The sequence below is a fragment of the Bombina bombina genome, chromosome 6 (assembly GCF_027579735.1).
Source record: "Bombina bombina isolate aBomBom1 chromosome 6, aBomBom1.pri, whole genome shotgun sequence".
Lineage (NCBI taxonomy): Eukaryota > Metazoa > Chordata > Amphibia > Anura > Bombinatoridae > Bombina > Bombina bombina.
Window position 1 is genome coordinate 873,407,637 of NC_069504.1, and position 144,179 is coordinate 873,551,815.

The window sequence follows — 144,179 nt, forward strand, 5'->3', positions numbered from 1 at the left end:
TTCTGACTTACTGTGCATGACTTGGGACATTCTAACACGGCAGTATTATGGAGAGTGATGAAGTGTCATATGTATTGACTGACTTTGGGGATGAGACCACTGAAGTGGATACGGAGGAAGACATTGTTTATACTATAGACAATTTGTTTTTAGATATTGATGAATTAAGAAAAAAGGTTATTAAACTGGATCTAGACATAAGGGCTTTTCTCTTGTATAAGCACAACAAACGTATACCAAGGGGTTTGAGAATCAGTAAATTCCCCTCATTTAGAGTAACAGATGGTGACTTTATTTCTAAGTGGAATGAGATTTTGGATACATGTTCATTTGCCCTGATAGAACTGCTTATTTAGTATAAACAAAAACAAAGAAATGAGTTGCTAGAAGAAATGAAAAATATACAGGAGCATCTAAAATCTTTCCAGAAAGATGTGGAATTCAAAAATTATGATAAACAGTTTGAGAAAAATATGTTAACTTTCAGAAGAGAATTATGGGAGTTTAAATCATCAAAATGATGAGGGATAAATATGATTATGACCATCACACAGTTTATAGATGGGATAATGGAGACAACTATAGGAAGGATCAGAGGAGGGGAAATAGATGGTTCAAAAACCGCACAAAGAAGTCTAAGCATGTGACATTCTCAGACACTGAATATGAGGTTGAGTCCTCAGAAGGAGAATGCAATAGTGAGGAAAATGAATCAATTGTGTTAAAATCATCCCTAGAGGGGTCCACAACTGCGGTCTCAAAAAACGCCAAGCTAGAGACTTTACCCACAGGAAGAAAAAAACGCATAGAGGGAAAAGGGGAAAGAGAGTTAGGAACTACAAGCAAGGAAGAACAACAGAACACACAGAGACACAAGAACACACAACAGAGAATATATACCACCAGATCAGTGAATCAACAGAGAAAGAAATATGCATGAAAGAAAATAATGTGATAAATTTATCTGATGTGAAACTAACTAATGCAGAGATTAATGTTCTGTCTAAGGGTTTGAATTTTGTTCCCTCTCAGCACTTTAATTTGTTTAATACAGTTTTAGATGTCAACAGATTTGTAAGAAAGCTGGTGTTGCGTAAGCATTTTGCTGGTGCTGAGAGGGAACAAGATAATATACATCAAGCCCTTGGTGAGAATAGGGAAGAAAGGGAGGTTTATTTAACTTTCTCAGAACAATGCACTATAACTGATATGGAAGGTTTACTAAATGAAAATACTGAAGGAAGAGATAATCTCATAACAGAGAAAGATATTGATTTGAGTGGGTTTAAAAAGAAGAGTAATTTTTACCCAGTACACAGTGGAACACAATCAGTTGAAACCTTCCAAAAAGTTATAGAGGAGAAACTTAGGGAATTGGACCAGAAAGGCAGGAAACATAAAAACAATCTGTCCCTTAAAGAAAAGGAAGCCCTAAGCAAAATATCAAATAACTATGGAATTATAGTGAGAGCTTCGGATAAGGGGGGGAATGTAGTGGTCCTTAATAGGGAATTTTACACTACTGAAGCCCTAAGACAATTAGGGGACAGGGAGGTATACATGAAGTTGAAGGAAAACCCTACCACAGATTACAAAATGATTCTAACAGATATTGTGGCATCTGCTAGATATAATAATGTGATCAATCAGTCAGTACAATAAATGTTAGTTCCTGAACAACCTGTTACACCAGTGTTCCATTACCTCCCTAATATTAATAAGGATATAAATAACCCCCCGGGACGCCCTATTATAGCAGGTATCAATTCCTTAAATGAACCACTCTCAGATTTGATTGACAGTTTTTTGCAACCTCTAGTTAAAGCACTCCCTAGTTTTATTCAAGATACCACATCACTTTTATTGAAATTAAATCAAATTGAATGGAAATCATCATATCGATTTCTAGTAGTTGATGTGGCATCACTTTATACTTCTATCTCACATGTGAAAGGATTACAGGCTATAGAGTACTTTTTTGAAAATCATAGAAATTATGACAATTCAACTAAATACTTTCTACTCACATCCATTGAATACCTTCTGACACACAATTTCTTCATGTTCGAGGGGAGTTTCTATCTCCAAAGACGTGGAACTGCTATGGGGGCAAAATTTACCCCCAGTTACGCCATTCTCTTTATGGGATGGTGGGAGCGGTTCCACGTCTTTGGAGATGGCAACCCCCTACGTAACAATATCATCTTTTACTCTAGATTTATAGATGATCTTATTTTTATAATTGACAGTGAAGAATCTACAATAAATACATTCATTGATTATCTAAACAACAACAGTGGGATAACATTGGTGGGAGAGCAAAATAAGGATACCATTTGCTTTCTAGATATTAAGATTACTGGTAAAAGTAATGGAATTCTAGAGACTGATTTACACAGAAAACCTACCTCAGGGAATACAATTCTAGAATATAAATCTTGTCATCCAAGACATACCTTACAAGGCATACCCAAAGGCCAATTCATAAGAGCTAAACGTAACTGCACTATGGAAGAGCGCTACAAAGTACAGGCCGATAGTCTTACTACCAGACCAGGTACTAGAGCGAGCACGAAAAGAGGTAGATAGCCTACCTAGGGAAGACTTATTGAAGTACCGAGATAAACAGAAAAGTATTGGAAAAAATACACAACAGAAACCAAAATTTATAACATATAGCTTAGAATTTGGAGAAATATGTTGAATTATAAAAGAATGTCTACCAATACTATACACAGATCCAGGTCTAAAACAGGTCATAAAAGATGGATGTGATTTTATTTCTAAGAAAGGGAAATCAATAGGCAATGTCGTGTCCCCCTCAGATTGTTCTATTAGACCTAATAATTGTTGGCTTAAAAAGAGAAAAGGTTTTTTCAAATGTAGGAGAAATATATGTAAAACCTGTAACTACCTCACAGAGGCCTAGATTTGGAGTTTGGCGGTAGATGGGCTGTTAACGCTACGCAGGCTTTTTTCTGGCCGCACCATAAAATTAACTCTGGTATCGAGAGTTCAAAAAAATGCTGCGTTAGGCTCCAAAAAAGGAGCGTAGAGCATTTTTACCGCAAATGCAACTCTCGATACCAGAGTTGCTTATGGACGCGGCCAGCCTCAAAAACGTGCTCGTGCACGATTCTCCCATAGGAAACAATGGGGCTGTTTGAGCTGAAAAAAAACCTAACACCTGCAAAAAAGCAGCGTTCAGCTCCTAACGCAGCCCCATTGTTTCCTATGGGGAAACACTTCCTACGTCTGCACCTAACACTCTAACATGTACCCCGAGTCTAAACACCCCTACCCTTACACTTATTAACCCCTAATCTGCCGCCCCCGCTATCGCTGACCCCTGCATTATATTATTAACCCCTAATCTGCCACTCCGTAAACCGCCGCTACCTACATTATACCTATGTACCCCTAATCTGCTGACCCCTATATTATATATATTAACCCCTAACCTGCCCCCCACAATGTCGCCGCCAGCTACTTACAATAATTAACCCCTAATCTGCCGACTGCAAAGCGCCGCCACCTACGTTATCTTTATGTACCCCTAATCTGCTGCCCCTAACACCACCGACCCCTATATTATATTTATTAACCCCTAATCTGCCCCCCTCAACGTCGCAGACACCTGCCTACATTTATTAACCCCTAATCTGCCGAGCGGACCTGAGCGCTACTATAATAAAGTTATTAACCCCTAATCCGCCTCACTAACCCTATCATAAATAGTATTAACCCCTAATCTGCCCTCCCTAACATCGCCGACACCTAACTTCAATTATTAACCCCTAATCTGACGACCGGAGCTCACCGCTACTATAATAAATGGATTAACCCCTAAAGCTAAATCTAACCCTAACACTAACACCCCCCTAACTTAAATATAATTTACATCTAACGAAATTAATTAACTCTTATTAAATAAATTATTCCTATTTAAAGCTAAATACTTACCTGTAAAAAAAAATCCTAATATAGCTACAATATAAATTATAATTACATTGTAGCTATTTTAGGATTAATATTTATTTTACAGGCAGCTTGGTAATTATTTTAACTAGGTGCAATAGCTATTAAATAGTTAAGAACTATTGGGTTGGATGAAGATATCGGAGCCAGGACCGATCGGTGATACCCGGTGAGGTGAAGACAAGGTAGGAAGATCTTCAGGGGCTTAGTGTTAGGTTTATTTAAGGGGGGTTTGGGTTAGATTAGGGGTATGTGGGTGGTGGGTTGTAATGTTGGGGGGGGTATTGAATGTTTTTTTTTACAGGCAAAAGAGCTGATTTTCTTGGGGCATGCCCCGCAAAGGGCCCTGTTCAGGGCTGGTAAGGTAAAAGAGCTTTTAAATTTATTAATTTAGAATAGGGTAGGGCATTTTTTTATTTTGGGGGTCTTTGTTATTTTATTAGGGGGCTTAGAGTAGGTGTAATTAGTTTAAAATTGTTGTAATATTTTTCTTATGTTTGTAAATATTTTTTTATTTTTTGTAACTTAGTTCTTTTTTATTTTTTGTACTTTAGTTAGTTTATGTAATTGTAGTTATTTGTAGATATTGTATTTAATTTATTTATTGATAGTGTAGTGTTAGGTTTTATTGTAGGTAATTGTAGGTATTTTATTTATTTAATTTATTGATAGGGTAGTGTTAGGTTTAATTATAACTTAGGTTAGGACTTATTTTACAGGTAATTTTGTTATTATTTTAACTAGGTAACTATTAAATAGTTCTTAACTATTTAATAGCTATTGTACCTGGTTAAAATAATTACCAAGTTGCCTGTAAAATAAATATTAATTCTAAAATAGCTACAATGTAATTATAATTTATATTGTAGCTATATTAGGATTTTTTTTTACAGGTAAGTATTTAGCTTTAAATAGGAATAATTTATTTAATAAGAGTTAATTAATTTCGTTAGATTAAAATTATATTTAACTTAGGGGGTGTTAGTGTTAGGGTTAGACTTAGCTTTAGGGGTTAATACATTTATTAGAATAGCGGTGAGCTCCGGTCGTCAGATTAGGGGTTAATAATTGAAGTTAGGTGTCGGCGATGTTAGGGAGGGCAGATTAGGGGTTAAAACTATTTATGATAGGGTTAGTGAGGCGGATTAGGGGTTAATAACTTTATTATAGTAGCGCTCAGGTCCGCTCGGCAGATTAGGGGTTAATAAGTGTAGGCAGGTGTCGGCGACGTTGTGGGGGGCAGGTTAGGGGTTAATAAATATAATATAGGGGTCGGCGGTGTTAGGGGCAGCAGATTAGGGGTACATAAGGATAACGTAGGTGGCGGCGCTTTGCGGTCGGCAGATTAGGGGTTAATTATTGTAGGTAGCTGGCGGCGACGTTGTGGGGGGCAGGTTAGGGGTTAATAAATGTAATACAGGGGTCGGCGGTGTTAGGGGCAGCAGATTAGGGGTACATAAGTATAACGTAGGTGGCGGTCGGCAGATTAGGGGTTAAAAAAATTTAATCGAGTGGCGGCGATGTGGGGGGACCTCAGTTTAGGGGTACATAGGTAGTTTATGGGTGTTAGTGTACTTTAGGGTACAGTAGTTAAGAGCTTTATGAACCGGCGTTAGCCCAGAAAGCTCTTAACTCCTGCTTTTTTTCGGCGGCTGGAGTTTTGTCGTTAGAGCTCTAACGCTCACTTCAGAAACGACTCTAAATACCGGCGTTAGGAAGATCCCATTGAAAAGATAGGATACGCAATTGACGTAAGGGGATCTGCGGTATGGAAAAGTCGCGGCTGAAAAGTGAGCGTTAGACCCTTTAATCACTGACTCCAAATACCGGCGGTAGCCTAAAACCAGCGTTAGGAGCCTCTAACGCTGGTTTTCACGGCTAACGCCAAACTCCAAATCTAGGCCAGAGGGAGACAATTGCATATCTACATATACACAAAAAACCTCTAAAATAAATTTTTGCATGAATTGCAATACAACACATGTCATATACTTGTTGACCTGTAGGGGGTGCTATAAGCAATAATTGGGGAGAACAAAGAGAACCCTAAAAGAAAGGTTTTTGGCCCATATTAGATCCATTGAGGATCCAGAATCCGACACCCCCATTGCTAGACACTTCAGGGAATTCCATAATGCAGACCCTAATCTATTAAATGTACAGGCCATTGACCATGTGCCACTATGGAAAAGAGGAGGCGATAGAGAGGCCTTAATTTCAGAAGGGACATAGATTTATGTGTTTAATGACCCTTTAACAACTACTTGTATACATGTACCTTTTATTATTATTATTGTTATATATACTATTATGAGGTATGATAGGTATAATTAATTATATTAGTAGTGTTAAATATGATTGACAGAAAGCAAGATATTTTTTGTATTGGCTTATATGGAGATTGTAATTACAAGTGTATACACCTTTAATTGAAATGCCTATTTAAGGTGAGATGTCTGGGTCACCTGTGAGCAGTGAACAAGTGCCGCACGGCACAAAACATGTCTGCTGCAAGCTGACCCAGATAACTCCATTGCCTGTCTGCTACAGGAGCTGCTATTGATGTACTGACAAGTGCATATCTGTTCTTATTGTGGATTGCTTCAATAAAGTTTCGTTTTATGGATACACTGGAGCCACGACATTCCTTCTTTTTATCTGCATGCATTTACAGCGTTTAGGACGATAATGCTGAGTTGAGGCTAGTGTTACCATAACAACCGACGTGTGACGTCATCCCACGCTCCATAGTGCCGCGAAAACCGGAAGTGGGTAAGGCAGGGTGCTACGCTCAAATCTGTGTACTTATATATATATATTTATGCAATATTTTCTTCCCAGAGTGACAATATAGCATACGTCCATAAAATATATCTGTTTATTTACACAGCTTTGTATGGCTCATTGAGGAATTAACAATTAAATTCTAACTAATCCAGATATATATATATTTTATGTTTTCTTGACCATGCAAGGCATAAACTATATGAAATCTGGCTTATTATTTAGCTAAAAAGGGGTTTACAATGTACAAATTGTAACTATGGGATTAAATATTTCTATATTATATTAATAGGCAGAATTGACTAGGTTCTAGTTTAAAATATTGCATAAATACACATATAGATGAGAAAATGATAAATAACCCAATGTAATAAGACTCTTAAAATTACTGTTGGTTTCAAAATACACAATTATTTATTATATCAGCTATAAAACATAAAATGGCACAATATTCAATGCGTAGGCCTAAAGACAATAACAATTAACATTTACTTATCAGACAAATATACATTTTACACAAACATACATGACATAGGTACCTTGGTATTATCTTGTGGACAGTCTGTCAATAATTCTGTTTCAGCTTGCTCTCTCTCTCTTCTGCCTCCATTCTCCTTGACTCCTGACTCTTGACTAACCCTACTGACTAAATCTTGTTCTATATATTAAAATCATCCCCATCTGCTAGTATTACTTCTGATTTTAATTGGCTCAATTTTTCCCGCTTCTTACCATATTTGGAAAACTGAACACCATTGGTCCTAGCTGTTTACATGTAAATAGGGGCTATTGTAGGGGGTGGATAGCTATAAATCATGATAACCTGTTATCTACCACATCCACGCCCCAACAGCCAAAGACTCCTATTTACATGTAAACATTTGGTGACTCCATTGAATGGGAGGGAGCCTGGGGAAATAACTCCCTTAAACTCCCATAAAATGCTTTATGGTTTTGTAACTGAAACAGGGCATTAAATATACAGCTTATATATTTCTCATGGCTAGTTAATATGACATAAATATGCTCATGCATACATACAATATATACATAGAAATGGAACTATAACATAAGCAATTTCCCAAACTGTAACAGTCCCCCGCTTTGTGGCCTTGAAAGCTTTAGCCTATGGCCGCACATTATGTATCTTGCTTATGTATTTCTCCCATGATCAGACCCTTACTAGACAACCTAGCATTACTACAAAGTATTATATACAGTATCATGCTATATAACCCATGGTAATGTGTTCCGTGAGATGAAGTTTAATTTAGCAAAGATTAACACGACTAGCCAATAGCATTAATTATGCTATTTGACACTGGTGCTGGCATCTGGAAGCTTGGTATCCTTATGTAAGACAAGATCTGTACATACATCAGTCCATTTTGTACATCTTGATACTGAAGTGACACCTTCTTGTACAAACGTTTGTTATGAGGGCAAAGGCACGTATACACTTTTGTATACGTAAAGTGTTATCACTTTGCAGCGCCACAAGTCCATTTTCTTAGTATATGCACATGCAAGTAAATGGTTTTGAATTCAGTGGAAATGTTGTGAACACAGGAACCTGTGGTGGCCTCTTCTCATGCTGTAGTCACCGTTAAATGATGTGGGTCCCTGGCTCTGTAACATGAATGTACCCCTTTTGATGATCCACTTGCATAACTGCACTATCCTTCCTTCAGGGATGTTGGTAGTGTCTTTGTGATAGGTTGTGACAGGATCTTGAATCTTCCATCTTCCTTCTTTCTCTGGGATGTTATTTTCTATCTTGAAGTAATATCATCAGCAGAGAAGTCCCAGATCTACACAGCACATCTTCAGTAGTTAAAAAAAAAACTTACTTGGCATAATCAAAGCTATTGACAGTGGTGTTGGTATCCCAAATCTTGGAGAGGCAAATACTGCCATTATTCTCCTGAGAATTATATTCTCTTTTGACATTCATCTCACACCTGATAGGTTTGAACACAAAACCATATAGGTTATAACTGAAAAATCAACATATTTATGTTACTCCGATTAAAATATTAACCAACATATAAAAAAAAAACCCAGAAGTATTCCCTACACCTTCTACACTAAGTATTAAAACAAAAGCGTTACTCATTCTATGTCAGTATGTCTATAATACACTTTAAACCAGGGGCGCGATCCGATATAGATCGCAGTTTGCGGCGCAAGCGAGGGAACCGGCGTCGCCCGCAGTTTCAGCTCGCAACTCGAGCTATCCCATATAGGTCACCGTCAGATGCTAACGTGCCGTAAGTCGGATAAACCAGCGATGTCCAGAAATCTGCGTAAGTACAAATTTCTGGCGTCGCCAGTGACTTGCGGCACGTTAGAAACTGCCGGCGCCTATAAAACCTGACTAAAGTCTAAAACACCCGCACTGTCTAACACGCCTCCATAACATAGCCCGCACTGTCTAACACGCCTCCCTAACATAGCCCGCACTGTCTAACCCTCTATCCGCTATCCCCCCTCACTATCCTAACAATAAAAAAGCTATTAACCCCTAAACCGCCGCTCCCGTACCCCGCCGCAACCTAATAAAGCTATTAACCCCTAAACCGCCGCTCCCGTACCCCGCCGCCAGCTATATTATATCTATAACCCCCTAAAGTGAGCCCCTAACACCGCCGCCATCTATATTAAAATTATTAACCCCTAATGTAAGCCCCTTACACCGCCGCCATCTCTATTAAAATGATTAACCCCTAATTTAATCCACCTACCCCGCCGCCAGCTATATTATCTATATTAACCCTAAGTATATTATAGTTAATATAGGTATTACATTATATATATTAACTATATTAACCCTAATTATATTAGGGTTAATATAGTTAATATAGTTACTATAGTATTTATATTAACTATATTAACTCTATCTAACCCTAACTAAATTTATATTAAATTAATCTAATTCATTTATAAACTAAAATATTCCTATTTAAATCTAAATACTTACCTATAAAATAAACCCTAAGATAGCTACAATATAATTAATAATTACATTTTAGCTATGTTAGGGTTAATATTTATTTTACAGGTAAATTGTTAATTATTTTAACTAGGTATAATAGATATTAAATAGTTATTAACTATTTAATATCTACCTAGTTAAAATAATTACCCAATTACCTGTAAAATAAATCCTAACCTAAGTTACAAATACACCTACACTATCAATAAATTTAATAAACTACAAACATCTATCTAAAAATACAATTAAATTAACTAAACTAAATTACAAAAAAAAACAAACACTAAATTACAAAAAATAAAAAAAAAGATTACAAGATTTTTAAGCTAATTACACCTATTCTAAGCCCCCTAATAAAATAATAAACCCCCAAAATAAAAAAAATTCCCTGCCCTATTCTAAATTAAACAAATTTCAAAGCTCTTTACCTTACCAGCCCTTAAAAGGGCCTTTTGTGGGGCATGCCCCAAAGAATTCAGCTCTTTTGCATACAACAAATACAATCCCTCCCCCCATTACAACCCACCACCCACATACCCCTATTCTAAAACCACCCAAACCCCCCTTAAAAAAGCCTAACACTACCCCCCTGAAGATCTCCCTACCTTGTCTTCACCACACCGGGCCGAACTCCTGATCCGATCCGGGCGATGTCTTCCTCCAAGCGGCAAAGAAGAATTCTTCCTCCGGCGACGTCTTCCTCCAAGCAGCAGCAAAGTCTTCATTCTTCCGGCGGCATCTTCAATCTTCTTTCTTCGCTCCGCCGCCGCGGAGCATCCATCCCGGCCGACTGCTGTACTACGAATGAGGTACCTTTAAATGACATCATCCAAGATGGCGTCCGCCGAATTCCGATTGGCTGATAGGATTCTATCAGCCAATCGGAATTAAGTTAGAAAAATCTGATTGGCTGATTGAATCAGCCAATCAGATTCAAGTTCAATCCGATTGGCTGATCCGAACAGCCAATCAGATTGAGCTCGCATTCTATTGGCTGATCGGAACAGCCAATAGAATGCGAGCTCAATCTGATTGGCTGATTGGATCAGCCAATCGGATTGAACTTGAATCTGATTGGCTGATTCAATCAGCCAATCAGATTTTTCTAACTTAATTCCGATTGGCTGATAGAATCCTATCAGCCAATCGGAATTCGGCGGACGCCATCTTGGATGACGTCATTTAAAGGTACCTCATTCGTAGTACAGCAGTCGGCCGGGATGGATGCTCCGCGGCGGTGGAGCGAAGAAAGAAGATTGAAGATGCCGCCGGAAGAATGAAGACTTTGCTGCCGCTTGGAGGAAGACGTCGCCGGAGGAAGAATTCTTCTTTGCCGCTTGGAGGAAGACATCGCCGGAGGAAGAATTCTTCTTTGCCGCTTGGAGGAAGACATCACCCGGATCGGATCAGGAGTTCGGCCCGGTGTGGTGAAGACAAGGTAGGGAGATCTTCAGGGGGGTAGTGTTAGGCTTTTTAAGGGGGGTTTGGGTGGTTTTAGAATAGGGGTATGTGGGTGGTGGGTTGTAATGGGGGGGGGATTGTATTTGTTGTATGCAAAAGAGCTGAATTCTTTGGGGCATGCCCCACAAAAGGCCCTTTTAAGGGCTGGTAAGGTAAAGAGCTTTTAAATTTGTTTAATTTAGAATAGGGCAGGGAATTTTTTTTATTTTGGGAGTTTATTATTTTATTAGGGGGCTTAGAATAGGTGTAATTAGCTTAAAAATCTTGTAATCTTTTTTTTATTTTTTGTAATTTAGTGTTTGTTTTTTTTTGTAATTTAGTTTAGTTAATTTAATTGTATTTTTAGATAGATGTTTGTAGTTTATTAAATTTATTGATAGTGTAGGTGTATTTATAACTTAGGTTAGGATTTATTTTACAGGTAATTGGGTAATTATTTTAACTAGGTAGATATTAAATAGTTAATAACTATTTAATATCTATTATACCTAGTTAAAATAATTAACAATTTACCTGTAAAATAAATATTAACCCTAACATAGCTACAATGTAATTATTAATTATATTGTAGCTATCTTAGGGTTTATTTTATAGGTAAGTATTTAGATTTAAATAGGAATATTTTAGTTTATAAATGAATTAGATTAATTTAATATAAATTTAGTTAGGGTTAGATAGAGTTAATATAGTTAATATAAATACTATAGTAACTATATTAACTATATTAACCCTAATATAATTAGGGTTAATATAGTTAATATATATAATGTAATACCTATATTAACTATAATATACTTAGGGTTAATATAGATAATATAGCTGGCGGCGGGGTAGGTAGATTAAATTAGGGGTTAATCATTTTAATAGAGATGGCGGCGGTGTAAGGGGCTTACATTAGGGGTTAATAATATTAATATAGCTGGCGGCGGTATAGGGGGATTAGATTAGGGGTTAATAATTTTTATATAGGTGGCGGCGGTGTAAGGGGTCAGATTAGGGGATAGATAAGGTAGATGGCGGCGGTTTTAGGGGCTCACAGTAGGGGGTTAGTTTATGTAGATGGCGGCGGGGTCCGGGAGCGGCGGTTTAGGGGTTAATAACTTTATTAGGGATTTCGGGGGGGGGGATCGCGGTTGACAGGTAGATAGACATTGCGCATGCGTTAGGTGTTAGGTTTATTTTAGAAGATCGCGGTTGACAGGTAGATAGACATTGCGCATGCGTTAGGTGTTAGGTTTATTTTAGAAGATCGCGGTTGACAGGGAGATAGACATTGCGCATGCGTTAGGTGTTAGGTTTATTTTCTAGTTAGTTTAGGGAGTTACGGGGCTCCAATAGTCAGCGTAAGGCTTCTTACGGCTGCTTTTTGTGGCGAGGTGAAAATGGAGTAAGTTTTCTCCATTTTCGCCACGTAAGTCCTTACGCTGCATATTGGATACCAAACTGCGCTGGTTTGGTATACCTGCCTATGGCCCAAAAAACTACGGGCGACGGCAGAAATATACGCGCGTAACTTCTAGGTTACGCCGTATATAGGATACCAAATCAGCGTAAATATTGGTGTCGCCGGCTTTTGCGGGCGACGCTTTATATCGGATCGACCCCCAGATGTCTACCTGACTTCCCTAAAATGGTCTAACACCTATTATGTATATTATGTATATTATGTATATTATTTTATATCATAGTATTCATGATGTTTTTAAGGTCATAAATGTACTGGGTAAGACACATTTCTATCAGAACCTCAATACCTTATAGAGATGGTATTAAAACTGGAATCCCACTTTGTTTTAATAAATACATATAATTAATCATTAGGATTTATGGATAAATACTAATTTATAATTAATCTTTTCCTCAGGCTTTAATAATAAAGAGAAAAATAAATTTAGTTAATGTTTGGATTTTAATGAGAAAGGGATACCATCCTATATGGAGGTATTGAGCTTCTGTTAATTATTTAGATTGAATGGAAGTTCTGCATGATAAAGTAGGTCTCTGAATTAAAATTTATCATAACATATTTAAAAACCTAAATTAAGATACACATATATACAACTTTCAGTGATAACATGCTGCAATGCTGCTTTTTCTTTGGTTACTAAATCTATCCAAAGAATGACCATTAATTGTGATACAAATTATTATTAACAGGCATAGAATATAAGTACAATAACTATATGAAAGCTCTTGTTATGAAAAACTTGATGGTTATTTAAATTATCTTGTATTAATAAATATTAATAGTGGTATGGATTGCATTATTTGTAATAATAATAACAATCATAGTTAAACACTAATAATTGTATTCTTTGTTGGAGCCTTCTGTTGTTTCTGGATTTCTGCTCAGCTGTTGGGATTCTTATGAAGCATTTACACATGTCCATCACTGGTTGTCTAGGAAAAATAAACAAAACAAATGTAATTACTTTTCTAATTGAACAACTATTATTTACATTTTGGAATACAATATTTACATCTATCTATCTTTCTGTCTATCTGTTTTCTTACATGCAACCTATTCTGTGCTGCCTTCTCCCTTATATGTTTTCAATTGATTGGCGTACACCCATTTATCCTCTGACCTTTTTTCCTTTATCCTGATTTTATAGACTGATGGGCTAAGTTTGTCTATGATGGTAAAGGGACCTCTCCATTTTTTTGAAAGGTTGCTTTCTGTTGGGCGTAGCTCCAGTAGCATTACTTTATCCCCTATGTCCCAACAGTTTTCTCTCACTCCCTTGTAAAACTGGATTTTGGCCCTCTTTTGGGCTTTCCCCAGGTGTTGTGCTGCAAATGTGTGTATTTCTCTGAGGACCTTCTCTAATTTGATTAGGTATTGGTCCATTGATAGTCTGTCAATAGTTGGGGTATGTATTTCTACCCATAGGTGTTCGGGTAGCCTAATTTTTCTACCTGTCATAACCTCAAAAGGTGTTATTTGCGTTGTGGAGGGGGGGTAGCTCTAATTGCCATTGTCAGGAGGGGCAGTAGGTTATCCCAATTTTTTGCATTTATATTTACAAAAATTTTTTAACATTGTTTTAATTTGTCTGTTGGCCCTCTCAACTTGCCCAGAAGATTCAGGGTGATAAGGTATGTGAAAGTTATGCTTGACTCCCAGCATTTGCATGCATGTTTGCATCAATTTTCCTGTGAAATGTGTGCCTTGATCAGACTCTATAGATGCTGGCAGACCCCATCTAGTTAATACTTGTTCTACTAGTATTTTTGCTGCATTCTGTGCAGTGTTACTTTTAGTGGGAAAATGTTCTACCCATTTTGAAAAGAGATCAGTTATTACCAGGACATATTTGTTATTTTTAGCTTTTGTAGGAAGAGGGCCCATATAATCAATCTGTAGGGAGTTCCAATGGCCTTCTTTTAACCTTATTCTGAGAGGAGCTTTTATCTTTCTTGGGGCAGGGTTAACTTGAGCACACACAATGCAATTGTCACAATACTGCTGTATATCTGTGTTCATGTTAGGCCACCATCCTACTTCTTTTAGCCTTTGATGTGTTTTTTTCTGTCCCCTGGTGCCCTCCTGTTGGAAGGTCATGAACTAAATAAATCATTTCTTTCCTGTATTCTCTAGGCACTACCCATGTTATTTCTCCCCCAATATGGAGAAAATGTTTGTCTTCAGATAATTTTAGGGATTTAATGTACTTGTTAAGTGGATTACCCTCTGTGAGGTTTAACTGTTCCTGTTTTATGTGTTTTATGATTTCCTTGATCTCTTGGTCTTATTTCTGTATTTCAGCAATGTCTGGTATATTAATAGGCAAGTTATTTGTTATGGCACAAACAGTGGGACACAAGTCTGAGTCATTTATCATTTGTGTGATATTCCAAATCTCCCCCCTTTGTGCTCCCTGTTTGGCCAGTGTATCTGCTACATTATTTTGATCAAAGTGAGGGGATTTGACTGAGTGGCCTTTTACTTTGCATACACTTGGTTTGTGTGTCAATTTTTTTTTGTTAGGGATACTATATACTGTATCAAAGATTTGTGTTTTAATGGTGTCCCGTCAGAGGATGTGTATTGATGTGTGTGCCAAAAGGGAAGGAATTCTGTGAGGGCATTACATACCCATGCTGAATCTGAGTACAGGATCACTTCTCTGTCTCCCTCTATGATTTCAAGGGCATGTGCAATTGCTGCCATTTCTGCATATTGGGCAGATTTGATTGTGCATGACCTTGAAATCAATGTGGGGGTTGTTTGTTTGGGATCAATTATGTACAACCCAAATCCAGCATGGGGTGAGCCTTCAATATAGAAACAGGAACCATCTGTAAAAATCTGTATCGCTTGGTCAGGAGCAATAGTTTCTTGGGGCAGAGCTTTAAAAAATTGTGTTATATTTTGTTTGAGCTTGATATTACATTTGTGTGCTACTCCATTATACAAAAGGCCATGTGCTGGGGCTGAGGGATTCATGCTGGATTTTATAGTAATATCTCTGTCTTGTAATAGTAGAGCCCTGTGTGCTAGTCTAGCATTGGAAACATTACCATCTTTTATTCTGTCAGTGAGAAGGAATTTTGTAGGTGTGTGTGTTGGATTGAGACCTATAATATATGTAAAGTGTTTCACAGCCCAGAATATTGCTAGGAGGTGTCTTTTACATGAAGAGTATTTCATTTCTACAGGGCTTAGAATTTTTTAGGCATATGATATTGGTCTTTGTTGGCCATGTATTTCTTGGGAAAGAACGGCTGCCATGACTGTGTCAGTAGATGCTGTCTCTATGTGAAATAATAAGTGATGGTCAGGATTGGCTAGTGCAGGCGCTTGAATTAGGAATTGTTTCAATGTTTCTACTGCCATAGTATGTTCGTCTGTCCATTCCCATTGAGTATCCTTTTTTAAAAGGTCATACAAAGGTGCAGCTTTTTGTGCAAATTCTGGTATGAATGACCTAAAGTAATTTACCAACCCTAGAAAAGACCGTAATGTAGGTATGCTTACTGGTAAGGGTAAATTAAGGATTGTTTTTACCTTATCCGTTGCTATTTCACGGCCTCCTGCTGTGACTGTGATCCCCAGAAAAGATACAGACCCACTTAATAGTTGTGCTTTTGTTGGATTGCACTTTAATCCTGCTTCCTTAAGTATCGTTAACAGCTCATCCAGTAGTTCCAAGTGATGTTGTTTGTCCTCGGTTGCTAATGGGAGATCATCCACATACTGTAAAAGATTCTTAGGGGAAGAGAATTTTGTTAGTATTTCTCTCATTTTAGAATGAAAGAGGGAGGGTGAATTATGATAGCCCTGTGGGAGAGAATTGAATGTATATTGATTGCCTAAAAAAATAAAAGCAAATTTGTATTGGCATTGGGGGGAAAGTGGGAGAGACCAAAAACCGTTCGAAATATCTAGAGCTGTGAAGTATTTATGTGTGGGAGTTAGCATGCTCAAAACATCTGGGACTGATGCTACTGTTGGTGCACAGTTGTTTGAAACACTGTTTAGTTTCCTGTAATCTATTGTCAGTCTCCATGAGTTATCAGGTTTCTTAACTGGCCAGATTGGGGCATTGTTTGTGGAAACACATGGTCTAATGACACCTTGCTCTAATAGCGACTGTATAGTTTCTTGTATGTAACAGACAGATTCCTTTGGGAAATTGTACTGTTTTTGTGGAGGTGGGTCAGTGCCTGTGATGTTTATGAATGTATTAACTTTTCCACAATCATGTTTATGTTTTGCAAACACATCTTAATGCTTTTCCAGCAGTGGTTTAAGCACATCTCTCTCTGGGTGGTCAGCAATTACCTGGAATAAATCATACTTAGAGTCATTAAGTTTTATGGCTGCAATTGAATGAGAATCAGGGATAATCACAGTGTCAGAACTTGTGTGTTCATCATTCTGTAAAAGAAAAAAAAATTTGTTAGATCTATCATACATCCATTTGGGACTAAGAAATCAGACCCCAGTAAGCTAGTTTCATTTAGGAGTGGCATTAGTGCTAAGGGCTGTGTTACTGTCAATTCTCCTATTGTAATTTTAAGTGGCTTTGATAGTGCAGAATTTACATTGTGTCCTGAAAAGCTTTGAAGGTGTAATGGTTTTCCTGATGATAAGAGGGACTGTTTGGGGTTTTCTGTATGAAGGATGGATATAGCTGCCCCTGTGTCTAGTATCATATTGCATTGGTGGCCCCCTACAAATGCTGCAACTTGAGGCCACCCACACCTGTCTAGTGTAATAGGTGATACTATTTGGGGGGCCTGTGACAGTCATAGTGCTGTGTTTTGTAACTGTTGTGTTGAATTATCCTCTATCTTCTTTTGTGAGTTATTTTGAATCTCATGTAGTTGTTGTCTTAATTCTGCATAATTTGGGGTGTATTGTGTCCCATATTTTTGCTGCTGGTGGTTTATGTTTGTATATGTCTGACCCCTTCTCCTGTTTTTATATTGAGATCTTCCCCTGTTTGTACCCCTTCTAAGGTGTGTATTAGCATTCCAGTTGGGGTTATATGGTGTGGTTTTTTTCTGCAGGGATTTGTGGACCTTCTATTGTGATGGGGTTTGTTTGAAAGGCTGCTATTCGTTTAGGGGCATGCCTTTCTTCTTTCTCTTTTAATCTATTTTTATATGTTAGTATTGACTGAAATAATCTTTGCATGATTCCAATTATTTCATCATAATCATGTTTTCTAGGGTCAATGATATGTTCACATTTCATTTTTATGCTAGGATGAGCATTTAAGATTAACAGATTTTTATATTCATGATCCTCTTTTGTACCATGTTTTCCATAACCAGAGCGATATGATGCCCATAATCTGTTAGCATAGACTAAAGGATTTTCCTCATTATTCTGTTTAATTTGGTATGCTGCCATTAAACCTATTGCTGAGGGATTTATTATCTTTTGTAATTCTTCTACTGTTTCATCATAATTCCCTTTGCCTTATTTGATTGTGTCAGGTAAAGCACTCCACACATGCATATCAATGGTTAATTGCAAATCTTTAACTTGGTCATTTGGATTTCTTATACCCAGTAACTCACATCTCTGTTGAACAGCTGATGCATGTGGGGTTATATTGTCACCAGGTTTCAATTTACCAATTAAATCAGCTACTCCCATAAGTGTCTTTAGGGGTTGGGTAGGGTGAGTATTTGTATTTAATGAATGCACTGGTTTTCCAGTACTGTCGAATCCCAGTAATGTGTCATCCCCCACAGTAGATGGAAATAGACATGTTCTAATCATGGTTGGAGTCTGATGTGTGTGTGTGTCTCCTCCCCATTGTCTTCTTGTTCTATTGTGATAGTACAGTTACCAGGTAATTCAGTGTTTACAACTTCCCCCATAGCTACAGGCAAAGTATATTCAGACTCAGTAGAATCTGTCTCCCAATTATCATCCTCCCAATTGTCTATTGTATAACAATCCTGCATTGATAATGCACATGTGGGGGCAGAGGCATGGTTATGAATTCTATCAGCAATGGCTACTTTTCCTTTTAGAACAGAAATAGTTTGTAGCAACTGTGATTCTTTGTTTTTACAATGGGTATGGTCAATAGATTTACCCTTTTTAACCTCTGTAATTTGATTTTGTATCACAGTGTAAGCACTAATAATGTGATCTCTTTCAGTTTCTACTTTAGTTAAATTTTCTTTATAAGTTTTGCCTCAATTTGTGCAGTTTTACAATTTATTGTAATTTCCTCCTTTGATTCAGTAATGATTTCATTAAGGGAGGTAAGAGTTTTTACTTGATTTTCCAATTTTTCAATTTCTTTTTCATTATTGTTAATTGTTGTATTTTAATTTTGAAGGGCTTTTTCTAAATTTTAAATTTTTGTATTCATTGCTAAGCATGCAGCAAACATGGCTGCTACTGCTTTTCCCTTCATTTTCTTACTCTTTCTGGGTTTTTGAACCTCTTGTTCAAATAAATCCTGAACATAGGTCCATGGATTTTCATTCAATTTGGCTTCACATGCAAAATCATTTACATTATATTTTGTTATGTATTTTGCTACAAAACTTTCCAGACTAGAAACAGTAGCCATTTTGTAACCAACTAATCACAAGTAAAATATATGTAAAACTTAAAACAGAGCAATAAAGCAGAAATCAATAATAATAATTAAAAAAAAAATAGAAAAATAAAAATAAAATGGAAAGAAATGAAATAATAATAAAAAAATGAAATAGAATCAATAAAACCGAAACTTCTCCTTAGCTTATAATGGCAGTCTGTGCAATGACAAAAGAACAAAAGCTAGACTATTATAATGCCATTTAAAAAAAAAAAAAAACAAGAGTAAGGAGACAACTTAAAATAAAACAAGAAAGTTTTCCTTACTTAGCCGGCAGCAATACTCATTTGTTTAATTCAAAACAAACGTTTTAGGTTTAGTCCTCTCTTGAGGGATTTTACTGGTTCAAAATGATGCCAGAAATAAGCTTATTTTATGGCATTTAATAAATGTGGTTTTATCACTGTTGAGTGGCTGGAGCAGCCTGGACTCGCCTAATAATCTTCTATGGTTAGAACCATAGCTAGAAATTGTTGTAAATGAATACCAACAGTTAAACTATATTTGTTTCAAATGATGAGGATTCTTTGAATAGAAGTTAACGTTCCAACAAGGTATTGCTAGCTCAATAAACAGAATATACTATAATTCAGTTATTGCTGGTGGCTGCCTCAGCCTGAACACTGCTAATAGCCTCACCATACGTGTAAAACGTATATGCCGGATAAAATATCTTAATGGAGACGTAAATTTCTATTACCTGAAGTGGTTCGCCAACTCTTAAAAGTAATAATTTAGAGTACAAATATAATATTTAGTCTTAAAGGTTATTTAATATTTAGATCCTTAATCTGACTTGTAGTATATATATATACAGGGAGTGCAGAATTATTAGGCAAATGAGTATTTTGACCACATCATCCTCTTTATGCATGTTGTCTTACTCCAAGCTGTATAGGCTCGAAAGCCTACTACCAATTAAGCATATTAGGTGATGTGCATCTCTGTAATGAGAAGGGGTGTGGTCTAATGACATCAACACCCTATATCAGGTGTGCATAATTATTAGGCAACTTCCTTTCCTTTGGCAAAATGGGTCAAAAGAAGGACTTGACAGGCTCAGAAAAGTCAAAAATAGTGAGATATCTTGCAGAGGGATGCAGCACTCTTAAAATTGCAAAGTTTCTGAAGCGTGATCATTGAACAATCAAGTGTTTCATTCAAAATAGTCAACAGGGTCGCAAGAAGCGTGTGGAAAAACCAAGGCGCAAAATAACTGCCCATGAACTGAGAAAAGTCAAGCGTGCCGCTGCCAAGATGCCACTTGCCACCAGTTTGGCCATATTTCAGAGCTGCAACATCACTGGAGTGCCCAAAAGCACAAGGTGTGCAATACTCAGAGACACGGCCAAGGTAAGAAAGGCTGAAAGACGACCACCACTGAACAAGACACACAAGCTGAAACGTCAAGACTGGGCCAAGAAATATCTCAAGACTGATTTTTCTAGGGTTTTATGGACTGATGAAATGAGAGTGAGTCTTGATGGGCCAGATGGATGGGCCCGTGGCTGGATTGGTAAAGGGCAGAGAGCTCCAGTCCAACTCAGACGCCAGCAAGGTGGAGCTGGAGTACTGGTTTGGGCTGGTATCATCAAAGATGAGCTTGTGGGGCCTTTTCGGGTTGAGGATGGAGTCAAGCTCAACTCCCAGTCCTACTGCCAGTTTCTGGAAGACACCTTCTTCAAGCAGTGGTACAGGAAGAAGTCTGCATCCTTCAACAAAAACATGATTTTCATGCAGGACAATGCTCCATCACACGCGTCCAAGTACTCCACAGTGTGGCTGGCAAGAAAGGGTATAAAAGAAGAAAATCTAATGACATGGCCTCCTTGTTCACCTGATCTGAACCCCATTAAGAACCTGTGGTCCATCATCAAATGTGAGATTTACAAGGAGGGAAAACAGTACACCTCTCTGAACAGTGTCTGGGAGGCTGTGGTTGCTGCTGCATGCAATGTTGATGGTGAACAGATCAAAACACTGACAGAATCCATGGATGGCAGGCTTTTGAGTGTCCTTGCAAAGAAAGGTGGCTATATTGGTCACTGATTTGTTTTTGTTTTGTTTTTGAATGTCAGAAATGTGTATTTGTGAATGTTGAGATGTTATATTGGTTTCACTGGTAAAAATAAATAATTGAAATGGGTATATATTTGTTTTTTGTTAAGTTGCCTAATAATTATGCACAGTAATAGTCACCTGCACACACAGAAATCCCCCGAAATAGCTAAAACTAAAAACAAACTAAAAACTACTTCCAAAAATATTCAGCTTTGATATTAATGAGTTTTTTGGGTTCATTGAGAACATGGTTGTTGTTCAATAATAAAATTAATCCTCAAAAATACAACTTGCCTAATAATTCTGCACTCCCTGTATATATATATATATATATATATATATATATATATATATATATATATATATATGTATATTTATGCAATATTTTCTGATTTCATCCCAGAGTGACAATATAGCATACGTCCATAAAATATATCTGTTTATTTGCACAGCTTTTTATGGCTCATTGAGGAATTAACAATTAAATTCTAACTAATCCAGATATATATATTTTATGTTTTCTTGACCATGCAAGGCATAAACTATATGAAATCTGGCTTATTATTTAGCTAAAAAGGGGTTTACAATGTACAAATTGTAGCTATGGGATTAAATATTTCTATATTATATTAATAGGCAGAATTGACTAGGTTCTAGTTTGAAATATTGCATAAATACACATAAAGATGAGAACATGATAAATAACCCAATGTAATAAGACTCTTAAAATTACTGTTGGTTTCAAAATACACAATTATTTATTAGATCAGTAGTGATGTTGCGAATAGTTCACCGGCGAATAGTTCCCGGCGAACATAGCATGTTCACGTTCGCCGCGGACGGCGAACATATGCGATGTTCGGTCCGCCCCCTATTCCTCATCATTGAGGAAAGTTTGACCCTCTATCTCACAGTCAGAAGACACATTCCAGCCAATCAGCAGCAGACCCTCCCTCCCAGACCCTCCCACCTCCTGGACAGCATCCATTTTAGATTCATTCGAAAGCTGCATTCTTAGTGAGAGGAGGGACAGTGTAGCTGCTGCTGATGTAATAGGGAAATCGATAGCTAGGCTAGTGTATTCAGTGTCCACTACAGTCCTGAAGGACTCATCTGATCTCTGCTGTAAGGACAGCACCCCAAAAAGCCCTTTTTAGGGCTAGAACATCATTTTTTATTTTTTTTTCCTGTGTAATCTAATTGCAGTTGCCTGCCCGCCTGCCAGCATGTGTGTCAGGCTCACAGCGTATACTGTGCCCACTTGCCCAGTGCCACCACTCATATCTGGTGTAACAGTAGTGTACATTTAAAAAAAAAAACACACTTTTTTGACTGTGAAATAATAGCAGACAGCTGCCAGTACCCAAGATGGCTGCCAATAAGGCAGATGGGGAGGGTTAGAGAGCTGTTTTGGGGGGGGGGGGGGGATCAGGGAGGTTGGGGGCTAAGGGGGGATGCTACACCACAGCATATGTAAATATGCTAACAAAAAAAATTAACAACCTTTTATTTTAGTACTGGCAGACTTTCTGCCAGTACTTAAGATAGCGGGGACAATTGTGGGGTGGGGGAGGGAAGGGAGCTATTTGGGAGGGATCAGGTCTGATGTGTCAGGTGGGAGGCTGATCTCTACACTAAAGCTAAAATTAACCCTGCAAGCTCCCTACAAACTACCTAATTAACCCCTTCACTGCTAGCCATAATACACGTGTGATGCGCAGCAGCATTTAGCGGCCTTCTAATTACCAGAAAGCAACGCCAAATTCATATATGTCTGCTATTTCTGAACAAAGGGGATCCCAGAGCCATAATTGCACAAGCTGTTTGTAAATAATTTCAGTGAGAAACCTAAAATTGTGAAAAAATTTAAGTTTTTTTTAAATTTGATCGCATTTGGCGGTGAAATGGTTGCATGAAATATACCAAAATGGGCCTAGATCAATACTTTGGGTTGTCTACTACACTACACTTAATTAACTCTACAAGCTGCCCATCATGCTCCCTAATTAACCCCTTCACTGCTGGGCATAAAACACGTGTGGTGCGCAGTGGCATTTAGCAGCCTTCTAATTACCAAAAAGCAACGCCAAAGCCATATAAGTCTGCTATTTCTGAACAAAGGGGATCCCAGAGAAGCATTTACAACCATTTATGCCATAATTGCATAAGTTGTTTGTAAATAATTTCTGTGAGAAACCTAAAGTTTGTGAAAAAGTGAACAATTTTTTTTAATTTGATCACATTTGGCGGTGAAATGGTGGCATTAAATATACCAAAATGGGCCTAGATCAATACTTTTGGTTGTCTACTACACTACACTTAAGCTAAAATTAACTCTTCAAGCTGCCTACATGCTCCCTAGTTAACCCCTTCACTGCTGGGCATAAAACACGTGTGGTGCGCAGTGGCATTTAGCAGCCTTCTAATTACCAAAAAGCAACGCCAAAGCCATATAAGTCTGCTATTTCTGAACAAAGGGGATCCCAGAGAAGCATTTACAACCATTTATGCCATAATTGCATAAGTTGTTTGTAAATAATTTCTGTGAGAAACCTAAAGTTTGTGAAAAAGTGAACAATTTTTTTTTTATTTGATCGCATTTGGCGGTGAAATGGTGGCATTAAATATACCAAAATGGGCCTAGATCAATACTTTGGGCTGTCTACTACACTACACTTAAGCAAAAATTAACTCTACAAGCTCCCTACATGCTCCCTAATTAACCCCTTCACTGCTGGGCATAAAACACGTGTGGTGCACAGTGGCATTTAGCAGCCTTCTAATTACCAAAAAGCAACGCCAAAGCCATATAAGTCTGCTATAATGGCATGTCTGGCACACAGTGTTGGGGCAAGGGTCCATCTGACCACTAATACCTGGTCTGCAAAGCATGGTCAGGGCAGGTATATCACCTACACTGCGCACTGTGAAGCGGGCCGGGCGTAACCCTTACACTACCTGATCGATACATCATACCTGATGTTTTAAAGCACGTTATTCCAAACAATTTAGGAATGTTAGGTGATTTATGCCCTTTATGGATTAAAACCAGACTCTGCATCAACTATGTAATTTTCCATGGGAGTTTTGCCATGGATCCCCCTCCGGCATACCACAGTCCAGGTGTTAGTCCCCTTGAAACAACTTTTCCATCACTATTGTGGCCAGAAAGAGTCCCTGTGGGTTTTAAAATTCGCCTGCCTATTGAAGTCTATGGCGGTTCGCCCGGTTCGCAAACTTTTGCGGAAGTTCGCGTTCGCCGTTCGCGAACCCAAATTTTTATGTTCGCGACATCACTATAGATCAGCTATAAAACATAAAATGGCACAATATTCAATGCGTAGGCCTAAAGACAATAACAATTAACATTTACTTATCAGACAAATATACATTTACACAAACATACATGACATAGGTACCTTGGGATTATCTTGTGGACAGTCTGTCAATAATTCTGTTTCAGCTTGCTCTCTCTCTCTCTTCTGCCTCCTTTCTCCTTGACTCCTGACTAATCCTACTGACTAAATCTTGTTCTATATATTAAAATCATCCCCATCTGCTAGTATTACTTCTGATTTTAATTGGCTCAATTTTTCCCGCTTCTCACCATATTTGGAAAACTGAACACCATTGGTCCTAGCTGTTTACATGTAAATAGGGGCTATTGTAGGGGGTGGATAGCTATAAATCATGATAACCTGTTATCTACCACATCCACACCCCAACAGCCAAAGACTCCTATTTACATGTAAACATTTGGTGACTCTATTGAATATGAGGGAGCCTGGGGAAATAACTCCCTTAAACTCCCATAAAATGCTTTATGGTTTTGTAACTGAAACAGGGCATTAAATATACAGCTTATATATTTCTCATGGCTAGTTAATATGACATAAATATGCTCATACATACATACAATATATACATAGAAATGGAACTATAACATAAGCAATTTCCCAAACTGTAACATGAGGCACGGGAAGAAACCATTTATCACTTTACCCATAAGGTTACCCATAAGGTTGCTTATTTACTTTATTTCTGTGGGAGCTAAAATTGATTTTAAATTTTGAGATTTTTTATAAACTATATTTGGATATTTTGGTAGAAGTTCACCTATTCTCTCATCACTTTTCAGGACTTCACAATGTTTCCTAATTATTTTTTCTATTAAATAATTGTTCTGACTATACTTAGTGATAAAGGGGATGAATAATTCTTTACTATCTGTTTTTTTATGTGTAACATTCTTTTTTGTCATTAAGTCTTTTCTATCTCTTACTTTTACTTCCTCTTTAATTGCTGTTATTTCCGTTTCTTTGTAGCCTCTTGCTACAAATTTATCCTTTAGCATCCCTTCTTGTATATCATAGTCTATGGGGTCTATTTATCAAAGCGTCAACTGAAAATAGGCTTTCATTTTTTTACAGGTAAAAGAGCTGTTTAACTTAGGGCATTGGCAGTTTATTGTAGACAATCCAAATTTTCCAGCACGTAGGGGCAGTGATAGTGTGCCAGCTCAGAGGGTAATGCACAATACCCCCCAGCAATAAATCACCAACAAAGATGAGCAGCACCACTAATCTCTTCAACAGATTTAATAAAGCTAGTACAGCTTTAAACAGCCAGACTACAAAAACATACACCGTTTTTCGGAGCTAGTCCTTAGTCATGTATATGTAGGTTAGGGTGTGTTTTTATTGGGGGGGCATTTTTATTTTTATAGGGCTATTAGATTAGGTGAAGAAAAAACAAATCCAGCGAGCCGTCTTCAAAAAGGAAAAAAGATCTATTCTCAGAGATACACACAAAAACAATGATATAAGGGGTAAAACCTGGAAAATAGTAAATGAGCTAAACGCTATGACACAAAGCTCCTGACGGTCTTACGCGTTTCGGCTGTAAGAAAAAAAGCCTTATTCATAGACCATATTGCAATATCCAGTTTTAACCCTTATATAGCCCTCAAGGCTCCATAAGGGTTAGCAGCTGAGTGTAATAGCGCAATAAGTGCCACTGAGAGAACTGACAAGTAACCCTTGAGCTGTCATTATTGTAATCTGATTTTATAAGTTCACTTTAATAAGGAAAGAGTACTGCCTGCACTGGCAATATGACTAAGCACAGATTGTCTCAAGAAAGGGAAAAATAAGTTGTATATAAAACCCTTTTGACTCACATTAGACAATATTATATTAATAAATTAATTATAAGGCTACCAATTTAGGAATGTTTAGATTTACTGTGCTTAGTACAATAAGTACTAGATTTAGGTGAGTTAGATTAGATTAGGTGTATTTGTTTTTATTTTTGATAATTTCATTTATTATTTTTGTAAGCTTAGTGTTTTTTATTTTTCGTAATTTAGTGTTTATTATTTTTTGTAATTTTAGATTTTGTTATTTTTTTTGTAGTTTTAGGTTTTTTAAATTTGTAATTTAGATTTTTTAATTGGTAGTATTTTTTTATTTTATTAGAATAGTGATGTTAGGTTAGTTTATAGTTTAATGTTAGGTGTATTTTTATTTCACAGGTAAGTTTTCATTTATTTTAAGATAGTTATATTGTAACGTTAAGTTAGGGGAGTTAATAGTTTAATTTAGTGTTTTGCGATGTGGGGGACTGGCGGTTTAGGGGTTAATAGGTTTATTTAGTGGCGGCAATGTGGAACGCAGGAGGTTTAGGGGTTAACAACTTTATTATAGTGGAGGCGATGTCGGGGAGAGGCAGATTAGGGGTTAATAGCTTTATTATAGTGTTGGGTGATGTGGGTGGGCGGCAGATTAAGGGTTAATAGGTTTATTTAATAGTCGCAATGTGGGTGGGCGGCAGATTAGGGATTAATAAGTTTTCAATAATGTTTGCGATACAGGAGGGCGGTGGTTTAGTGGTTAATAGGTAGTTTATGGGTGTTAGTGTACTTTGTAACAGTTTAGTTATGAGTTTTGTGAAACATTTTTGTTTTGCAAAATCCATAACTACTGCTCTCAGATGGCGGTATGGATCGTGTCGGTATAGGCTGTAACACAAGCTTTTTAGCCTGAACGCACAACCTGTAATACCGGCGCTATTAAAATCCCACACAAAAACATCATTTTTTTTGAGTGCGGAATGGACGTTGCGTTACAGGCTAAAATGATTGCGGTATAGCTATACCGACACGACTCACAATATGTGTTCCTGGCCATTATGCTGAAATGGCCATTTTTTCAGCGTTAAAAGCCGTACCGCAACACTTGTAATCTAGCTGATTATTTGCAATTTAAATATTAAATGAGTAATGCTTAACATTACATGTTATATTTGCAATTAGTCTTGCTCAGAATAATAATATATTTACACTATAGAAGTATAAATAAACACAGAGATATTAAAGACAACATTGTTTTAAAATAACATAAAAACATTGAGGGACATGTAAATATTTTTGAAAAAGATTTCTGATAGAACACATATACTGTATATATACAAATATGTGAAAAGATATATGTACACATTCTAGCAATAATGAGCCTTTATAGAAAAATAAAGGAGATGCGATAAGCATATAATGATTTTTAGAAATACAAATACACATTAATTTATATTAAAATATCATATATCAGATTTATCCCCAAAAAATAAAAAAAAGAAATTTCTATGAGATATTATTGTTTGATCAGGTATAAATCTAGCTATTTCAAGGACATTAACAGATGACAAATAAAAGATTAGCTTTAGAGAAATGTGCTTATTCATGAACAGGAATGAAATGGTATAAATAAATTTTGAAAGAGAATAAAAATGTCTTCATCTAATGGATATTCAGGGTAGATTATTTGATAAATAAGGATATCTGCGACATCGATGCTTCTTATTTATCAACAGTCGAATGCTATTCGCATAGGACTTGATGCGCATGAGTTTGACAGACGTGTTGATAACTAAGACCATGTACTAAGACAATGTAGATTCGCATCAGCGAGGTCTGGTGAGCGTATCGACCACAGCGAATGCACCAAGATTGACGCCTTGATAAATGGGCCCCTAAGTGCTATTGCATTGTCTTTTTATCATGCATTTGTTGATTGTGCAATATTTACTCGCCCTTTAAGAGGTCATAGGATTGAGCATTGGACATTACAAGTGGAGAACATAAGGACCCGGACTATTGCATTACTAGATGTTTTTATTTGATTTGTAAATATAGTATCTGCTGGCCCTGTTCCTCTCTGTTTGTGATCTTCAACCAGGATGTTTACTACCTAGAAAATGTATGTGCAACATTGGTTTGACACCTGTCCCAATTTCACTGAGACAGTTCTAAAATTGGGAGAGATATCCCATGTACAAGGCCAACTTCCCAATGTTGTGATTCCCAAGGCCTCCACAAATTTTTTGATGTTTCAAATCTGGTGGTGGCATTTTCAAGATGACTACTTGAAATTAAAACAACACTGAGCGTGCACAATACTTTCTTGTATGCTTAGTATCAGAAATTAGGGCTAGAATACAAATAGTGTGCTAACTGTTGTACGCGAGCGACAAGGGGTATATCACGGATCTTTACGTGAATCAGAAGTAGCGTGCGTATTACGAGTTGAAAGTAAACTCATTGGCTTGAGCGCAATTGAATTTAAAGTGCGTATGGATAGCATGACTTCAGAGCTCTGGTTAACTGTTACGCTTCACTAAAAAGTTGAACAAAAAACATCAAAAATACATTTAAAAGTATAGTTACACTCATAATAACAATAAAAAATAACAATAAAAAAAATATTGCATAAAAAGGTTATAAAGGCTCAAAGATATAAGGTCTCAGGTGTTCGAAAAAAAAGGCATGCAAAGGGCTTTAACATTGAGATACATACATATACATGTCTATATGTATTTATATATGTTTATATGTGTGTACATATGTATTTATATGTGAATATATGTATATACACATAAAAACACATAAATACATATGTACATACATATAGACATATATAAGGGCATTGGGGCCCTTTGAAGTCAAGTAGCTGAAACCATGTAAAAAAGCATATTTATGCAATATTCATAACTGTTATGCTTGACTAAAAAGTTGAAAAAACCACACCAAAAATACATTTAAAAGTATAGTTACTCTCATAATAATGCTGTCTGATAAAAATAAGTTAAAAGGGCTCAAATGTATGAGTTCTTGGGTGTTAGAGATAAAAAGGCAGGCAAAGGTCTTTAACATTGAGATACATACATATACATGTCTAAATGTGTATATGTATGTATATATGTGTATATATGTGTACATATGTATTTATATGTGTATATTTGTATATACACATATAAACACATAAATACATATGTACATACATATAGACATTTATTTTTATATATATATTTTTATATATATATATATATATATATATATATATATATATATATATATATATATATATATACATTAAAAGTATTAAATTACAGAAAAAAACAAACACTAAGTTACAAAAAAACAAACACTAAATTACGAAAAATAAAAAACCACATGATCAAATATAAAAAAGAATTACACCTAATCTAATAGCCCTATTAAAATAAAAAGCCCCCCCCCCCCATAATAAATCCCCCCTAGCCTACAATAAACTACCAATGGCCCTTAAAAGGGCCTTTTGTGGGGCATTGCCCCAAAGAAATCAGCTCTTTTACCTGTAAAAAAAATACAAACACCCCCCAACAGTAAAACCCACCAACCAACCAACCACTCCCCCAAATAAAAAACCTATCTAAAATAACCTAAGCTCACCATTGCCCTGAACAGGTGCCCAGTTTATGTTGGCGACCGTATGAAGAGGATGCTCTGCGCCGGATGTCTTTAGGATGGACCCTCTCCGCGCCGAATGGATGAAGATAGAAGATGCCGCCTCAATGAACACTTTTTGCCGACTGGATGAGGACTTCTCCGGTGGATGAAGATCGAAGATGTCGCCCGGATGAAGACTTCTTGCCGCCTGGATGAAGACTTCTTGCCAGCTGGATGGATCCTTCAAGCGGGACTTCAATAACTGTAAGGGGTTTGGTTGTTGGGTGGTGGGTTTTACTGTTGGGGGGAGTGTTTGTATTTTTTTTACAGGTAAAAGAGTTGATATCTTTAGGGCAATGCCTGGTAGTTTATTGTAGGCTGGGGGGGGGGGGTTAAGGCTATTAGATTAGGTGTAATTCTTTTTTATTTTTGATCATGTGTTTTTTTATTTTTCATAATTTAGTGTTTGTTTTTTTTGTAACTTAGTGTTTGATTTTTTTCTGTAATTTAGTACTTTTAATAATGTTTAATTGTATATTTAATTAATTTGAGTAGGGTTAGGTTTTTTAATATGTAATTTATTTAATTTAATTGTAGTTTAATTTAATTGTAGGATAATAGTTAGGGTAGGTTAATTCATAGTTTAATATAGTTTCTTTTAATTCTACAGGTAAATTTAAATTTATTTGAAGATAGGGATGTTGTAATTTTAATTTAAAGTTAGCGGGTTGTTAGGTTTAGGGGTTAATAGCTTAATTTATTTTTTTGCGATGTGGGAGGCTGACGGTTTAGGGGTTAATAGGTTTAGTTAGTGATAGTGTTGTGGGAGGCCAGAGGTTTAGGGGTTAATACATTTATTTAGGTTGCGGCAGGGTCGGGGAGCTGCGGGATAGGGGTTAATAAATATATTTATGTTGCAGCGGGGTCGGGGAGCGGCGGGATAGGGGATAATACGTTTATTTATGTTGCGGTGGGGTCGGGGAGCCGAGGATTATTATTATTATTATTATCAGGTATTTGTAGAGCACCAACAGGTTCCGCAGCGCTATGAACATGGGTGGTATATAAAAACGGTTACAGGGATCAAATGGGTGAAGGGTCCTGCCGAGAGTTGCACTGTTGTAGTCGGCTCTTATGAAGGTGAACTACAAACAGCTGGGCTCATAGGCTTACATGCTATGGGGTTTTAGGGGATAGCAGTGGAGATAGGAAGGTTAGTGTAGGTTGTAAGCATCCCTAAAGAGAGTCTTCAGGGAGCACTTGAAGCTTTTAAAACTAGGGGAGATTCTTGTGGAGCGAGGCAGAGAGTTCCATAAGATGGGAGCCAGTCTTGAGAAATCTTGTAGATGGGAATGTGAGGAGGTAACAAGAGAGGAGGAGAGTAGGAGATCATGAGGGGAGTGAAGGGGATGGGAGAGTATCTGGAGAAAAGGTCTGAGATGTAAGGGGGAGCAATGCAATTGAGGGCTTTGTGTGCCAGAGTGAGAATTTTGTGTTTAATCCTGGAGGCAAGAGGAAGCCAGTGAAGGGATTGTCAGAGAGGTGCAGCAGATGAAGAGCGACGTGCAAGGAAGGTGAGCCTGGCAGAGGCATTCATTAAGGATTGTAAAGGAGCTAGGCAGCAGCTAGGGAGACCAGAGAGGATAGAGTTGCAGTAGTCGAGGCGGGAAAGGAATTAGAGAGTGGATTAAAATCTTTGTTGTGTCTTGTGTAAGGAAATGTCTAATTTTAGCGATGTTTTTAAGGTGGAAGCGGCAGGCTTTAGCCAAGGACGGAATGTGAAGAGTGAAAGAAAGATCTGAGTCAAGTGTGACCCCAAGACATCGGGCATGTGAGGTTGGGGTAATGATGGAGTTGTCAACAGTTATAGAGACATGGGGGGGTGGAGATTTTTGAAGAAAGGGGGAAAATAAGGAGATCAGTTTTGGAGAGATTTAACTTGAGGTAGTGAGAGGACCTCCAAGATGAGATATGAGAGAGGCAGTTAGTGACACGGGTTAGCAAGGAAGGAGATAATTCTGGTGCAGAGAGGTAGATTTTGGTATTGTCGGCATGCAAATGATAACGAAACCCATGGGACTTTATTAAGGAACCTAGTGAGGACGTGTAGATTGAGAAGAGAAGGGGACCGAGGACAGAGCCTTGTGGTACCCCAACAGAAAGAGGTAACGGGGCAGAGGTTACCCCAGAGAAGGCTACACTAAAGGTACGGTTAGACAGATAGGAAGAGAACCAAGAGAGAGCTGTGTCACAGATGCCGAAGGATTGGAGGGTATAGAGCAAAAGAGGGTGGTCAACAGTATCAAAGGCTGCTGACAGATAAAGGAGGATAAGTAGAGAGAAGTGGCCTTTTGATTTTGCTGTAAGTAGGTCGTTGGTAACCTTAACTATTGCTGTCTCTGTTGAGTGAAGGGAGCGAAATCCAGATTGCAGTGGGTCAAGGAGGGAGTTTAATGTAAGGAAATTGGATAGATGTGCATATACTAGCTTTTCAAGAAGCTTTGAGGCAAGAGGTAGTAGGGAAATAGGGTGGTAGTTGGATGGGGAGGTTGGATCGAGAGAAGGTTTTTTGAGGGTAGGTGTGACTAATGCATGTTTAAGAGATGTGGGAGCTATACCAGTGCTGAGGGAGAGGTTGAAGATGTGTGTGAGTATAGGGGTAAGGGTAGAAGAGAGGGAGGGGAGTAGTTTTGAGGGGATGGGGTCAAGGGGACAGGTAGTGAGGTGAGAGGAAAGTATAAAGGCAGAAACTTCATCCTCTGTAACAGGGGCAAAAGAGCTAAATTTATGGCTATGTAGGTTTTGGATGATTGTGAGCTTTTGAGGGGGTGGGAGACCGGTAGTATGTTGAGAGCTGATTTCAGTTCTGATGGAGTCGATTTTGTTGTTGAAGTAGGGATATATAATAACTTATTTAGGTTGCGGCAGGATAGAGGTAAAACATTTTAGTATAGTGGCAGCGTTTAGTGACAGGGTAAAAATAAAGTTTGGAAAAAGCCGAATAGTCACGAGATCGATGATTGCTAGTTAACAAAAGTCCGATGCTCATTGCCCCGTACTTAGTGCGTGTCTTTTTGCCGGCTGTTTTCATAACTAAGGAGAGTGTATTGAGATACGCGGCCATGATGTTAGGCGAGCGTATTGATGCCGGCGAATGCAACACAGTTGACGGCTTGATATTTATCCCCCTTTGTGTCAGTATTTTGTTGAACAACCTTTTGCTTTAATTACAGTCTTTAGTCTGTTGGGATATGTCTCTACTACTTTTGTACATCTAGACTGTGCAATATTTGCCCACTCTTCTTTGCAGAACTGCTCCAGTTCTGTTACATTTGATGGTGACCATTTGCCACATGCAAAAGTCATGCCGCAGATATTCTACGGGGTTTAAGTCTGGGCTCTGACTAGGCCATGCAAGGACATTCACCTTTTTCTCCTTCAACCACTGTGTGGTCATTTTTGCTGTGTGCTTTGGGTCATTTTTATGTTGGAAGGTAAACCTTCTTCCCATTAGCAACTTCCTGGCAGAAGGCAGCAGATTTTCATCAAGAATTTGACAGTATTTTGCCCCATCCATTATTCCTTTTATCCTGACAAGTGTTCCAGTGCCTGCTGCAGAGAAACACCCCCATAACAGGATATTTCCACCTCCATGCTTTACTGTAGGTATGGTGTTATTTGGATGGTGAGCTGTATTAAATTTCCTCCAGACATATCATTTGGTGTTGAGGCAAAATAATTAAATTTTAGTCTCATCTGGCCATAACACCTTTTTCCATGTGGCGTTTTCTTGCAACCCTCCCATACAAGCCACATATGTGAAGAATTTGTGATATTGTTGTCACATGCACACAATGACCACTCTTTAGCTCCGAATTATTAAGGGCCGAATGCTCCTTAACTGGTCCCCTGCCTTTGAGGCTGCGGACATCAATCCACCTGATCCCATACGATCAGGTTGATTGATACCCCCTGCTAGCGGCCAATCTGCAGGGGGCGGCATTGCACAAGCAGTTCACCAGAACTGCTTGTGTGATATTAAATGCCGACAGCGTATCATGTCCGCCAAACATTGGTAAATCAGCCCCGATGTCATAAATTGCTGCAACTGCTTTAGAGGTTCTGTGGGCCTCTTGGTAGCCTCTCTGACCAGTTTCCTCCTGGCTCTTTTATCCAGTTTGGAGCGATGTCCTGATCCAGAGAGGGTCTGTGTTGTACCAAATACCTTCCACTTCTTAATAATAGACTTCACATGCTTCTATACATTGATAAAGCATTTGATATTTTTTGTATCCATCTCCTGACTTGTGCCTTTATGAATAAATAGAACATATATTGCTATGTGAAGAACATTGTAAAGTGAAATATTAATATTTCATGTAGGGTAAGCGAACTTTAGAAAACGCGATCGGGTTTGCCCGCAAGTATGGGTGTTTTTTTCTACTTTTCACGCTCCATTGAAGTCTATGGGGGAATATGTTAACGTAGTTGAAGTATTTAAACTTCAACTTTTTGCCCACATCAGGTTAGCACTGCTGCAAAAACATTTAACTTCCAACTTGTAATACGCGTGCTACTCGATGCGTGAAAAAAAAGCCTTTGTCTTGGGGAGTTAACGCACGAGTGGGAGCAATAAATACCGCTCCATTCATAATCTAGTCCTTACTGGGTGCCAGGCTTCTTACAACCAGTTGGTAAATCACAGCTATAACTAAGCTATGAGCAACAGTTTAATGTAAAAGATTAATATATGTGTTACTAGAAGCTGAGGAAGGTAACCATATGAACCATCTATAGCAGTGATAGGCTTGTGAAGACTGCAGTGTGCACTTTTAATTCTCAGTACTGAGAAAACTCACTAAATTTGAATATTCTCCACATTACATTTTCTGTGAATTACCAAAACAATCCATATGTAGTTTATTTCGCAGGAATATAACATTTAGAAGATACCTTTAGCTGGAAGATGTTCACTGAAATGGTTCATTTTATTATCTATATTTTTTTACCTTTTTAATTTTAGCATATAAAAGAGATGTCAATATTAAAGTTAAATTGTATGTAAAAGTTAATAATAATTCAAAATCTTTTATAAATTATGCAAAGTAGGCAAAAGAGAAAAAAAATACATTGTCAAGCAAAGTATACACACAGAAAAATATTTCACCAGTTTAAAAGAATGAAAGAGACTGGATAAAGGGCAATGGCAAGAAAGAGGTAAATAAGAAGAAAAAAAATGGAAATAACCACTTATGATAAGCTTTTTAAATGCACTCATTATGGAATAATAACCACCACATACTGTACAACCACCAACCACCATTTTTACAGTATTTTTTTGTTTTTTGGGGAGGGTTTTTTGGTAAATTTTAGAGCTTTGACCTCTTGAACTTCTATTTTGAGCTGTTTTGATGTCTATTTATTGGCTTTATTTACAGCTTTTTTAAAGGGACTTAAAAGTGCAAAAAGAAAAATGCTTTAATGTGTTAGAGCATTTTATTCTTGCCCAATTGCTTACATATAACAATGTGTTTAACCCCTGCTTGCCTGCTGCCGCATTGTCCCTCCTACAGCTTCTCCTTTCCTATAAAAGTCCCAATTTCCAAAGAGAAACTAGGGACCTCCATCAAACCACCAAGGGAACACCCACCACTACCTTTTGTCTGTCATGGCTCTCCCCATCAACATATGACTCCATACAAAAGTCTTCCTCATTCAGCCTAGGCCACTGCATTTCAGAGAGTATCCTGGAAATGTTGTAAGGTTTGTGTATCACAATCTTAATCTAAATATATTGAGAATGAAATAGTGCTCAAAAAGGTGTGTCACCAAATATTATTAGATCAATAATCCAATGTATGTTCACTGTGAGATAATTCTAATCAGTCAAAAAATAACAATATTGAACAGAGTAAAAATAAACCTGTGATTAATGTGGTCCTACCCAGGTCAAATATGCCAAGTATTGAAGGTTACTGACAAGGGAATGAGCCAACATGTCAGAAATAGTAGTAAATGGTTTATTAAAGTGACATGTGAGTTTTTAAAAGATTTGGGTACACATAAGTGCACAAGTCATACCTGTATCTGCTAAGGGGACTAATGTGCATTGAAAAGTTTATCACAAAATGTGTAAAAACTTTTCTAGGGAGCAATATTTTGCAAATACGTTTATTGTAAACATGTTTCCATTCATATTTAAACTGTTTATAGATATATATTTTTTATTTATTGTGATACACAACTATAATAATGAGCAGTCTGAAAGCCAGAGAAAACTGATCTTAGGCTGAAAAAAAGAGAAAGGGCAAAGGCAAAATAAAAAGTTGGTTGAAATCAGAGTCCAATAAAGGTAATCAAGTACAACAAGCTGGCCAGCTATATAAGTGCATTTGTTTTTTGTGATTGCTGCATGTTTTAATAATAAATCTATGTGAGTCAGAGTTGCACATTTTTTCTCTTTTACAGACATCTATAGTTAAACTAAGTGCACCAGTACTTGATATCTCCTACATCAAAAGAGAATCACTAGCAACACAAAAAAGCATTAATTTGAATGGCAACACTTTTGCAACTGAAGAGAGAGATCTTAGCACCCCCCCGGGAAACCGGGTAATCAGAGTAAATCAAGTGTCTCTGCATAGCAGACATAACATAGCAGTCAATATGGAGGAACTCTACATGTACATGCAAGCCCTATTTAAAGATTTTGAGAATAACATGATAAACAGATTTGAGCATCTGAAGTCCCTGATTGAGCATACAGCAGAAAAGAAGAACGTATCCGAGCCTGCAGCAATAGTTAGTATGGGACACATAGCTCAGTGTCAAGACACCCATATCTACTTATGCCTTCTGTTTAAAGAGAGCGATCCTATATGTCCCCTGATAGGCCCCGTGGGAAACCCTCTCAACCCAGTGCAGGAAATGGGACTTACATGTTTGCAGGAAGTGAATGGTTTCATCAGTGACACAGAGATGAAGAACATGGGGTCCCACATACAGAACGTGAATATTTGTGTGTATATTTCTAGACCCCACTTTTATCAGCGCTTATATGTGGTGCTCCATGATCAGTCTGGCTCAACTTAGGTGGCAGAAGATTGTTCCAGTTGCGCTATGCAGCAAGCCTATGGCTTTCAGAATGGGAGCACTATCGCAGGGACAAGATTTCACCAGAACACCAAACTAGAAGGTAGTTGTCCAGAACAGGCATTGGAATTGTTTGCCGTCAGACCTGCTGGAACCAGGGTTTTGGAAAGGCTCCAGGGACTTGAGTTGGAGTGGGTTAGAGAAAATGAATGGACTATGGTGCAACCTCTAAAAATTAAGGGAGTCCACTGGACATTCTGCAAGGCTTATTTGTGGGACCACTCTCGGTGGAAATGTCATTACACAGTGGCCCTTGCTCATACTCTTTAATTACATTTTCCTCTGGTGACGTGCCCTCATAAGAGGCAGGTGAGGCAGTGCCTCACCTGTTAATTGGAAAGAAGAATCGTTTTAATGATTTTTATTAAAAAACTAAGTGTCTATTTTCGGATGCCTTCAATTGCAAAAATGTTCATACCCCTTCCTGAGTGATCCATGTTGCGCAATAAGGGAGAGGCTGTGCGGGTGCCACGGGGGGAGGGGGTGCAGGTGTGTGCGCTTTAGTATGCAGTGTTATGGGGAAAAATATTTTAGAAATAAAAATCATTAAGCAACTGTCAGGATTCTAAACCTACTGTACACTTCACAGCAGGTGTGATCTAGATAGAAAGCAGACAAGACTGCAGAGTATTAGAACCATGGTCCTTTGCAATGTTCTTAGAGAAAACAAATAAACACAGATGAAATATGCATTCTGATTAACAGATTAAAATAAAAAAGAAATAAATGAGGAAGCCTTCAGGAATTGACCAAATGTATCATTAGTGCTCTAAGACAAGATGGTTTTTGTTCCCAAATATTATTTAGATAAATTGTAAGAATAATAGCAATGAAAAAAAATTTCAGCCTTCAGTGGTAGCAATAACCTGATGTAGACTAACTCATATTACTTTATAAAGTAAAACATCATGAGGGGGGTTGAAGGGGATATCCGTAACACTCTACAAGCCCCATAAACCTCTGGACACAGAATTTTACTTTTGGCTGTCAGTAAAACACACAGATCAGTATTTTACACCTTTTCGTGGTTGTTAGTAACACACACAGATCAGTACACACTAACACACATGGTCGTACAAACACAAACACACACACCTAGACACACATAATATTGTTTAAGAAAACAAAGCACATACATTGGGAATTTGAGTCCTAAACAATATGCAGATTAATCAAGAACATAGCAGGTCTGCCTTCTAGTCCACTTTAAAGGGACATTGTACTATGCTTTACCTGAAAGTGTATTTAGTTGTTTGAAAATAACTGATTTAACTTAATTTTGTTAACTGAAATATCTGCATTTTCCTTTAGAAACCCCCACCTACAATGAAAATATGAATAACAAATGTATTTTTGTAGAAAAGCTATGTAAACAGGAGACAATAGCACTGATTAATATCCCAGTGGGGTGTAAAAGAGAGACAAATACTTTTGTATTTAAAATAGCTGGTTGTGCTAAGCCATAAAGAGCATACAAGGTTCAGCCCAAACAAATACGCTGAACCTACAGGTAAAGCAGACTTGTTTCTGTTTCCTAAGTCTAAACATAGTTAGGTATAAATGCTCTTTATGGCTTAGCACAGCCAGCTATTTGAAATACAAAAATCTTTGTCTCCCTTTTACACCCCACTTGGATATTAATCAGTGCTATTGTCTCATGTTCACGTAGATTTTCTACAAAAATTCATTTGTTATATATATTTTTAGTTTAGGAGGTGGCAATAAGGTAGAGGAGGGGCAGAGGAGGTAGGTAGGGGGAGCAAAGAGGAGGTGGAGGGCCCTGCCACACTTCTGCCTGGGGGCCCTGATTGGTCTCAGTCCGCCCCTATACAGTTGAGTGTGATCCATCCATCTCATATGCGGATGTGTGACGGCCTGGGTATGATTAATACTATATTCTTTCTATTCTAAATCATTGTGTCTGTTTTTATGTATTGCAGGTAAGGGAGGAGTTTTGTGACAAAAAAAGAATATAGTAGTAATTGTAATACCCGTCACGCATCCGCATATGAGAGTCTGAAGTTGAACTCTGATTCTGAAGCCCTTTGACAGTGACACCCCTGCCTGCCCCTTTGTTTAACTGTATAACCCATGATGGAGCGCCTTGTCTTGTGGGTAGCTTGTTAAAAGGGCTTAGAAAGGAAAGAATGTGGCTGAACTAAATGGATAAGGAAATGTACAGTACACTTTTGCGATTTGTAATTGGTAGAAGCAGCACAATTATTAGGATGAAAACGATGTTACTATAATATTGAGTACATTAAAGTATTACCAAAATGTATGATACCATGATTCCCAAATGGCCTCTGAGATTTTTTTTAGCTTCAAAAGGCTAACCTTACTTTGGTTGCATCTTCTACAACTGAGTGTGAAAAAAATACATTTACTTTTATAGTTTTAACACAGGGAAAAGAGACACAGGGTTGAAAACAATTTTCCTTCCTTATACTGAATGGTCCAACTTGTATGTGGGTTGGTGAATTAACCCCTTAACGACCGAGGACGTGCAGGGTACGTCCTCAAAAAAAAGTCAGTTAACGACCAAGGATGTACCCTGCACGTCCTCGGTCTGGAAAGCAGCTGGAAGCGATCCTGCTCGCTTCCAGCTGCTTTCCGGTTATTGCAGTGATGCCTCGATATCGAGGCATCCTGCAATAACCTTTTTTAGCCATCCGGTGCAGAGAAAGACACTCTGTGGCCCTCTCTGCACCAGAGATCGGTGGGTGGGAGCCGGTATGGGAGGCGGGTGGCGGCCATGGATGGCCCTGGTGATCTAAAGGGGGGCGGGATCATGGGCGGGGATGGCCGGGGGCGCGCACGGACGCGCGCACTTGCACGGGAGGGCTGGGGCGGGCGCGTGCACGGGGAGGGAGCGGGTGGGAACCGCTACACTACAGAAAAATAGTTGTGAAAGGTTGAAATAGTGGGGGATATATGTATAAAAATATACATCAGACAGGGGGTGGGGGTTGGTCTGTGGGGGGGGGGGAAGCTACACTACAGAAAAAACGCAAAAAAAAATAAAAAAAAAACTTTTTTTTTTGCAAACTGGGTACTGGCAGACAGGGGGTGGGATGTGTCAGGTGGGAGGCTGATCTCTACACTAAAGCTAAAATTAACCCTGCAAGCTCCCTACAAACTACCTAATTAACCCCTTCACTGCTAGCCATAATACACGTGTGATGCGCAGCAGCATTTAGCGGCCTTCTAATTAGCAAAAAGCAACGCCAAAGTCATATATGTCTGCTATTTCTGAACAAAGGGGATCCCAGAGAAGCATTTACAACCATGTGTGCCATAATTGCACAAGCTGTTTGTAAATAATTTCAGTGAGAAACCTAAAATTGTGAAAAATGTTGGGGTTTTTTTTAATTTGATGGCATTTGGCGGAGAAATGGTGGCATGAAATATACCAAAATGGGCCTAGATCAATACTTGGGGCTGTCTACTACACTACACTAAAGCTAAAATTAACCCTAGAAGCTCCCTACATGCTCCCTAATTAACCCCTTCACTGCTAGGCATAATACACGTGTGGTGCGCAGTGGCATTTAGCAGCCTTCTAATTACCAAAAAGCAAAGCCAAAGCCATATATGTCTGCCATTTATGAACAAAGGGGATCCCAGAGAAGCATTTACAACCATTTATGCTATAATTGCATAAGTTGTTTGTAAATAATTTCAGTGAGAAACCTAAAGTTTGTGAAAAAATTTGTGAAAAAGTGAACAATTTTTTTTATTTGATCGCATTTGGTGGTGAAATGGTGGCATGAAATATACCAAAATGGGCCTAGATCAATACTTTGGGATGTCTTCTAAAAAAAAATATTTACATGTCAATGGATATTCAGGGATTCCTGAAAGATATTAGTGTTCCAATGTAACTAGTGCTAATTTTAAAAAAAAAGTGGTTTGGAAATAGCAAATTGCTACTTGTATTTATGGCCCTATAACTTGCAAAAAAAGCAAAGAACATGTAAACATTGGGTATTTCTAAACTCAGGACAAAATTTAGAAACTATTTAGCATGGGTGTTTTTTGGTGGTTGTAGATGTGTAACAGATTTTGGGGGTCAAAGTTAGAAAAAGTGTGTTTTTTTCCAATTTTTCCTCATATTTTATAATATTTTTATAGTAAATTATAAGATATGATGAAAATAATGGTATCTTTTGAAAGTCCATTTAATGGCGCAAAAAACAATATATAATATGTGTGGGTACAGTAAATGAGTAAGAGGAAAATTACAGCTAAACACAAACACTGCAAAAATGTAAAAATAGCCTTGGTTCCAAACGGACAGAAAATGGAAAAGTGCTATGGTCATTAAGGGGTTAAAGCTGGAACATTCCCAATACATTTGAGCCCAGGTCCCAGACATTCCCTATACACTTATAGTAACTTCCTTGTGTGTGAAACATATCTTCTGTGGTAGGGAAGAAATATCACAAGGAGATTTTCTTTTTTTATCTCTCCACCTGCCACATATCTGGCCTGAGATGCTATTTTGCCATATATGTGGCATAGGTTGATGGGGCCCAGAATCTGTAAATGGTATATATTTTACAAAAGTGGTATTAGCACTTAATACTGGTTGATTTTTTTTTGTGCTCCACTTGTAGTCTAGGCTTGACTGAATATATTATATATACATTACTGTATGGAGTCTATGATGCCATGTATCCAAACAAAATGTCCAGGTCCTCTGGCAGTAAAACAGCCCCAAAACATTAAAGAGCCACCACCATATTTAACTGTGGGCATGAGGTACTTTTCCATATGGCTATCTCTTGAGCTAATCCCACCTCTGATGTCTAATGCCAAAAAGCTCTATTTTGGTTTCATCTGACCATAGAACCTAATCCCATTTGAAGTTCCAGTAGCGTCTGGCAAGTTCTCCAGCTGTGATCCTTGGAGATATTTTGGCCATTTGAGCTATCTTCTTCACAGTGCGTTGAAACAATATCCAGGTTGGTTCATAACATTTCCAGTTGACTAGAACTTCTTAATTATTGCTCTGATGGTGGAAATGGGCATTTTCAATGCTTTTGCTATTTTCTTATAGCCACTTCCCAATTTTAAAACTCAACAACCCTTTGCCGCACATCACAGCTATATTCCTTAGTCTTACCCATTTTAATGAATGACTAAGGGAATCTGGCCTATGTGTTACCTCATATTTATACCCCTGTAAAATAGGAAGTCGAAGTTGAACAATTTATAGTCACCCAAGTGTACTAAAATTTTTTAAATATCAATGGGAATATAGTTTAAATATATATTTTTTCTTATTAATTCATAGGAGTGCCAATTATTGTGCCACGCATATATTTAACAAAGATTTATTTATATTTTGTGGATAAACCTGTGTTGTGTTTGCAATTGTGTGATATACATGAGAGCAGAGTATTTTTGTGTATTTTTTTAACAAAAGATCAAAAGGTTAAACAGTACAATTTTCCACAGCCTTCTTTGCTCATATTTTCAGAGGGTGCCATTATTAGTGGAGGGCACTGTATGTGTGTGTGTATATACATATATATATATATCTATAGCCTTTCAAATGTAGTCTAAGATCTCTCTACTTAGTCAATTAGAGGGAACAAAATCTTGGAATAAATGAAAGGCGCTTATAGGAGCTGAGGGTAATTAGCTAATTCAATACTCAAAAATATATAATGGGGTATAAGTTACCATGTATCACATAAATGAACCCCAATGGGTTATGATAGATAATATGTATAATAAACCACACTATGCTGGTTAAAACATTAAATATATATTTAATCAATAAACGATACAAATTAATAAAAATGCTGAGTGAGTTGTGGCCACAACTATATTACGTAGTCTAAAAATTATAAACACTTAGATAAAAAGACAATGCTGATCTATGTTATAAATACTTATCTAAGAGCTGTGTCTAATAATTGCTGGTGTGAAAAGAGTATATTGAGTACAATTGAATTTACTCTATTTATACAAACTGAATTTCACTCTATTTATACAAATAAGAATAATGTGCTGAAAAAAATAATAATAAGGTTGTCGTTCCGTAACATAAGTGTCCATGTATGATTCCTAATTTGGTATATAGAATGTATCAATACATAGTTTGCATCATCAATATTGATACAAATGTAGTTTGCATCATCAATATTGATACAAATGAAGATGATCTCCGGAATGAATGTTGACAAATGCCAGAGTATGAGAGCAGTTTATAAAGTGCAGTTCTTTTATCCGTGTGAATAAGTGAGTGAATCTCCTGGATATCGTGCAATGTACAGCTACGTTTTAAATAGTATATATATATATACACACACTTTGTAGCCTGTTTCCACAGTTCCAGTAGCGTCTGGCAAGCTGAAGATGCTTGAGTTTGGTTTTGGATGAGAGTAGAGGCTTTTTTCTTGAAACCCTTTCAAACAACTTTTAGTGATGTAAGTGACGTCAGATTGTAGTTTTGGAGACTTTCTGACACCAAGACACAACTAACTTTTGCAGTTCTCCAGCTGTGATCCTTGGAGATATTTTGGCCAGCCATTTGAGCTATCTTCTTCACAGTGCGTTGAAACAATATCCAGGTTGGTTCATAACATTTCCAGTTGACTAGAACTTCTTAATTATTGCTCTGATGGTGGAAATGGGCATTTTCAATGCTTTTGCTATTTTTTTATAGCCACTTCCCAATTTTAAAACTCAACAAACCTACATATGTTACATTCCAGTTTTCTTCACATTGGGGAAAATGTTCTTTGTATTTTTAAATAGATATAACTATATATTTACCTGTATATACGTATGCCTAAATATATTCACACACACATATATATATATATATATATATATATATATATATATATATATATATAGCGATAAGCCTGCCCAAAGAGCAGTCTATTTTAAAAAAATACAAAACCCAAAGTTAATATTACAAAAATCGAAAAATGTAAATTTATAGAAAAAACCCCACAAAGATATCCAAAATAAAAAATTGAAACCTAAACGAATACCCCTATAAAAATAAAAAATACTCCCAAAATAAAAACACCCCATAATCTAATACTAAACTAACAATAGCCCTTAATAGTTAAACAACTCTTTTACCGAAAAAAATTACCAATTACCCCCTAACACTAAAACCCCCCACCCAACCAATCCCCCAAAATAAAAAAAATAAGTCTAAAAAAACTTAGCTACCCATTGCCCATAAAGGGGCATTTGTATGGGCATTGCCCCTAAAAGGTCAATCAGCTCTTTAGTGCCCATTAAAAAATAAAAAGCCCTAAACAAACCCCCCCCCAAAAAAAGAAAAAACAAGTCTAAACCCGAAATAGGTACTCACAGTTCCTGAAGTCTGGCGGTGAAGGTCTTCTTCCAGGAAGCTCTATCATCTTCTATTTTTATCCGGATCAAAGGCGGCGCAGAGCAGAGGTGCGGATTGGTCTTCCTCAATACGCTGATCCGGAGTGGTGATCCTCAGCGGCGGTGGTCCTGAGATGCGTGGAGGCTTCTCTTCATATGATCTCCGTCTTACACTAAAAATTGAATGGAATGTACCGCATTCATATTGGGGTACCTAGCATTCCTATTGTCTGAAATTTTAGGATTAGAGCTACTGAAATTCTATTGACTGTTCAAATAAGCCATTAAGATTTTAGTAGCTCTTATCCTATTGGCTGTTTTCAAAATTTCAGCCAATAGGAAAGCAAGGTACCTCAATATAAATAGGGTACCTTGCATTCAATCTTCAGTGTGCGGCGGATGATCGCATGAAGAGGTGCCTCAACACCACTGAGGACTGCCGCCGCTGAGGACTGCCACTCTGGATAAGCGCAATGGGGAAGACCACTCCGCACCACTGTTCCACGCCACCTTCGCTCCGGATGAAGAAAGAAGACCTTTACCGCCGTTCTTCAGGAACTGTGAGTACCTATTTCGGGGGTTTTTGGGGTGTTTTTTTTTTTTTTTTAGATTAGGGCTTTTTTATTTTAATAGACAGCAAAAGAGCTGATTGCCCTGCCCATACAAATGCCCCTTTAGGGGCAATGGGTAGCTTAGGTTTTTTTAGACTTAGGCTTTTTAATTTTGGAGGGTTGGTTGAGTGGGGGTTTTACTGTTGGGGATAACTGGTAAAAAAATTTTAGGTAAAAGAGTTGTTTAACTTAGGGCAATGCCCTACAAAAGGCCCTTTTAAGGACTATTGGAAGTTTAGTGTTAGTGGGGGGTTTTTTTAGATTAGGGCTTTTTCATTATAATGGGCAGCAAAAGAGCAGATTGCCCTTTTAAGGGCAATGCCCATACAAATGCCCCTTTAGGGGCAATGGGTAGCTTAGTTTTTTTAGTGTTAGGTTTTTTATTTTGGGGGGGTTGGTGGGTGGGTTTGTTTTACTGTTGGGGGGACTTAGTATTTTTTATGTAAAAGAGCTGTTTAACTTAGGACATTGCCCTACAAAAGTCCCTTTTAAGGGTTATTGGTAGTTTAGATTAGGGGGTGTTTTTATTTTGGGGTTTTTTTTTATTTTCATAGGGGTATTAGATTAGGTTTAATTTTTTTATTTTTGTTTATTTTTTTCTGTAATTTTAAACTTTTATTTTTTGTAATTTAATCTTAGGTTTTATTTTTAAATTAAAGTTAGGATTTTTTATTTTAATTGTAATTTAGCATTCTATTTTATGTAATTGGGTTTAATATAAGGGGTGTTAGGTTAGGGGGCTTAGTAATTAAATTAGTTATTTGCGTTGTGGGGGGTTGGTGGTTTAGGAGTTAATAGGTTAATTAGGTTTATTGAGATGTGGGAAGTTGGCGGTTTAGGTGTTAATATTTTAATTATGTAATTTGCATTGTTTAATTTGCGGATTAGGGGTTAATTACTTTATTATTTTGCTATGTGGGGGTTGGCGGTTTAGGAGTTTGTTAATATTTCTTGCGGGCGCTTAGGTGGGGGGTTTTTTGCTAATACTTCGTCCAGGTGGTTAGGTTTTTTTTTTGTTATACTCCGTGTGGGCGGTAAGGTTTTTTTATTATTTCATGTCGGTGATTACGTTTTTTTACTATTTCGTGCAGGCGGTTGCGTGGTTTTTTGTTAATATTTCGTGCAGGTGCTTAGGTGTTTTTTTCTTAATGCTTCTTTTGGCTATGCTGCATCCAGGTGGATTCTGAAAATGGCAGGGTGGTGAAAGAATCCGCTGCAATCCGGTGGTGAAAGAATCCGCTGCAATTTTCGGAATCCACCTGGATGCAGCTTCGCTGCATCCAGGTGGATTCTTTTGGCTGTGCGCGAATCCAACATTTCTTTGGATGCGTGTGCACTGTGCAACGGACGACAGCGACGGACACGTTACATATGTGATTATAGTATAGATATATATGTATAGATATATATTTTACCAAAAAAAATCTTACATATATATATATATATATAAATATATATTTAAAAATAAAAAGAACATTCTGTTTTTTAACAATATTGTTTGAGCACTGCCTATTGTTTTTATTGCTATAAATATGATTTAATATTTTCTAGATAAAAAAAAACTGTACAATACAAGTGGTTTATGTAATCAAAGCACTTTTCTTTCCCTTTACAGATCAGAGCTTCAAAATTGTTGTAAAGTCAGAGATGAACTTCTGGTAACAAAGACAAACACACAAATTGGTGACATTATATATTATGAGACTCAAAAAAATAAAAAAATTGAAGTGGATGAAAAAATCTATGATATGTTACCCAAGGTATGTTTCAGATTAATATTAAATTTAGTATGTATATTGTTTTGCCATTCAATACTATCTAAATATATCATTTACACCTTTGCTGCAGATGGTGACCTTACTGCTTTTTACATTCCGCCAGTGGCAGAAAATCACCGCCTTCCACAGTAAAGTGTAGTAAAATGCCTCTTGGAGAGACTGCCTTCTAATACTGATTTTATCAATTTTTTTTATAATATTTCACTTGCAATTTCGATTGCTATGCGGATCCCATATTTACATAGTGCTATTGTGACAATGATTATAGCATCTGCCATAAGTGCTTAACCCCTTCAAAGCTGAATAGTCAGAGCTGCACACCTGACATACTTCCATGCCATTGCACAGTAGCCTAGCATACAGTCAGTGATAGGAGAATACATACTGATTGGATCAACGTTTGTATTTTTCTCGCAATCAGCAATGCATCTGGATGAGTGGCCTCTTTGAAGGGTTAGACACACAGTGATAAAAGAGACTTGTTTAAAAATTAAGTGAAATAATGAGAGTATAATGTCACTATAAAACCCCATTTTAAACCTTAATGCTAAATCAAATCTACAGTAAAAACCACAACACGAGTACAAAAAGTGATAAAAAAAGGGAGGGCTAAATCAGCTATTCCAGGACCTCTGATATCAGAGGTCCTGGAATAGCTGATTTAGCTCTCCCTTTTTTTATCACTTTTTGTTCTCTTGTCTTTTTTGATATATATAGAGGGTCATATACTTTAATAAGGGTAGCCTTCCCTGGCGCAGTTTTTATATAGTGTCACTGTACAAAAACCACAACACGGCCCAGTACAATTTCAGCCTGTAATCTTATTCAGTGGCGTCACTAGGGTTGGTGTCACCCGGTGCGGTAAGTCATGGTGTCCCCCCCCCCCAGAAAGCAGACACACACAAAAACAAAGGCAAACACACATACAAACACTCAGACACACTTAAAAACATACTCAGATGCACACACAAACACTCGGAAACACACTCAGACACACACACAAAAACACACACAAAAACACTGAGACACACAAAAACTCAGACACACACATACAAAATATGTAAACTGCACTGCATTAATTATAAAGCTCATGCCTAGAGCTGCTCCCTGGCTCAGCAGAGCATCAAATGAAAGATAAACAGAGCACTCTAAAATAAATCACTGAAGAAAAGGTTTAGGCGCGCAAACTATGAAAATTCTGCTCTCTGACTCTGTTCCAAGTCTGTCAGTGCACAGCCCTGGGCCGCATGTCACTGAGCAGTGAGCACAGATAGGCAGGCAGGTTTAGGCTAGCATTGCAACTTTGCAAGCCCCACGGCACACCCACAACATTCATAGTGAAATTGGGCAGGGGAGGAGCAAAGTACAAACAAGCAAAAGCAGCCGGGAAAACTATTTGTTGAAATTGCAGCACTTACTCAAGGGGCAAAAAAATTGTGTGTCTACAACTTCCCCAGTCCCACTAATGTTCACAAATGCCAGCCTCTAATAAAATAATATATGCATCTCAACATTGTATTTCTTTGAATTTCACCCCCCCAAGTGACGCCACTGATCTTATTAAAGATTACTCTAAATATAAAGGCTAAACTTCTATAGGTGGTGTAAACGTTTTTTGTTGTTGATGAAATTAGCATCATCCAGCTGTCAGATTTTTGCTTTGCACTCAGCAAACTACAATAGCTGTTTTCTTTCCCATTCAAGTATATGGTAGATGAAAAAGTATTGCACACTTTTCATTGAGCTCATTCAAGGCTTTTGGATTTTCTTGCAGCCATTAATGGTATAATATTTTTACAACCTCTCCGAGTCCTAAGTATAAAGGGTCAAAATGTTCTTTTGGACAGGTATTTCAAATTGTTAAATACATTTAAAATCTGTAAAACACACACACACAAAATCAAGCCATAAGAACAATTAAGAATTATGTTGACTCTAATATTTTCACATAAAAGGTACCTAACTATGAATATAAATATATTAAAGGGATAGTAAAGTCTAAATTAAACTTTTATGATTCAGATAGGGCATGTAATTTTAAACAACTTCCTAATTTAATTTTATCATCAAATTTGCTTTGTTCTTCTGTTATTCTTCGTTGAAAGCTAAACATAGGTAGGCTCATATGCTAATTTCTTAGCCCTTGAAGTCTGTCTCTTATCTGAATGCATTTGACCATTTTTCACAGCTAGAGGGCGTTAATTTATGTGTTTCATATATGTAACATTGTGCTCATGCACGTGGAGTTATTTAAGAGTCGGCACTAATTGCCTTAAATGCAAGTCTGACAAAAGATCTGAGATAAGGATGCAGTCAGCAGAAGCTTAGATACAAGGTAATTACAGAGTTGAAAAGTATATTAATATAACAGTGTTGGTTATGCAAAACTGGGGAATGGTAAATAAAGGGATTATCTATCTTTTTTACCCCTTGAGTGCTAATGACGGCTCTGAGCCGTCACAGAGTTTCCCACTCTAGTGCTAATAACGGCTCAGAGCCGTCACTAGCACTCTCCCACCTTGAGGGAGATCTGGGGGCTCCCACCCGCTCCTATCCCGGCGATTGGGCCTGCATAGTGACATTCACGTGCAATAACGTGATGACGTCACCGCACAACTTTATTTATACTTAACAATGTTAAGTATAGGAGCAGGGGGCATGCTGCCTAGAAGCCTGTATCTCAGGCATCTAAGCAGCTACAGACCCCCAAGACCCACCATCGGAAAGGTAATCGCCCAACCTTTCCAACAGTCTTGTAAGTCTTGGGGGTCTGAAAAAAAACAAAGTTAAACAAAAATTTGCTAAAAAAAAAAAAACTTAAAAAATCTTAGCACCCAGGTGGGAAAGTGCTTACAATTTTTGGTGTTTACTATCCCTTTAAATACTGAAATATTGTACATTAACGTAATCATTCACAATTCAGAATTATTAAAATATATCTAAAATAATGAAAACATATTAATACTAATTAAACATTTTAGTCTGACATAGACGTTAATTAATATATATATATAATGGATTGCAGGTGAAGCTTGCAAAAGCAAACCAATTTTATATGTCACCTTGTTGCTTGCTAAGCAATAAACTCAGTGATGCTAGTTTTCCTCAAAAAATCATTGAATGATAAATGATAAAAGGATTATGCTTAATACCTTACAAAATTTCCATGCAGTTGATAAATAGAACGAGGAACTATTAATCTGGGTAAAAAATCATGGAGAAGCCAATTGCTCTTTACACCAGCCGAAAAGTTTTGAATTAAACACCACCCTAGTTAAAAAGGATGATCTTCCCCGAGTCATTTAGAAGTAATCGAAAACTCCAAACTGGTCATCAGAAGCCATCCTGAAGTATACCCACAGGCCTGACTCATTCATTCACTGGCTGGTCATGATTGAGAAGTAATCAGCAAGGTCATCTGCTAATCATTCTGAAGTCATCACCCAGAATTTTTTACCTTAGCTGATGACTTTACAAGCCTGATGATGTCTGATGATGTGTAAATGATTTCTAAAGTAGTTTGATGATCTTGAAATGACTCCAGGATGGTCTCTAAAGTAATCCTGTTAGTCTTGGACACCAATGGAAACTCATCTATAAATGTTGCAATATTTATATTGCACGCCGTTGCTATAAAATAGATATTAAAATTGTGGTTGTTTTAATCCCCCAGGAAAGGCTGAAATGCATAATATGCACTTAAAGGGACATTGTGCTCATATATAGTAAGTGCACTTCTCTCTGTATGTGTGTATATATATATATATATATATTATTTTTTATCCCTGAAAAATATGAGGTTAAAGCAGTTTACATTTAAATTTAAACTATATATACCAGTTTCAGTTGTGCACTTTCTACTAATTCTTTTCAGCCTACAGGTACTTCCAACTATTGCTCATTGAACATTAGCAGAACGTACCTATCAGCCAATAAGCATTAATAGGAAGTCAATGCATACAGCTCAGCACCCGATAAACCCCTCTGGGTAGTACTCATTAGACTGGAGCAATGGCAAAAACTCCCAAATTATAAAGAAAAATGTGCAAAGTGCTATAAAGAATGCAAAATGTATTAAGACATATGGACCTAGATTACAAGTGTTGTGGTACGGCTATACCACTGAAAAATTGGCATTTGTGAGCGGAATATTCAGCTAACACGTATTACAAGTCGTGGTGGTATGGCTATACCACTAGCGTTTTAGCCTATACCGCAACAATCCATTCCGCACTCAAAAAATGGCTTTTGAGTGTGGAATTTTCAGGTCACCCGTATTACAGGTTGTGCGGTCCGGCTATTACGTTAGCGTTATAGCTTATACCGCCACGATCCATTCCGCTATCAAAGACCAGCAGTTATGGATTTTGCAAAACAAAAATGTTTCACAAAACTCATAACAAAAATGTTACAAAGTACACTAACACCCATAAACTACCTATTAAACCTTAAACCGCCACCCCCTCGCATCGCAAATAATAAATAAACCTAAAAACCCCTAATCCGCCTCCCATATCTCCAACACTACAATAAACCTATTAACCCCTATACCACCAACCCCCCACATCTCTACTACTAAAATAAACCTATTAACCCTAAACCGCTGACCCCCACATCGCCAACACTACAACAAACCTATTAACCCCTTCTCCGCCACCCCCCGCATCGCAAATACTAAACCTGTTAGTCCCTAAACCGCCAACCCCCCACATCACTACAAACTAAATTAAATGATTAACCCCTAAACCTAACACCCGCTAACTTTAAATTAAAGTTACAATTATAACTACCTTAAAATAAATAAAAACTTACCTGTGAACTAAAAAAAACCTAAGCTTAAGCTATAAATAAACCTAACATTACTATTTCAAAAAATAAAAGTGTGACGGACCCTTCGGTCAGGACTGAAAGCGTTAACTTTATTTTCTAAATACAAGTTGCTGGCTCCAGCCATAATTTAGTTAGTGATAAGAATTCCATTGTTTAATCACCTCCAGAGTCAGACTGTTGGTGATAAGGACTCCATTGTGTCTTATGTTTAACTTGATATCTGCCTAAGTAAAGTAATGTATTCTATTGTATCATGTAAAAGGGCGTGTTCCCTCCATGTAATGTACAACAGTCTTTCAACCCCCCCCCCATTTGGGGTCAAACCTGTATAAATACTAGGCATCTAGCCTTTAATAAATATCATTCTGTTTTAAACCTGATGTGAAGCCTGGTCTCATGTTTGAGGGGAAAAACTGGCTGGGTTGTGAGTTGCTGATTCCCTATGCAGGACATTGTTCATCTGGTGTTAACCCTTGGTATCCTGTTGGTACCGTAACAATTGGTGGCAAGCGACGGAATGAACCTTATCGCCCAGAAGAGCAACTACACAAGCCAGTTACCTCAGGAAGAGGGGGATTATTACAATACTGACTAAGATGGAAAGAGTACCAGGGACAGAAGGAACCAATGGGCCCAGCATATCAGACAGAACCCCTGAAGAAGCAAGCTTTGATCGGACGGGTAAAATAAGACTGGCATATTATGGCCCCAACCTATTTCGCCAAAGCGGCGCTGCAGCAAACCCAGTGGAAAAGAGAAAAGTAAATTTTGCAGCTTTTAAAAACTTCCTGGAAACAGAAGGGGAGATTGATGGGTACCTTGCGGATTTTGAGAGGTAATGTGCACTACACAAGGTACCCGCAGAGGACTGGGTCACGATATTATCTGGAAAATTATCCGGCCGGGCCAGTGAGGCTTTTCGGGCCATTCCAGATGAGGAAGTCAGGGATTATAATACTGTAAAAGAGGCTCTGCTCTCCAGGTATGCGGTTACACCGGAGGCATACCGGAGGCGGTTCAGAGACACTGTTAAAGTAGCTGGAGATTCCCACCTTGAGTGGGCATGTAAGGTGCACCGCACAGCAGCTCACTGGATAGCGGGTGCCAAGCCGTATCTGGGGAAGAGGTGCTGCAGCTATTCCTGTTGGAACATTGCTTCGACAAGTTACCCGCAGGAGTTCGAGAGTGGGTTCGGGACCGTAAACCCTCCACCCTGCATGAAGCGGCTCGCTTGGCAGATGAGTATACGGATGCCCGCAAACTGGACACTGCTACCACTAAGCCCCCTGCTAGAGTGGAGTACAGACCCCCAGTCACCCCAGCAGCTGCCAGTTACCAAACCCCGGCGCACTGCTATACCACACGGCCTCCGGCCACGAACTACCCTCAGAGAACCCGGTTCAATTCGCGGGGCTACTCACAACCGATTCGGTGCTTTGGATGTAAGCAACTAGGGCACAAAAGACCAGAGTGTCCCCTAAATGCAGCGAACCAAGCACAGTCCTGGAGAAGACCTGCCGGCGGAATCACACGTAACCCTCAGCCTGCGGCCCGCTACGTAGAGGCGCAAGAATGCTGGGGCATCCTACATGAGGCAGACCTTGTGCAAGCTGCCCACCGGAATAACCGGCGACTGGTTAAAGTGAATGGGAAGGAGGTCAGTGGTCTACGGGATACTGGTGCTACCATGACCTTGCTTCAAAAGAACTTGGTGTCTGAGAAACAGCACACTGGAGACACTGTGGCTGTGAGGGTAGCAGGGGGCGATGTGTTCCGCCTATCTGTTGCCAGGGTACATTTGGATTGGGGAGTGGGTGCTAGACCTGTGAATGTGGGGGTCAAGAAGGACTTACCTGCTGATGTTCTTCTTGGAAATGACTTGGCCCCCCTTGTTTCTGCCTATGCTCCCATGGGTCCCGCTGATGTTAACCCTGTGCCTACCCGTGCTCAGATCCGTGCAGCAGAGACTGACCCCCTGCTGCTAAGCCCCAGGACGCTGAGCTCAGTAAATCTCTATCCGCTATTGATACGTGGAAGTCCCGTTACAATGCGCTGATGAAGGAGAAGAGCCACGTAGAGGATGAAATGGTCACGTTAAATAATCATGTAACAGTGCTAGCGGGAGAGAAGAGGAGTGCAGAGGAAAAAGCACGTTTAGAACGGGAATTTCTGCTAGACAAGCTTCCCCGACAGACTGCAGAAAACACCAGCTTGAGAGTGGAACATGAAAAATTAAAGACAAACTTAGCGACGCTGGAGGAGAAGCTGACGCTGGCTCATAGTGAGGTACAGCAACTCAAGGGCACCCTATGTCAGTATGAAGGGATTGTGGATACCTATAAAGAGCAGGTACAGAAAACTCGTAAAGAAGCTGATGGGATTTTGAAGGACTGTTTAGCCCTAGTCTGGGCACTGAGGAAGTTGAACCCTTGTTTGTATGGACAGGAATTCTCTCTCATAACGGGAATACAGATGGATTGTCCTGGCAAAATGACATGCCTACCACCTCCTAGTCCGGTCATCCCCAGGTTGACCTGCCAAAGGGTCAAGCCGGGTCTGCCGGAGTGTTCCACAAGGGGGGAGCTATGTGACGGACCCTTCGGTCAGGACTGAAAGCGTTAACTTTATTTTCTAAATACAAGTTGCTGGCTCCAGCCATAATTTAGTTAGTGATAAGAATTCCATTGTTTAATCACCTCCAGAGTCAGACTGTTGGTGATAAGGACTCCATTGTGTCTTATGTTTAACTTGATATCTGCCTAAGTAAAGTAATGTATTCTATTGTATCATGTAAAAGGGCGTGTTCCCTCCATGTAATGTACAACAGTCTTTCAACCCCCCCATTTGGGGTCAAACCTGTATAAATACTAGGCATCTAGCCTTTAATAAATATCATTCTGTTTTAAACCTGATGTGAAGCCTGGTCTCATGTTTGAGGGGAAAAACTGGCTGGGTTGTGAGTTGCTGATTCCCTATGCAGGACATTGTTCATCTGGTGTTAACCCTTGGTATCCTGTTGGTACCGTAAGATACCAAAAATAAAAAATCTAAATTACAAAATTAAAAATTCCTAACACTACGAAAAAAAAACAACAACTAACATTACAAAAAATAAAAAACGCTAAAATTACAAAAAATAAAAAAAATCTAAGATTATAAAAAATAATAAACGAAATTATCCATAAAAAAATTAAACCTAATCTAATATCCCTATAAAAACTAAAAAACCACCCCAAAATAAAAAAAACTAATCTAACACCTTTTGTAGGGCATTTGCCTAAAGAAATCAGCTCTTTTTGGATAAAAAAAATAACAATACAACCCCCAAAATAAAAAGACTAACCTACTAAACTAAAATAATCCTAAAATACCCATTGCCCCCATTTGTATGTGCATTGCTCTTTTGCTGCCCATTAAAAAATAAAAAAAACTATAATCTAAATATAAATAAAAAATACCCCAAAAAAAAAACTAACACTAACCCCGACAAAGCTACTCACCATTCCTGAAGTCCGACGGTGAAGGTCTTATTCCAGGCAGATCCATCTTCAATCTTCATCCTGGTGTCGCAGAGCTATCTTCCATCTTCATCCAGGGGTCGCGGAGCTTATGCGGCACTGTGCAGGATCAGCAACGGTGCTGACAAATTAGCCAATAGGATAAGAGCTGCTTAAATCCTATTGGCTGATTTTGAACCATCTTCTATCTTCATCCTGGCGGAGCGGAGGCTGAGCGTAGGGGGAGCAGAACCATAGCGGAGGCGGAGCAGCAGTACGGTCATCCGATGTGCGCAAGGTACGCCTTTTATATATTTAGGATTTAAGCAGCTCTCATCCTATTGGCTGATTTGAAATTTTCAGCCAATAGGAATGCAAGGTACCCCAATATAAAACGGGTACCTTGCATTCAATATTCAGTGTGCAATCGCATGATGAAGACCTCCACGTCGTGGAAGACTGCCACCGCCGAAGACCGCTCCGCACCTCAGAAGACCGCTAGATGGTCCCGCGATGGATGAAGATGGATCTGCCTGGATGAAGACTTTTCTCCGCCTGGAAGAAGATGGATGTCCGGACTTCAGTACATTTTTTGGGTTAGTGTTAGTTTTCATGTTGTTGTTTTTTAGATTAGGGATTTTTTTTTTTTTTTTTAGGGCAGCAAAAGAGCTAATTGCCCTTTAGGGGCAATGGGTAGCTTAGGTTTATTTAAATTAAGGTCTATTTTATTTTGGGGGTTGGGTGGGTGGGGTGTTGTATTGTTAGGGGGGACTTTGTGATTTATTTTCCAAAAAAGAGCTGATTGCTTTAGGGCAATGCTCTACAAAAAGCCCTTTTAAGGGCTATTAGTAGTTTATTGTTAGATTAGGGTCTTTTATATTTTGAGGTGGCTTTTTTGTTTTTATAGGGATATTAGATTATGTTTATTTTTATTTTGGATAAGTTAGTTTATTATTTTTTGTAATCTTAGATTTTTTTATTTTTCGTAATTTTAGACTTTGTTTTTTTGCAATGTTAGTTTTTGGGGGGGGTCGTAGTGTTAGGATTTTTTAATTTTGTAATTTAGGTTTTTTATTTTTGGTATATTTTATTTTGTTAAAAAGTAATATTAGGTTTATTTATAGTTTAAGCCTAGGTTTTTTTTATTTTACAAGGTAAGTTTTTATATTATATTTGAAGGTAAATATATTTTAACTTTAATTTGAAGTTAGGGGGTGTTAGGTTTAGGATATAATACTTTAATTTAGTATTTGCGATGTGTTTTTTTGGCGGTTTAGGGGTTAATAGGTTTAGTTTAGTATTTGTGATGTTGGTGTTTGGCGGTTTAGGGGTTCATAGGTTTAGTTTAGTATTTGTGATGTTGGTGTTTGGCGGTTTAGGGGTTCATAGGTTTAGTTTAGTATTTGCGATACGGGGCGGCGGATTAGGGGTTAATAACTTTATTTAGTGCCGGCAATGTCGGGGGGGGGGGCGGATTAGGGGTATTAAGACTAGGGGTTTATGTTAGGTTTTTACATAACCTTCTTGTCTTCATAGACATCAATGGGGAATGCGTTATAGTGATCGCCAATCCGCAATCACAGGTGTTAGTTTTTTTATAACACTTTTTCTCCATTGTTGTCTATGGGGGAAAATGTGCGCGAGCACATCAAGTCAGGACTTGGCTTTTGTGCGGTATGGAGCTTAACACACCATATCGCACAGCACAAGAATGTTTTTTTGTAACTTGTAATTAGCGCTGCGGAATCTGTTGGCACTCTACAAATAACCGATAATAATAATAATAATAATAAATGGCAGCTATATTGAAAGTGCGGTACCACAAAATTTTTAGCGTTAGTTACGCACCGGGTTTAGCGCAAAACTTGTAATCTAGGTGATGGATAGTTAAGAATGCAATGTTTTGGGCTCGCAGGCAAGGTTCACTGCTACACCTGTGTTACATTTATCAGACAAATCCACCAATAGCAACTCACTAATAACTAACCACTTAACAAACATTATATAAAACATAATACTATACTTCCAACTAGTGGTTAATTAAAAAAAAACATTATTTAAAAAAGCAATTTTATTCTTCACAGGAAATATATTTCATTTGAAGCTACCTAGAGAAATCTTAACTCAAAATACAGGGAATTTATATATACAAGACAAAAGTCCAGAATATATTCTTAACTAAATATAGACAACCCCTATTCTTTATTGAGGCCTTAAGGCTACATAGAATCTAATCTATGTATCCAAAAAGCCTCTCTCTCTTTTAAATAACGTTATTTATCACCTCCTGTCCTAGAAACATCAGCATGGTCTTTTATTTGCCGTTTTAATTGATTGATTTGATGCGTATATTTAATGAAGTGACATGCTACAGGGGCTTGCCTATCACCTTTTATGATATTTCATTTATGTTGGTTTAATCACTCCCTTATTTTACGTGTTGTTTCTCCTATGTACATTTTTGCAGATGGACATTTAATTAAATAAATGATAAAAGATTACTCACTTTTTAACCATTCCATGGATGTACAAAATAATTACATTTCATAACAGAATTATAGTTAGTGACCCCTAAACAAAGGAAGCTTCCATAATTTTTCTCAGTGATATACTGTAATTTCCACATTTAGGGCCCAAATCCGTCTTGACCAAGATGTTTGTACACTGTTTTATAAGCCATCATCGGCTCCACTTGGAAAGCATCAATATCTTTACTACAATGTTTGAGAATTGTCAGAACACGCTGTGCTCCTTGGCGTGCCCGTAGTTGAACCTGAATCCTCTAGTCTCTAGCCGTTTGCCTTACACTGTTAGCCACTGGAGGGCTCTGGCACTGGTAGTGATTTACTGAATCCTACTTTCTGCACTGGCTTACTCTCTAGCTCTAGCTGCCTCCCAGCTGCAGGTAGTTACCTTATCAGCAGCCTATAAAAGGATGCTTCCTGTTTATACCCATGTATGGTTCTCTGTATCCTGGGTGCACTACTTCTGGTATTCTATTATTTGCTGCTGATCTCTGCCTGGACATTTAACTACGCTCTGCTTGCTACCTGACCTGACCTCTTGGACCATCCTGACTACTCTTTCGGCTCTTCCTTTTGGTACCTTTGCTCACCTTCTGGAATACTGATCATTGGCTTGTCTATGACTCTCCTTCTCCCTGAAAATTCTGCCTGACTCTGTGCACGCCTGTTGCTGATCCGGATTGCTAACTACTCCGCTGTGTTTGTGTCATCTGCTTAATTGCTGCAAGTTTTCCTGGGAACCTCCTAGTCTCTGGGTCCTTTACTCGTTATCTCTGGCTGCTGGACTTTCTATCTGTTACTTCATCTGGTGCCGGAATAAGAAGATTACTGTCCAGGCAATTGAAGTGGTAGGTGAATTTCACTGCAGGCCTGATAAAAAAAATGCAATTTTATTAATTATATGGGATACTCTATCACTATACAGACTATATTGGGGAAAACATATTTTTCTTAACCTTCCTAGGTCTAGTGTTTTTCTTTTCCTTAAGACATATCTAATTCACTTTTTTATTAATAAGATATTTTGTATATCCTCTTTCCAATAATTTTCCCCAATATCTTTCAGTCTAGTTTTCTTTAAAGAATCCTCATTGACAATTCTATCAACTCTAAGTAGTTGAGTTTATGGCAGGGAGTTTTTAAGTGTAGGATGATAAAAACATATTGGGGGGGACGTGTTTTAACAGCGATCCTGAGTGGTCGCACTCTCCAAGAGCTCCAGTAGATTCTCTTATTAACCACCTATAACTGGAGTGAATTTACATCATTCACACTATTCTTGATCAATCTTGTATTTTTACTCATAGTGGTGCTCCATAAAACCTGAACTAAGCTGTATTATTGACACTGGATAAGATAACAGAGGCCTAGAGTGGCGGCTCACCGTAGGCAGCGCTACCCCCCTTGGCTCGCTGAGGTCTTTTGCCATCTCTGAGAACACTGACAAACTTGCATGGACCTTACTACAATAAGAAAAGAAGCAGGGGAACAGAAGTGTATTTATCACATAAGTGAAGGGCCCTTGGAGTATTGCAACCAAAATGGCCACTGCCCGGGAAGCAGATCCACATGACGGCTCAGCATAGGGTAATTAACTCTTGCATGCAAAGTGGCTGCTTTCCTGTAAACCTGTTTTCCTATGTCTAGACTTGTGCTTCAAAGAGCTGAATATTGTAGACTGACTCCCTCATCGCAGGGGTCCATTATCTTCACTAATTGTACAGATGTTTCCCTTTTTATCTCCTATATGTCTTGAGCTGCGAGGGGGGTCAGTGGCTACAACAAATGTCCTTTGAGATAAGGTTACTCTGTCTGTGAAGTGTAATTTTGCATAGCCAGTAGTCTGAAATTAATTTCTGATTTCAGAAATTAAAGGGACAGTTTACCATAGAATTGTTGTTGTTTTAAAAGATATACTAGATAATCCCTTTATTACCCATTCCCCAGTTTTGCATAACGAACACAGATATATTAATATACTTTTTACCTCTGTGATTACCTTGTCTTAAATGTAGCATTGTTTTGTGTTAAATCTTAAATAACCCCTTGTGCCTGAACACAGTTACCTAGATTATGAGTCTTGCGTTAGGGTTAAAAAGCAGCGTTGAGAGGTCCCAACGCTGCTTTTTAATGCCGCTGGTATTATGAGTCTTGCAGGTACAGGTGTACCGTTCACTTTTTTGGCCAGACTCGGAAATACCGCAAATCCACTTACGTCAATTGCGTATCCTCTTTTTTCAATGGGACTTGCATAGCGCCGGTATTACGCATCTAACAAATAGTGAGTGGTAGACCCTCTCCTGTCAAGCCTAGTACCGCATTTTAAAGTCAGTAGTTAAGAGTTTTACACTACAACGCCGTAGCATAAAACTCTTAACTAAAGTGCTAAAAAGTACACTAACACCCATAAACTACCTATTAACCCCTAAACCGAGGGCCCCCCACATCGCAAACGCTAAAATAAATGTTTTAACCCCTAATCTGCCGAACCGGACATCGCTGCCACTATAATAAACATATTAACCCCTAAACCGCCGCACTCCCATATCGCAAACACTAGTTAAATATTATTAACCTCTAATCTGCCGGCCCTCACATCAACGACACCTACCTACATGTATTAACCCCTAATCTGCCTCCCCCAATGTCGCCGCCACTATATTAAATGTATTAACCCCTAAACCTAAGTCTAACCCTAACCCTAACACCCCTAAATTAAATATAATTTAAAAAAATCTAAATAAAATTACTATCATTAAATAAATTATTCCTATTTAAAACTAAATACTTACCTGTAAAATAAACCCTAAGCTAGCTACAATATAACTAATAGTTACATTTTATCTAGCTTAGGGTTTATTTTTATTTTACAGGCAAGTTTGTATTTATTTTAACTAGGTACAATAGTTATTAACTATTTAATAACTACCTAGTTAAAATAAAGACAAATTTACCTGTAAAATGAAACTGAACCTATGTTACAATAACACCTAACACAACACTACAATTAAATTAATTACCTAAACTAAATACAATTAATTACAATTAAATAAAATTATCTAAAGTACGAAAAAAAAGCCCCCCAAAATAAAAAAGCCCTACCCTACACTAAATTACAAATAGCCGTTAAAAGGGCCTTTTGCGGGGCATTGCCCCAAAGTAATCAGCTCTTTTACCTGTAAAAAAAAAAAAGTACAAATACCCCCCAACATTAAAACCCACCACCCACGCAACCAACCCTACTCTAAAACCCACCCAATCCCCCCTTAAAAAAAACCTAACACTAACCCCCTGAAGAGCACCCTACCGTGAGACATCTTCAACCAACCGGGCAGAAGTGGTCCTCCAGACGGGCAGAAGTCTTCATGCAAGCCGGGCAGAAGAGGTCCTCCAGACGGGCAGAAGTCTTCATCCAGACGGCATCTTCTATCTTCATCCATCCGACGCGGAGCATCCTCTTCTTTCTTCGTCCGACGACTGAATGAAGGTTCCTTTAAATTACGTCATCCAAGATGGCGTCCCTTCAATTCCGATTGGCTGATAGAATTCTATCAGCCAATCGGAATTAAGGTAGAAAAAAATCATATTGGCTGATGTAATCAGCCAATAGGATTGAAGTTCAATCCTATTGGCTGACCCAATCAGCCAATAGGATTGAGCTGGCATTCTATTGGCTGTTCCAATCAGCCAATAGAATGCCAGTTCAATCCTATTGGCTGATTGCATCAGCCAATATAATTTTTTCTACCTTAATTCTGATTGGCTGATAGAATTCTATCAGCCAATCGGAATTGAAGGGACGCCATCTTGGATGACATCATTTAACTGAACCTTTATTCAGTCATCGGACGAAGAAAGAAGAGGATGCTCCGCATCGGATGGCTTGAAGATGGACCCACTCCGCGCCGGATGGATGAAGATAGAAGATGCTGTCTGGATGAAGACTTCTGCCCGTTAATAACTATTAAATAACTATTGTACCTAGTTAAAATAAATACAAATTTGCCTGTAAAATAAAAATAAACCCTAAGCTAGCTACAATGTAACTATTAGTTAATATTATAGCTAGCTTAGGGTTTATTTTAAAGGTAAGTATTTAGTTTTAAATAGGAATAATTTAGTAAATTGTAGTAATTGTATTTAGATTTATTTAAATTATATTTAAGTTAGGGGGGGTAGAGTTAGGGTTAGACTTAGGTTAAGGGGTTAATATGTTTATTATAGTGGTGGCGACGTTGGGGGCGGCAGATTAGGGGTTAATAAATGTAGTTAGGTTGCGGTGACATTGGAGGCAGCAGATTAGGGGTTAATAAATATAATGTAGGGTTTGGCGATGTTGGGGGCATCAGATTAGGGGTTCATAAGTATAATGTAGGTGGCGGCGGTGGCGGGAGCGGCAGATTAGGGGTTAATAATATAATGTAGGTGTCTGCGATGTCGGGGCTGCAGATTAGGGGTTAATAAGTGTAAGATTAGGGGTGTTTAGACTCGGGGTTCATGTTAGGGTGTTAGGTGTAGAAATAAAATGTATTTCCCCATAGGAATCAATGGGGCTGCGTTAGAAGCTGAATGCTGCTTTTTTGCAGGTGTTAGTTTTTTTTCAGCCGGCTCTCCCCGATAGATTCCTATGGGGAAATCGTGCACGAGCACGTTATACCTGCTCACTGCTAACGTAAGCAACGCTGGTATTGAGGTTAGATATGGAGCAACATTTTGCTCTTCGCTCCCTTTTTTGCGGTTTACCCCCGGGTTTGTAAAAACCCGTAATACCAGCGCTGTCTGCAAGTGAGCGGTGAGGGAAAACTGCTCGTTAGCACCGCACCCCTCCTAACGCAAAACTCGTAATCTAGGTGAGTGTTAACTATATGGCCCAAGTGTACTTTCTGTCTCTTTGTGTTGAAAAGAAATTTAAAAAGCGTTTAATAAGAGGCAGCCCTCAAAGGCTTAGCAATTAGCATATGAGCCTACCTATGTTTAGTTTTGATCTAAGAATACCAAGAGAAAAAAGAAAATTTGATGATAAAAGTAAATTGGAAAGTTGATTAAAATTAAAAGTCCTATCTGAATAATGAAAGTTTAATTTAATCTAGACTGTCCCTTTAATGTAACTTACAGTTTAGAAATTACACATACATAGATGAATGTATCTATGCACATAGCTTCCAATAATATCTCACCTTTTATATGACACCTGAAATGTACATTGTTTCACATTTTTTCTTTCCTTCTGTACTTGTAATGTTAAGTCCTCAATAAAAATTAAAAAACTATCATATTGTAGCAAAGTATTTATATCAGTTTCTTTACAATGTACAGTATATCTAAGCACAAAGTACCAATCTGTTTATGTATCAATATGTGATTAAATGCAACTTTTTCTTTACTATAATAAACTCTAGACAATTAACCTCCAAATTTAATTGCTTCACAGATGCCTTTAGAGTGTCTGTTACCCCCACCATATACCAAATACATTATCTATAAAACACCACCAGGTGGCACTAAACTGTAAAAATAGAGAATTACAGTATTTAAAGTTTTCCTCAAACTGGTTCATATACAGATTGGCATATGATGGGGCAACGTTAGACCCCATAGCTGTAACAAAAAATAGTTCTGATTTAATATTATCCTCAAGAGATGTTCTAAAAATTCAATTTGTTGTGGATTATATTTGGATTTGGTCTTTAGCTGGTATCATATCACTTCAATCCCAATTTCATGTTTAATTGATGTATATAAACTAGTCTTAACATCTAATGTAAAGAGTAATATTTATAATTAGATAACATTAATGACTGTAGCTTGAAGATAAAGTCACCTGTATCTTGTATGTAACGTATGAAGCCATTTTCTCATCTAGGGGTTGCAGTACCCTGTCCAAAAATACAGCAATAGAAAACAGTCAATGTCACTGTCCAGCACCTCATTGTAGCTCACGTGCAAGCTGTAGGGGCCTGCAACCCCAAACAATCAAAGTAATAATACAATGCCAGCAGCAATGTGAACTTGAGATACAAACACTCAGCTTTATTCCAGCATAAAGGGAACAGAAAAAGACAAAGTTTCGGGCTATCTGCCCTTATTCATGTCATAACAGGTAATACCCAAAATTCTCACCTTTATACACAATCACAGGTGGTTTAATTAATTTGACCTTCTTATTAACTCCTTCATATTTCTTGCAGAGTTTACTTATATTATATCCCCACCTAGTGGTGCCTAGTATATTAACATTTAAAACAAAAATAGAACATTGTGACAGCGAATATCTATACAAATAAATTTAATTTCATGTCCCTATTCATTCCTTTTAGATATATAGAATCTAACTTATAAATCTAATGTGCTTCTCGCCTCTTAAGATAAAGCTCTCTATTACCTCCCCTTCTTAAAGGGGTAACATTTTCAATTATCTGAAATCTAAGTTGAGAGACAGAATGACCAGCTTCAACAAAGTGGTGAGCCACTGGGGCTTCCTTATCCTTACGTTTTATTGCTGATTTATGCTGTATTATTCTGTCCCTCACATTTTGGGTCGTCTCGCCCAAATAAATAATCCCACATGGACATTTGATTAAATAAACTACATAAGTAGTATTGCACGTGTGAAATCCACAACTTTTAAATTTCTGACCTGTAAGGGGATGTGTGAATGTATCTCCTTTAATCATACTATTGCAATTTGAACATGATAGACAAGGGAAGCAACCATTCTTCTTAGATGTAATATATCCTGTATTATCTGTTTTATTACTGCCTACATCAGCCCTCACCAGTCTATCTTTAATATTGCCAGACCTTCTATATGCTGAAAGGGGATAAATTTAAAAGTAAATTATATATATATATATATAAATATATATATATACACACACCCAATTATAAGGTATGTGCGATTCAATATATATAAAATAGGGGCGCTATCTAAATATGCTAAGTAACTAGATATACAAGGATGATGATACACTCAGTTCTTAATATATTATTATCAAAAAGTAATATCACATTTGTATGGGCATACAAGCATATAAAATATAGAAGGTTTACAGAAAAAAGAACCTGTATATATGATAGTGTCCCAATAGACAAATTCAAAAGTCCAAAAAGATCTATCAGAGTCCCCAATAATTATGAGGATGTAAGGCAGCTCTCCTCGATGTATAAGGCCGTCCACAACAAATTAATCTATAAAGAAACAGAGAAGGCGCCACATAGCATAATTCCGTTTGGTATACCAAATTCAAAGTTGTAACTCAAATGCACTCACGTGTTAAAAAGCACCTTTTTAACACGTGAGTGCATTTGAGTTACAACTTTGAATTTGGTATACCAAACGGAATTATGCTATGTGGCGCCTTCTCTGTTTCTTTATAGATAACTTTTAAAAACCTCATGTAATGAATGACAATCCCTCAATAAATGCCAGTTTCCTCACAATCCCTGAAATACGTTTACTTAACACATTATACTCAGAAACAAAAGCCATTCTATTCTGTTTTTGTTTACTCATTTCATTTATTTTGGGTCTCAATACCTCTACAGGGAGTGCAGAATTATTAGGCAAATGAGTATTTTGACCACATCATCCTCTTTATGCATGTTGTCTTACTCCAAGCTGTATAGGCTCGAAAGCCTACTACCAATTAAGCATATTAGGTGATGTGCATCTCTGTAATGAGAAGGGGTGTGGTCTAATGACATCAACACCCTATACCAGGTGTGCATAATTATTAGGCAACTTCCTTTCCTTTGGCAAAATGTGTCAAAAGAAGGACTTGACAGGCTCAGAAAAGTCAAAAATAGTGAGATATCTTGCAGAGGGATGCAGCACTCTTAAAATTGCAAAGCTTCTGAAGCGTGATCATCGAACAATCAAGCGTTTCATTCAAAATAGTCAACAGGGTCGCAAGAAGCGTGTGGAAAAACCAAGGCGCAAAATAACTGCCCATGAACTGAGAAAAGTCAAGCGTGCAGCTGCCAAGATGCCACTTGCCACCAGTTTGGCCATATTTCAGAGCTGCAACATCACTGAAGAGCCCAAAAGCACAAGGTGTGCAATACTCAGAGACATGGCCAAGGTAAGAAAGGCTGAAAGACGACCACCACTGAACAAGACACACAAGCTGAAACGTCAAGACTGGGCCAAGAAATATCTCAAGACTGATTTTTCTAAGGTTTTATGGACTGATGAAATGAGAGTGAGTCTTGATGGGCCAGATGGATGGGCCCGTGGCTGGATTGGTAAAGGGCAGAGAGCTCCAGTCCGACTCAGACGCCAGCAAGGTGAAGGTGGAGTACTGGTTTGGGCTGGTATCATCAAAGATGAGCTTGTGGGGCCTTTTCGGGTTGAGGATGGAGTCAAGCTCAACTCCCAGTCCTACTGCCAGTTTCTGGAAGACACCTTCTTCAAGCAGTGGTACAGGAAGAAGTCTGCATCCTTCAAGAAAAACATGATTTTCATGCAGGACAATGCTCCATCACACGCGTCCAAGTACTCCACAGTGTGGCTGGCAAGAAAGGGTATAAAAGAAGAAAATCTAATGACATGGCCTCCTTGTTCACCTGATCTGAACTCCATTGAGAACCTGTGGTCCATCATCAAATGTGAGATTTACAAGGAGGGAAAACAGTACACCTCTCTGAACAGTGTCTGGGAGGCTGTGGTTGCTGCTGCACGCAATGTTGATGGTGAACAGATCAAAACACTGACAGAATCCATGGATGGCAGGCTTTTGAGTGTCCTTGCAAAGAAAGGTGGCTATATTGGTCACTGATTTGTTTTTGTTTTGTTTTTGAATGTCAGAAATGTATATTTGTGAATGTTGAGATGTTATATTGGTTTCACTGGTAAAAATAAATAATTGAAATGGGTATATATTTGTTTTTTGTTAAGTTGCCTAATAATTATGCACAGTAATAGTCACCTGCACACACAGATATCCCCCTAAAATAGCTATAACTAAAAACAAACTAAAAACTACTTCCAAAACTATTCAGCTTTGATATTAATTAGTTTTTTGGGTTCATTGAGAACATGGTTGTTGTTCAATAATAAAATTAATCCTCAAAAATACAACTTGCCTAATAATTCTGCACTCCCTCTATTCTGGGAATTTCATGGACTCTTTTTTAATAGTTTCTTGAATATTAGACTTAGGATAACCCCTTACAATAAACGTATTACCCATCTCACTTGATCTAGTTTTAATCAAAGAGTCATCTTGTACAATCCATCTCACTCTCAATAATTGGCTGTATGGAAGGGACTTAAGTAGGGTCTCCGGATGTGCACTAGTAAAGTGCAACAAACTGTTGCAATCTGTTTCTTTAGTATATAAATCTGTTTTTAAAACATTACCTTCCTTATATACTAGAGTATCAAAAAAAGGGACATATATTTTACTATGTGTCAATGTGAATTTAACGTGGGATGTAGCAGCATTAAGGGTAGATATTAATTTCTCTAGGGATCCAATGTCCCCCCACCACATGCCAAAAATGTCATCTATGTAGCACCACCAGGTGGCGCCACATAGTAAGAACAATTCCTTTTCAAACACAAATTTTTCTTCAAATTTATTCATGTATATATTGGCGTAGGTGGGGGCGACATTGGATCCCATGGCAGTTCCCTGTCTCAGCATATAGAAAGTGTCCTGGAATAAAAAATAATTGTAATAGAGAACAATTTCCAACAATTCTATCATAAACTCCTGTTGAATAATCGGATAATCATTAGTGGGAGTGTACAATATACATGTATTGGAAGTAATATCTAGATTTTCTAATTTCAACAAGAAATCACTAGTATCTTTTATATACGACATAGATTTTACTACATATGGTTGTAATATTTTTGTCTAAAAAGATAAAAAAATATTTGAAAATACAGAGTTAGTGCTGGCCACAATTGGTCTCCCAGGTGGTGTAGATCTATTCTTATGAATCTTTGGGAGCGTGTAAAATACATGAATAATAGCATCCTCTACCAGCAAAAACTTTTTGGTGTCTGAATCTATTATGCCATTTTTTTCAGCTCTTTCCACGCACCCAAAGATTTCTTTCTTGATTAATTTTGAGGGGTCATTAGTCAATTTTTATATACACTATTATTGTTAAGCTGTGTTAATATTTCGTTGACATAGTAATCCCTGTCCAAAATAACAGTGACCCCGTCCTTGTCTGCCTGTTTGCAAATAATATCACTGATTTTCTTTAGATTATCCATTGCTGCATATTCCAATTTAGACATATTTCTATTAAAACTTAATGATTTCTGTTTCAATTTTAATACTTCAATATCTTTATTAACTAAATCAATAAATGTATCCACGCTACTGTGGTAATTACTGGGTGTGAAATTGCTCTTATTCCTTAAGCCCACTGATTTTATACTAAGACAACCAACATTGTCAATATTATTTACACCATTTACTTTCATGATAATGGGTTTCTTGGAATTACTAACAGTCCCAGTGTCCATCATATATTGCTGTCCATAGAATGACTTTAACTTTAAGTTCCGGGAGAACCTTTGTAAATCCTGTTCCAACTCAAAGAAATTACATTTTACCTTATCGTAGAATGATAATCCCCTTTCCAGTAGTGAGCGTTCATCGGCATCAATACCTTTCGTAGTGATATCAACCACTAACGTTTGCCCCCTCTGCAAGTATTCCTCTTGTGGGTCACCTGCTGACTCTCTCTGATGGTTCCTTCGATGTTTCCTGCCGCCTCTGCGCCGCTTGTTTCTGAGTCCCCCGAGGAACTTGAACCAAGAGGGGTATTGGAGCCATCCTGCTTGTTATTGCGGCGGAAGCGTCTTCATGCTACACCGGAAATGTTCCACCTCATTCTTCCGGTCGGGTCCCGGGTCCACCGATATACAGTTCCGGACTGGTAATCTTGTTCATCTCAGAGAAATTTCTCACGCTTCCTCACTTCCATCTCCTTGCGAAGCTCACCTATCTTTTCTTTAGTTGCGGTGAGTAATTTGTCTACTTCTATGCTGGTTAAATCATTCTTTAGATCAGCTTCAATCTTTTTAATGGCATCCTTCTGAGCCTGAATGGTTTGTTGTAAGTATTCCACAGTCAATACCATCAAATCGAATGATCATTTGTTTAATATAAGCTCAAACTTATGGCAATATTCCTGGTTGTCAGCCAATAGAGTGAGGCGAGTATTCATCCTCAAGCCCCTTGGGATACGCTGCACCTGGTAGTATTCAGCTAGTGTTGCTGCATGTAAACTCAAGAGACATTTGCTTTCTTGAATTTTTTTCATAGTCCTTTGCACAAATGTCAGTGTGTGGAGTCTTAAGGAAATCTCTTGACCCCTTCACCAGAGTAGTTATCCTTGCTGCCTCAATATCGGTATAACAAAAAACTTTTCTTCCCACTGTGTCCATAGTCCATTTTAGACAGGAGTGCTTGTGGCAGCAGGCAGGTTAACAATATAAAACAGTCAATGTCACTGTCCAGCATCTCCTTGTAACTCACGTGCAAGCTGTAGGGGCCTGCAACCCCAAACAATCAAAGTAATAATACAATACCAGCAGCACTGTGAACTTGAGATACAAATACTCAGCTTTATTCCAGCATAGAGGGAACAGAAAAAGACAACGTTTCGGGCTATCTGCCCTTATTCATGTCATAACAGGTAATACCCAAAATGCTCACCTTTATACACAATCACAGGTGGTTTAATTAATTTGACCTTCTCATTAACTTCTTCATATTTCTTCCAGAGTTTACTTATATTATATCCCCACCCAGTGGTGCCTAATATATTAACATTTAAAACAAAAACAGAACATTGTGGCAGCGAATATCTATACAAATATGTAAATGAATCAATTTGAAGCAAAATTTGTGTTTGAAAATGAACTGTTCTTACTATGTGACGCCACCTGGTGGCGCTACATAGATGACATTTTTGGCGTGTGGTGGAGGGACATTGGATCCCTAGAGAAATTTGTATCTACCCTTAATGCTGCTACATCCCACATTAAATTCACATTGACACATAGTGAAATATCTGTCCCTTTTTTGGATACTCTAGTATATAAGGGAGGTAATGTTTTAAAAACAGATTTATATACTAAAGAAACAGATTGTAACAGTTTTTTGCACTTTATTAGTGCACATCCAGAGACCCTACTTAAGTCCCTTCCATACAGCCAATTATTGAGAGTGAGATGGATTGTACAAGATGACTCTTTGATTAAAACTAGATCAAGTGAGATGGGTAATACGTTTATTGTAAGGGGTTATCCTAAGTCTAATATTCAAGAAACTATTAAAAAAAAGTCCATGAAATTCCCAGAACAGAGGTATTGAGATCCAAAATAAATGAAGGAAGTAAACAAAAACAGAATAGAATGGCTTTTGTTTCTGAGTATAATGTATTAAGTAAACGTATTTCAGGGATTGTGAGGAAACATTGGCATTTATTGAGGGATTGTCATCCATTACATGAGGTTTTTAAAAGATAATCCCCTTTCAGCATATAGAAGGTCTTGCAATATTAAAGATAGGCTGTGAGGGCTGATGTAGGCAGTAATAAAAACAGATAATATAGGCCTAGATTTGGAGTTTGGCGGTAGCCGTGAAAACCAGCGTTAGAGGCTCCTAACGCTGGTTTTAGGCTAACTCCGGTATTTGGAGTCACTTAAAATAGGGTCTAACGCTCACTTTTCAGTCGCGACTTTTCCATACCGCAGATCCCCTTACGTAAATTGCGTATCCTATCTTTTCAATGGGATTTTTCTAACTCCGGTATTTAGAGTCGTGTCTGAAGTGAGCGTTAGAAATCTAACGACAAAATTCCAGCCGCAGGAAAAAAGTCAGTAGTTAAGAGCTTTCTGGGCTAACGCCGGTTTATAAAGCTCTTAACTACTGTGCTCTAAAGTACACTAACACCCATAAACTACCTATGTACCCCTAAACCGAGGTCCCCCCACATCGCCGCCACTCGATTAAATTTTTTTAACCCCTAATCTGCCGACCGCCACCTACGTTATACTTATGTACCCCTAATCTGCTGCCCCTAACACCGCCGACCCCTGTATTATATTTATTAACCCCTAATCTGCCCCCCACAACGTCGCCTCCACCTGCCTACACTTATTAACCCCTAATCTGCCGACCGGAGCTCACCGCTATTCTAATAAATGTATTAACCCCTAAAGCTAAGTCTAACCCTAACACTAACACCCCCCTAAGTTAAATATAATTTTAATCTAACAAAATTAATTAACTCTTATTAAATAAATTATTCCTATTTAAAGATAAATACTTACCTGTAAAATAAATCCTAATATAGCTACAATATAAATTATAATTACATTGTAGCTATTTTAGGATTAATATGTATTTGACAGGCAACTTTGTAATTATTTTAACCAGGTACAATAGCTATTAAATAGTTAAGAACTATTTAATAGCTACCTAGTTAAAATAATTACAAAATTACCTGTAAAATAAATCCTAACCTAAGTTACAATTAAACCTAACACTATACTATCATTAAATTAATTAAATAAAATACCTACAATTACCTACAATTAAACCTAACACTACACTATCAATAAATAAATTAAATATAATTCCTACAAATAACTACAATGAAATAAAATAACTAAAGTACAAAAAATAAAAAAGAACTAAGTTACAAAAAATAAAAAAATATTTACAAACATAAGAAAAATATTACAACAATTTTAAACTAATTACACCTACTCTAAGCCCCCTAATAAAATAACAAAGACCCCCAAAATAAAAAAATGCCCTACCCTATTCTAAATTACTAAAGTTCAAAGCTCTTTTACCTTACCAGCCCTGAACAGGGCCCTTTGCGGGGCATGCCCCAAGAAGTTCAGCTCTTTTGCCTGTAAAAAAAAAAACATACAATACCCCCCCCAACATTACAACCCACCACCCACATACCCCTAATCTAACCCAAACCCCCCTTAAATAAACCTAACACTAAGCCCCTGAAGATCTTCCTACCTTATCTTCACCATACCAGGTTCACCGATCCGTCCTGAAGAGCTCCTCCGATGTCCTGATCCAAGCCCAAGCGGGGGGCTGAAGAGGTCCATGATCCGGCTGAAGTCTTCATCCAAGCGGGAGCTGAAGAGGTCCATGATCCGGATGAAGTCTTCATCCAAGCGGGAGCTGAAGAGGTCCATGATCCGGATGAAGTCTTCTATCAATGGCATCTTCAATCTTCTTTCTTCGGGAGCCATCATCTTCCATCCGACGCGGAACATCCTCTTCTCCCGACGCCTACTAGCCGAATGACGGTTCCTTTAAGGGACGTCATCCAAGATGGCGTCCCTCGCATTCTATTGGCTGATCGGAACAGCCAATAGAATGCGAGCTCAATCTGATTGGCTGATTGGATCAGCCAATCGGATTGAACTTGATTCTGATTGGCTGATTCCATCAGCCAATCAGAATATTCCTACCTTAATTCCGATTGGCTGATAGAATCCTATCAGCCAATCAGAATTCGAGGGACGCCATCTTGGATGACGTCCCTTAAAGGAACCGTCATTCAGCTAGTAGGCGTCGGGAGAAGAGGATGTTCCGCGCCGGATGGAAGATGATGGCTCCCGAAGAAAGAAGATTGAAGATGCCGTTGATAGAAGACTTCAGGTGGGGATATAATATATGTAAACTCTGCAGGAAATATGAAAGAGTTAATGAGAAGGTCAAATTAATTAAACCACCTGTGATTGTGTATAAAGGAGAGCATTTTGGGTATTACCTGTTATGACATGAATAAGGGCAGATAGTCCGAAACGTTGTCTTTTTCTGTTCCCTCTATGCTGGAATAAAGCTGAGTATTTGTATCTCAAGTTCAAAAAAATACAGCAATGTTGGTAAACACTGATTACATATTAGCCACTATTGGGCGCCCCGAAGGACACTCCACATTCTTAAGTATTTTTTATACAATTTTTCTATACAATGAAAAACTGTTTTTCTGCTTTAATTAAAATACTACCAATCTTACTCTGTATCTTAAATACTGGGTTACTACTCTGTTTCACATAGGTTTGAACATCACTGAGCTGACGTTCTTTCCTGGATGTAATACCCATTGCTTTTAATAGTCACATCTTTCTTTTTTAAAGAATCAATGGGTTTAAACTCTTCCCTAGTTAGATTATATTTTTAGGGGTTTTTAGGATTATCAATAGCCTCTTTTTGTAACTTATTAACATCAGTTAAAACAATTTTAATGTATGTATCAACATGGCTATTTTGGATTGCAGGAGTAAAATTACTTATTTCATTAAGAAAAAATGATGGTAGTTTCCCTTGTTTAGGGTGCGCTAACTGTAATTCTTTAAAAGGTAATTATTTTGTACATCCATGGAATGGTCACAAATTTAAACTAAGGTTGTGGCGTATTATGCGTGTGAGTCATCTTTTGTTTTTATTTAATTAAATGACCATGTGCGAAAATTTACATTGGAGAAACGACACGTAAAATAAGGAAATGATTAAACCAACATAAATCAAACATCAGAAAAGGTGATAGGCAAGCCCCTGTAGCATTTCATATGATTAAGTGCCTGGTGTGGCACAAAACTAGTTAGGACTTTCCTGATATGTATCTGTATTTTAAAAGTCAATAAAGTTTTCCACTTTTTTCAGCCTTCTATCTGGTGCCTTTTGCAGTGTGGCTGCATCTCATTTTCTTGTGATGCTTTTTGGCTGACTTGTTTGGCCACTGCAGCGTGCACCCCCTCCAGCATTAGCCCACTGGTTTGTTCCACTTCCTCATTCCATTTGCACGGAGCGTTCAGGGAGCTGCAGTGGCAAGACCTGTAGAATTTCACTTAATTGAATATGGGCATAAAATCAACCAATTAGAATGGCAAATCATAGACCATGCTAATATTTCTAGGGCAGACAGTGATTGAGAACGGTATTTAAAACAAAGGGAGGCATTTTGGATACATAGATTAGATTCTATGCACCCTAAAGGCCTCAATAGAGAATTGGATGTGTCTGTATTTTGTTAAAAATATATTCTGGTCTTTTGTCTTCTATATATAAATGCCCCTATTCTGAGATAAGATTCTTCTAGGCTGCTTCCAATTTCAAATAATGTTTTTAATTAACCACTAGTTGGTGGTATAGTATTATGTTTTGTTTTGTACAATATTTGTTAAGGGGTTAATCATTAGTGAGTAGCTCTTGGTGGATTTCTCTAATAAATGTAACACAGGTGTATCAGTGAACCTTGCATGATTAAGGGCCTGCAAGCTTGCAATGTTGCATACTTACCTGTCTGTTCATATGTCTGAATACATTTTGCATTCTTTATAGTGCTGTCCGATCTTTGAACCGTCCCATATATTGAGGGATTGTCATGGACTGGGAGCTCTGCACCACTCACCTCGCCTTTGGTAAACCCACTCCTCCAACCCTTAAATTAAATCTCCACACATGGCCACACAAACAAGCCTCCCTCACAAAATAGACCCCCCAGTCCCGGAAAACCTCTGGGAAACTTTGTGAGGTACTTACCAGCCAATGGTGATTAGTAGGAAGTGCACAACTGATATAGCTGTATTAATTACAATTTCAAATTGCTTCAAATTGCATTATTTAGCAGTGTGATCTACTCCTACTACACCCTACACAGGAGTTTCGGCAGAGGGTGTAGTAGGAGGAGATCACACCGCTAAATAATGCATATGATCCTTGCTAAACGATCACTAAGCTGGGTGTCAGCCCTTAGTGATAAAGTAGGAAAGGTGATACAAAGCAGAAAACTTCTGCACAAAGTATATGCAGTGCCGTGAGAGCTTCCTCCTTCCTCTCCCCCTCCTGTAGCATGTCGATAATTGACAATGATTGATAATATTGCCTGAACTAAGCCTTGCACAGAAAACGGCTAGCATAAAACTTGTGGTCAGTTTGGAAAAAAATAAAACTGTGAGGGGAGTTAAAAATAGAAGCACCCTACATATAAGCATTTTATTTAAATCCTGCTGCATAATGTTTATTATATACATAGACTGGTAGATTAAATATATGTATACCCTGAGTGAGAAATAAATATGTCCCTTCAGACACTGCTGCTCACATGCTGCAGGCAGATGGGATTCCTCGAAGTAGTAACAGACAATATGGTGTGTGTTTCACGTGACTGCATCATGACCAAGTGACTACTCTGCCCCTGTAACATACGTTACAACATGGCAGCTTACATAGGAGAATTAAGCACTCAATCCATGTGTATTTCAAAACAATCTCCTTCAACTGCTTGGGGTAAGAGGAAGAGATAAAATAGACAGCAGTGATTACTTTATTTTTATTATTAAGAAAAAGTAGGTTTCAGCAATTTTCATCAGGTGTTTAATGTCCCTTTAAGGGGATAAATAAACATACTATGCATATATAAAGCATATTTTATTGTTGCTTTAAAAGAATAACAACATCTTTTCTTTACAGACATTGCCATTTCAAAACAAACCATATAAGAAATGTGCTGTGGTTGGTAATGGAGGAATCTTATTAAATAGTTGCTGTGGCTCAGAAATTGATCAAGCAGATTATGTTTTCAGGTAACTGAGATTTATTATATGATATTCACAATACATTGAAACACACTATATTCAACTGTATTAAAGGGACAGTATACGCCAGTTTTCAAATAACTGCATGTAATAGACAATACTTTATAGAAGAATATGCACAGATACTGATCTAAAAAGCTAATATAAAACCTTTTTTATTTATAACAATTGTTTATTGAGGTTTTTAGAAAATTACAACAGTAAAAGGACAGTTTATATAAATGACAATAATAACATGATAGCCACATACATTACAACTAAATGCTATACATTGACGGTCAATAAACATGTTATTGGAATACTAATGAGTAAGCTGAATAATGTAAATTGAAACCTCTTTTTAACCATTTAGAAATCCTCTTATTGCCCTACGGGTCTCTTGAACCCTGATCAACAGAAATAATATAGGGAGGAACAAGCAGGATATATACGGTAATTTTTCGACCATGATGTAATACATGGACCAGTGAACTAGCATGATAAAATTAGCTTTGGACCTTTTGAGTGAAGAACTGGTACAGATATCAAAACTGCATGTACAGGAGGAGGTCTATAATTGCATTCTAATCCCTGAGATACAAGTAGCTTCAGATGTTTTGATAGCTCAGGTACCCTCGTAGTTACAGTAAAAACGGAGTGTAATATACCCTTAGGAACGAGTTTATGCAACACGTTCACTATTTGAGTTAACATGCTGATAGTATATTTATCACAATCTCCGGACATGTGCTGCATAAAGAGATGATAGCAGAAGCACTCAAAGGTATGAGTAATACCCACAACATGCAGTAGTATAGTACTTAATAGAGGCACTTGTATTCTATATGTCATGAACTTTGTTTTCCTAACTTGCTCATTAAGCTAAAATCAGGCCTCGGCAACCTGTAGGGCTAATATATGAGTAGAGGGAGCTACGTTTTAGGGGACGCCCAGGTGGGATTTCTGAATAGAAGTTTCCCTATATCATTAATAATTGAAAAATGTGTATGCTGGGGCCTGATACCTGATAAATATAAAAAGCTTTTTATGGGAAACTGTTGTGAAGGTGACATCTGTGATAAACTCTTTACAGTATTTATATTGAGGGTAAAAGCTATATACTAAGGTATAGATAGATATTCTAATAATGCTTTTGTCTCAGGGCCATTTGAATTAGTAAAGTTATTAGAATGAGAGGACATGGTTATTAACTAAGGCAGCTGCCCATCCCAAATATTTAGGTAAATTTAAAATGAATTCTGATTATGGCTTGTGACAGGTAAATACAAATAGTTGGATTTATGAGTGTAATAAAACTTGCTGGTTATTCCTTATAAGTGAGTCTGACATCCAGTACTAAACATCTGAGTAGCCTTGTGAACATAAGGGATTCGGTAAAGGCATGGTGTTAAAAACCAGCATAAATAATGCATAATAATACTGCATGTACAAGAGATAATCTATACTCTATCCTGGCAGAGGGAATATAGATAACTTCAGATACATAGCAAATGTAGGTGCATCCAACATTATGAGCAAAGCATAATATACCTGTTATATCTGCATTATTCAACACATATCAGTATATAGGCAACCTTGCTGATGAAATGAGTAGCTCAAAACATGCATTAAATAGAGAAACTGTAACAAAAATGATCAACAATATGGTAGATAACATCTTCATAACACTAACCAAATGACTATGAGTCCTGATTATGTCTTGTGATAACTCAATATAGTGAACCGGGGTCATGGGTGTGATAAGGCTTGTGGGGCTTTACTTATAAACGAGGCAGTCACCTGATTCCAACAGCTATACGTTCCCGTTGGCAAAGAGAGTTCACCATCAGCTTGGCCATCCTCAGGAGTATTTTGCTAATGAGTGTGTCTTGGGAGCTCACTCTCAGGTAACAAAGGGTCCCTTTACTCAGATTAATACCTTTGGTAGGTTGTTGTAGTGTGTCGTATCATCTCTTGAATTAACGGTTAGCTGCCAGTGGTGAGGCTCCATCTTTGGTATGCATACTTTTCACTACCTTGTGGGGTGGACAATTATCATAACAGTTTGTCTTCTGATCATCCACTAACTCTTCTTCTTGCATCGAGGGGCTGGCCGCATTCCCCCAATCGTCATCTACATGTGGGTGATAAGGATCCTTCTCGGTACTTGGTAAGTTAGGAGCGCATGTGGCTGCTATACTGGTCTGATCAAAAAGTAAAGATCTGTGTAAGCTTTAATCTGATGATATAGTGATGGTCCCCACTGCTTGTACTGAGGTATTATACTGTGCTGTGGAAGCTTCCATGATGTAAGACAAGCTTTCAAATGAGTGTTCCATTTTATGCTCAAACTCATTTAAACTGGTAAGGAGAAGCGGTCTTTAGAAACACGGGCCCTCAAGCTCCATTCGGAGCTTTATAAATAGGCCTCCTTATAACCAAAAGCCACATCAGCAATAGATATTATTGTACTGGAAATATAACTTGCTTGCAAATAAGCTGTCTTAAAGGAGGATTATAACCTCCTATCTAAAGGACTTTAAATGAAGAACTAACTGTGAGGATTCCACTCCGTGTTTTCATGTTTTCCACTCCTCCTGCAGTTACCTGCTCCAACCTGTATATAAGTCTTCACCACGCCCCAAACAAGTGCTTAGTTATTGTGTATAGTTACTAAGCTCATGAGCATGCATTTGTGTTTTTCCAGCTGGCAATATTGCTAAAATACTAGTACTTCTTCACAGCATTTGGATTACACATAACTTGCTGCAGTTTGGGTCCCTGTTTCTTTATATTAAGCAATTGTACTTTCTAGAGCGCTTCACACTCCTGGGAGCAACCTGTGTTCGCTTCTATTACCTGAGCTTCATTTGTTCCTGCTATAACTACTCTTGCCTTAACCTTACCTAAAAAGGGAGATCTGTAAATTTAGCGTTTTCACCGCTAGCCGTTCAGAAGTGCTGCCATTCACAGGATCACTCGCAGCAGAAGCAGGAGCATTGTTCACTCAAGCAAAGCAGGGTAAATCAGCGGATACCTATTCCGGAGCTGAAAGGGGTTAATTCTGTACTGTTTTCTGGACACTTGTTATTCACAGTGACGTCACCAGCACAGCACAACCTCCTCCTCCCAGCTCCGCCTGCTAACACTGTCAAATCCAGCTAACGGTAAGAGCGAGTAGTATATTCAGAGACTTAGCTTGTTCACTGCACGTATCAGCTGCCTGTCAGCACATCCAAAGTATTGGCTTTCCTCACTGCGCTCTCTGCTACTAAAGTGATTACGCTCTCTGATAATATTTTTGCATAGTATCATGTACCTTGGAAGTTACACAGCTTTGCTCCTGCCTAGATTTGCATACATTTAATTCATTCCAGTTTGATAATTCAAGTGAATGTAATGCATTCTGGTTTATATGAAAATTAACTCTTCACTTTCAACTTCAGTCTATGCTGAATCAATAGCCTGATAATAAAGTGACACATTCATAAAACATATTTCGCTCTTGCAGTTGAGATCCATATATCAGTTAAGTCATCATAGAATAACTAAGCCTTTGAATCAATGGATCCAGCGGAGCATCCTCAATTTGTTTATAATCTGTCCCAGAGAGTGCACCAGCTCAGTCAAGGCTTAAGGGAGATGCAAGTGGAAAATGAAACACTAAGAAAAGTCATAAGAGATACAGTTACTACTAAACAGACCCATACAGTTAATATTTCTGAACCCCATATTGCTCCACCTGAGTTCTTTCATGGCGACAGAAGTCAATACCACCAGTTCAAAAACGCTTGTCTCCTTACATTCAACCTCAAGCCAAAGACATACCCCAACGATAGCACTAAGGTACTAACCATGATCAGCTACCTCAGAGGTGAACCCCGCATCTGGGCAGACACGCTATATGAAACCAATAATCCAATTCTCTCCAACTTACACAGCTTCCTTGGTGTAATGGATGAATTATACTCGGATGCTAATCTGCAGTATACCGCAGAAAGAAAAATGAGGAAACTTAAACAAGGGAGTCGTCCTGTAGAGAGTTACATAACGGAGTTCAAGCAATTCTCCATAGATTCACAATGGAACGCAATTGCTCTCAAAAACCAGTTTAGGCTTGGCCTTTTGGACGCAGTGAAGGATGAACTCGCCCGTACTGACCTACCAGATACTCTGGAAGTCTTAATGAAGCTCTGCAGTCAAATTGATAGGAGACTTCGGGAGAGGAAGTCTGAACGTCAACACACTGAACCTGTATATAAGAAGGTCAACTATCCTAACCAGTCCCCCAGCACATCTTCAGCTTCTTCCTCTGCTAGTGCAGAAGCAATGGATATCAGTTTCTTTAGAGGTCCACTTACAGCCGAGGAACGAATGAGAAGGAAGGCCAATGGGCTGTGCATGTATTGCGGATCCTCAGCTCATTCTGTCAAGGATTGCCCATCCTTAACAAGAAACAAGAACAGTAAGTGTAGTACCAATGTTTCCTCTTTGATCATGCATAACAAACCACTTCACTGTTCCTTAATTCTGTCTTTACAGTGGGGAAATAACCGTAAGACGATAGAGGCCATCGTGGACACCGGAGCACAAGCAAATTATATTGACAAAGCATTTGTGTGTGAGAATAAAATACCTTCAACGAAAAAGTTGTCTCCTATCTCCCTTCATGTAGTTGATGGTACAGAAATTTCTTCTGGACCTATTACACACCACACCATACCACTCTCTATGACAATGTCCAGTACACACCATGAATACATTAGTTTTGATATCATATCAACCCCACTATATCCTATAGTCTTAGGTTTAAATTGGTTGCAGCTCCATGAACCATATATAAACTGGAAAACCTTGCAGATACAACTTAACTCACCGTACTGTTCACAGACATGTTATAAGAACATACTGCTATTGTCCACAACATCCACTGACACAGTAGTACCAGCCATTCCCGGGGCTTACAGTCGTTTCTCAGAGGTTTTCAGCAAAAAGGAAGCAGATACACTTCCTCCACACCGCTCATACAACTATCCAATAGAGTTAAAACCAGGCACAACACCTCCTCTAGGGCATTTGTACCCTCTCTCCCAGCCAGAGTTGGACCATCTAAAATCTTACCTTGATGAGAACCTAAAGAAAGGCTTCATTAGACCTTCTGTCTCTCCTGCAGGAGCAGGATTCTTTTTCGTGCGTAATAAAGGTCAATCTTTACGACCCATTATAGATTTCAGAGAGCTCAATAAGATCACCATCAAGAATAGGTACCCTCATCCCGGAACTCATAGAAAGGCTCCGGCATGCTACTATCTTCACTAAACTAGATCTGAGGGGAGCCTACAACCTTGTGCGCATCAGGGAGGGCGATGAATGGCTCACCGCCTTTAGAACAAGATACGGGTTGTTTGAATATCTGGTCATGCCCTTTGGATTGACTAACACACCTGCAATGTTTAAATTCTTCATTAACAACATCTTCCATGACCTTCTAGACACCTGTGTAGTTGTATACCTGGATGATATTCTGATCTACTCCCCTGATCTGGAAACTCATGTAAAACATGTAAGCTGGGTCCTAGCAAGACTCCAAGTTCACAGGCTCTACGCCAAATTGGAAAAATGTATATTCCATACAGACAAAATCGAGTTCCTGGGATACTCCATTAGCCCAACGGGAATTAAAATGCAAGAGAACAAAGTAGATGCTGTAAAATCTTGGCCAGTGCCTACCAATCGGAAGGATCTACAAAAATTTCTTGGTTTCAGCAACTACTACAGGAAATTTATCCGTAATTTCTCACAGCTTGCCAAACCCCTGACCAAACTTACCAGTCCATCTTGTTGGTTCCAATGGTTTCCCTGTAATCATTTTCCACACTGTTTACTTTTTTATTTTTGAAAGCGATCAAATCACTACGGTATTTATTAACCAAGCCATATAATTTGTTGACCCAATCCTGGCTAGTGTCATTGTTCAAAATGTGGAGACTCTGCGTTTTGATGGTGTCCAATTCAGATTTAGTTCTAGCTTCTAGTCTCGTGACCTCCTCTATAACTAAGAGTATAAGGTCATATGAACATTTGTTCAAAATTGAACACCATCTCTTACAGAACTCCACATTTTGTCGCCCCAGGGTTGGTATGTTTTTAACCCTGAAGCCCCTGGGTATGAATTTCTTCCTAAAATAACCAGACAAGAACACTGCATGTAGGTGATAATCAACCTCCTTTCTGCGCAAATTAAGTAACTTATGGTATATGTTAATGGGTGTCTCACCTCCCAGTTCACAAGTTTCATCTGAGACCAGAATTCTGTCTGCATCGTCATCGGTGAATGCAAGGGGATCTGTGTTAAAGTCCTCCTCATTGTACGCTGTGTCCATACTTGCTGCAGCCTCAGCCATCAGGTAGAAAAGACAAGAATGGGGTTCAGTATAGGAAAAAATTAAGCAATTAAAAACAATGTAGAAAAAGTTGATTCCAAGTAGATGCACAACTGTACAGTTCAAAATCCACAGTTCCTGTGTAATATCACTAAGGAGTGCTAATCCCAAATGCCAAAAGGCCAATTCACAATGTCATGGATAGGATTGCACAATCATACCATAAGTAATGCCACGGTGCACTGCTAGTACCATAACTAGTTTCTCCAAAAAGCAGGCAACTCACTGGTCTTTGCAATAAAAATAGAATTTATTTCATCAGTTTAAAAAACAAACGTTTCGGCACTGCATTGTGCCTTTGTCAATGTTACACAACAAAAGAGTACAAAGACAGAGTGCAACTAAGCACCCAGAATCAGATAACATACATTTAAAACAAACCCCCTTAAATAGAGGAAATACCCGCTTAACCTTTACCGCCATTCCTGTTACACGCTCATTCAATCTCCCAATTCTGACGTCACACTGACACGTTAGCCGTGCCTAGCGTGATGACGCATAGCACGGCGTTGTCTTGACAACGTCAAAGGCATCACGTCGGCGTGTTAGCCGAATACCAAGAGATCACCAGGGGATAATCTGCGCATGTTCAGAAAATCATCATGAATTTCTTCTGTATATATATCTGTCATATATCCCTGGTCCAACTCTATATCATCTTTGCGGATGTGATCTATTTTCAAGATGTATTTACCCTACTACACAACAGGCATATGAGGTGTAATTCTGAATATGCAATTTTGTTCACCATTTTAGTACATATTTGGTAATTGATTTGTGTGCATTTGGGTTTGAAATCTGACAATTTACACATCCTAATTGCCTCCATCTAAGCCACATACTAAGATACACCCGGAGCGGCTCTTGCCTTAACAGGTTGCTTGTTTACGTTGGTTGCCTATAGCAACCGCTGCGCTTCATGAAACTATGATTTTCTGAACATGCGCAGATTATCCCCTGGTGATCTCTTGGTATTCGGCTAACACGCCGACGTGATGCCTTTGACGTTGTCAAGACAACACCGTGCTATGCCTCATCACGCTAGGCACGGCTAACGTGTCAGCGTGACGTCAGAATTGGGAGATTGAATGAGCGTGTAACAGGAATGGCGGTAAAGGTTAAGCGGGTATTTCCTCTATTTAAGGGGGTTTGTTTTAAATGTATGTTATCTGATTCTGGGTGCTTAGTTGCACTCTGTCTTTGTACTCTTTTGTTGTGTAACATTGACAAAGGCACAATGCAGTGCCGAAACGTTTGTTTTTTAAACTGATGAAATAAATTCTATTTTTATTGCAAAGACCAGTGAGTTGCCTGCTTTTTGGAGAAACTATATATATATATATATATATATATATATATATATATATATACATACATATTCCATCTTTAAACAAGCTGGTTTTACTGATTTTTCTCGACAGCTGTGTGGTGAAGTTTGCTCAAAATTCACAATACGCATATTTAACTGACAGAAAAGTAATATATACTAAACTATAGGCAAAAGCAAGTTAAATCATAGTGCAAACATTTCAGTTTAATTTGTAATTGATACAAATTGAGCCTTTATATCAGCCCAGTTAGCTTCCCTCTCACCTGTGAAGCTATGCATCTCAGAGAGCTCCATTACTTTTCATGGAAGGCATGTTTTATTCTTTAGGACTTCTAGATCCCACCCCTTTTCTTATAGAATTCAGTAAGTTTGGCCCCTGTGAAGTCTGCACTATAATTTCTCTCCAAACTAGAGAATCTTTGCTTATTGGGCAATGTACAAAGTGCAATATAATTTGTAAAATGTACACATAAATATACAAAGTATTATCCTAATTTGTAAAATCCCAATCATAAATACACTGCTGTATACAAAATAAATTTTTCACACTTAGGTCCATTACCCAGTGACACATTTATTCTTTGCAAACTGAATCAACCTATTATTTACAGGCCCTTACAAACTATGGTTTGCAGTTACTTAAATCTTGGTCTCATGGTCCGCAAAACACCTGGTTTATTAAGGACCGTGAAGTACCCTTATTTGAATGCTAAATGAGTCACTTAAGCTAAATAAAACAATAAAATCAATGTTATTCCCCAGAACATGGCAAGCTGCAACCCGTTATAATGGATGTATGCCAAAACACTTAGTAGGTCACTATAGGATCAAAATATAGAAAGTGTAAAAAATTACTGATAGACTTTAAGGCAGATAAAATGCCTACATCTGAACAAGAAGTGGCTGATGTGCCCAAGGAATTTCAAAACCCCAATAAATTACTGAGAACATTTTCAAAAGTAACAAGTCCTTGGGGCACCAGAGCAATAATGGGTTTTCATTGAGAGAGGTCAGTGGTATTTTAACTGTTATGTTTTATGTTGGGGACTCGTGATGTAATAGGTATGTGATTTGCCATAAATTACACTCTCTCATATATAAGGTAATGCCTTTGTGTTAAGGCATCCTTGTGAAGGATGTTACCGTTTTCTTAGTAAATACTAAAGGCTTGCAGTTTTGGATCATACCTCTCAAATAGCATCTCAAGGGTCACTTTGAGATATTGGTTAAGATCTAAGTGAATCTATTCCATTGTCATCATTTATCAACTATGAATATATTGGTTAATTTCAAGTTCTAAGTGGGGCTGGGTGAATGTTAAACTTTTAATATGCACTTGGCAGAACTAATGTTCCCAACAACATGTATTCTGTCTTTTTAAAGTTTCTATAAAATAAATATTATCATTCAATAGTTAAATAGTACATCAGTAATTAAATGTAAAATCAAATATGATATTTCAATGTTGATTTGTAAAGGTCAATTTATCAAAGCGGCAATCTTACGGCTAGATTTAGAGTTGGGCGGTAGCCGTCAAAACCAGCGTTAGAGGCTCCTAACGCTGGTTTTTACCGCCCTCTGGTATTTGGAGTCAGTCAGGAAAGGGTCTAACGCTCACTTTACACCCGCGACTTTTCCATACCGCAGATCCCCTTACATCAATTGCGTATCCTATCTTTTCAATGGGATCTTTCTAACGCCGGTATTTAGAGTCGTGGCTGAAGTGAGCATTAGAAATCTAACGACAAAACCAGCCGCAAAAAAAAGTCAGTAGTTAAGAGCTTTCTGGGCTAACGCCGGTTTATAAAGCTCTTAACTACTGTGCTCTAAAGTACACTAACACCCATAAACTACCTATGTACCCCTAAACCGAGGTCCCCCCACATCGCCGTCACTCTATTAAATTTTTTTAACCCCTAATCTGCCGTCCGCATGCCGCCGCAAGATACGTTATACTTATGTACCCCTAATCTGCTGCCCCTAACACCGCCGACCCCTATATTATATTTATTAACCCCTAATCTGCCCCCCTCAACGTCGCCTCCACCTGCCTACACTTATTAACCCCTAATCTGCCGACCGGACCGCGCCGCTATTATAATGAAGTTATTAACCCCTAATCCGCCTCACTCCCGCCTCAATAACCCTATAATAAATAGTATTAACCCCTAATCTCCCCTCCCTAACATCGCCGACACCTAACTTCAAGCATTAACCCCTAATCTGCCGACCGGAGCTCACCGCTATTCTAATAAATTTTTTAACCCCTAAAGCTAATTCTAACCCTAACCCTAACACCCCCCTAACTTAAATATAATTTAAATCTAACGAAATAAATTAACTATTATTAAATAAATTATTCCTATTTAAAGCTAAATACTTACCTGTAAAATAAACCCTAATATAGCTACAATATAAATTATAATTATATTGTAGCTATTTTAGGATTTATATTTATTTTACAGGTAACTTTGTAATTATTTTAACCAGGTACAATAGCTATTAAATAGTTAATAACTATTTAATAGTTACCTAGTTAAAATAATTACAAAATTACCTGTAAAATAAATCCTAACCTAAGTTACAATTAAACCTAACACTACACTAGCAATAAATAAATTAAATTAAATACCTCCAATTACCTACAATTAAACCTAACACTACACTATCAATAAATTAATTAAATACAATACCTACAAATAAATACATTTAAATAAACTAACTAAAGTACAAAAAATAAAAAAGAACTAAGTTACAAAAAATAAAAAAATATTTACAAACATAAGAAAAATATTACAACAATTTTAAACTTATTAAACCTACTCTAAGCCCCCTAATAAAATAACAAAGACCCCCAAAATAAAAAAAAATGTCCTACCCTATTCTAAATTAAAAAAAGTTCAAAGCTCTTTTACCTTACCAGCCCTTAAAAGGACCTTTTGTGGGGCATGCCCCAAATAATTCAGCTCTTTTGCCTGTAAAAAAAAACATACAATACCCCCCCTCAAATTACAACCCACCACCCACATACCCCTAATCTAACCCAAACCCTCCTTAAATAAACCTAACACTAAGCCCCTGAAGATCCTCCTACCTTATCTTCACCTCGCCGGGTATCAGCGATCAGTCCAGGCTCTGAAATCTTCATCCAAGCCCAAGCGGGGGCTGGCGATCCATAATCCGGCGGCTGAAGAGGTCCAGAAGAGGCTCCAAAGTCTTCATCCTATCCGGGAAGAAGAGGCGATCCGGACCGGCAACCATCTTGATCCAAGCGGCATCTTCTATCTTCATCCGATGAGGAACGGCTCCATCGTGAAGACCTCCAGCGCGGATCAATCTTCTTCTTCCGACGTCCAACTGAAGAATGAAGGTTCCTTTAAGGGACGTCATCCAAGATGGTGTCCCTCGAATTCCGATTGGCTGATAGGATTCTATCAGCCAATCGGAATTAAGGTAGGAAAATTCTGATTGGCTGATGGAATCAGCCAATCAGAATCAAGTTCAATTCGATTGGCTGATCCAATCAGCCAGTCAGATTGAGCTCGCATTCTATTGGCTGATCGGAACAGCCAATAGAATGCGAGCTCAATCTGATTGGCTGATTGGATCAGCCAATCGGATTGAACTTGATTCTGATTGGCTGATTCCATCAGCCAATCAGAATTTTCCTACCTTAATTCCGATTGGCTGATAGAATCCTATCAGCCAATCGGTATTCGAGGGACGCCATCTTGGATGACGTCCCTTAAAGGAACCGTCATTCGTCGGGAAGTCGTTGGTGAAGATGGATGGATCCGTGCTGGAGGTCTTGAAGATCAGCCGGTCATCATCGGATTAAAGAAAATAGAAGATGCGGCTTGGAAGAAGATGTTTGCCGGTCCGGATGTCCTCTTCTGCCAGCTTGGATCAAGACTTCAGCCGGAGGATGGACGTCACTCTTCAGCCCCCGCTTGGGCTTGGATCAACACTTCCGAGGCTTGGATCAAGACTTCCGAGGACGGATCGGTGTGATACCCGGCGAGGTGAAGATAAGGTAGGAAGATCTTCAGGGGCTTAGTGTTAGGTTTATTTAAGGGGGGTTTGGGTTAGATTAGGGGTATGTGGGTGGTGGGTTGTAATGTTGGGGGGGTGGGGGTATTGTATGTTTTTTTTTACAGGCAAAAGAGCTGAATTCTTTGGGGCATGCCCCGCAAATGGCCCTTTTCAGGGCTGGTAAGGTAAAAGAGCTTTGAACTTTTTTAATTTAGAATAGGGTAGGGCATTTTTTTATTTTGGGGGTCTTTGTTATTTTATTAGGGGGCTTAGAGTAGGTGTAATTAGTTTAAAATTGTTGTAATATTTTTCTAATGTTTGTAAATATTTTTTTATTTTTTGTAACTTAGCTTTTTTATTTTTTGTACTTTAGTTAGTTTATTTCATTGTATTTATTTGTAGGTATTGTATTTAATTAATTTATTGATAGTGTAGTGCTAGGTTTAATTGTAGATAATTGTAGGTATTGTATTTAATTAATTTAATGATAGTGTAGTGTTAGGTTTATTTGTAACTTAGGTTAGGATTTATTTTACAGGTAATTTTGTAATTATTTTAACTAAGTAGCTATAAAATAGTTATTAACTATTTAATAGCTATTGTACCTGGTTAAAATAAATACAAAGTTGCATGTAAAATAAATATTAATCCTAAAATAGCTACAATATAATTATAATTTATATTGTAGCTATATTAGGGTTTATTTTACAGGTAAGTATTTAGCTTTAAATAGGAATAATTTATTAACAGTTAATTTATTTTGTTAGATAAAAATTATATTTAACTTAGGGGGGTGTTAGTGTTAGGATTAGACTTAGCTTTAGGGGTTAATACATTTATTATAGTAGCGGTGAGCTCCGATCGGCAGATTAGGGGTTAATTATTGTAGTTAGCTAGCAGCGACGTTGTGGGGGGCAGATTAGGGGTTAATAAATATAATATAGGGGTCGGCGGTGTTAGGGGCAGCAGATTAGGGGTACATAACTATAATGTATGCTGCGGCGGTGTACGGAGCGGCATATTAGGGGTTAATAATAATATGCAGGTGTCAGCGATAGCGGGGGCGGCAGATTAGGGGTAAATAAGTGTAAGGTTATGGGTGTTTAGACTTGGGGTACATGTTAGGGTGTTAGGTGCAGACTTAGGAAGTGTTTCCCCATAGAAAACAATGAGGCTGCTTTAGGAGCTGAACGCTGCTTTTTTGCAGGTGTTAGGTTTTTTTTCAGCTCAAACTGCCCCATTGTTTTCTATGGGGGAATCGTGCACGAGCACGTTTTTGAAGCTGGCCACGTCCGTAAGCACCGCTGGTATCGAGAGTTGCAGTGGCGTTAAATTATGATCTACGCTCCCTTTTTGGAGCCTAATGGACTGAAAACCCAGCCCTTCTGTGAACTCTAAATACCAGCGGTATTTAAAAGGTGCGGGGGGAAAAAAGCACGCGTAGCTAACGCACCCCTTTGGCCGCAGGACTCTAAATCTAGCCGTTTGTGAATTCTGCGGCATCAATACGCTCGCGAGATTTAGCAAAAAAGCCGTCAAAAACACGCGTGTCAAGTACGGTGCGAAGAGCATCGGACTAGTGTTAACTAACAGTCATCAATGTTGCGGTTTTTCCCAACTTTATTTATACCATTTCATTACTGTCCATGAACAAGTACATTTCTCTAAAGCTAATCTTTTATTTTTCAACTGTTAATGTCCAAGAAATAGCTACATTTTTATCTCAACAAACAATATCTCATAGAAAGTTATTTTTATATTTATTTTTTTATACAAAAAATCTGTTATATGATACTGTCACATAAATCAATGTGTATTTGTATTTCTTGAAGTCATATGCTTGTATCTCATATTGTTTTTTATAAATGATTATTAATGCTAGAATTTGTACATATATATTTGCACATACTCGTGTGTGTATATATATATATATATATATATATATATATATATATATATATATAAATCAATATTCGTCATTTCTTTGAGGCAGGGCATACTGTGAGTGACTTACGGTCCAGGATCATAGATCATGTACCGATGCAAAGAAGAGGAGGCAACAGAGCCAAACTGCTCCTACAAAAGGAATCCCGATGGATACATGAACTTTGTACTTTGGCCCCTAGAGGCCTAAATGTCCAGATGGGTTGGCAATGTTTACTATGAATGGAAGATCCACATCTATATGGTCCTGAACCAGAGAGTCCATGATTCCATTCACTAGATTAGAGATTATTCACTAGAGTGTAGATTATCCTCAGATGAGAGTCCATGGTTTCATTATATATACTAATACTGAATTTATGGATATTTTATTGCCAGCAGATTCAGTGCGAGTCTAGCTGGGGGCCTCATGTATTTGCATGATGTAGTGACAATAGGCCCTATGTTTATTGGGTATATATATATTTTTGTCCTGATTCGGCCATCAGTTATCCAATGGTGTTTCCTTCTTTCATTATAAATTCATTACTAATCAGTAAGCTAGTTACATACATGAGGTTTTTAATCTATTCGGTTTGTTTTTAATCATGTTTTGTCTATATGTTGTTTGATCACCTATACACTTACACTAATGATGAAACGGCCAGGAGAGCCGAGAAATGCGTAGCAAAATCAACACAAATATTGCTATTTGCTTGCTTTTAAGGATCACATTTATTGACAGAATTTGTCTGCAGTGTTTTTACAATAAAAGACTTTGTTTAATCACATCGTTGCCTGCATATCCTTAAGGAGTGAGCTTGTCACTACCATACCATCGGAGTGGGGAGATTGAATGCCGGAGAGAGCCAGCTGGTCAGCTCTAATTACCAGCCCGCTTCTACAAGCACATTGGTGTGCTCTGCGAAATTGTGAGTACCCTGTGCATAGAGTACGGCTGTATGATTTGGAAATACTGCTTCAGATACACACATTGGGCGCCTCTTTTTGTTTGAATTTCTGCAGATCTGCCACTTTTGAGGTTGAAGAGGGGAGAGTGCTGCCTGAAATTTTGTGTGCTGCTATCATCGTATTGGAGAAACTACACCTATCTATTCATACTGTAAACTTTTAGATATAAAGTGGACATTGATTATATTTTGGTATTTTGTTTAATGAGGTCCCACTATTGATTTAGATATAATTGTACTATGTGGAGTGTTTAAAATACATTTCTTATACAGGTTACACATGCACGGATATTTCACATACATTATGTACACCAGCGCCCTCTAGTGATTTATTCACATGTTTAGTACACTTACACTAAATATGTTTTAGTGGATGATATCCCCCTAGCTGCATGATCTCTTGATTTTGGATCTACCCCTTGCGCACATTGGCACAGATGTTCTGTGTGTAGTAAGTTCTGGTGGCCTGTAGATAGATGTAGATAGGAGTGTGATTGGTTGGGCGCCCTGTGGTTAACCTGATTGTCCCGTTAGATTAGGATCCCGAAGTATTTGATGGTGGGGTCAGATATGTGTGTTGACCTAGGTATAGTTGTATAATTGTATTCAGTACTGGATAATTAAGCCATGGGTGTAATGCAGCATTTTACTATGGCTCCCCAAGGATTTTATGGGGTAATAATCTTATGATCTGCTCATGCTACCTGAACAGAGCCCTGTGGTGAATTATTTTACTATATGTTGGTTCTAATTAAATGAGGGCTAGCAACAGTAGTGTGGTCCTGAGGATTTGTATAGTTAATATGTATGGTGGTTCTTTACATTACACTTTATATGATATATATTTCTTAATATTTTTCACTGTTGTAGTGAGATTAGTTTTTCGTTTTTTTATATAGGAATTGATTTGGGGCTTATTTTAGTTCTTATCTTTCATGGTATTTTGAACTGCTGTGTGTAGCTGCTTTACGCACTGTATTCAATAATCGTTTTTTATTAGTATTGCATTATCCAGATTTTTGTTGTGGGTGATGCCCATTCTTGGTGATGAGGCTATATTGTGCACACTGTTGTTGGTGGGAGTACCGTACAGTATATTACCAGCACACGTCCTGCCTTTTTCTTGCTGTGGGCGGAAAGTGCTGTGGTGGGCGTGTGTCAGCTGTGGCTCTTTTCGGATAATATTATCCAGGGTGGCTTGTGATGTCAGATTGTTTTCTCTTGCAGGGGTCTATATTGAACCAATCAGACGGCTGGGTGTGATGGGCTTGGCCCAATAAACGCTTGTGTTGTGATACGTTGCAAGTAGAGGGGGCGTGTGCATTGGTTTATGGTTTATGGTTGAGATCATATCTACTTAGGAGTTGCGATTGATTCGGAATGTTTTGATTTCTTTATGTGGGGCTGGTCGGGTCTCAGTCTGTGAGGCGAGATTAGTATAGCATGTTTTCGCTATCTGTTTGACACTATACACACGTCACCATGGGGGCGATGGCATTCGTAGACGGGGTTGTATTGACACCAATCCACATACGAGGCATGTTCTTTTTAAACCAATGAGAGTGTTTGTTGTGGTCTACATGTAAATTGGTTGCAACAGGAGTAATACCTTGGATCAGTACGATCGGTAGCGTAGATCAGATGCATTGGGGGGGATAGACATTTACTCTTAACACTATTTCATTAACACAACAACATATGCTTTTATGTACACAATTGTGGATCAACACAATAGTAATTACACATGACAGTTGTTTGGGGGGAGTGGTTTGTAGGCCTATAAATGTTTGTATTGCATACTTGATGTTTGTCAGAGGAAGGGACGCTGTTTGTCCCGAAACATCACATAATAACGTTTTTTGGCACTGATGTCTATAGTCCAGCGAGTGCTTTACTTCTGAAAATTCTACATTTCTTGTCACAGCACCCTGGCAAGTTGGAGTACGTTGGTGGGAGTGCATATACTACACACCTTGGTTATATATATATATATATATATATATATATGCTGTGTGTATATATATATATATTATATATATATATATATATATATATATATATATATATATGTGTGTGTGTGTTATGTCAGAAATCTTTATCAAACATATTTACATGTCCCTAAATTCATTTTTTTGTTCTAAACAATGTTGTCTTTCATATCTCTGTGTTTATTTATACCACTTTATGTATATAGTGTAAATTTATTCTTATTCTGAGCAGGAATAATTGCAAATATAACATGTAATCAGAGTATCATATGTATTTGCAATCAATGAATATTTTAAGAGCTGGGACAGTTTTCTATCTGTACCTGTGTAACCGCTCCTGATTGCAATCTAGTTTTAAAGGCCACCCCTTCACAGGTGTTATAAAATGGGCAGGCATATAAGATGACATTTCTTGCTGAAAAACAAATTCAAGAGAAGGAAGAAATACAATGAAAATAGCATGACAGTAAAGAGGTGATTTTAATTTTTGATGTATCTGAATCATGACAGTTTAATGTTAGGTGGGCTATCCCTTTGAGCTATCATTTTAGGATTATATTGAATCAAACATCAATTCGAAAAAATCCTTGTCTAAAATATTACACTGTTTGTCCTAATCTCAGCATCAATGTTTATCTTTAATACTAATTTCACATATACATACTTTCAAAGTATAATACACAATATAACAAATGGCACTTACAAGTTCTGATGAGTGATCAATGACAGAAGTATCGAGCAATTTGATTTGTTAGTGATAGTTTAAAATGTATATTTGAATCAGATTGGCTGATGTCATAAGTCATGTGATTATGCATATTCCAATCAAAAGTGGTTGAAAAATTCACTAGTGTTTTGGTTGTTTAGGAGTTTGCGTCATAATTGGTGCGAAAAGTGTTGCGTCAAATTTGGTGCAAAGTGGAGAGTGGGACTTGTATTACATGGCTTAAACATGGTGCACATAGATTGTTCACAAAAAAATAAAAAGGAAGTTAGCTATATTATGTTGTGTATTTCATTTTTATCTCTATATCTATTAGTGCGACAAGTTTGGGAAAAAACTTTTCAACAAATTTGTAGAAATATTGTCCCTTTGCTTTGTAATGAGAGACAAATTTGTAGCATAATCCATAAGTAGTAATGTATTTTTTATTTTTATCCCTATATCTACTAGTGCACCAAATGTGGAGCAATCATATTGTTTGATTTAGAAAGGGTATACAATTATAATAGAGTTTCTAATTTACTTTAATTATGTAATATACTTCATTCTCTTGCAGCATTGAACATAAGCTTTCTGTGTTTTCAGACTCCTATTCACCTAGATTTAGAGTTCTGCGTTAGCCTTAAAAAGCAGTGTTAAGTGGTCCTAACCCTGCTTTTAACGCCCGCTGGTATTATGAGTCAGGGAGGTACAGGTGTACCGCTCACTTTTTTTCCGCGACTTTTGGCTACCGCAAATCCCCTTACGTCAATTGCGTATCATATCTTTTTAATGGGATTTGCCTAACGCCGGTAATACGAGTCTTGGAAGAAGTGAGTGGTACAGCCTCTACCTCCAAGACTCCTACCGCATAAAAAAGTCAGTAGTTAAGAGTTTTATGGGCTAACGCCGGAACATAAAACTGTTAACTAAAGTGCTACAAAGTACACTAACACCCATAAACTACCTATGAACCCCTAAACCGAGGCCCCCTCACATCGCAAACACTAAAATACAATTATTTAACCCTTAATCTGCCGACCGGACACCTCCGCCACCTACATTATAGCTATGAACCCCTAATCTGCTGTCCCTAACATCGCCGACACCTATATTATATTTATTAACCCCTAATCTGCCCCCCCAATGTCGCTGCCACCTAACTACAATTATTCACCCCTAATCTGCCGACCGGACATCGCCGCCACTATAATAAATGTATTAACCCCTAAACCACCGCACTCCCGCCTCACAAACACTATAATAAATTTTATTAACCACTAATCTGCCCTCCCTAGCATCGCTGCCACCTACCTACCCCCTAATCTCCCGCCCCCAACGTCACCGCTACTATAATAAAGTTATTAACCCCTAAACCTAAGTCTAACCCTAACCCTAACACCCCCCTAACTTAAATATAATTTAAATAAAACAAACTAAAATTACTATAATTAAATTAATTAATCCTATTTAAAACTAAAATCTTACCTATAAAATAAACCATAAGATAGCTACAATATAACTAATAGTTAAATTGTAGCTATTTTAGGATTTATATTTATTTTACAGGTAACTTTGTATTTATTTTAACTAGGTACAATAGCTATTAAATAGTTAATAACTATTTAATAGCTACCTAGTTAAAATAATTACAAAATTACCTGTAAAATAAATCCTACACTACACTATCAATAAATTAATTAAATAAATTAACTACAATTATCTAAACTAAAATACAATTAAATAAACTCAACTATAGTACAAAAAAAACACTAAATTACAAAAAATTAAAAAAATATTACAAGAATTTTAATCTAATTACACCTAATCTAAGCCCCCTAATAAAATAAAAAAGTCCCCCAAAATAATAAAATTCCCTACCCTATACTAAATTACAAAAGTAATCAGCTCTTTTACCAGCCCTTAAAAGGGCTTTTTGCCCCAAAGTAAATACAATACCCCCCAAAATTACAACCAACCACCCACACACCCCTACTCTAAAACCCACCCGATCCCCCTTAAAAAAACCTAACACTACCCCATTGAAGATCACCCTACCTTGAGCCGTGTTCACCCAGCCGGGCACCACTGATCATCCGATCCATCCAGAAGTCTCCATCCGATGGGGCAGAAGAGGACATCCGGAATGGGAGAAGGCTTCATCCAAGCGGCATCTTCTATCTTCATCCATCCGGCGTGGAGCGGGTCCATCTTCAAGACATCCAACGCGGAGCATCCTCTTCTTTCAACGGCCGACGACTGAATGAAGGTTCCTTTAAATGACATCATCCAAGATGGTGTCCCTTGAATTCCGATTGGCTGATAGGATTCTATCAGCCAATCGGAATTAAGGTAGGAAAAATCCGATTGGTTGATTTAATCATCAATGATTGGATCAGCCAATATAATTGACCTCGCATTCTATTGGCTGATCCAATCAGCCAATCGGATTGAACTTCAATCCAATTGACTGATTAAATAAACCAATCAGATTTTTCCTACCTTAATTCCGATTGGCTTATAGAATCCTATCAGCCAATCGGAATTCGAGGGACGCCATCTTGGATGATGTCATTTAAAGGAACCTTCCTTCAGTGATAGCCGTCGTCAGAAGAGGATTCTCCGTGTCGGATGTCTTGAAGATGGACCCGCTCCGTGCCAGATGGATGAAGATAGAAGATGCCGCTTGGATGAAGACTTCTTCCGGTCCGGATGTCCTCTTCTGCCCCATCAGATGAAGACTTCTGGAGGGATCGGATGACCAGTGGTGCCCGGCTGGGTGAACACAGCTCAAGGTAGGGTGATTTTCAATGGAGTAGTGTTAGGTTTTTTTAAGGGGGGATAGGGTGGGTTTTAGATTAGGGGTGTGTGGATGGTGGGTTGTAATGTTGGGGGGTCTTGTATATATTTTTTTACAGGTAAAAGAGCTAATTACTTTGGGGCAATGCCCCGCAAAAAGCCCTTTTAAGGGCTGGTAAAAGAGCTGATTACTTTTGTAATTTAGTATAGGGTAGGAAATTTTATTATTTTGGGTTTTTTTATTTTATTAGGGGGCTTAGATTAGGTGTAATTAGATTAAAATTCTTGTAATATTTTTTTATTTTTTGTAATTTAGTGTTTGTTTTTTGTACTATAGTTGAGTTTATTTAATTGTATTTTAGTTTAGATAATTGTAGTTAATTTATTTAATTAATTTATTGATAGTGCAGTGTTAGGTGTATTTGTAACTTAGGTTAGGATTTATTTTACAGGTAATTTTGTAATTATTTTAACTAGGTAGCTATTAAATAGTTATTAACTATTTAATAGCTATTGTACCTAGTTAAAATAAATACAAAGTTGCCTGTAAAATAAATATAAATCCTAAAATAGCTACAATGTAACTAATAGTTATATTGTAGCTATATTAGGGTTTATTTTATAGGTAAGTATTTAGTTTTAAATAGGAATAATTCATTTAATTATAGTAAATTTATTTTGTTTTATTTAAATTATATTTAAGTTAGAGGGGTGTTAGGGTTAGGGTTAGACTTAGGTTTAGGGGTTAATGACTTTATTATAGTAGCGGCGACGTTGGGGGCGGCAGATTAGGGGTTATTAATTGTAGGTAGGTGGCGGCGACGTTGGGGGCGGAAGATTAGGGGTTAATAAATATAATATAGGTGTCAGCGATATTGGGGGCAGCGGATTAGGGGTTCATATGGATAATGTAGGTGTTGGCGGTGTCCGGAGCGGCAGATTAGGGGTAAATAGTATAATGCAGGTGTCAGCGATATCGGGGCGGTAGATTAGGGGTTAATAAGTGTAAGGTTAGGGGTGTTTAGACTCAGGGTTCATGTTAGGGTGTTAGGTGTAGACTTAGAAAGTGTTTCCCCATAGGAAACAATGGGGCTGCGTTAGGAGCTGAATGCTGCTTTTTTGCAGCCGAAACTGCCCCATTGTTTCCTATGGGGAAATCATGCACAAGCATGTTTTTTCCAGCTTACCGCTACTGTAAGCAACGCTGGTATTGAGAGTAGAAGTGGAGCTAAATTTGGCTCAATGCTCACTTTTCTGAGGCTAACGCAGCCATTCAGAAAACTCGTAATACCAGCGTTGTTTAAAGGGAGCGGTAAGAAAAAAAGGAGCGTTATCCCTGCAGGTTTTTACCGACAAAACTCTAAATCTAGGCGATTGAGTTCTATGGCATCTACAACCTCAAATTGAAAACTAGGTACGCTGCATCGGAATAGACGCAAGCATACCTGTTAAATGTTTGATAAATTGGGAAAAGGCTCAAATAGAGTCTAATCTGAATTCGAAACATCTGTAATGACGCAAGCATCGATCTGCGTCGTATTAAGATCACAGATTACGTCACAAATTTCAACATTTGCTGATCTTGACGTTTTGATAACTATGGCGGATCAAGCTTGCGACAAATACAACGTGGAATTCGAGCGTATTTTTAGTTGACGCTTTGATAATTCGACCCCCTAGTTTTAAATTTGGACATTGAAATGTTATACTGATATTTAACAAAATTAAACATTCATTATTCAGGTATAATTTTTTAAAAAAAACTTACGAATAACTGTTTAAATCTTACTCTTTTTATTTTTGATTGAAACCTCCTTTCCATGAGACCATACTTCAGTAGGCTCAGAAATGTATGCCTTTAGTACTATTTGCAAAAACATTGTAACAACATTATTCATATAGAGCTCAAGACAATTATCCCAATAAGAAAAATTACTTAAAAATATAGAATAGACAGAATTGCGAGCACTCACTTAGATGCACATACTAGGCTAAAGGCATTAAATTATGTCAGTTACAGCATTTGACCAAATGGTGAAAGCTCCAGGTCTCTTCTTCCTAGGTTTGTAAGTCTGTGGCTGTAGATTAGGGACTCTGGTAAGAAAAGACCTTGACACAATTCCTGCAGTTCACTTTCATGTTTTGTATGTGTCTAGGAGATATTACATTTGGCTATGACACCCTTTTTTATTGTCAGTGTGTTTGGTCTGAAGCTAGCAGGTCTGGCTGTAGGTTACGACCCTGGTAAGAAAAGACCTTGACACAATTTGCGCACTAACTCTCTCAAATTCTTTTTGTTTCTTACAGGTTCAATTTGCCACCTATGAATTATTCATATGACGTTGGCACAAAGACAGATCTTGTCACTTCAAATCCAAGCATTCTTACCAAAAGGTAAATGAAAGTGTTCTATAAAAATATTTATCACATCAAGTATATATGTAGCAGTATATACATAATAATCAGTATAATTACTTAACATAGTATGTTACTACAATTAAAAGCCCTCAGCATAAATATACAGCCATGTTTGATCAATGTCAAAACCAAAACTCAACATATGAATGCATGTTCAACATTTTTATAGACAAATAGTAGACAATGGAAATTACAACATATTAATTTTCATAAATACTCTGAATATATTCTTCTCTTAGATTTTCAAAATTGAACGAGAGGCGAAAACCCTTCTCTGATATGGTAAAAGCCTATGGTTCAGCTCTAATCATCATGCCAGCATTCTACTCTATAGGCAACAAAGATTTGTCATTTAAGGTATATTATACGTTAAAAGACTTTGGCTCTGAGCTGAAGGTGTTTTTTTTCCACCCGGTTTACTTGAAGAATCTGAGTGACTACTGGACAAGCAAAGGACTTACTGCCAAACGTCTATCCTCTGGTCTTATGCTGGTAAGTTCTGCACTGGAGCTTTGTGATGAGTTGACTATTTATGGGTTCTGGCCTTTCCCTGAAGATCAAGAAGGAAACTATGTTCCCCATCACTACTATGATAACAGAATACCTAAACCTGGATTTCATTCCATGCCTGATGAATTTTTTTTTTATGCTCAACTGCACAGCCTGGGGGCCCTCAAGCTTAAAGTAGGAAGATGCTACTGAGATGTAGTTTTATGCTCCTTCTAAGGATCTCATGGATACAACTGTGCACTAGATAAACATAAACAAATACAATTAGATTGCTAGAAGCACTCGTATATTTCTACTGACATGGATACGGTAGTGTATTGTCTTTGTGATATTATCATTCATTTCTACAATAAAACCAAAGGTTAACTGCTGTACTAATGGGCTGATCAAGACCAGTGTTTTACCAATGACAAAGCTTCCAACCATACCACATTTCATGGGATTGACATGGTTTGGTAGATATGTCCTGCCATTTCTACAAATAACTTATTAATTTCCTTGTTTCATAAAGAGAACTATTAAACCCAGTCTAGAAACTCCCTGCAATACCCTGGGACTCCACAGGGCTAACCAACTTTGACTATGAGCTCCCAAACCATGCCCTAGACTTCCCTGATTAACCTCTGAACTGCCCCAACTCCACCCCCGCCACCAAGACTCTTCACCAAATCCCCTGGTTGCCATAGCTTAGCTGTCAATGTTGGGAGGTATTCAACTATAATATGCTTCATCTGTTAATAAAATATGTTAGGATATATATATATATATATATATATATATATATATATATATATATATATATATATACTTATTAATAGTCCTTTATTAACTATTTATAAAGTATGCAGCTTTCCTACATCTTACATAATGATATCATGTGGTATTACAGAAAGGACTAATAAAATTCAGAGAAAAAAATAGAAAATCCATTGCCTGAAATAATAGCACCTACAATATTTGTAAGTATGCGGTTTTTAACATTTTGTCATACTTCATTTCAGATCTGAATCTCACTATTATGTATTTATGAAAAGTTATATATTGCATTTTTTTTTCAAAGTAAGTTATATTGTAAAAAACTGTGCACTCATTTTTATTTTTCATTTTATTCCACAATGCTAATTAATATTTTCCATCTGAATAATTTTCGTATTTCAGTATATTTTTCAAAATATTTTAACTATTTAGTGTCCATTTTATTCAAGCCAAGCCCCAGTCTGTGATGTATCAATTTGTTGCACTTACTGCTCCCTGCTCGCTCTCTGATTCTCTTGTTCTTCTGTTGATCTTTGCACTGTGCATGCTACGGGGAAGGGGGGAAGCTGTGCGGGGCAGATCTAAGCACGTGCACAGCTGTTTGTTTTAGAACTGCTTAGGCTCTACCTCTGCTTTATTATACTTGTGACAGCTGAAAATAAATTGCTGCAGTGGCAGCAAGCAGCGCTGAACCTGGTAAAATCAGACATGGAGTACGACTGCAATTACATAAATACTAGAATTAGGTTCCCCCTTGGATATTGACCAACATAACATTTGCAATACAAAATAATTTAAAATGCTTAAAGGGTCAGTCTAGTCAAAATTAAACTTTCATGATTCAGATAGGGCATGCAATTGTAAACAACTTTCCAATTTACTTCTATTATCTAATTTGCTCAATTCTTTAGATATCCTTTGTTGAAGAAATAGCAATGCACATGTGTGAGCCAATCACACAAGGCCTTTATGTGCAGCAACCAATCAGCAGCTACTGAGCATATCTAGATATGCTTTTCAGCAAGTGATATCAAGAGAATGAAGCACATTAGATAATAGAAGTAAATTAGAAAGTTGTTTAAAATAAGATGCTCTTTCTAAATCACAGTAGAAAAAAATTGGGTTTCATGTCCCTTTAATTTAAAAAGTATTTTTTGCATTCAGGGAGCAATTAAAAATTGCATGGACGCAGCATCGACATACAAAATACATACACCTAGATTACGAGTTTTGCGGTAACAGGGGTGATGTGCTAACTTGCACGTTATTCTCACCGCTCACTTACATATAGTGCTGGTATTACGGGTTTTTACAAACCCGGCGTTAAAAGACAAAAAGTGAGCGTAGAGCAAAATTTAGCTCTAAATCTCACTTCAATACCAGCGCTGCTTAAGTCAGCGGTGAGCTGGTGTAACGTGCTCGTGCACAATTTCCCCATAGGAATCAACGGGGAGAGCCGGCTGAAAAAAAGTCTAACATCTGCAAAAAAGCAGCCTATAACTCAGTAACGCAGCCCCATTGATTCCTATGGGGAAATAAAATTTACTCCCTAACATGAACCCCGAGTCTAAACACCCCTAATCTTACACTTATTAACCCCTAATCTGCCGCTCCGGACACCGCCCCCACCTACATTATACTTATGAACCCCGAATCTGCTGCCCCCAACATCGCCGCCACCTACATTATATTTATTAACCCCTAATCTGCCGCCCCCAATGTCGCCGCCACCTACCTACACTTATTGACCCCTTATCTGCCGCCCCCAATGTCGCTGCCACTATAATAAACATATTAACCCCTAAACCACCGCACTCCCACCTGGCAAACATTAGTTAAATATTATTAACCCCTAATCTGCCGTCCCTAACATCGCCACCACCTACCTACACTTATTAACCCCTAATCTGCCGCCGCCACTATACTAAATGTATTAACCCCTAAACCTAAGTCTAACCCTAACCCTAACACCCCCTAACTCGCAATCAGCCAATAGAATGCGAGCTCGATCCTATTGGCTGATTGGATCAGCCAATAGGATTGAACTTCAATCCTATTGGCTGATTGCATCAGCCAATAGGATTTTTTCTACCTTAATTCCGATTGGCTGATAGAATTCTATCAGCCAATCGGAATCTAAGGGACGCCATCTTGGATGACATCACTTAAAGGAACCGTCATTTGTCGTAAGTCCATCGGATGAAAAGGATGCTCCGCGTCGGATGTCTTGAAGATGGAGCCGCTCCGCGTCGGATGGATGAAGATAGAAGATGCCGCCTGGATGAAGACTTCTGCCCATCTGGAGGACCACTTCGCCCGGCTTGGATGAAGACTTCTCCCGGCTTCGTTGAGGACTTCGGCCCGGTTGGATAAAGACTTCTGCTGCTTCCTTGAGGATGGATGTCCGGTCTTCAGAACTGTAAGTCGATCTTCAGGGGGTTAGTGTTAGTTTTTTTTAAGGGTGTATTGGGTGGGTTTTATTTTTTAGATTAGGGTTTGGGCCGCAAAAGAGCTAACTGCCCTTTTAAGGGCAATGCCCATCCAAATGCCCTTTTCAGGGCAATGGGGAGCTTAGGTTTTTTTAATTAGTATTTTATTTGGGGGGTTTGTTATCTGGGTGGTGGGTTTTACTGTTGGGGGGGTTGTTTGTATTTTTTTTACAGGGGCAATACCCTGCAAAAGGCCCTTTTAGTTTAGGCTAGGTTTTTTTTTATTTTGGGGGGTTTTATTTTTTATTTTGATAGGGCTATTAGATTAGGTGTAATTAGTTTAAAGATCTGTAATTTGTTTATTATTTTCTGTAATTTAGTGTTTGTTTGTTTTTGTACTTTAGCTAATTTAATTTAATGTATTTAATTGTATTTAATGTAGGGAATGAATTTAATTATAGTGTAGTGTTAGGTGTTATTATAACTTAGGTTAGGTTTTATTTTACAGGTACTTTTGTATTTATTTTAGCTAGGTAGTTATTAAATAGTTAATAACTATTTAGTAACTATTCTACCTAGTTAAAATAAATACAAACTTGCCTGTAAAATAAAAATAAACCCTAAGCTAGATACAATGTAACTATTTGTTATATTGTAGCTAGCTTAGGGTTTATTTTATAGGTAAGTATTTAGTTTTAAATAGGAATAATTTAGGTAAGAATAGTAATTTTATTTAGATTTATTTTAATTATATTTACGTTAGGGGGTGTTAGGGTTAGAGTTAGACTTAGGTTTAGGGGTTAATAAATTAAGTATAGTGGCGGCGACATTGGGGGCGGCAGATTAGGGGTTAATAAATGTAGGTAGGTGGTGGCGATGTTAGGGACGGCAGATTAGGGGTTAATAATATTTAACTAGTGTTTGCAATGCGGGAGTGTGGCGGTTTAGGGGTTAATATGTTTATTATAGTGGTGGCGATGTCCGTAGCGGCAGATTAGGGGTTACATTTTTTATTATAGTGTTTGCGATATGGGAGGGCATCGGTTTAGGGGTCAATAGGTAGTTTATGGGTGTTAGTGTACTTCTTAGCACTTTAGTTATGAGTTTTATGTTACAGCGTTGTACCATAAAACTCATAACTACTGACTTTCAAATGCGTTAGGAATCTTGGTAGTAGAGGGTGTACCGCTCACTTTTTGGCCTCCCAGGAGTCGTTTTGTGGTAAGGCCAAAAAAGTGTGCGGTGCCCCGAAACCTGCAAGACTCATAATACAAGCAGTAGTGAAAAAGCAGCGTTAGGACCTGTTAACCTCTTAACGACGGATGTTGTACAGGGTACGTCGCACACAACCTGGTCTTTAAAGACCAGCGACATACCCTGTACGACATTAGGGTTTAAAGCGGCTAGAAGCGATCCTGATCGCTTCCAGCCGCTTTCCGGTTATTGCAGTTATGCCTCGACAGGCATCCTGCAATAACTCTCCTTGGCCATCCAATGCAGAAAGAGCCACTCTGTGGCCCTCTCTGCACCGGACATTGATGGCCGGTATCGTTGGTGGGTGGGAGCCAGTCTGGGAGGCGGGTGGGCGGCCATTGACGGGCATGTGATGTGGAGGGGGCGGGATCGTGGGCAGGATCGCGGGGGCACATGCACGGGAGCGCATGCGCGCATAGGGCGCACGCACGGGGGCCGCGCACGGGTAGGGATCGGGTGGGAACCGCTACACTGCAGAAAATATTTGAACACAAAGTGGGAAAAATAAAATAAAAATAAAAGTGATCTAAGGGATCTCGGAGGGAGGCAGGTGGGGGGCAAGCTACACTACAGAAAAATTATAAAAATAATAATAATAAATATATTTTATTGTAAACTGGGTACTGGCAGACAGCTGCCAGTACCCAAGATGGCTAACGATACATTAGAGGGGGAGGGTTAGAGAGCTGTTTGAAGGGGGATCAGGGAGGTTGGGGTCTAAGGATTTTGGAAATACCTTTTATTTTAGTACTGGCAGACTTTCTGCCAGTACTTAAGATGGCAGGGACAATTGGGGTGTGGGGGAGGGAAGAGAGCTATTTGGGAGGGATCATGGGGTGGGATGTGTCAGGTGGGAGGCTGATCTCTACATTAAAGCTACAATTAACCCTGCAAGCTCCCTACAAGCTCCCCAATTAACCCCTTCACTGCTGGGCATAATACATGTGTGGTGCGCAGCTGCATTTAGCGGCCTTCTAATTACCAAGAAGCAAAGCCAAAGCCATATATGTCTGCTATTTCTGAACAAAGGGGATCACAGAGAAGCTTTTACAACCATTGGTGCCATAATTGCACAAGCTGTTTGTAAATAATTTCAGTGAGAAACCTAAAATTGTGAAAAATGTAAAGTTTTTTTTTTCATTTGATCGCATTTTGCGGTGAAATGGTGGCATGAAATATACCAAGATGGGCCTAGATCAGTACTTGGGGTTGTCTACTACACTACACTAAAGCTAAAATTAACCCTAGAAGCTCCCTACATGCTCCCTAATTAACCCCTTCACTGCTGGGCATAATACACGTGTGGTGCGCAGCGGTATTTAGCGGCCTTCTAATTACCAAAAAGCAACAGCAAAGCCATATATGTCTGCTATTTCTGAACAAAGGGGATCCCAGAGAAGTGTTTACAACCATTTATGCCATAATTGCACAAGTTGTTTGCAAATAATTTCAGTGAGAAACCTAAAGTTTGTGAAAACATTTGTGAAAAAGTGAACAATTTTTTTTTTTATCTCATTTGGCGGTGAAAGGGTGGCATGAAATATACCAAAATGGGCCTAGATCAAGACTTTGGGATGTCTTCTAAAAAAAATATATATATACATGTCAAGGGATATTCAGGGATTCCTGAAAGATATCAGTGTCCCAATGTAACTAGCGCTAATTTTGAAAAAAAATTGGTTTGGAAATAGCAAAGTGCTACTTGTATTTATTGCCCTATAACTTGCAAAAAAAGCAAAGAACATGCAAACATTGGGTATTTCTAAACTCAGGACAAAATTTAGAAACTATTTAGCATGGGTGTTTTTTTGTGGTTGTAGATTTGTAACAGATTTTGGGGGTCAAAGTTAGAAAAAGTGTGTTTTTTTTCAATTTTTTCCTCATATTTTATATTTTTTTATAGTAAACTATAAGATATGATGAAAATAATGGTATCTCTAGAAAGTCCATTTAATGGCGAGAAAAACGGTATATAATATGTGTGGGTACAGTAAATGAGTAAGAGGAAAATTACAGCTAAACACAAACACCGCAGAAATGTAAAAATAGACTTGGTCCTTAAGAGAAAGAAATTGAAAAATGGCCTTGTCCTTAAGTTAATGCTGCTTTTTCACCTAACGCAAAACTCGTAATCTACCCGATAGTAAGTTAAAGTTGCACATGTAAAGTAAATATTTATTTTGTTTATGTAAAAAAAAATTGTTAATTCCACATTGCTTTTTGCAATGCCAGTTATGCCACAAAATACAATTTGGTGATAACTGATGCATTTCCACAGAGTAACAACTTTCTCATCAGACACTGCAGCACAATCACATCCTCTACAATACAGAGAGCTAGTGCTGCAGATGTGTTTCCTCCAAGTAAACATACATAACAGAATAATATGCAGTGCACATCACATGACTGCTGTGTGTAACGTAAGGGACAATATGCCGCACACATAGCAGCATCAATTGCTGGATCAACATTGTAATTTAAATCACTCTACTTGAACTGTTTGCATTAAGCTGAACATCTAGCATAGACATCTGTGCTTAGTTGTTTTTTATTATTTAGTAGAAGTTAGTTTTAAGGAATTAGCAGGTGTTATGGTTCCCTTTAAAGAGACACAATAGAAAATTATCAGTGACAAATTACGTGTTTTGCTGAAAGAATTAGATCAATATAAAAAAACAACTAGATTATAAGAACTTTACGTAAAACAGTAGATGTGCACTGTAGGTATAATGCTTCAGAATAAGCATCTTGAATATCTGAGGATCAAGACTGATTATGGTGTATGTATGAAAGGCTTTTTATATTTAGAAAGAACACTCAAATTAATAAATCTAGTAGAAGTAGATCAAAACCCTGCTCAAAAATATCTCTTTCTCAGATAGGTCCAGATGATCTATAGCTCTCTGCTCAGATGAGATGATCTAGAATGATCCTCCAGCACTGTAAGATCCCTCACAAGACCAGAGAAAGGCAAATTTTGCTATACGTCTCTTAAGGGGTGTTCCCTGCATTTCTTGATGTGAAGGAGAGACCTAGTGCAATATAACAATGCATGACATGAGAGTTCTGGTCTAATTGCACTCTATGTTTTTTATTTTATATTACTTTAGACTTCAGATATGTTCTTTAAGTTTTATTACATTTAACCTTTGCACGTTCTATTTTGTATTGTCTCTTCTCCACTTTCAACACTCTCCTCTATCCACCTGCACCACCCCCTCATCTGAGTTTAGTGCTCAAGACTTGGCAGACTACTTTTTCAACAAAACACTTACCATCAGAAGTAACATCCCACCAATCCCACCACAAGACTGCAACCTTTCATCTCCGCCCCTGGTCACCCCCTCCAACACTCTCAGTACCTTCCCCCCAACCACTGAGAATGAAGTGAGTTCCCTAATATCTTCCTCACACCTCACTACCTGCCCCCTTGACCCTATCCCTTCACATCTAATATCTTCTCTGTCCTCTACCCTCACCCCAGCTCTTACTCACATATTCAACTGATCCCTTACTACTGGTTCATTTCCATCATCCTTCAAACATGCAAAGGTCACCCCATCCTCAAAAAACCTTCCCTCGACCCCAATTCTCCTGCAAACTACCGCCCCATATAGCTACTTCCGCTAGCTTCTAAAGTCCTGGAAAAACTAGTTTTCGATTGCCTAACACACTTCCTATCCTCCAACTCATTGCTTGACCCCCTGCAATCTGGCTTCCGTCCCCAACACTCAACTGAGACTGCCCTCACCAAGGTTACTATTGATCTTCTTTCTGCTAAAAACAATGGCCAATATTCTATACTTATCTCACTTGACCTGTCTGCTGCCTTTGACACTGTTGACCAGCCCCTCCTCCTATGGACTCTCAGCTCCCTTTGGCTCTGTGACATTGCCCTCTCCTGGATCCACTCTTATCTCTCTAATAGGTCCTTTTCTGTCTCATTTGCTGGCGACTCATCCTCTCTATTGCCTCTGTCTGTTGGAGTACCTCAAGGCTCTGTTCTAGGCCCTCTACTGTTCTCTATGTATACTTCCTCACTGGGTAAACTTATTAGTAGCTATGGCTTCAACTATCACCTCTATGCTGATGATACTCAGCTCTACCTATCCACCCCTGCACTCTCTCCTTCTGTCCTTTCCCACATCAGCGACTGCTTATCTGGCATTTCTTCCTGGATGGCCACTCACCACCTAAAAATCAACATGTCCAAGACTTAGCTTCTTCTAATCCCCCCAACTAATTCTACTCCAGTTTCTAACTTTACTATCACTGTCGGTGACACCAATATCTCCCATCACCCCAAGTCCGCTGCCTAGGAGTTACACTCAACTCCAATCTGTCCTTCATACCCCACAAGGTGAACACAAAAGTATAGCGCTAATAACTAAAAGAGAACTAGGCCACTCTAAAACAGTCACCCCAGGACTGTCACGATAGGAACAAAATGTTTAGGAAAAAAGAGGGCGCTAAAAGCTAAGTTCCCACCACACTTAGTCAAATAACAGGAGATACAACGATATTAAAATTGATACCTTTACTTCACAATAAAATACAATTAGTTACAACAATAAACATTAAAATAAGTATAATGTGATAGAAGGGACGTCTCCCTTAAAAAACTGGATTACCACCTTAAAATATGTGAATGAAATTCCTTATAAAATGTTTTAGAAGAGCGTTATAATAAGATTCAGCAAAAATGTTACAATGTTAATATCGATCTTGAGTGAATTGGTCACAATCTTTGTAACAGAGTTTCTAATGTTGGCTGATCAAAAAGTGCTACAGTTCATCAGATAATGTCAGCGTGAGATAAGTTTAAATAGGTTGTTAAGCGATCATGTTAAACACCTTAAAATCAGGTTTCCTTTGTACTCACATTTATCCAAATGACTGTGATAACGGTTTGTTGGCTCACACTGTTGGAGATTATTATAAATGAGAGATATCTTCCAATGTGTTAGCAACCTTTCTTACTTGCTTGAGTCGGCTGAACCCGGTCAGCGTGATTGGATACTGCTTTTTTTACTCCAAAATCCTTATGCTTGAGTCGGCTGAACCCGGTCAGCGTGATTGGAGACTGCTTTTTCCAAATTTCTTATGTGCCAGATATTGCAGGATTCCAAGGGGAGAAAGGATATCCACAGACCCGCACTTAGCGTGGAACACGCGCGGGCTAAAAAGTAAAACTAGGTACCTAGATTTGGAAAATAGAGTAAAGTCTTGAAAAAGCCCTATCGGGTGAAACGCGTAGACTTACTTTGTGTTGTTCCCAGCTAAGGACTTTACTCTATTTTCCAAATCTAGGTACCTAGATTTACTTTTTAGCCCACGCGTGTTCCACGCTAAATCCAGAGACATCAGAAAATGCATCAGGGGACAGAGAGATACAACCATCACATGACAATGATACTCAACAAGGTACCAATTTTTCAAACAACAAACACAGACCTATACACCGTTCCAATTTCAGACAATTTAGACGACAAGAACACACTCATTCATACCCGCAAAATAGGTTTCATCATCAACCATATTATCATCAGCAACATTCTCAAACCAGACAAGAACAATGGAACAGGCAACCCTATTATAATAGATACGAACACAATAGAAATGACTCTTGGAACAGACAATATAGACCTGACAATTTCAACCAATATGACCAACACTATAGACGAAACAATTTTAACCAATATGACCAACACTACAGACGAGATAGTTATAATAGGAATTATGAAGCCCCCAGATTCTATGGATACAATCAGAGGGAACGAGATTTGAACAACCCTAGAGGCCGAGAACAGAGATCATATAGATCTGATTTTAGAACAAACAGCCCACTTAGGAACAAAACTGGGGACCAAGAACACCAAAAAACTTCTTTTAATAATTTCCAACATAGTAATAGGTTCTCTCCACTAGCTTCCACATCTGATGACAATGTTTTTCCAGAGAGACATGCCAGAAATAATTCCAATCTGGCTGCTACATCTCCTTTTTTAGGGAATGCTCCAAAATTAGGCAAAAATCCCCCAGACGAACAAAATTACAACAAAAAAAGACCATTTCATACAGACCAAGAGGGTCAGGAGGCCGAGGCCTTACCACCAAGAAAAAAGAATCACAAAAACTAGATAAGGGCATATTCAATCTGTCATCCCATAACCTTACTATCAATGAAAAGAGAGTTTTAAAACAGGGTCTTTCCTTCTGTCCACCAAATCCACAACTTTAATTTATTCGTTGACCTTAATCGTTTTACGAGAAAACTAGCCCTTCAAAAATACTTTGCTCAAAAGAATATAAAAAAATACAATCCAGGAGAAAAAAATACAGTATGTATTCTTACAGATACCATGGATTATGGAAACAGAACACCCACCATATATAGCACTGTTGATAATTTCACAACACACCTATATGAGGGCATAATACATACCAATGTTAAGACAAAATCTTCTTTCTCCCCTCCAGGGCACAATCATTACATAGAGGTCTTCCAGAACTTAGTTCTGGAAGACTTTGAAAAAATCAAAAAGAAAAACTCCAAGAAGAGTTTTTACAAAAGACAGAGTGATAAATTAGCTATACAGTCTCTTGCCAACAATTCTAATATTATCATTCGTGATGCCGATAAGGGGGGAGGGATCATCATCCAGGACCTTACAGAATATCTAAAAGAGGCAGATAGGATTTTAAAAGACACTGAATATTATAAGGTTCTATCATATAATCCTACCGCACAGTTTCTCACACTCTATCAATCTCTAATTAACAAAGGAGTTGCAAACAATATTCTAAACAAAGATGAATCTAGTTTCCTGAAAGTCAGTAACCCAAGTGAAGCCCACTATTACCACTTACCCAAAATTCACAAAAGTCTAATCAATCCACCAGGTCGCCCCATTATTGCTGGCATTGACAATCTTACTTACAATTTATCTTATTATGTTGATATTATTTTGCAGAAATATGTTTTAGGTTTGCCCTCATATATTAAAGATGGTACAGACCTATTAAATAAAATCAAGAACATTAAATATACAGGTGACCTCATATGGATCACATGTGACGTCAGTGCATTATATTCAAACATAGCACACCAATTGGGCCTTCAAGCATTATCTGTTTTTTGAATCGTGATCTATATATGCCAAAAATACAGAGAGAATTTATCTTGGAGTGCATCGAGTTTATTCTTAAACACAATTATTTTATTTATCAAGATGCTTATTATTTGCAGATTAAGGGGACGGCCATGGGCACCAGATTTGCCCCTAGCTTGCCAATCTTTTTATGGGCGTTTTTGAGGAACTTTATATTTACAACTCCTCAGCAGGGGCGAATCTGGTGCACTATGGCCGCTATATAGATGATCTGATATTCATCTGGAAGGGCGACGAAATATCAGCACATACATTCACAGAATCTATGAACAATAACAACATGGGTCTAACTTCCACGGCTAACATCAACTCAAAAATGATAGATTTCCTAGATTTGACTTTAAGTTGGGACACAGACGGCAATCTCAGTTCCAAAACATTTTTTAAAAAAGTTGACAACAACAGTTATTTAGACTACACAAGTAACCATCACAAGAAATGGCTATCTAATATACCGTATAGTCAGTTATAAAGAATTAAACGCAACTGTTCAGATTCCAACTCTTTTGAGGAACAAAGCCACATAATATATGAAAGATTTACTAAAAAAGGTTACCCTCCTGACCTTTTGGATAATTGTTTAAACAAAGTTAGAGATTTAGACAGGGAGAAACTTTTAAGGAAAGACAAACCAACTACAAACAAAGATGAAAATTATTCCTCAGAACCATTGTTCATAACACAATACAATTCTAATTACATACAAATACAGAAGGCCATTAACAAGCATTGGCACATTATTAGGAGAGACCCTGTTTTAAAGACCCTTTTGGGTGAACATCCAAAAATTCTATATACTAGAGCACCAACACTTAGAAGTAAACTGGCACCAAGTAAAAAGGTGAAACATATTCTATCTAACTCTCAACCTACGACTAAGCAGCAAAAAATCTCTCCCTTTCTTTCTCTTTTTGAAAGGATAGGGGTATACAAATGTGGTCAAAAGAAGTGCAATACATGTAAAGTTATAACCTCTGGGAGAAAGACCTTCCAATCCTATGTCAGTGGTGAAGTTTTTAACATCAATAGATTTATGAATTGCAACTCGATCTATGTAATATACGTTCTGGAGTGTTGCTGTGGGATTCAGTACGTAGGTCGTACCTCCAGGAAGGCCAAAGTACGCTGGGGGGAGCACTGGCGTAATTGCAAAAATTGTTCTAAAAAAAAGATTAAACATAGCATTCCTGAACACTGCTTAAATAAACATAAAGGAAATCCTGACATCTTTAAATTTTATCCTATAGATCACATTCCACCTTCTACAGATTATAATAGAATTATTCAGTTAAGGATCCGTGAAACCTTTTGGATTCATAAATTGAAAACCTTACATCCATTGGGCCTGAATTCAAATTTAGATTTAGCTGCTTTCAGTTAGAAATTTTCTTCCACATTTCCCTCCCCCTTCCCCTCTATTATAATACTCGCGTTCATATCTATCATCACCTAGGTTCATTATTTATTAGAATGAATCTTATACCTAGTTATTTGCCCATTCACCAACTGCATCCTAACAATTCTGTCATAGTCAGAATCCGGACACACTCTCACTTTTTCTTATAATAGCATTGTCTTTTTCTTATAATAGCATTGTACCCAGAATATTTTCCATAGCATTTAGATTCTTGATGCACCTTAGTACCCAATACGGTGCTAGTTAGATAATGCAGGTCTGTTCCCCTGATGCATTTTAAGAATTTTTTAGAGAAATTTTCCCCCTCCATACCGATTTCATTATATAGGATAGACTAAAATAGTCTCTTTATGAGGTACATGTATCTACTGATAACACACATCTAACAGAAAGTACACATGGACATAATTTGGTTTTTTAACATAAGATGAGACCATATATACTTCGTTCTTTTTTTCTCATTTTATTTTTTCACTCTATAAAATATACATACACACATGCAAGAAGATCCTCATTTTATTTTTTTAGTTTTTATTTTTTAGTTTTTATTATCATTCATATCCCAATTGCTAGAATAAATTTTACTAAATTTTGTGTATCTTCTAGGGTGTTTTTTGAAATCCATTCCTCAGGATAGATATATTGCAATCTAAGGTCAAATACAATTCTCTATGGCGTTTTAAAATCCACTTCTCAGGATAGATACATTGTAACTTAGGGTCTAAACATAATTTGTAACAACTATGCAGACATCAGATACAGTTTGTATTTTATGTATCGTATTCTATATACTGTTTGTATTGATATTGTACTCTGTTTATTTGTATAATTTCTTGTTTCCGATCATCTATCTTGTGATTGGTTGGACATTGACCAATCTATTCTCTTGGCAGGCTTTTTAAATGTGCTTCTATACTATTTGTATCATACACCTTTTCTGATGAAACGGCCAGGAGCTTGTGGCCGAGAAACGCGTTAAAGCTCACCCCAAATAAAGTGTTTTTACTTTTTTTATGTACTAAGCCTTGTATTATTTGGCTTTTTTATCTTTGCCTGCCAAGTTTTCTACTACTAGCAGACTTTTTCACCGAGTGTAGCTTTGCCGAGGACGGCTTTCTAGCTACCAGCTTGCAGCGTGGATTGCACACGGAGAGCAGCTGCACGCTGTTACTTCCCACAGCACAGCTACAGAAGATTCGGACTCGATCTGTGGAGGAGAGCCCACAGCTGTTTGCTCAGGAACTCGGACGCTTACCTTGCACAGCGCACTGACTGCTGTTAAAACGTCAGTCTGCCTATTCGCACCACTTTCAATAAGGGTGCCAATACCCTTGTGAGTATATTTTCATTTGTCTTCACTTCCACTGTGATTTCTTCTTACGAAACCTACTTGCACAATGAGGCGCTGTCTTTTCTTGCATTATTTCCCCTTAAACCTAACCCCCCTAACTTTAAATTAAAATTACAATATAACTATCTTAAAATAAATAAAAACTTACCTGTGAAATTAAAAAAAACTAAGTTGAAAAGTTTATAAATCAACCTAATATTACTATTCTAATAAAATTTAAAAAAAAAACTACCAATTAAAAAATCTAAATTACAAATTTAAAAAAACCTAACACTACTAAAAAAAAATCAGCCAATAGGAATGCAAGGTACACCATTTTAAAACTGGTACCTTGCATTCAACTTCAGTGTAGGTCTGTGACCGTATGAAGAGAACGCTCCACGCAGGATGCCATCGCCAGTCCAGGATGGCTCCATTCTGTGCCACCGGGATGAAGATAGAAGACACCCCCGCGATGGATGAAGATGTCGCCGCCTGGATGAAGACTTCTCTCCACCTGGATGGAGATGGATGCCCGGACTTCAGGAACTGTGAGTAGATATAATGGGGTTAGTGTTATTTTTTTTTTTGGGGGGGGTGTTTTTTTCAGATTAGGGCTTTGGACAAAGTGTAAAAGAGCTGAATGCCCTGTTAAGGGCAGTGAAAAAGAGCTGAATGCCCTTTTAAGGCCAATGCCCACACAAATGCCCCTTATGGGGCAATGGGTATCTTAGGTTTTTTTTTAGAGTTATGTTTTTTATTTTAGGCGGTTGGTTGGGTGGTGGTTTTTACTGTTGGGGGGACTTTGTATTTATTTACAGGTAAAGAGCTGTTTAACTTAGGGCAATGTCCTACAAAAGGCCCTTTTAAGGGCTATTGGTAGTTTATTGTAGGCTAGGGGGCGTTTTTATTTTGAGGGGGCTTTTTTATTTTTATAGGGCTTTTATATTAAGTGTAATTGTTTTTATTTTTGATCATTTTGTTTATTATTTTGTGATCTTAGTGTTTTTTGTTTTTTTAGTGTTTATTTTTTTTTTTGTAATGTTAGATTTTTTTAATTTTTTCGTAGGATTATTTTTTTTTTAATTTGTAATTTTGGATTTTTAATTGGTATTTTTTTATTTTATTAGAATAGTAATGTTAGGTTAATTTATAGTTTAATGTAAGGTTTATTTTTATTTCACAGGTAAGTTTTTATTTATTTAAATATAGTTATATTGTAATTTTAATTTAAAGTTAGGGTGTGTTAGGTTTAGGGGTTAATGGTTTAATTTAGTGGCGGTGATGTGGGAGGCAGGAGGTTTAAGGGTTAATAGGTTTATTTAGTGTAGGCGATGTGGGAGTCCGGAGGTTTAGGGGTTAACAACTTTATTATAGTGTCCGCGATGTCGGGGAGTGGTGGTTTAGGGGTTAATATATTTAAATAGTGTTGGCGATGTGGGTGGGCGACAGATTAGGGGTTAATACATTTTAAAAAGTGTTTGCTATGCGGGAGGGTGGTTATTTAGGGGTTAATAGGTAGTTTATGGGTGTTAGTGTACTTTGTAACATTTTAGTTATGAGTTTTGTGAAAAATTGTTGTTACACAAAATCCCTAACTACTGCTCTCAGAAGGCGGTATGGATCGTGTCAGTATAGACTGTAATGCAAGCATTTTAGCCTGAACGCACAACCTGTAATACCGGCACTATGAAAATCCTGTGCTCAAACGTAATTTTTTTTTAGTACGGAATGGACGTTGCGTTACAAGCTAAAATGCTTGTGTTACAGTTATACCGCCGTGACTCGTAATATGCATTCCTGGCCATTCCACGCGCAATGGTAAATTTTTCAGCAGTATAGCTGTTATGCAAAACTCATAATCTAGCCGTATATTTGCAAAATATTTCTGACATAACACATATATATACACAAGTATGTGCAAAGATATAGGCCTAGATTTGGAGTTTGGCGGTAGCAATTGAAAACCAGCGTTAGAGGCTCCTAATGCTGGTTTTAGGCTACCGCCGGTATTTGGAGTCATTCAAAAAAGGGTCTAACGCTCACTTTTCAGCCGCGACTTTTCCATACCGCAGATCCCCTTACGTCATTTGCGTATCCTATCTTTTCAATGGGATCTTTCTAACTCCGGTATTTAGAGTCGTGTCTGAAGTGAGCGTTAGAATTCTAACGACAAAACTCCAGCCGCAGAAAAAAGTCAGTAGTTAAGAGCTTTCTGGGCTAACGCCGGTTCATAAAGCTCTTAACTACTGTGCTCTAAAGTACACTAACACCCATAAATTACCTATGTACCCCTAAACCGAGGTCCCCCCACATCGCCGACACTCGATTACATTTTTTTAACCCCTAATCTGCCGACCTCCACCTACGTTATACTTATGTACCCCTAATCTGCTGCCCCTAACACCGCCGACCCCTACATTATATTTATTAACCCCTAACCTGCCCCCCACAACGTCGCAGCCAGCTACCTACAATAATTAACCCCTAATCTGCCGACCGCAAAGAGCCGCCACCTACATTATAGCTATGTACCCCTAATCTGCTGCCCCTAACACCGCGACCCCTATATTATATTTATTAACCCCTAATCTGCCCCCCTCAACGTCGCCTCCACCTGCCTACACTTATTAACCCCTAATCTGCCGAGCGGACTGCACCACTACTATAATAAAGTTATTAACCCCTAATCCGCCTCACTAACCCTATAATAAATAGTATTAACCCCTAATCTGCCCTCCCTAACATCGCCGACACCTAACTTCAATTATTAACCCCTAATCTGCCGACTGGAGCTCACCGCTATTCTAATAAATGTATTAACCCCTAAAGCTAAATCTAACCCTAACACTAACACCCCCCTAAATTAAATATAATTTTAATCTAACGAAATTAATTAACTCTTCTTAAATAAATTATTCCTATTTAAAGCTAAATACTTACCTGTAAAATAAACCCTAATATAGCTACAATATAAATTATAATTATATTATAGCTATTTTAGGATTAATATTTATTTTACAGGTAACTTTGTAATTATTTTAACCAGGTACAATAGCTATTAAATAGTTAAGAACTATTTAATAGCTAAAAATAGTTAAAATAATTACAAATTTACCTGTAAAATAAATCCTAACCTAAGTTACAATTAAACCTAACACTACACTATCAATAAATTAATTAAATTAAATACCTATAATTATCTACAATTAAACCTAACACTACACTATCAATAAATAAATTAAATACAATATCTACAAATAAATACAATGAAATAAACTAACTAAAGTACAAAAAATAAAAAAGAACTAAGTTACAAAAAATAAAAAAATATTTACAAACATTAGAAATATATTACAACAATTTTAAACTAATTACACCTACTCTAAGCCCCCTAATAAAATAACAAAGCCCCCAAAATAAAAAAATGCCCTACCCTATTCTAAATTACTAAAGTTCAAAGCTCTTTTACCTTACCAGCCCTGAACAGGGCGATTGCGGGGCATGCCCCAAGAAGTTCAGCTCTTTTGCCTGTAAAAAAAAAACATACAATACCCCCCCCAACATTACAACCCACCACCCACATACCCCTAATCTAACCCAAACCCCCCTTAAATAAACCTAACACTAAGCCCCTGAAGATCTCCCTAGCTTGAGTCATCTTCACCCAGCCGAGCCAAATTCTTCATCCAAGCGGAGCAAGAAGAGTTCCTCCATCCGGTAGAAGTCTTCATCCAAGCGGGGCAGAAGAGGTCTTCCATCCGATTGAAGTCTTCATCCAAGAGGCATCTTCTATCGTCATCCATCCGGAGCAGAGCGGCAGCATCCTGTTCCGATCAGCCAATAGAATGCGAGCTCAATCTGATTGGCTGATTCAATCAGCCAATCAGATTTTTCCTACCTTAATTCCGATTGGCTGATAGAATCCTATCAGCCAATCGGAATTCGAGGGACACCATCTTGGATGACGTCATTTAAAGGAACCATCATTCGTCGTTCAGTCGTCGGCCAGGATGGATGTTCCGCGTCGGAGGTCTTCAGGATGCTGCCACTCCGCTCCGGATGGATGACGATAGAAGATGCCTCTTGGATGAAGACTTCAATCGGATGGAAGACCTCTTCTGCCCCGCTTGGATGAAGACTTCTACCGGATCGAGGACCTCTTCTTGCTCCGCTTGGATGAAGAATTTGGCTCGGCTCGGTGAAGACGACTCAAGGTAGGGAGATCTTCAGGGGCTTAGTGTTAGGTTTATTTAAGGGGGGTTTGGGTTAGATTAGGGGTATGTGGGTGGTGGGTTGTAATGTTGGGGGGGGGTATTGTATGTTTTTTTTTACAGGCAAAAGAGCTGAACTTCTTGGGGCATGCCCCGCAAAGGGCCCTGTTCAGGGCTGGTAAGGTAAAAGAGCTTTGAACTTTAGTAATTTAGAATAGGGTAGGGCATTTTTTTATTTTGGGGGGCTTTGTTATTTTAATAGGGGGCTTAGAGTAGGTGTAATTAGTTTAAAATTGTTGTAATATATTTCTAATGTTTGTAAATATTTTTTTATTTTTTGTAACTTAGTTCTTTTTTATTTTTTGTACTTTAGTTAGTTTATTTCATTGTATTTATTTGTAGGAATTGTATTTAATTTATTTATTGATAGTGTAGTGTTAGGTTTAATTGTATATAATTATAGGTATTTTATTTAATTAATTTATTGATAGTGTAGTGTTAGGTTTAATTGTAACTTAGGTTAGGATTTATTTTACAGGTAAATTTGTAATTATTTTAACTATTTTAGCTATTAAATAGTTCTTAACTATTTAATAGCTATTGTACCTGGTTAAAATAATTACAAAGTTACCTGTAAAATAAATATTAATCCTAAAATAGCTATAATATAATTATAATTTATATTGTAGCTATATTAGGATTTATTTTACAGGTAAGTATTTAGCTGTAAATAGGAATAATTTATTTAATAAGAGTTAATTAATTTCGTTAGATTAAAATTATATTTAATTTAGGGGGATGTTAGTGTTAGACTTAGCTTTAGGGGTTAATACATTTATTAGAATAGCGGTGAGCTCCAGACGGCAGATTAGGGGTTAATAATTGAAGTTAGGTGTCGGTGATGTTAGGGAGGGCAGATTAGGGGTTAATACTATTTATTATAGGGTTAGTGAGGCGGATTAGGGGTTAATAACTTTATTATAGTAGCGCTCAGGTCTGGTCGGCAGATTAGGGGTTAATAAGTGTAGGCAGGTGGAGGCGACATTGTGGGGGGCAGATTAGGGGTTAATAAATATAATATAGGGGTCGGCTGTGTTAGGGGCAGCAGATTAGGGGTACATATCGATAATGTAAGTAGCGGCGGTTTACGGAGCGGCAGATTAGGGGTTAATAATAATATGCAGGGGTCATCGATAGCGGGGGCGGCAGAATAGGGGTTAATAAGTGTAAGGTTAGGGGTGTTTAGACTCGGGGTACATGTTAGAGTGTTAGGTGCAGACATAGGATGAGTTTCCCCATAGCAAACAATGGGGCTGCGTTAGGAGCTGAACGCTGCTTTTTTGCAGGTGTTAGGTTTTTTTTCAGCTCAAACAGCCCCATTGTTTCCTATGGGGGAATCGTGCACGAGCACGTTTTTGAGGCTGGCCGCGTCCGTAAGCAACTCTGGTATCGAGAGTTGAAGTTGCGTTAAATATGCTATACGCTCCTTTTTTGGAGCCTAACGCAGCCATTCTGTGGACTCTCAATACCAGAGTTATTTTAAAGGTGCGGCCAGAAAAAAGCCAGCGTTAGCTACCCGGGTCGTTACCGACAAAACTCTAAATCTAGCCGATAGTATGTACAAATTCTAGCATTAATAATCATTTAAAAAAAAAATAAAAAAAACATGAGACAGGCATATCATGATTTCTAGAAATACAAATATACATTAGTTTATGTGAAAAAATCATATATCAGTTTTTTTATAATAAATACATAGAATATAACTATATATGAGATATTATTGTTTGTTCAGGTATAAATCTAGCTATTTATTGGACATTAACAGATGAAAAATAAAAGATTAGCTTTAGAGAAATGTGCTTGTTAATGGACAGTAATGAAATGGTATAAATAAAGTTGGAAAAAACAGAATATGCACAACATCAATGACTCTTATTTATCAACAGTCCGATGTTTATTGCTCCATACTTGACGCGCATGTTTTTGACTGAGTTTTAAATAAATAAGGGCGTTGTATGTAGAATCACGGCAGCGATGTCTGGCGAGTGTATTGACGCCAGCAAATGCACAGAGATTGATGCTTTGATAAATCGACCTCTTATTGTTAGTGCAAGGTGCTAACTTCGTTCTCCCCTGTGAGATTCTCTATCCCAGAGAGCTTCATTACTTTTTATGGGAGTTAGCTCTCATCTCTGTGGGACTTCTATGCTCCGCCCTTTTTCTTAGAGAATTCATGGAGTTCAGCCCCTGTGAAGTCTGCACTATACTTTCTCTCGAAGCTGGACAATTTTTCATCAACAGGCTCATGTAGCACAGCAGCACTAAATCCTTCACCTTAAAGATTCCTATGGGGCTCGCAACAAAACTCAGTTCCTAGCTTTTGCTGGAGCTCTAACCCAAATGTGCAATAAACCAAAGTTGCAATAGCAAATAGAAATAGTATCAAGATCAATGAAAATATTAATAGGGGGCATTAAAACAAGTTATGCAAGGGATAATTATATCAACACTAGGTTACAATAATAGAACTACAAACAAACAGTAAGAGTCCAATAGGTATAATCTTCATCAAAAAAGAGGATGGAGGGGGCAACGCTCCTGGAAGAAGTCCTGGAACATCAGTAACTGAAGGAAGAAAAACAAAGGTGGAACCTCATAGGTTAAGTACATCCAGTATATCAAAACCAATAAAGTAAGACAACAACTCACAAATTGCAGGGCACTACACGAAGTGCACGTGGTGTGTACTGGAGACTACCTGTCCCTCCAGTAGGATAATCTCAGGCAATCTCAGCAGTCCAATAGAGAGGTAACGATCTGAATCAATCACACCGTCCTCGCATCAACCCACTCTCTCTCGCACACACACCTCTCTCTCACACACACCTCACATACACCCTCATATACACACCCATCTGTCTCATACAAACCCTCATACACACATCTCTCTCTCTCTCAAACACACACCTATTTGTCATGCACACACACCAATACATAAACCCTAATATACACATATTTCTCTCACATACACACAGCTCCCTTTCACACACTCATATACACACCTCTCTCTCACTCACACACCCGCATACACACCCCTCTCTCTCACACACTCACACACCCTCATACACACATCTCACACACACCTCTTGCACTTGTCCCAGGTCGAGTGAGGGGACAAGTATTTTTGTCAAGCACTGGATGGGCGTAGTAGCTGTAGCTCTCAAATAATTCTGGATGCATAGATTGTTTTTAAAACAAAATAAATACTTTTACTCATATTCCCACTCCCACTCAATGTTGCACATTCTCTGAGCTCTCATCTCACTCAGAGACTTCATCAATCACTAATGCAAGCTGGAAGTACCGATGTGGGGGGGTGCGTTTATAGAGAAGAGGATGCGCTCAACTTAGTAACCTCCTCCTAAAGACTTTTTTTTTATTGGTGGCAGTCTGAGTTTATGTGCACTACTTATTTATCAGAGAAACTTTAGGATAATGTTTATGTGCTAAATAAGTAGTGCACATCAGTTTAAAAAAAAATCCAAACAAAAATTTACTTCTACTCCAAAGGCTTGTGAGCTATGAGCCTATTCCCTCCTAAAATAATAGTCGCAAGCAATGTTTGCTCTAATTTTTTTTTTTTGAATTTTTTTTTTTATTGAGACAAGAATAAAACAATAACATTTTGATGATAAGATCATTGAATAAACAGAGAAGACATTGACAAAGTTTTACAGCCAATATGCATTCCAAAAGACTAGTGTCACAGTTTCATATTTTTGGCAATCTTGTGAAGAAACAATGATCTAAATAGTAAATCAATACAGTCTCAGTTCCTTTTTTAAAAAAAAAGAAGGGTGTTTGCATAATGTACAGTGAGGATGAGTAGTTATCTCAGCGATATATATGTAGGTATATAGGTGCTGGTTTAGAGCATGTATACTCTGCAGAGGTATAGCAGTGAAGTAGTATGTGATCGGGGGGGGGAGAGGGGGAAAAAAAAGGGAAAGAAGAGAGGGAAGCAAACAGCATAAGGGCTGGCATGAGAGAGTCAGTGTATACGAGGGAATTAAAGAAGCGGGGGGGACACCTAGGTGAGAGGATTTATGATTTGGGTTGTATCCCAATTAGGGAATTTCATAAGCCACGGGGACCAGATCTCAAAAAATGAGTCAACCTTTTCTAGTACCTTATATGAGTACTGTTCCATTTGTCCAATATGTTGGATCACAGCCAGGGCCTGCGAGAGAGATGGAGGACTCTCTTTCTTCCATGATCTAGCTATGTTCAGTTTTGTGGCCATGAGAACATAGATCGCAAGGGCTTCCTTTGGGGAGTTAAGGTTTGACATCTGGAAGTGGAGCAGGGCTGTCTCTGGGATATGCTGTATGGTGATTCCTAATGTGTGGAGAAGGTAATAAACTTTTTTCCACAGTGGCTGGATGACCGGACAAGACCACCAGATGTGTTGTGCTGTACCTATGTGTCCACAACATCTCCAACAATCGGATGTGTGGGTGTTATAGATTCTGTGTAATGTAGCCGGGACTAGGTGCCAGCGGACGAAAATTTTATAGTGTAGCTCCCAAAGGGTGGCACAATGTAATAACTTTTTAGTTACTATAATTCTGACTTGCCAGACATCAATGTCAGTGGAAAAACCTAGCTCCCTCTCCCAGGCGACATGCTGCGAAATCTTATGTGGGGTGTGTGAATTGTTAAGTAAGTTGTAGTGTGAGGAGAGGGGATGTGAAATGCTAGATGCTTGTTGCCACATAGATTCCCATGGTGAGGGTTGTCTAAGTTCTGTCTTTGGATATCCCCATGTACGCAAGCGCGTGCTTAGGCGGTATGCCTCAAAGCTAAGGTTGATCGGTATTTGGAATTTAGCACATAAAGTATGATGTGAGAGCCACCTGTCGTTGTCATAAAAGTCTGTCACTAACAGTATTTGTCTGTTGCGCCACGCTTCAGGATGGGAATCTTATAAGGAAAAAAGTGCCCCTGGGATAGTGAGCTCAGGCGACGGGTGAGAAGATATAGCTGGGTTGTGTCTAATTTGATCCCACAACTGAAAAGCATGTTTAAATATCTGAAGTGTAATGTTCAGATGTTGTCTATGATGGGTGGGGATCCAAAGGAGATCTGAGAGAAGAGATTGTGGGTGGAGAAGTTCCGATTCGAGCATGTGCCATCTCGAGAGTCGTTCTGTATTATTCCAAGCTAAGTATATTGCATGGTATGGATCTAAAAAGATAAGATATTTTGGGGAGAAAGGACATTTTTATCGCAGCAATGCGACCAGTCCAGGAAATTTCTCGAAATTCCCAAGTGTCTAGTAGTTTCCTAAATTCCGGAAGTCTGTCTGAGTAATTTTGGGTTACAGTGATAGATGGGTCTGGGCTAAGGGATATTCCTAAAATCTTAAGAGAAGATTTGTTCCAATGGAACTGATATTTTCTTTGGAGCCGTGTGAGTTCATCAGGCGGTATATGTATGGGGAGTGCTTCTGTCTTTGTAATGTTAAGCTTATAGTAGCTTAATTTACTGAAATTCTTAATGATCTTAAAGACTGGGGGCAGCGACTCACTAGGAAAAGTTAGCATCAGTGTGATGTCATCAGCATATAATGAAATAGTATGCATCTTTGACCCAACATGGAGTCCTGTTACTCGCGAGTCTCTCCTAATGCATTGTGCAAGGGGTTCAATAGCTAAGGCAAATAGGAGGGGTGACAATGGACATCCCTGCCTGGTGCCATTGGTTATGGGGAATAGGGTAGACTGGAATCCAACTCCTCGCACTCTGGCCGAGGGGCTGGAGTAAAGAGCTTTAACCGCTAAGACAAAGGGGTCTGGAATTCTTAAGGACTCTATTACCTTCCAGAGGTATTCCCATCTGACCCTGTCAAATGCCTTTTCAGCATCCAGAGACAGGGCCAGAAGGGGGACCTCTTGTGTTGATGCAAAGTGCAAGAGGTCTAAGATACGCCTTGTTGTGTCAGGGCCCTCTCTATGTAGGATAAAGTCCACCTGGTCGCTGGCTATAAGGGAAGGGATAACTCTGGTGAGTCTATTAGCCAGCAATTTGGCATATATCTTAGTGTCAATGTTAAGCAAAGAAATTGGGTGGTAACTAGTGCATTGATCTGGGGGGTTGCCTGGTTTTAAAATTGTTGCTATTGTGGCTTCTAGAAATTCCACGGTAAAAGAACCACTACTCATGGTTTCCTGGCAGAGTCTACAAAGAAGGGGAGCTAACAGATGTTGGAAGTTTTTGTAAAATCTTGTTGTGAAACCGTCTGGGCCAGGAGATTTCCCTAGTTTCATGGATTGTATAACTTTTCGTATTTCATCCATAGTAACCGGGGCTGTCAGAGTATGAGCATCGTCTGGGTCTAGCATAGATAGAGATAGGTTCTCAAGAAAAGAAGTTATGTCCTCCATAGAACTGGCCGGTAAGTCATGTGTATCTCCTATATTATATAGGGTGTGGTAAAATTTTCTGAAGGAATTCCCTATGTCTAAGGGAGAGTAGACCAGCCTACCATTTGAGTCGTGAATAGCCATAATTCGGGATTGAGCAGTTTGATGCTTAAGTTTTGCCGCTAGTAGGGTAGTGGCTTTATTGCTTTGGTGGTAATAGATTTTTTTGAACTTCTCTAGCATATTTTGAGTTCTTTTGATTTCTAAAGTTTGGATTTGTTTAGTAATATCTGCTATTTTATCATTCACTGATGTAGAGTAATGTAAACCAAGTGAGGCTCTTAGTTCTCTTAATTGAATGTTTAAAGTCGACAGAGTAGCGCCACTCCTCGAGCGCACAACTGACTCAGCCTGGATAAGATGCCCTCTCATGACTGCTTTAAGAGCAGCCCAGAGGTTCTGGATTGAGGTTTGATTATTGTCGTTTAAACAAAGAAAGTCAGCAATCTTGGATTGGAACTCTAGCTTCAGGGTCGGATCTGTAATGGTCCAGTCTTGCAGGCGCCAGAATGGGGGGGAGGGAGGTGAGAGATTTGGGCCTAGGCGTAAGTGTAGAGCATCATGGTCAGACCAGGATATTGTGGTAATTTTAATGTAGGATATATGGTCTAGCAATTTAGCACCTGTAAAAAAGTAATCTATGCGGGAATGTGAATTATGCGGTGTAGAATAGAATGTAAAGTCCTTCTCCTGTGGGTGGAACGACCTGTATATGTCATATAAGTCATGTTGTGCCATAAGTGTCTGAAATGCTTTGTAGAGCGATAGTGAGTTTCTGTCATTATGGCCGGTTCCTGGGCCAGCTCTATCAAGGTAGATATCCCAAAGTAAATTATAGTCTCCACCTAAGATCAATTCCCCCTGTTTCACCACTGAGATCGATCTAAGAAGTGATCTCAGAAATTTAACTTGCTTAGAGTTGGGGGCATATAGATTAACTAAGGTAATCAATTGCTTATTGGGTTTACATACTAAGATAATAAATCTGGCACAAGGGTCACACTCAACATAAATGGGTTCATATAGGATATTTTTGCCAATATATATCGCTACACCCCTAGACTTTGAGGAATGTGTGGCTTCAAGTACTATGGGGTATCGGCGTGTAGTGTGTGTGATTCCAGAGTTAGAGGTCCAATGTGTCTCCTGAATGAAGGCTATATCTATATTGTTTTTATATAGATAAGTGTTGAGGAGACTGCGCTTCATGGGGGAGTTAAGACCCTTGGTATTAAGTGTAATAAACCCCCCAGGTTATAGAGAGTGATGTGTATGTAGGCAGTTAATTATGGGACTAAAGTGTATGTGAGCACAAGGATAGTGATTGTGACTCCTCGCAAAGAAGGGACATAGAGTACGGAAAATACTGTTATCCTATACTATATGCTGTAGCAGTTGTAGTGTATACAGAGAGGTGCATTTTGAGATCAAATGCTTGAGAATTCTGCCAAAGAAATGTCATGTGAAGGTGTGCTACAATATTATTACAATTTGCATTCTAAAACAAAGAAGAGGAGGAAAAAGATACATAACATATTATATAACATAACCATAAGAAAACATAAACATGTGGTCTAAAGTAATCCAGCCCTCTCAATCAGGACAACCATAAGGATTGTAGGGTCTTCAGACTATGAATTATGATTTTCTCTCTGTCGCTCAGAAAAAGAAAAGGGTGAGGGGAGAGAAAATCTAGTCCCTGTATATAAACCTAACGAATATTAATAACAGGGAGCATATCAACAGCGGTCCTGAACTGACCCTCAAAATATTGGTCCTAAACTAGATAAAGAAGGATATATAGCAAATTATTTAACATAACATATTAAGACATTGATATCGTAACCAGAGAGTTTAGGTATCTTCCAGTATGTGAGCTATGTAGGTTATATTTTCTTCCTATGAGGAGACCCGACTCTCCTCCCCCCACCCGACAAGGACGAGGGGAAAGAGAGGCGACCCCCGACAATTTAACCCAAGTAATTTATAATTCAGCAGAGAATAATGGTCAGGATAACAATACAGGGTCAAAAACATAGTATGAAATAAAATAAAATGAAAAACCAAGAGCCAAAAGAGAGTAAGGTATGTACCCGTGTGTAAGCTCTTAGGTTTAACTGACTGAGTCCTTCTGCCGGGATAGTCCTTATCTTTGAGTTCTGAGAAGACAGAGCAAATCTAGCATAAGGTATGTACCCGTATGTGTACTCTGTTGATGTTTAGAGCCTCGGAAAAAGTGAGTGTGGTAGTGATAAGTTGAGGTGCAAGTCTATGCCTTAAGTGTTCAGATTGTTAGTTAAGATCATCTTCTTCTCGGGGAGGAGGGTCCACGTTTGGGGGACGCCATTCCGGTACTGTGGTGTTAAGTCCCTTGGAGTTGTTTTTCCGTCTATCTCTAGACTCCCGAGTAAGCGTCAGCCCCAGGTTGTGCAGCACTTTCAGGCCCTGTTCTAGGGTTGAGATAACGTAAGATTGTTCCTCGTGCCTGAAGAAAATCTTTACCGGGAACCCCCATCTGTATTTTATATTGTGATGTCTTAAGGTTTGTGTCACCTGTTGAAAGGATCTTCTTTTGGCTAAGGAGTGTGGAGACAAATCCGGGAAAATTTGTAGATTGTGATAAGGTTTATTGAGAGGTTTGTTCTTAAAAGATGCTTTGAGGATCCTCTCTTTTGTTGTGTAATAATGAAGTCTCAAGATTACGTCTCTTGGGGCGTCAGAGGGTGAGTTGCGCGGCCGCAATGCCCTATGGGCTCTGTCAATCAGAAGATCTGAATCAGAGGTAGTGCCTAAAAGGTCTCTGAAGAGGCCAAGTAGATAGTTATTAAATTCGGCTGGTATTATTTCTTCCGCAATTCCCCTAGTCCTGAGGTTGTTCCGGCAGGAGCTGTCCTCTAGATCCGCCAATTTGGCCTCTAGATCAGAGATTTGTTCGGCTAGGCTCTGAGAGTATGAAAGTAGATTTGAGTGATCTACAGCTAGTTCTTCATGTTTTTTTTTCCAGTGTTTCTGTTCTTTCTCCCAGTGAAGAGATATCACGTTTCAATTTGCTACTGATTGACCGAAATCCTCTCTTATAGACGAGTAGTGAGTGTCCATTTTATCATATAAGGTCTTGATAGTCTTGAAGAAGGTTGATTGTGAAAGAGCTGTTCTGTCTTTAGATGGATTATCCCCTTTCAGGCGTCTATGTAGAGAGAAATTGAAGTCCCTAGAGTCCTCCTCTGAGAGGTCTGGGTCAGACGCATTTTTACTATGGAAGTGATCCGTTCTCTTGGGGATTTCTTGGTGTTTTGGTTTCCTCTTTCCAGATTGTGCCATATTCAGTAGAGGACTAACTTGTGTGATCTGAGCACAAAAAGAATTTCTGCACTAAAGATGAGACCTGGGGGGGGTTCAAATCGGCACCTCACTTATGATGGGCCTAGCCCTGCATTATTTATTATAATTGTTTAGGTAGAAGTAGGTAAGACGGATGGGATTGTGTATCTTATATGCCTCCTGAGTGACAGCTTCCAGTCTAGGAATGTGCAGTGGATACACAGAGGAAATGGATATAGTCTCTTTACAAGGCTTAGCGCTTAGAAGCTACCCCCCTCCAGGGATAGTGCCACCTCTGGGCGAGCTCGGGAAAAGGAAAATGGGTATGACCCACAGTCAGTAATGGCTGCGGGAAAGGAAGGAGGGGGATCTTAGCACAGTTGGTAGCAAGTAGTGTGATTGGGTCTTGCGTTGAAGAAATATTCTGTGGGAGCTCTCTGTTTATGAGGGAGTCTGAACTTTTCTTCAGGAGCGCTTTGGGTTTGAGCGTGTGAGTGGTGAGGTAGTTTACCCCTATTAGGGCAGCAAGTGAGATAAGAAAGACAAAGATCAAATCCTATTTAATCTTCTAGTATCAGATGCCTCTGAGCAATAAGCAGTCTTCAGAGTTTCAACGCTTATCTTTCAGTTGTGGCTATGAGTCTTTTCTTCTGCTTTATCACAGCAGGTTTAATTTGTCTGGTGTGCTGTGTGTTACAAAAGTACCTGACAGGTTCCTGACAACGTGAGGGAGTATAATTAGTGAAAGCAGAAACCAAGCGGTGCTATGCAGGCAGTGCTAGGTGGCAAAGTTCTTTTTGTCTGTCTCTTTATATCCTAAGGTCTTTCTCCCCTGCACTCCAAACAATCGTTATATAGGATCACTGCTATGGTAAGCTCTTTTGCGTAGTGTGGTATGTGGCTATTTTAACTTTTCTACCCCCACTATGTCCCAGCAGCCAGCTATCTGAAGAGAGCAGAGAGGCCTCTCCCTTACCGGTAACAGGGTGCTTGGTAAAATGGAGTCTGTTTGCTGTCTGTTACTGCATCTATGGGCCTGAGACCTCTGTCACAAATGCTGGCAGGGATCTGAGGGAGATTTCCGATCTGTTCCCCCAGCCACTAGTGTCCGGTGTAGGATGTGTGGGCAGGATGTATGTCCCTTACCCGTGCTTGAGGCGGACAGGGGTGTGGGAGATCCTCTCCTTGGAGTGCGCTGGGAAATGTTGGGAGGGACTTCACAGTGTGCACCGCCGCATTTAGGGTCCTCCGGGTGAGCCGTAGAAGGTGTCAGGTAGGCTCGCTGTTTGTGCGGCAGATTGAGGTGTTCTTCAAGTGCTGGAGTTCAGGGCAGTCGCTCAAGATGTAGCTCCGTAGCACAGCAGTGCTCTGCTATACGGCCCCAAAGCTGGTGGTGCTGAGGAATGAAAAAACAGCTCAAGAGTGGCAAATTGAGAGACTCAAAATGCCTATAAATACACCTCCCACCTCACTCATACCTTAGTTATACGTGTAGCCACTTAAATCAAAGGCACTAGAATCAAACTGAGACAACTGCCTGAAGAACCTTTCTACCAAAGGCTGCTTCCGAGGAAGCAAACACATCAAAATGGTAAAATTTAGTTAAAGTATGCAAAGAAGACCAAGTTGCAGCTTTGCAAATTTGATCAACTGAAGCTTCATTCTTGAAAGCCCAAACAGTGGCAACTGATCTAGTAGAATGAGCTGTAATTCTCTAATGCGGAGACTGCCCCACCTCCAAATGAGCTTTGTGAATCAAAAGTCTTAACCAAGATGCCAGAGAAATAGCAGAGACTTTTTTTACTTTTCCCAGAGCCAGAAAAAATAACAAACAGACTAGAAGTTTTCCTGAAATCTTTAGCAGCCTCAACATAATATTTCAAGGCTCTTACCACATACAAAGAATGTAAAATCCTTTCAAGGGTATTCTTAGGATTAGGACACAAAGAAGAAACAATAATTTCCCTATTGATGTTGTTAGAATTCACAACTTTAGGCAAAAATTTAAATGAAGTCCGCAAAACAGCTTTATCTTGATGGAAAATCAGATAAGGAGACTCACAAGAGAGAGCAGACAATTCAGAAACTCTTCTAGCAGAAGAGATAGCCAAAAGAAATAACACTTTCCAAAAAAATAATTTAATGTTCAGAGAATGGACACAGTCAAACACAGATTGATGGTTACGTCACTCCAGATGTTCTGAACGCAAGTTCGGCACAATCTGACTACTTTTGGAAGTTATCAAAGAACTACCAGGTACGCTCGCCACTTTTCCGGCCCAGCGTACCTGGTTTTCAATCCGCTGCCCTGGAGGCAACGGATGCCATAGGAATCAATGGGAGTCTGACAGCAGCGAAAGCTCATGTTCACTGCTGCCCGATATCCCATTGATTGCTATGGGAAATGTCTACACCTAACACCCTAACATGTACCCCGAGTCTAAACACCCCTAATCTGCCCCCTCTACACCGCCACCACCTATATTATACTTACTAACCCCTAATATGCCGCCCCCTACACCGCCGCCACCTACATTATACTTATTAACCCCTAAAACGCTGCTCCCGGACCCCGCAACAACTCAATAAACTTATTAACCCCTAAACCACCGCTCCTGGACCCCTCCACAACTCTAATAAATGTATTAACCCCTAAGCCGCTACTCCCAGACCCCGCCGCTACTCCCGGACCCCGCCGCCACCTACATTATACCTATTAACCCCCAATCTGCCGCCCCCTATACCGCCGCCACCTACATAAACTTATTAACCCCTATCCTGCCGATCCCGAACCCCGCCGCAACTAAATAAATTGATTAACCCCTAAACTGCTGCTGCCGGAGCCCACCGCCACCTACATTATATTTATTAACCCCTAATCTGCCCCCCCTACACCACCGCCACTATAATAAACATATTAACCCCTAAACCTAAGTCTAACCCTAACACCCCCCCTAACTTAAATATAATTTAAATAACTCTAAATAAATATTACTATAATTAACTAAATTATTCCTATTTAAAACTAAATACTTACCTGTATAATAAACCCTAAGATAGCTACAATATAACTAATATTTATATTGTAGCTAGCTTATGGTTTATTTTTATTTTACAGTCAAGTTCGTATTTATTTTAACTAGGTACAATAGTTATTAAATAGTTATTAACTATTAAATAACTACCTAGCTAAAATAAATACAAATTTACCTGTAAAATAAAACCTAACCTAAGTTACAATTACGCGTAACACTATACTATCATTAAAATAATTAAATAAATTAACTGCAATTAAATAAAACTAATTACAATTAAATAAAATTAACTAAAGTACAAAAAACCCCACTAAATTACAGAAAATAAAAAAATAATTACAAGAATTTTAAACTAATTACACCTAATCTAATTCCTCTAATAAAATAAAAAAAATAAAATAATAAAAATCCCTACCCTATACTAAATTACAAATAGCCCTTAAAAGGTCTTTTTGCAGGGCATTTCCCCAAAGTAAGCAGCTCTTTTACCTGTAAAAAAAAATACAACACCCCCAACATTAAAACCCACCACCCACACACCCAATCCTACTCTAAAACCCACCCAATCCCCCGTAATAAAACCTAACACTAACCCCTTGAAGATCACCCTACCTTGAGACGTCTTCACCCAGCCGGGCACAAGTGGACCTCCAGAGGGGCAGAAGTCTTCATCCGATCCGGGCCGAAGAGGACCTCCAGACGGGCAGAAGGCTTCATCCAGGCGGCATCTTCTGTCTTCAACCATCCGGAGCGGAGCGGGTCCATCTTCAAGCCAGCCGACGCGGAGCATCCTCTTCTTCCGACGACTCCCGACGAATGAAGGTTCCTTTAAATGACGTCATCCAAGATGGCGTCCCTTGAATTCCGATTGGCTGATAGAATTCTATCAGCCAATCAGAATTAAGGTAGGAAAAATCCTATCAGCCAATCAGCCAATAGGATTGAGCTTGCATTCTATTGGCTGATTGGAACAGCCAATAGAATGTGAGCTCAATCCTATTGGCTGATTGCATCAGCCAATATAATTTTTCCTACCTTAATTCCAATTGGCTGATAGAATCCTATCAGCCAATTGGAATTCAAGGGACACCATCTTGGATGACGTCATTTAAAGGAACCTTCATTCGTCGGGAGTTGTCGGAAGAAGAGGATGCTCAGCGTCGGCTGGCTTGAAGATGGACCCGCTCCGCTCCAGATGGATGAAGAAAGATGCCGCCTGGATGAAGACTTCTGTCCGTCTGGAGGTCCTCTTCTGCCCGGATCAGATGAAGACTTCTGCCCCTCTGGAGGTCCATTTGTGCCCGGCTGGGTGAAGACGGCTCAAGGTAGGGTGATCTTCAAGGGGTTAGTGTTAGGTTTTATTAAGGGGGGATTGGGTTGGTTTTAGAGTAGGGTTAGGTGTGTGGGTAGTGGGTTTTTTTACAGGTAAAAGAGCTGATTACTTTGGGGCAATGCCCCGCAAAAAGCCCCTTTAAGGGCTATTTGTAATTTAGTATAGGGTAGGGATTTTTATTATTTTGGGGGGCTTTTTTATTTTATTAGGGGGATTTGATTAGGTGTAATTAGTTTAAAATTCTTGTATTTTTTATTGTCTGTAATTTAGTGTTTGTTTTGTTTTGTACTTTAGTTAATTTTATTTAATTGTAATTATTTTTTTTAATTGTAGTTATTTTATTTAATTATTTTAATGATAGTGTAGTGTTAGGTGTAATTGTAACTTAGGTTAGGATTTATTTTACAGGTACTTTTGTCTTTATTTTAGCTAGGTAGTTATTAAATAGTTAATAACTATTTAATAACTATTGTACCTAGTTAAAATAAATACAAAGTTGCCTGTACAATAAAAATAAAGCCTAAGCTAGCTACAATGTAACTATTAGTTATAGTGTAGCTATCTTAGGGTTTATTTTAAAGGTAAGTATTTAGTTTTAAATTGGAATAATTTAGTTAATTGTAGTAATTTTATTTAGATTATTTTAAATTATATTTAAATTAGGGGGGTGTTAGGGTTAGGGTTAGACTTAGGTTTAGGGGTTAATATGTTTATTATAGTGGCGGCGGTGTAGGGGGGGCAGATTAGGGGTTAATAAATATAATGTAGGTGGCAGTGGGCTCCGGGAGCGGCGGTTTAGGGTTAAACAATTTATTTAGTTGTGGCGGGGTCTGGGATCGGCAGGATAGGGGTTAATAACTTTATGTAGGTGGCGGCGGTATAGGGGGCGGCAGATTAGGGGTTAATAGGTATAATGTAGGTGGTGGCGGGGTCCGGGAGCGGCGGTTTAGGGGTTAATACATTTATTAGAGTTGCGGCGGGGTCCGGGAGCAGCGGTTTAGGGGTTAATAACTTTATTTAGTTGCGGGGGGCTCCGGGAGCAGCGGTTTAGGGGGTAAAACAGTTTAGTTTAGTGTAGGTGCTTAGTGACAGTATAGCATAGTATAGTAAGAAAGCTGGGAAAAAGCCGAAGAGCAGCGAGATTGATGACTGTTAGTTAACAACAATCCGCTGCTCATTGCACCGTACTTGGTGCGCAGCTTTTTGACAGCTTTCTTGATAAATTTGGCGAACGGATTCAGGTCCGCGGCGGCGATCTTAGGCAATCTCAGGCGAGCGTATTGGTGCTGTTGAATGTTAGAAAGTCGACGGCTTGATAAATAGAGGCCATAGACTCAAAAGGAGGAGCCTGTAAAATCTTGAAAACCAAAATTGAGACTCCAAGGAGGAGAAATAGATTTAATAACAGGTTTGATACGAATCAAAGCCTGAACAAAACAATGAATATTAGGAAGCTTAGCAATCTTTCTATGAAATAAGACAAAAAGAGCAGAAATTTGTCCTTTCAAAGTATTTGCAGACAAACCCTTATCCAAACCATCCTGAAGAAACTGTAAAATTCTTGGAATTCTAAAAGAATGCCAAGTATAACCATCAGCTGAACACCATGAAATATAAGTTTTCCAAACCCAATAATAAATCTTCCTTGAAACAGACTTACTAAGCCTGTATCATAGTGCTAATAACTGAGTCAGAGAAACCTCTATGACTAAGCACTAAGCGTTCAATTTCCATGCCTTCAAATTTAGAGATTTGAGATCCTGATGGAAAAACGGCCCTTGAAACAAAAGGTCTGGCTTTAAAGGAAGCAGCCAAGGCTGGCAACTGGACATGCTGACAAGGTCCGCATAACAAAACCTGAGAGGCCCAGCTGGTGCTATCAGAAACACATAAGATTGTTCCATTATGATCTTGGAGATCACCCTTGGAAGAAGAACCAGAGGCGGAAAAATGTAAGCAGATCTGTAAAACCAAGGAATTGCTTAAGCATCCACCATCTCTGCCTGAGGATCCTTGGACCTGGAAAGTTATCTTGGAAGCTTCTTGTTCAGATGAGAGGCCATCAGATCTATTTATGGAGGACCCCACATCTGTACCAATTGAAAAAACACATCTGGATGGAGAGACCACTCTCCCGGATGTAAAGTTTGATGACTGAGATAATCCGCTTCCCAATTGTCTACTCTTGGGATATGAATCACAGAAATTTGATAAGAGTTGGATTCCACCCAAGAAAGTATCAGAGATACTTCTTTCATTGCTGAAGGACTGCAGTGACATTGTCTGTTTGAAATGGAATGTAAAGTTCTCTCTTCAATAGAGGCCAAGGGGTCAATTTATCATTGTGGGGACAGACATGATACTGTATCATATCCACCGCATATCGATAAATGCCGACAGCATACGCTGTCAGCATTTATCATTGCACCAGCAGTTCTGGTGAACTGCTGGTGCAATACCGCCCCCTGCAGATTCACGGCCTATCGGCCGCTAGCAAGGAATGTCAATCAACCCGATCATATTTGATCGGGCTAATTGCTGTCCACCACCTCAGAGGTGGTGGATGAGTTAAGGAGCAGCGGTCTTAGGAATATAGAATAGTCTTGATTTTAAAACAAGGGAAAGAAGCTAACTCAATGGATTCTTACAGGCCTATATCCCTGTTAAATGTAGACTATAAAATCTTAGCGCAAATTCTAGCTACAAGATTGCAATTGGTGATCAAGAATCTTATACACTCAGATCAAACTGGCTTTATCAAAGGGAGAATGCTAATATCTAACATAAGGAAATTTGAGATACTGTTAAACTATAGTAATATAGCCTGTAGGGAGAACAAGTGGTTGGGGAGAGATGCAGCGATTATAACTGTGGATGCACAGAAGGCGTTCAACTCTTTGATATGGGATCACATGTTTACCACTATAAGGAAGTTTGGAATTAAGGGTCATTTCTCTAATATGATCTCACTGTTATATTCCTGTCCCTCATCAGCTTTAGTCATTAATTCTATGGTATCAGAGAGGTTTGTTCTACAGCGAGGTACACGCCAGGGGTACCCCATTTCACCTCTCTTGTTTAATTTAGCATTAGAACCTCTAGCTATTTACTTCAGGAATAAGCTTGAGGGAATTAATATAGATAAGCATAAGATCGAGCAGGCTATATACACAGATGACCTATTGATCTTTACACAAAATCTCCAAAATAACTTATGTTAGGTGTCCCCCCAGGGGGGTAAGTGTCAGGTCAGGCCGAAGCCACGGGCCAGTGTACCACCTGAGGCATATGTAGATTACCTGATAAGGGCCCCTTAGAATGACTCAGACCACGCAGCATTATGATCGAAAGCCAATTCTGTTTATTGCACAGTGCAAGCCTTTCTTATAGTGACATACAGGGTTAAGGGGATGACACGTTAGGACCGCGTCATCTTACACAGTTATACAGAGCAAAATACAAGGAAAAGCTGGAATATGAGTTTCTCATAACAATACTTACAGAGTCATAACAAACTACCATCTGCGGAGACAACAAGGTTTCTGAACCATCTTGTTTACATTATCTTATTCTATCTTATTCTGGGCATAGGGCCAGGGTACATTGGCAAGGCCGAACAGCTAAGGAAACTATCATAACATGCACATAGTTCTCACTACATAATAACCCAGTATAATAAAGTTTACTCATTACAAAATGGCTACTAGGAACAAGATGGCTGCGAGGAACAAGATGGCTGCCATCAGGTTCATATTACCCCTAACATACCATCCTTTTATTCTAACAGAATAACATAAAAATAGACTGGCATAGAAAGTTAGTAAAGCCTTATATTATGGTAACAGAACTCTGTGAGAATACTAAAGAGAAAAATATTCCTATGTTGTGATATACTCTTATAGACTAATTGTCGCTGCATATAGGTACAGTCCCTCCAATACCTTCCATCTATCTTCCAGCCTTCCCAAAACTACCGGTCCACCAGCACAGAGACCCAACCAGCCCCCCATCTACCCCCAAACAACGCTGCATCTTCTATCTCTCCACCTGCATTGCTAGCACCCCCCAATATGTCCAACAGTTCCTTTTCCACAGTAAAGCATGACATAGCAACAGCACAACTGTCTCTAGGTGGCCTCTGAATACTTTAAGAACAGTCTTTGTCCATTTGAGAGTGCTGCACCTTGACACTTTGCTATAATACAGTTCTCCAACAGTTCATTTGCAGTAGGGGTGCTTATCCACGGTTCTTCCGCAGGGAGATACTGGAAATCTGATGGTTTGTTCATGGGGTAGACAAGGCAACCAGTGGATACCCATGGCAAGCAAACACTCGAGTCACAGGGAGTCTAGGAAGCAAACAGAAACAGTACAGGATGAGTACACACCTCAATACAATCACAATCATGTCCAAATAAAACGTCACTTTCATCCTATGTTATTTAAAATCAAACAAAACATTGTTGATATATAATACAAACTAAATACATTGACATTTCTCAGAGAATAATTTACAACTTCTCTATACACTTTTAAATGATACTTCATGAATACTACGCAAGTGAAAACCTGTCAGACTTCATCAAGGGCCTGAATGGTTATGCTAAAACTTATGCTAAGGCCTGCCCTGTAGTAAGAATGGAAAAAAGAAAACAGTCAATGAAAATAAATGAATTTCTTTACACTGTCACTTTGAACTTCTAAAAATAAAAGAACCTCGTGTTGCTTTATTCTGGATGGCTGCTATCTATAATGTTTATCATTCTCCAACCATGATCCTAATATTCAACAATCTCATCTGATATAAACACTACTAGTTTACTAATTATTTTATGCAACCTAAATTCTCTCACACTCCTGTATGAGGAAAGCATACAAACAGAACATCATTTAAAACTACAAGTTCTTTTAAAGGTAAACACATCTTTATGGTAAGAATTACTCTCTTTGACAAACATCAGGAATGACCAAATTCACTTTGCAGATACCATACTAATTAATAAAAGGGAAAAATACATTTGCTTTTCTAAACCATAATTATGCTATTCCCTAAACAAACATTTCTCTGTATATTTACTATAAACTTCTAGCTTAGACGTGTCCTCCTTATGTTCTAGAGGGTGAAGGGTCTAAAATATTATGATATATTGTAACATTTTCCTTAAACATATTTTTTTTTTTATTATTATTATTATTATTATTTTTTATTGAAATTCACAGGTATACAAAAATCGCAATCAAGTTACAGTGTCATATGACATAAGTGATTAGTTGTCGTACATCAAGATATCAAATGAAAAAGACAAATTTTGCATAAATACCTAGTGAATCTCTTTATACATTTCTTTTTAACTTTTTAGAAAACGTGACACCCTAGGCTAAACATTTGTCCTAGGATGGAGGGCTTTTTATTTTGAAAGTAGAGAACAAGAATAAACAATAACAACAAAACAAACTTTGCTATGCATCATATCAGATCACCTGTCCAGTATGAAAAGAAACCTGTTACATCTCAGATTACAATACATTCACAATGCAGTCCAAGGACCTCTCTCGTGTGGTCCCTCTACCAGATGTTCCACTCTCCTCTTATGACTGCCTCCAACATGTATATCGTATTTTTAAATGGATAGAGCACTCACCTCTGGGTAGGGAGATCTAGCGACTCAAAAAAGAGTCTCCATTTGACAATGAAACAAGCAACTCTGGTGTCAACATCATACAAGGTGTCACATTGTTCATACATCAAAGATTTCAGTAACATTTGCTTTAAGAAACTAACAGGGGGGGGGTTAACATTTAACCATTTACGAAAGATGCATTTTCTTGCCAAGAGTATGACATTAATCAAAAGTTTCTTATCTCGTCTTGGAGCCGCTAATTGCTCTAGGAATATCACCTGACTGGGAGTGAGCGTGATGGGAGCGCGCATAATTCTGGAGAGCCAAAAGGACACCTGGTTCCAATATCTACGAATTTTGGGGCAGTACCACAGATAATGTAAAAAGTCAGGGTTAGGGTAAGAGCATTTTCCACATACATTTGAAAAGTCTGCCCTCCACTTACTCAGTCTGTTAGGTGTGAGGTAGTCCTGATAGATAACTCGTATTTGGGATTCCCTAAGGTCGGCCGCCAAAGTCGCTGACCAGGTAAGAGTGAGGCTGTCCAGTATGGTCTTTTCAGAGGAGATCATCGGTAGCTTTTTACGCCAGTTGTCTAAGAGTTGGGGTAACATAATGGCTGCTTTTGAGTTTATGAGTGCATTGTAGATTGAGGATATAGTGTAGTTGTGAGCTCGAAACTGTGCTATGGTGCTTGCCAGCGGAGGGGTGACCCAGAATGTTGCGCAGTGTTGTAAGATGTGATTTATATAATGTCTGACCTGAAAGTAGGCAAACCTGTTGGTATAGGGGATTAGGAACTTTCTGCATAGCTCGTCAAATGGCAGGACTGTCTTAGCTGAGTGATCTAACATTTTATCTAGATTGTCAACACCCAGAGCCTTCCAAGTCTGGAAAACAGGGTATAGCGTACCAGGGTGGAATCTCGGATTACCTGTCAGGGGAAGGTATTTGGTGTGAGCGGGGTCCCACCCAAGGGCTTTGGTCAAAGATCTCCACCCAAGGAGCACATCTCTAAACATCGGGTGGGTAACTATATTCGCCGGGAGCTCTGATAGGGAGGCATGCGGGAGGAAAGCAGGGGATAATTGAGGCAAGGAAGCTTCTTCTAAGTGGATACTAGAGAAATGCTGGGTGTTCAGTGTCCAGTCTAATGACAGTTTTGCCAGGGAGGCCCAGTTGTAGTATACTAAGTTCGGCAACCCCAGTCCTCCACGCGAGTAAGGGAGATAGAGTTTATTTGCCCCAATACGTGGCTTACTACCCCTCCACAGGAAGGTTCTGATTGTAGTATTTAAGAAGGCCACGTCTCTTCGTGTGAGTAGTAATGGGAGCATTTGCATGGGATACAGAATTTTGGGGAGGGTCATCATTTTGACAATGTGGACTCTACCCATGAGAGATAGTGGCAAATTTTGCCATGCCGCCAGCTCTGTTTTAATTTGGTGGATCAGAGGGGATATATTGTGAGCGTACCAATTCTGCGGATTTGCCGAAATATGTATGCCTAAGTAAGTTAAGTAGTCGTCTACCGGTCGAAAGGGGTATAGCTCAGGGGAGTGGTCAGATCTCCGGTGTAACCATAAGATTTCAGATTTTGAAACATTTATTTTATACCCTGAGAACCGTCCAAACAGCTCAATGGCATTCAGAATAGCTGGGATGTGTGTCTGAGGGTTGGAAACAAAAAGTAACATGTCGTCTGCATAGAGGGCGATTTGAAGTTTGTGAGATGCAAGTTGTATTCCTGGGAAGATAGCTCTCAGGCGCACTGCCAGGGGCTCTAGAGCCAAGTTGAACAGCAGCGGGGAGAGAGGGCAGCCCTGCCGTGTTCCCCTATGAAGAGGGATTGGGGGAGAGTAGAGATTGTTTATCAACAGGTATGCCACCGGGTGGGAATATATGTTAGTGAGGAAGGTCGTGAAATGCCCTGATATGCCAAAAGCCTTCATAGAGTGGAAGAGATGCGACCATTCCACGTGATCGAAGGCCTTCTCTGCGTCAAGTGACAGCAGGAAGGCCTCCGGGAGGGACGAGAGGATTCTCTGTTGCTTAGCCTGCCAATGATATGATATCGCATGAAGAACTCTGCGAATGTTTGTGACCGAGGAGCGAGTAGGGGTAAAGCCTGTTTGGTCCGGATGCAGGACGTGGGGGAGTATATGTTTTAACCGGTTCGCTAAAAACTTGGTGAGTAGCTTGTAATCAACGTTTAAAAGAGATATGGGTCTATATGATGCTGGGAGTGTGGGATCCTTACCCACTTTATGGATGACTGTGATATTAGCTGCAGGGAAGCTGGCAGGAGGGACGGTCTGTCCTGTAAAGAAGTGGTCAAATAAGGTGGTAAGAACCGGGGCAGTTTGGTCGGAGAGCATCCTATAGAATTCAATGGGAAGCCCATCTGGGCCTGGCGTCTTTCCCAGAGCTAGAGATTTAATAGTCTGGGTGACCTCTTCAGGAGAGATCGGGGCATTGAGACTATCTAACTGTTCCTCTGTGATTGTGGGTAGAGTTAGATTATTCCAAAACTGTTGATGTGCATTGTCGTGAGGTGGTTGTGATTGATATAAGTTAGTGTAGTAATTTGTGAATTCAGTTACTATCATAGACTTATCATTAGTTAGCTGGCCCTGGCTTTTAATGGCTGGAACTCCTCTGTTAGCTTGTTTAATTTTAACCAAGGAGGCTAGGAATTTCCCAGCTCTGTTACCATGGCGCAGAAATAGGCCCTGGTTCTTGTTTTCTCTGTGTATGGTGTTTTGCAGCATGAAAGCATCTCTTTCTCTTTTAACTGTGAAATAGGCGGTTCTATTATGGGAAGTGGGGGATTGACAATATTGGGCATATGTGTTGGGTTGGTCAGCTGAGTATTCTAATGTTCTTCCCTGCCGTTCTGGAGACATTTCTGTTTAGAGAGGTAAGCAATTATGTCGCCCCTAAGGACCGCTTTAGCTGTTTCCCAGAAGAGAGTCGGGGAGGACATATGTGGTCGGTTATTGTTTATGTAGTCGTCCCATTGTCTCTTTAGAAACATTACAAAATCAGGCGACTTTATTTATAACCTCTTGTTAGTAGGTTGGGGAGAATGGGTAACAGTCAAAGAGATTGGGGCATGGTCTGAAACAGTCAAATTGGCTATTTTAGCCTCTGTAACTAAAAGTTCCAGGGAGCTAGAGGTTAGAAAAAGGTCAATGCGAGAGAGTGAGTTGTGTGCTCGCGACCCCCAAGTGTAGTCCCTGCCCACGGGGTTCCGTCTCCTCCAGATATCCTGTAGTCCCAAAGAGTCGTACAGGGCCCTAAAGACCTTGGTCGGGAAAGTTGTCATGGGTCTACAGTCTCGGGACTGGAGAGTACCAGAAGGATCTCTGATTCTGTCGAGAGCGGGGTTGGGCGTCAGATTAAAATCTCCTGCCAAAATGATTTTGGTGTCCAGATATTGGGCTATAGAGTTAGTTATGGATCTCCAAAACGCAGGCGCTCTATGGTTAGGGCCATATACATTACAGAGGGTGTACCAATCCTCTTGCCATTTCAACCTGGCAATAATAAATCTCCCCTCAGGATCTTGCAGTATCGACCCTAGTTGGTAGTCTAGACCTTTGCGTATGAGGATCGCCACTCCTCTGCTGGAGCTATTATAAGGGGCATAAAGGACCTCTGAAATCCATTTGGCTTTAAGTTTTTCATGCTCAGAGGCAGTGAGGTGTGTCTCTTGTAGAAACATAATATGGGCCTGCGTTTTTTTTAGATATGCCAAGATAGTCTTTCTCTTAATGGGCGAGTTAATCCCTCCCACATTCCAGGAGCATATTTTTATCGTCATTTAAAGACCAAGAGGGGGGCAAGAAATTGCAAGCGCAGTGTGTGTCTCTGCCTGCGATCTATGCTTGGCTAAAATAGCAGGGTAGCGCGTGTTTGACCTATTGAGTTCCGCCATCTGAGGGGGCATGGGGGGACAAAAGTAGCAACCTTTCAGAGCAGTATTAAAACAAAGGTATAGGACATAACGCATCAGAGAGCGAGACATCCCACATCCCACATACACATAAACACTCCTAACTAATGCTATAATCTCTGTAGGTTGAATGACATAATTTATGCTCATAATACTGACAGTCTCGAACACTACCCTATCCCGTCTAGCTAATTGGATATTTTCCTGAAAAGTAAGGCACACATTATACAGTTTCCAGTTGCTTATTACACATAGCAAGAACATAACATATTTACATATAACAACCAGGACATTAACATTCCTGAACATTTTCATACGATACCTATCCATTGAAATATCTTCTTGAGTCCATAAAAAGAGTTCTGAGGCGTAGATTTGCCACCTCAGTAACATTTTGTATACCGGACCCATAGGGTCGCCGGTTGGTTTGTCTATATCAGCCAGGAGAGTCCCCTCTCTCCGGGGAGAGATTGGCAGGAGAATCCCTTTCTTGGTCTAGGTAGTCTTGTGCCTCTCTAGGAGAATCAAAGAGTTTGAATCCTTTTGAAGTGCGGAGCTTGAGGCGTGCGGGGAAAAGAAGGATAGCTTGACGTTTGTCCTTGTGCAAAGAGCTACAGATCGGAGTAAAGTCCTTTCGTTTCCTAGCAACTTCCGCTGAGTAATCTTGAAAGATGTAGATTCTCTTTTCATCATACAAAAGCATTTCTACCTTCCTGTACACCTGGAGAAGCTGGATCTTGGATTGAAAATTGAGGTATTTAATCATTACCCCTCTAGGGGGGGGTTTCTTCCCGTCTTCGGGTGGTCTGATCCCACCAATACGATGGGCTCTCTCCACCTTCATTGGTATCTGGTCAGCCGAGACACCAAGAAGATTAGGGAGTGAGTGCTCCGCAAAATAAAGCAGCTCTGAGGGGCGGACAGATTCAGGTAGCCCTACCAGCCAGATATTATTCCTGCGTGAACGATTCTCCAAATCATCAACTTTTTGGTGTAGGTATTCATTCTGTCGGAGTAACTTTTTAACTTGGATAGAGGAGGTATGGTGGCCATCTTCTAGATCAGAGATTCTTTGCTCTGCCCCCGTCAGTCTGGAGTTGAATGCTTAACCTCTGAAGTTAAGTTGTCCATTCTCTTTTGGAGAATTTCGAGTTTGGACAGTAGCAGAGAGCTCATCTGTTGTTCTCCTAAATTGGAGTTTCCAGATTCTTGGGCAGGGGCGGATTTTGTTGGAGAGCTTGGCTGCTGGGTATCTGGGGGTTGTTTGTGTTTTTTATCTTGTTGGGATTTGTTTCTGCTCGACATTTTCGGGGTTGTTAGAAATCTGTCCATAGAGAGGGGGGGGGTGAGCCTAAGAGGGGCTGATAAAATGTTATGTATTCGCGTATCTCTCCTCAGGGAGTATGCCACCACTGGGCCCTGTCGGAAAAAGGAGGAAGGATATGACCCACTCCAAGCTGTGGAGGGGGAAAGGGGGAGGAGAGATACTATCCAGACCCTGGCAGGGTCTCTATTTTATGATGTTATAGCCCCAGTGGCAGTGCGGGGTGTGCCCTTCATACAAGGGTCTGTAAAGATTCTGTCTCATACGTTAAGTTACTTGCCACCAGGGGGGTAGACAGTCGAGATCCTGTTTAGCCAAGGGGTGGTGTTTGGGTTATGCTACCCTGGGGAGCACTCCAGCAGGCAGTCGACTGTATATACAGGGTTGCTCAACCGCAGTATCCACAAAGCAGCATCAAGATGTGAATAATCAAGGTGTTTCTGTCACAACAGTAGGCATCAAAAACACTTGTGATGTTAAAGCAGGAGTAAAGCAAAGAGAAACAGCAGTCTGTCAATCTGTGTGTGCAATTCAGTCTTTCTGATTTTATTTAAACATGCCAGATGGATATGACCAAACGATCCCCAAAGACAGTATAGCCAGGCTTAATAACTTGGGCAGCCTAACCTCTCACAGTAGTCTAGTTTCAAAGTTCTCACAGTGTATTCTTTTCAGTTCAGCTAATTATCAGGCTGCAGGTTATGTGAATACAGAGACCTGCAGGAGTCAACAAGTTGCATATTTTAGGCAGTGTTCACTTTCCCTTTTTGGCATACTCACAAGTCCCAGAACTCCTGCAGGGTTATATCTGTTAGTCCCCTGCCTCTGTTATATGGTCCGGAGGTGGCGGATTCCAGCCCCAGGTTAATTGAGGAGCAATCTGTGGTGGCGCCGGAGCGGAGCCCTGGTTCTCTAGCAGCTTTACACGTCTGTGAGTGTCCCCGGCTGCTCGTGAGGGGAATCCCCCTGCTGCTATTAGACCCAGTGTCAACTGGGAGCCGTTCCCGATTACCAGTGTGTTGGCGCGTGGCCCAGTGAAAGCAGGGGGTAACCCGGCCGATGGAGTGCACACGCTCCACGAGGGGAGCCAAGATGGCGGCCGGCTGTTAGCGATGTCTCCGGTGGTGAGGTGAAAGGTGTACAGACCTCACAAGTCACGGCATCGGCTTTGCACAATGCCTCCAGGCTAATTCAGGTCCTGTTTTAGCCAAGGAAGAGCTTGGGAGCCAGTGTGGGGTTTCAAAAGTCTCTTTTTTTTCTAGAGTTAAGCACGGAGCTCTGTGTAAGCACGTCCACACTGTAGCTCCACCCACCGGAAGTCTCCCTTAAACATATTTTTATACTCAGTGGGCCATTCAATAGGGTACAATACTGCGAAGTTCACAGTTACATTTATCTAAAGAGTTACTATGTTAAGCACATAAACTACAATGTGCACTAATACCAATGAAGCATATGATTTCTTATACCAAATAATGATCAATAAAAAAATAAAACAAATACAAGAGAATACAAAACAAGAAATATAAGGAATGGAGTTAAAACAATACTCCCATATCGAGCGGTAAGGCACAGTCCAGAGAAGGATAGTCTTTATGTCCTGAAGACACACATCAGAGGAAACAGTCATGGATTACCCAGAGTCCAGTTCTGGGGCTGGTACCAGCATGCAAAGCAAGAATGGATCCAAAGATAGTTCAGCAACTTTTTTTACTGCAGTATGGTGGTTAAAACAAGCTTGACAAAAGGTCTCTCATCTTTATCTTTTCTTTCTTTAAAGGTTTACTTGCTTTCAATCTTTAATCTTTTGAAGAGTGCACTTATGGAATTTTGCCTGTACAGATTTTACCTAAATATGGAAACTCAAAAATAATTCAGTTAGTGTGTTTCAATCTCTGAAGACAGCATACTCTCATCCTGCAAATACAAATATGTTAAGAACCACAT

General features: G+C 38.7%; 1 protein-coding gene across 1 annotated transcript; it reads left to right on the forward strand.

Moving 5' to 3' along the window:
- The first annotated feature begins 37,237 nt into the window (after nt 1-37,237).
- Nucleotides 37,238-98,772, forward strand: LOC128664755 (alpha-2,8-sialyltransferase 8E-like). Its single transcript, XM_053719563.1, has 5 exons — nt 37,238-37,401; nt 46,862-47,006; nt 75,336-75,472; nt 97,960-98,046; nt 98,310-98,772. The coding sequence occupies exons 1-5, from the start codon at nt 37,238-37,240 to the stop codon at nt 98,770-98,772; spliced, it is 996 nt and encodes a 331-aa protein (XP_053575538.1).
- Nucleotides 98,773-144,179: the final 45,407 nt, after the last annotated feature.

Coding starts and splice junctions, on each gene's coding strand:
- LOC128664755 (XM_053719563.1), top strand. CDS start 37,238: ATGCAGCAAGCCTATGGCTTTCAGAATGGGAGCACTATCGCAGGGACA. Junction 37,402..46,861: donor CTCCAGGGACTTGAGTTGGA/GTGGGTTAGAGA, acceptor TTCCCTTTACAG/ATCAGAGCTTCAAAATTGTT. Junction 47,007..75,335: donor TCTATGATATGTTACCCAAG/GTATGTTTCAGA, acceptor TTGCTTTAAAAG/AATAACAACATCTTTTCTTT.